The sequence below is a fragment of the Sinohyriopsis cumingii genome, chromosome 15 (genome assembly GCF_028554795.1).
Source record: "Sinohyriopsis cumingii isolate HCF-2022 chromosome 15, ASM2855479v2, whole genome shotgun sequence".
Classification (NCBI taxonomy): Eukaryota; Metazoa; Mollusca; class Bivalvia; order Unionida; family Unionidae; genus Sinohyriopsis; species Sinohyriopsis cumingii.
Window position 1 is genome coordinate 52,020,155 of NC_142975.1, and position 144,179 is coordinate 52,164,333.

General features: G+C 37.3%; 2 protein-coding genes across 4 annotated transcripts; one reads left to right on the forward strand and one right to left on the reverse strand.

The window, feature by feature from the left end:
- Positions 1 to 5,821: 5,821 nt before the first annotated feature.
- LOC149781796 (cytidine deaminase-like) lies at positions 5,822 to 26,942 on the forward strand. The gene is made up of 5 exons (XM_089935955.1): positions 5,822 to 5,976; positions 12,518 to 12,637; positions 17,662 to 17,773; positions 21,667 to 21,724; positions 26,632 to 26,942. Exons 1-5 carry the CDS (start codon positions 5,958 to 5,960, stop codon positions 26,749 to 26,751), a joined length of 429 nt encoding a protein of 142 aa, XP_089792081.1. The 5' UTR covers positions 5,822 to 5,957; the 3' UTR covers positions 26,752 to 26,942.
- Positions 26,943 to 58,542: 31,600 nt separating this feature from the next.
- Positions 58,543 to 96,481, reverse strand: LOC149781797 (uncharacterized). 3 transcript variants are annotated; one of them, XR_016414786.1, is made up of 13 exons: positions 96,323 to 96,481; positions 91,337 to 91,605; positions 84,515 to 84,588; positions 76,125 to 76,263; positions 74,742 to 74,863; positions 71,410 to 71,499; positions 68,677 to 68,763; positions 66,455 to 66,543; positions 65,069 to 65,288; positions 64,365 to 64,487; positions 60,681 to 60,834; positions 59,304 to 60,434; positions 58,543 to 59,237 (listed from the first exon to the last, which is right to left on the reverse strand). XR_016414786.1 is itself a non-coding variant. In XM_089935957.1 (12 exons), exons 1-12 carry the CDS (start codon positions 96,431 to 96,433, stop codon positions 60,245 to 60,247), a joined length of 1,665 nt encoding a protein of 554 aa, XP_089792083.1. In that variant the 5' UTR covers positions 96,434 to 96,481; the 3' UTR covers positions 58,543 to 60,244. The 3 variants fall into 3 exon arrangements, 2 of the variants coding, with proteins under 2 accessions (XP_089792083.1, XP_089792082.1); XM_089935957.1 differs by having other exon boundaries at positions 58,543 to 60,434; positions 84,515 to 84,585; XM_089935956.1 differs by having other exon boundaries at positions 58,543 to 60,434.
- Positions 96,482 to 144,179: the final 47,698 nt, after the last annotated feature.

Below are 144,179 nucleotides of genomic sequence, written 5' to 3' on the forward strand. Positions count from 1 at the left end.
GATCGGTGGAAACGTAGGAAAGCGTAATGTCACGACTCTGTGGTCTTCAAATAGTGACAGAAAGAAGCGAAACCAACATGTTTAGTCGAATTCTACAAACAGCTTATACCCTTGGAATACAAAGTGAAAATTGAAATGACAAATATATCATTGTGAATTAAATCCCATATAATCCTAAATGTTCTATCCCAAATCCAAACTTGTAGAAAGCCCCGAATGAATTCCAATAATCTTGAGAAGAGTCCAAAAATAGAATCTATAACAGACATTGCTATTCCAAATGCTTTTGTTTCAAAGAGTCCATGTCACTGTCTTGTATTGAAAGCAATACATTTGTTGAGTCGAATAAAGCCCATTCTGATTTTATTTTGGAGAAATATAAACCAGTCATGTCGAAAGGTTTTATATCACCTACTGGTGACTCTGCGAGTCTATCCCTATTAAACTACTAAGGGACACTCATACTTCACAGAGATTTTTGTTACCAGGTACTATGCCTTTGTCTGACAATTGTACTTATTAAGAGAATATAGTCGTAATATATGGGGCACCTTATGGACTTGCCATTATAAACATGGTCCCGGCACTCTACTGACAAGGGGAATTTAACATGTGTAGGCTAGTCTACAGACAAGAGGAATTTAACATGGCTGGAAACAATGTTACAAGTTACTGACCCTATTCGGGCGGAGCTGTTAGTAACAGTGTTGCAAGCGGTTGACCTAAAATTGCACACGTGTATAACCGGTACCTGCTGCATAATACCTATACCATTGTATCCGAGATTTATATATAAAGCATTACCTAGACCTGAAACTATATTGGCGGTGTTCACAAATTTGCATAAGGAAAATACCAATGCCAAAATGAATGTGACTAAAAGTAACGCTAAAATTACGAAATTGTTTCAGAATTTAAAAGAGACTAAACATATCCCGGAACATTTGATTCGATAGATTCAGACTAAAAGTAGTACTAAAATTACGACATTGTCCCGGACTATAGTGGAGACTGAGAAAATCTGGAACATTAATATTCAAATCGCTGTGACTAAAAGTAAGGGTAAAATTATGCAATTGTCCCAGAATTTAACAGAGACTAAACAGATCCCTGAACATTATGTTACATTGGTTTAGTCTAAAAGTACTACTAAAATTACCAAAATGGCCCAAACTCTAGCGCAGACTGAGAAAAACTCAGGAAGATAATATTCAGATTGCCATGACTTAAAATATTGCGCTAAATATTCGAACATTTAGCGGACTTGAATGGAAACTGATAGATGCTTTGGTTGTCAGAAATGGCAAAGATAAAGCGTAGCACTAAATTCTGAAATTGCCCTGGACTTTAGCACAGACTGAAAATAATCCAGAAATATATTTGTACAAAATTTCCAAGACTTAAAGTGCACTGAAATTATTTAAACTCTTACCGACTTTCGGAGAAACGGAAACATTGTACGTAAATAATTTAAATAAGGTGGACAAAAAAAAGTAAAATCATATTTCTAATTCAGCTCAACACATATACAGTCCAGCACAAATTTTTAACTACAATCAAACACGACATATATACTATCCAGCACACCATCTATACCATCCAACATCCCAATACCATTCAATATCCCTTACACACACTATCACAGGCGTCCTGTGTTCGCTTCGAGTCTAAGCGAAAGAGCTGAAAGAAAACAAAACCTACTATCCCGCACATTTAAAAACATACTATCCCTTGCATCCCATAAAATACTTATAGGTCACTGCAGTTGTATGGGAAAATATGAACGAGTTTTAGGATGGAATACTGCACGATCTTGGGAGTGCAGTATATCCTTTCGACAAAACGAGTTCATATTTTCCCATACAAAAGCAGTAACCTTTTTTATTATATGCTCATTTTTTATTCTGCCTAAGGTTTAATTATATAAACAAAATAGATTACAAGAAACGATGTAAATGAATGAATGTCGTATTCCAAACTAAATACACAAGCGCAGATTTCTCATTACACAATGACATCATTATTAATGCGCACATAACTCCGCCCAGATAAATTTGGACTTAGTCGCGCGCTCGACATAACTTTCTAAATATACTGGCGTATCTAGTTAAAATTGAAATTTGCAGTCATATTGTCAATGAATGCGCTTTGCAACAACTTTTCCATTCGATCTGGAATAAATATATTTTTGGTATTTTGTTTCGATTCGACGAAAGTTTGTGATTTTGGACTGAATTCATCTATGCAAATTATACATGAAATACATCGGATTGAAGTGGTGCGGGAGAAGCGTGTTTACATCTGCAAATGTGTTTCTGTCACTGAATGTTTGAAAGCATAATGTGGGGAAAATACGAAGTCTTTCAATTGCAATTATCAAAAAGACCTATAGAATTTAATGATTATTTCATTTTGAGTGCAGTAAGGAGGATGCAATTGCACTTATCATCGAAATTACAGCACAATTTCGAAATGTGTAATCCAGATTGAAAACCTATGACATGGCTAATGTAATTCGGATTTGCAGAATTAAGAAAATACATTTTGAGGAAATTCAGGAGGTAAAAGTGTAAGTATGTTTTATTTTGCCATTCTTATCACCAGCTAAAGAAGACAGCATATGACTTGTCACTCGTATGTTATTTGTAAGGACCTTATCTTCCGTCTGTTATAAAATGTAGCTAGCCTAAATCCGTAACATCGTATCAGCGCGGAATGTGCCAAAACAGCTGGTTTTTTTTGCAATCCACGAAACATTTTTTAGTTCATTCAGAAACAAATTTAAACAACCACAACGTAAAGAGCCTCTTATGCGAGTGTACATGATTTGTGTACAAATCAAAAGTGTTGGCGTCTGCGTCCATTGTTTGTTTACAATAGAAAGTAGTTCCTTTATGCACGTGAATGCTATATGTGTATTATCGCGCGAGTTCAGTATCGGGTAATATTGAACGATTCTGACAATGTAAACTTAACGGGGGAAAAATGGGCATATAATAATATCCATTACACCAGCTATACCATCATTATCATCATACACGCTATCCTAAAAACATCATGTGCTCTCTTAGAGAAGGAGCTGAAAGCAAAAAAACATACTGTCACACACCTTCCCTACCATGCAACAGCCATTACATTATATATACCAGCCATCATCCTACACACTATTCAAAAATGTCTCACCTGCTCTTAGAGCGTAAAAGGAGATGAAAGCAAACAAAACATACTCTCTCACATCTTACCTATCATCCGAAACCCCAAAACATACTATCTATTACATCGTCTATATTATACATCACCTCTACATACTATTAAAAAAATGCTCTGTGTTCCATATGATGTAAAAGAAGGAAGTGAAAGCAAGAAAAACATATTCTCACTTTTTTCCTACCATCCAACACACCATAACATTCTATCCATTACACGATCTATCCCAAACACTATCAAAAAACAAAATGTGTATGCTTAGAGTGTGAGAGAAAGAGCTTAAAGCAAAACAAAAAAAAATTCTCTCACACATCTTATATATCATCCAAAACCCCATAAAATACTATTAATTACATCATCTATACCACCCATGACTTCCACACCCTATCCAAAAAAAGTTCTGTGTTCGCTTAGAGTGTAAGAGGAGGAGAAGAAACAAAACAAAATATACTCTCACACACTTTATATTTCATCCACCTCCCCATAAAAATAATATCCATTGCACCGTCTATACCATCCATCACATCTCACTATCCCAAAACGTCCTGTGTTAGCTTATATTATTAAACATCACAATAACACACCTATATAATCCAACATCTCAGTATCATCCATCACCCGTTACACACACACACACACACACACACACACACACACACACACACTATCACAATCGTCCTGTGTTAGCTTAGAGTGTAAGATGGTGAAATCTCAAAAACCAACCACTCCATAAAAATATTATCCATCACACCAACTATACTATTAAATACCCCGTAAATAAACTATCCAATGCGCCTTAGTGTTAGCATATAATTGAAATCTCATAATAGGCAAGTCAGAAATGGAAAAAAAACTCTTGTATATATTTATAGTCTCAAATTGTAGGAATGTACAATTAAAAAGCTCTAGTATCTATTTATATTCACAACTTGTAGGATATTCCTTTGGTAAAACCTAGTATTTATTTTTAACCATAATTTGTGTTAAAATCGTATGGAAAAAACTATATATTTTTTAAAAATTTACTATTTGTGTAAATTCCTATGGAAAAATTCCATACATAAGACCAAATCAATCAACCAAGACTTGTTGACTAAAATGTGTGCGTCCACAAGATTTCCAGAGCCCATTCCTTTGAGAAATATTAAAACCTTAAACCATACAAAACGCTTTGATCAAGATATATTGACAATGATATGCCTTCACAAATCTGTCCAGTCTGTTCAAGGATCAAATTTTATGTCTGGAATTCTCAACAACCAACCGTTTATATATTATACCTATCATCCTTCACCAAATTATTATTCATTTATCTAAGTTACAAAGTGAAATTTTTTAAAAGATACTTTACAGTGTTTGAGTCCAAAAAGTCAACTACCACATTGTGATTCCAATGAATACCTTAAATGAATAATTCTATTATCCAGATATAATCCCTCTTATCCAGGGAACCTTTTTGCTCGGTATCCCGTTTTGATAAAACTGTAAGTTACACAAACTTGATCCTTCAATCCACCGCTTCAAAATTCAAACCTGTTATGACCTAACAGTGACCAAACTTTTTAAATGTCGCTCAGACATATTAGTTATTAAAAATTTTTAGGGCATCTACAACGTACACTATGTACTAGAATTGTTCCGATTGTTAGGAGGTATGAAAATTGTACAACTTGTCTTGATTTGACCCAATTGCACAGGTGGCTAACACATTATTGACATTTTTATTATCCAATTGTACAACTAGACTAAATGTGTCCCGATGTGACGTCATCGTTGCGACCACTCGCAACGGGCGTTACATACTGCTTGGGTCGACACCTAGTACTGTCAATAAGGTATAACGGTACCAATTGCGCAAGTCCAGGTGGGAGGTGGGTTGGAGCTTAAGGTGTAGGAACATTGTATTTCGAAATAAACAAGAAAACTAGCTGTGATTGGTGCATTATGTAAGAATTGTACTTTATGTTAGGCTTAAAAAAAGTTGTGGCTCCTGGCAACATGTGGGATTATATTAATTCCTATCTAGATGATATTTTATATTTTTTATGAATTTTTTTTTCTCAAGTGGTACTCATGTCTGAAACTGTGTACGTTGTGACTAGACAACTCTTACCCCGTCTGGTTCCAGCAGAGTTATCTCTCTTAAATGCAATGAAGTATCTGGTTTGGCCTTGTCAAATTGACAATCTAACACTGCTCTCTAGAAAAGTGTGTGACATGCACGCTAAAGTAGGATAGAAAATAGATTTATTTTTCCAAACATTAGCATTAAGGTCTGTGGAAAAACAATTGGTACCGCGATACCATAACGGAATGAAATCAACTCTTTGTTGACTTGAGTGTGTGTTGGGCCCATCCCACTCAAGAAAGCCCTTAATTCAGGTCGTTACGGACATACAGTCCTACGACCTGACGGCTAAATTAGCAGTGCTCCTTTAGCACATAAACGCGAATGGGATGTGGCGCTAATTCCTTCCCCCAGGAATACATACTGATATAAACTCGTCGCATATGCCCTTTTGGGCGCAGGCGACGTAAGTCCAAGTAATCAATCGATCAGTCAATTATTCATTTAATCCACTTACAGATTGGTTCACGTTTCACAGTATATATTATCAGTGTTCTGAATGCAACGATGACCAAAACAACTTAACGTTAAGAAACAAGTCAGACAACTCTGTTGCAGTGTATTCAAGACAAAGGAGCAGACTGTCAGCTATATAACGGATTGCCATCTAACGATTATCAGCATGCATTACAAGGACCTTGGTTTGTCATTTTTGCTATATGTAAAGGCGTGCCTAACTCTCACTGTGTTTACTTTGTTTTATTTCTGCGATATTATTGTACACGCGTCCGATACAAACGTTAAAGGAGGCGCTCACTAGTTATGTCCTTTTGTGAGAGTGAAGTATATAAGGTGAACTTGTTTACATTGAAAACATGCACAGTGGAGAGAATGTTGGCATACCTCTATACTACTTTAATGTAATGTGGCTGAAATTTCTTTTGATATTGTACTTTTGGAAACTGTACATGATCTAAACACCTGCTAACGAAAATGACTGATCCCTTGTCCTAACAAAAATCAGCCTGAATTAATCTCAAGTACTGTACACTATCCGTAGCAGCTGTTTAAATAGGGGAAATGCATTTTGCCAGACTAGACAATACCAGCTTCTGAAAGTGCAATGAATGAATTACCAAATATATAACATGTATAATAAAAAAGTTATCGGGTCTTTTTTTAAAATACCTTTTAAGTTTAGGAAGTGAAAATGATAAAGTGGAGCTAGTGCATATCTTGATTAAGGCCAGGCTGTATAATCTATAACCCATATTACACCCATCAATCATACACCAAAATAAATGGAATTAAAGGTTCTTTGAACTATACATAAGACATACAAGGTCATTTTTAAATAGTCAGTATAACCAGCGAGGAAAGAAGGGGAAATTCTTCGTCTTTAAAATTATCCCTATGCAAAATACGAAACTGTAGAGCGCCACCAAAGAATTGCAGCTTTATGCGTTACCCACATTTCCGGGTAATAAATAGTATGGTTCCCTGCTTAGTATACTCCCTGCGTTGCACTCCTTTATACTTCGTCTTCGACTAATTGTAGAAATATTTGTAAAAATACTGATTTGCTGGTTAAGCTTGAGCACAAGATAACGACTGCTATAGTTCAAATCGAATGCATTAATAAAGTTCGCATTATGTCACTAACAAACAGAATATAAAAGCAATAAATTTGTCACGGTTAGATTAACGAGATCTCTCCATATGAGGCCATTTGTTTTGATCACGTGATAATATGGCGTCCGCGTTCACCCGTAATTAGGTCACAGTTAGTACTTCCAGTTCAGTACCCGTAGTTCTAGTCTATTTGTAGAACTTTTTTTTATCTCTCTCATTTTGGTGGTGATAGAAGAATTATATGTATGCATTGTTTTAGGGATTTAAAGGTAACTGTTTATTCTTGATAATATGAGATCAGGGTGTTGTTGTCTATATGTATTTCGGCGACAGTGCACAGTGAGTAATAAGGCCTTGGTGATGATCCGGATGTGAAATCTGTTCTGTTTACATGCTGCTCTGTTGACAGTCCAGCCTCTCAAAAATAAAATGCAGGTCAACCTTTGACAACAACTTTATCGTGAAGTCAACTTTTAAGGTATTTTAGATTAACATATGAATTGTATTGTCACCCAGTGGAAAGGTCTGTAATGAGAAACAAAATGTATAGAGCATATAGTAAAATAATTGTTCATTGTCCGCCTTACTTAGTATAGCGGAGTCCAACGCAAGGAACATACTAGGCAGGGAACCAGACTAGGTAATAAAGTAAATACGATTGCCAATTTATTTGTTGCGCGCCTTTTCTAAACGACACGGTTTCGTATCGATGCTTACAATTTACCAGTCATACATGTACTAGATAATAACTAGTAATTATAGAGTACATTTATGAAAAGTAAATTGTAAGCAACGATATGAGACCCTGCTTCCGTTAGGTTGAATGCAAGAGGACCGAGTTAAATTTTAAATAAAATGTACAGTACCGAAACAAAGAGGAGCAGCGAAAGTTTAGTGGGAAACTTTGAAAGATTGAAAGTACGATGAAGTCTATGACAGCACGAAATTATATAAATTATAGTACCGTTATTGTGATTTCGTATTGTCAGAGATTTCATTGTGTTTTATTGATAAAACGTCATTATGTAAACCAATAGCCTAAACAGGCAACAACTTTTATTCTCTCTGAATCCACCAGAACTGTTGCCGAGAGATTTATCAACCCCCCACCCCACCCCCCAGTTCTACATGTAAGACCTAGACGGTGATATTTGTTTTGGGCGTCTGGCACTAAAACAAATAACATGTAATACGTCTTTCATTGTAGGACTATCCGAAATCACAACAAAATCTATACTTCTTGTAACACGGGCTCACTATCAAGTAAATTAAGAGTATCCTTTAATGAATAGATATCAGGGGTGGGGAAGGTCCAATCTGTGACAGTATTTAGATTGGACCACATTCCACCCCAGCCCCTGTGGTTTGTCTAGACCAGCATGTTGTTCTGTTTTGTTTTGTTTTTCTTTCTGATAATCAGTCATGTTAAAAAAAAAAAAAAGGTGGAGAACAAATATAAACTCACTGGATGCATTGAGACAACAAAATGCAACAATTACGTTTTTTATGCACCACAACTCTCTTGAGTTAGGTGGGTGAAAGATGTCAACACTGTCGGACACTTATCTGAATTCAGGATTTTTACTACTCTATGTTTATTTACCAAAATGAAAACAAAAAATTGTAAAAGGAAATAAGACACTCAAGGTTTATAGATTATTTTGTGTGTGGTCATGTCCATAGTCCTACAACGTAAGACATATCACATATTTGTTTTGGTGCTACCAAAACAAAAATATGCAATACATCTTGCATTGTAGGACAGTCAATCAAATTAATGATTGATGAATTGTATTTTCAGTTGACTTAGAGATGTTAATAAAATTGATGGTTTTTTCATATTAAATTTTCATGATGTAGAGGCTGCAGTTAATTCAACTTGTTTAGCCTCAACTTTAGTCCTTGTTTTTCACTTTTCCTCTCTCTTTTACATCTCTTCCCAAACATGGTTAATTTAAAATCAGTGTTTCCCTTTACCTTTATTTACACTTCTGAGACCCCCATATTTTTAATTTGACCCCCAGTTTTGATACCAAAGTTTGTTTTTTACTCAGTCTGACCCCATGTTTTGACACTAACAAGATTGTTGGCTCTCAGTTTTGCACCCCTAGAGGATACACTGTAAAATGATGAAATTCACTTTTAGCTGTAACTTGGTATCCATAACACAAATTCCAATGATTACACAAAATTTAATATATATATCTCCCTCTCTCTCCATGTTATGACTTTAACCTGAAGTTTATTTTCTTGTACATGTAATATATATTGATGTATATGTAGCTAGGAACATCTTTGTTAACAGTGGGAGTTGAATATCAATGCATCTGCTTCAGACATACATGCTTATAAAGAGAACCATGTTTTGCTCTGAGAATTCATCATCATCAAACCCTTAACCCAGGAGGTGGTTGGGGCACCACAGTTGACTTTACAACCAATTTTCTCCATCTTTCCATGTTCTCTACTGCCCTTTGGCAATCTCCGAATCCAATGCCTGTCCACTCCTTAATCTTGTCTTCCCACCTCTTTTTCTGTCTACTTCTTCTGCACCCTTGCACTTTGCCTTGCAAGATTGTTTTTACCAGTCCAGATGATCTTGAGACATGACCGTGCCACGTCATTTTACCCTTTTTTACAGTGGTCAAGAGGTCTTCATAGGAAAACATGGCTCATTGGATCCTGTTATGGACTTCTTCGTTGGTTACATGGTCAATGTACGAGATGCCCAAGATCTTGCGGTAGCATCTCATTTTGAAGGTTTGAATCCTTTTAGATCTGATGTGAGTGTCCATGTTTCACAAGCATACATAAAGGTGGATATGACAATCGAGCGCATTAGCCTGATTTTGGAACCTATAGCAATGTTGGTATATTTCGATATTGATCTGAACCTTTTTATTGCTGCTGTTGTCTGGGCAATCCTGCAAATTAGTTCTGGTTTGGAGCCATCATCTGTGATAATGGATCACAAGTACATGTACTTGAAGCTTGTGACTCTTTCCAGCTTCTGTCCACTGACCTTTATTTCTGCACTGATGCCATTGGTGTTGTTTGTTATCATTTGGTTTTTTTCTACACTAATCTCCATATGATATGCTGTGTAGGCTGTCAGCCAAGTCAGCCAGTTCTTTTTCCTCTCCTGCTAAACCATCAATATCATCTGCGAAGTGAAGGTTGGTGTTTGTTCTACCTCTGATGCTGACAGTGCCCTTGTGGTTATGTAAGGCATCCTCCATGATCCTTTCCAGGAAAATGGAAGAATGTAAGTGACAATATACATCCCTGTCTGACTCCAGCTGTTGTTCAAAACCAATCTACTCTGCCACCATTGATGGGAACAGCAATGGTGACTTTGTCATAGAGGTGCTCAACAACCTGCCCCAGGTCTGAGCTGATGTTTACTTCCTCATAGTTACCCATAAGGCTGCATGCCGTACCCTATCAAAGAACTTTTTAAAATCTATAAAGACGTATAGATTCTGCTGAAGCTGAAGGTATTTCTCGCAATGGAGTCTGAGATTGAGGATTTGTTCTGTGGTGCTCCTCCCTGCTTGGAAGCCTGCCTGCTCTTCAGCACTAATTTTCTCTGCTTGAAGCTTTAGTCTGTTGAGAATTATCTTCAGCGTGAGTTTGCTTGGGTGACTGATCAGACTGATGGTTCTGTAGTTTTGGCATAGCTGTAGGTTGGCTTTCTTGGGGAGCATGATGACATGGATAAAGTCCATGTTGTAAGCCATTCTCCTGTCTGACATATCTTGTTTCAGATTGTTGTCAGACTGTGAGGCATGGCAGCTACCTAAGGTTATATAGCCATGGGAAGTATTCTGACATGTACATTTAAACTCAAATACATTTGTCTCGGATGCAGGAGGTTGTGGGTCCAATCCGCAGCTGAGTCATACCAAAGACTTACAAAAATGGTACTAACAGCTTGCCTAGCTTGGTGCTCAGCATTAAGAAGTTAGTGTTAGGACTGGTCGGCCTGGTGTCAGGATAATGTGACTGGATGGGACTACTTGCTACATGTCTGTGACATGGTGCCCCAATCCTAGTCATCACTTTAAACTGCCACACTGCAGACATGATAGCAATATTACTGAAAAATTGTTAAAGCTACGTTAAAAATTCAAATCGCACACACACACTAAACTCAAATTATAAAGTTGACATTTTTTGGTATTATATGATTCATCATACAGAATAATAAAGAGTAAGTGATATGAGGATCTCGCTCATCTGAGATCTACCTTTAAATGGGATCTCAATCATCTGAGATCTACCTTTAAATGGGATCTCAATCATCTGAGATCTACCTTTAAATGGGATCTCACTCATCTGAGATCTACCTTTAAATGGGATCTCACTCATCTTAGGTCTACCTTTAAATGTATTTGATGCCAATACCAGATGACAGTGTGAAAACTATGGTTATATTTTACATTACATTTAAGTTCATCAGATTATGCTTATAACCTCTTTTGGTAATGGCCCAGTTCAAAAGATGGTTCAAAGCCAGAACAGTTCAGAGCTGTATCATTATGAGGTTTCCATGTGTTCTGGGTGTCCAAGTGATATAAGGTGCTAGCCTTTACAGATAACCAATGTCTCACCTCAGACTGCATGGATGAAGTCAAACTTGGCAAACATGGGTTTAGGAGAAAGCTTGCCAGTTTCTTCCTGTGGGTCGGTGGATCTTCCTGCGATTTTACCAGGATCTTCCTCCACCAGATATACTGTCATGTATAGCCTTTCAATACTAGATCTACTGGCCTGCACTATCTACAGACAATCATGTTAAACTCAAAATGACAGCAACAACAACCAGAAGACATCATATGATCTCTTGTTGGTCCTAAATTTAAATAAATTCTGAAATCGAATACAAACACCACAGCAGCTAATGTTTGTGATCTTGTTATTGCTGAAGAATCAGATATGGTTTCAACACTAAGCAGTTAAGAGGAGGAAATGGTCTTTTCTTGAATTTCTGGAAGACAATAAAGTTCTTATTAGCAGTAGAGTGTTAGTTCCATGTAGGGACTCTTGTTTTCAATATTATGCTTGCATCAGCCATCTGTGATATATCATGTGAAATAAAGGTTTGATAGATGAAATAAACTGGGTACAGTTGTGTAATAGAAGAATAGAGCATGCACAAACATCAGTTAAAGATGATGAATCATTAGATGCTGTGACGAGATCACAGAGTATAAAACTTGATCAGCACAAAGCATCATGAACTGAATATTGTTCTATGCAGACTTGATTTTGCATGCATGAAATTTGGGCTTTTTCTAGGTGCTGATAAAGCGGATTTAAATAAAGCCCAGGTCAAAAATGTCTGCATACATTCCAGGCTTGATACATTGATTTTTAGAATCACTTAGTGTCAAGCCAGATTTATCATATCTTGTTGTACATACTGCATATATTATACATAACAGCTAGAAGGCCTCAAGGTAGGTAGTTATGTAACCGAGTTATCTTCTCTAAAAAAAAGTCTTTATTATTATTATTATTATTATTATTATTATTATTCTACAGAGTAAGTACTTTTATGTAGAATTGGTCAATTTGGTTATTCCCAAATTCTGTCTTAACTTTCAGATTCAACCATTCAGAAACTGATTGACCTTGCATTGGATGCCAAGGAAAAAGCCTACTGTCCATATAGCAACTTCAGGGTGGGATGTGCAGTACTGTGTCCAGATGGATCAATGTTTTCAGGTGATCTCTCTCTCTTTGGTTCTTCAAATTCACAACAATTAAGTAAAATGGGATTAAACAGTGGATCAAATGACCTGTAACTCTGGTAGTTATGAGATGCAGTAGTGTCCCTTTGCTGTAGTGTCATGCTATTTATTTAAACAGTATTTTTCTTCAGCTTGAACTATTGATGCAGAGATTTACAGAGTAATATGAGATTAAAGTTCAGTTTTGGTAAGAATAATATTCCTAAAAAATACTCGTGGAAGTCCCTAAAAAAAACTTTCTGGAATTATACAATCTGATGAAAATGATGGATAGTATTTTATGTGTTCATCTGATATCTCTAGTGGTCGGATGATTTGTTTTGGCAGTGGCTATGCCAAATAAATGAAACCAGCCATGTTATCAGACAGAACATGTACATGTTATCAGACAGAACATGTAAGACACATTGCCAAAACAATGAAACCAGCCAAGTTATCAGACAGAACATGTACAAGTTATCAGACAGAACATGTACAACACATTGCCAAAAGAATGAAACCAGCCAAGTTATCAGACAGAACATGTACAAGAAATTGTATATACTCCAATTTATAATTAATATTGGTTACCAGATGTTTTAACATTACCAAGTGAAAGACATGACAATACTGAGAAAAAATATGTTGCTTTTAATTTAATTCCTGGTGTGAGTTGAATTATGTTGTGATGTAAAACCTTCTGTGACATTAGCATGACATACATTGCTTGACAACAAATGTGGGCTGGTGGTTTTTACAAGGGTTTTCATGCATTCTTTCTTCACCAGTTATCCAGTTATATAAAACCCATATTGTGTTGTTTTTTTTAAATGGCATGAAACCCACAACATCAACAATAGCTAAGCCTTGGGTACTTTTGTACTGATGGTGCTATTTTTCCAGTATTCATTATGATTGATTTTATTCAGTTTTTTTCCAAATCCTTGAAACTTTAGTCATGAAGCTCCGCTGACCTGTTTATCATGTGGAGTAGTGGTAGTAGTGCTTACTAGAAGTAGGTCACACTGGTCTAGACCAATAAACCAGCCCCACAGCTGTACAATTTCTGAATATGAATGCTTTCCCCTAAATTTTGCTGAGGTATTCTAATGTTTGTTCTAGACTTTCAGTCTTACCAAGTCTTATGCAGGCATGCCAACAGAAAGGCTCTACTTTTAAGGGAAAAACTGAGCGTCTTATGACAATATTCATTACAGTCACTATAATTGTTTATAGATATAACTATGGTACAGCTTGAAATCTGAAGTGCTCTTGGTCCAGAATTTTGTGTTTTTAGTTATTAAATATGGTACATCATAAACACTTGGAAGTGCCATTGGCCCAGGATTTTGAGATTTTAGCTATTTCCAACCTTTGAGATTGCAGACATTAGAGCTTTACTGAAAGTTGTTATCCCCTTCAGTTATTTCGGAAGTTGTTATCCCCTTCAGATATTTCGGAGGTGGTGTGCATTTTTGTATCTGTGGGTAGTTAAAGAAAATGAGCACTTACCAAGACGATGAAAAGTTTCTCAGTTAAGTCAATATTCGTAATCAAACCTGTAAACAGTTGAAACATTATTTACACAGACATGATCAATTGGTGACAGGGAGCAAATGCAAGTTGATATGTAGAGTGAAAGGAATCTTAAAACTGAAGCTTACAGATGGTGGAAAAATGCTGTTTGAAGCTAAGCATTCAATTTGTAGACATCAAGAGAACAGTTAAGCTGTTAACTCTGTGATTGTCTCCTGAATCCAGACACCTTGACTTCATGTGGAATGGACTTAAATGCAATACCCGATTTTAGTGAATCGGACATTTACAATTATTTAATTCTGAAAATAAACTGTAAAAGTTGGCTGTGGTCCATGGTATCTTTAGAAGGCAGGCTTGTATAATCTGTTACATACCATCCAATTAAGGCAGGCTTGTATAATCTGTTACATACCATCTGATTAAGGCAGGCTTGTATAATCTGTTACATACCATCCAATTAAGGCAGGCTTGTATAATCTGTTACATACCATCTGATTAAGGCAGGCTTGTATAATCTGTTACATACCATCCAATTAAGGCAGGCTTGTATAATCTGTTACATACCATCCGATTAAGGCAGGCTTGTATAATCTGTTACATACCATCCAATCAAGACAGGCTTGTATAATCTGTTACATACCATCCAATTAAGGCAGGCTTGTATAATCTGTTACATACCATCCAATTAAGGCAGGCTTGTATAATCTGTTACATACCATCCAATTAAGGCAGGCTTGTATAATCTGTTACATACCATCCAATTAAGGCAGGCTTGTATAATCTGTTACATACCATCTGATTAAGGCAGGCTTGTATAATCTGTTACATACCATCCAATCAAGACAGGCTTGTATAGTCTGTTACATACCATCCAATTAAGGCAGGTTTGTATAATCTGTTACATACCATCCAATCAAGACAGGCTTGTATAAATCTGTTACATACCATCTGATTAAGGCAGGCTTGTATAATCTGTTACATACCATCCAATTAAGGCAGGCTTGTATAATCTGTTACATACCATCCAATCAAGACAGGCTTGTATAAATCTGTTACATACCATCTGATTAAGGCAGGCTTGTATAATCTGTTACATACCATCCGATTAAGGCAGGCTTGTATAATCTGTTACATACCATCTGATTAAGGCAGGCTTGTATAATCTGTTACATACCATCCAATTAAGGCAGGCTTGTATAATCTGTTACATACCATCCAATCAAGACAGGCTTGTATAAATCTGTTACATACCATCTGATTAAGGCAGGCTTGTATAATCTGTTACATACCACCCAATTAAGGCATGCTTGTGTAATCTGTTACATACCATCCGATTAAGGCAGGCTTGTATAATCTGTTACATACCATCCAATTAAGGCAGGCTTGTATAATCTGTTACATACCATCCGATTAAAGCAGGCTTGTATAATCTGTTACATACCATCCAGTTAAGGCAGGCTTGTATAATCTGTTACATACCATCCAATCAAGACAGGCTTGTATAAATCTGTTACATACCATCCAATTAAGGCAGGCTTGTATAATCTGTTACATACCATCCAATTAAGGCAGGCTTGTATAATCTGTTACATACCATCCAATTAAGGCAGGCTTGTATAATCTGTTACATCCCATCCAATTAAGGCAGGCTTGTATAATCTGTTACATACCATCCAATTAAGGCAGGCTTGTATAATCTGTTACATACCATCCAATCAAGACAGGCTTGTATAAATCTGTTACATACCATCCAATTAAGGCAGGCTTGTACAATCTGTTACATACCATCCAATCAAGACAGGCTTGTATAAATCTGTTACATACCATCTGATTAAGGCAGGCTTGTATAATCTGTTACATACCATCCAATTAAGGCAGGCTTGTATAATCTGTTACATACCATCCAATCAAGACAGGCTTGTATAAATCTGTTACATACCATCTGATTAAGGCAGGCTTGTATAATCTGTTACATACCATCTGATTAAGGCAGGCTTGTATAATCTGTTACATACCATCCAATTAAGGCAGGCTTGTGTAATCTGTTACATACCATCCGATTAAGGCAGGCTTGTATAATCTGTTACATACCATCCAATTAAGGCAGGCTTGTATAATCTGTTACATACCATCCAATCAAGACAGGCTTGTATAAATCTGTTACATACCATCTGATTAAGGCAGGCTTGTATAATATGTTACATACCATCCAATTAAGGCAGGCTTGTATAATCTGTTACATACCATCCAATCAAGACAGGCTTGTATAAATCTGTTACATACCATCTGATTAAGGCAGGCTTGTATAATCTGTTACATACCATCCAATTAAGGCAGGCTTGTATAATCTGTTACATACCATCCAATTAAGGATGATTATGAATATTGTTTTCTGTTTTGTGATGTACGAGGTGGTACTAGCAGTAGGAGATTGCAACATTGGATAAGATTATTGTTTGCTTTTTTTCTTATCTAGTTTTATGATACAAGAAAATTTAAGGATTTAAATGTGAATAGGAGTGGTACGTAAGGGTAGTTTTGGCACTGCAAAATCCTTATTTACTAATTGCTTTGAAATTGGTGAATTTCATACAAGTGTATGAAAACACAAACAAAATATTTGAGCCTATGTGTTTATTTTAAATGCATATATTTTGATTTCAGTGAGCATTCTTTGCTATCCATGCAAATGGTTTTATCTTATCATTGAATCCATACTTTTTGTATGCAATTCTCACGCAGAAAATGATGCATGGAAACCTTTTTTTCCGTTATTTTTCCATCATAAATTTTACAAATGCAATAGTATATTTCATATGAAGGCATATATCATTACAATTACTTAATTTGTCATAATGACAATATCACTTATGTTATTGTTTACAATCCCTCTTTCTACTTACTACACAGAAGCATTGCCTAATTATGTCTGCATGCTAAGGAGTTCCAATTCAAGGGCAGATAACAATACTTTCATTAAAGGCATATAGAAGGATTTATGCCAGGATAAAAAAAAGTCCTCGAGAGAACAACATTATTTTAGTAGAAGTTTTAAGTTCTGAAAGTTTTACTGGACTCGGTACGTTTTATACATCCAGTAAATTTCCATACAGATCCTTCTCTTGATAATCTTAATTTTCTTCCTTTTTCAATTGAATTTATAAATTTTGCTGCTACATTAAGTTTTAAAATTAGGTCTGGTTGGAACTGGGGATAGATATTCTGCAGAATTTTTATTTAACTTTGCTTTTAAGTTTCTAGATTGCAGTTGTTATTCTCTGTAGACTGCAGGGGACCATGGTAGCCATGTTGGTAGAGCATCAAACTCATGGTCCAATGATCTTGGGTTTGATACCTGCCCAGGCCAGCCTGGGTCAGCTGTCTCTGTGTGTCCTTGGGACAGGCACTTAGTTTTCTTTTGCATAGATAAATGGTAATGTTTTAAAGGTCATTAACACCAGACAAATAAAATCTCTCTAGGCTGTAATGTGGAGAACGCTTCATATGGACTTAGTGTGTGTGCAGAACGTGTGGCTGTCATGAAGGCAGTGTCAGAAGGCCATCAGAAGTTCAAAGCCACAGCCATTGTCTGGTAAATAAAAATTTAATATATTTTATTTCATTTTTTTTAAATTAAAATTTACAATGTACTAAACATAATATATCCATGCACACAAAAAAACTTGTAAAAGTTGCTTGTATATCTGACATGACATCACATAAGAATAAAAGAATACCACTTAAGTACTTGTCTAATTTTCAGCAAATATTTTAATTCATATATCCAGCTCTACATTCTTTGTTATTCAATACTATTAACATCCCTATTCAAGAATTGCATTGTAAAGATATTAGGGCAGTAAAACACAACCCAAAGCAAAATAACAACAAATAAATATGGAAAGTTCTTTTTTTTGTATAGATTGTCAATATGTGTCAAGCAATACAGGTATTACTGTATCTTACAAAGTTGGGCAATATACATTTATCTCCCTTTAATTTAACTCTAAGAAAACCTTAAAAGTGTTGAAGTTGTAATTTATGCATTGTGAACCAGATTTAGGTAATAATTCAAATATCTGTCATAATGTGGCTATTGCATGTTAAAATTCTTTGATTGGTAGATGTAGCCTTTTTCCCAGATGGAATGCCATGGTAGTTCATTTGGTAATGCAGTAGACTTGTAACTTAAGGGTTGCAGGTTCAACACCAGCCCAGGTCAGCTGCAGGTGTGTCCTTGGGAAAGGCACATGGCTCCAGTTTCTTTGGCATGATGTGGTCAATGAGGAGTTAAAAGTACGTTAAAACCAAGAAACATTGAAGTTTCTGTCAGATCAGTTTAATCACACAAAATTACATCTCATAAAGGAAGGCAGATTATGGAAGCATTGGTTCTTGTTTGATGAATAAAGATGTTTTTGCTTGTTTATATTCTACCAATCCAGAAACACCTAAGTTCAGAATGAAAAAATCTGCTGGACGGGTGAAGTTGTCTCCTATTGGCTTTCTTCTGGAGAAAGTTATGAAGAAAACAAATGAAAGAAAATTTGGAAATTTCATTTTTGAGTCTGCCACATTAACCACTATAAAAGTAAAGCAGCAGTAAAGGCATGGTATTTACGAGTCAGAAAAAACAACATTAAATGCTTATAATATTATTCTTTTATGATTTTTTTAAGCTTTTTTTAAAGATATATCTTGTTGTCAGTTGTAGAGCAGATTTTAAGCATATGAACTCTTCTTGAGATCTTCTGCTATGTAGCTATTTATAGAACTGGGGATTATCCAAACATTTTAAGGCTACATCAACATCAAACAAAATAATTCCACCAATGGTAGCTGATATAAAGTTTAAAACATTCCACAGCAGGGTCTTAATATTTTATCTAAATTGTCACATGTTCTGAGTAGAAGTTCGGTATCAAAAAAAAAGAATGTGTTGGATATACACGACTCTTGGATTTGATGCTTTTATGAGTTCATTGTGACTTGGCCAATTCAGTATAGTCCAGATTCGTGAGTAACAAATTTTTTGTTTATTTAAATCTATTTTCATGTTCATTAACAAGTTAGGCTACCTACAGGAGCTTTACTTAGAAATGAAATTAAGATTATCAGTAAATGGTTATAGCGAGGAGGGTCCAGTAGTCAAACAATGCAAGACATCAACCCAGACAGTTACGATGGGGGAGGCACAGGATCTACCTCACACCCACACCTGCATTGTAGCTATCAGGTTTAGCTCTTACATTGTAGGACTGTGGGTCGAATTGTTATAATGTTAGTCTTTCAACACCCCCCTGCCTGTCTTTATATTCATTTACTATCATTGTAAATTCATTAGTAGTGAAATTGCAGTAGCCCCAATTTTCTTCTTGGTATATTTCGAGTTTCCCAGCTCTTTTTTAAATCTAGTCAAAGAGTTATTTATTTTTCAGAAAAAATATAATGAATTTTGTTATTTGATTCTGTCAAAATCAATTTGTTTAATTTTCTCAATAAAATATAAACCCAGCATTTTTATTTCATCTTAATGGAATGCAGTGTGTATACCCTCTGTTTCATTGTTAATTTGTAGTTACTTTGCATATGCCTCTGTTTATACAAGTTGTTATTATGTAGTTCTCTGTACAGTTTATATGGAAATAAGCGCAGCTCATCCTGATCACATGGTTACATTCTGGCCAATGGAAAACTTTGATACATTTACCAACTAAAGCAATTGCAAATATTTATTACTGAAACACCTGTTTAAGGTAACAAAACATGTCAACTTTAACATGCCCCTAATAATAATTTAGAATTTTTCATTATGGGCAATCCTGTGTGAAAAGTTTCTGATAAAACAAGACAAAGAAGGATGCTGTTGCCTTCAGTAAACAAGTCAGCATGTGTTTACTCCATTACTGAGACATCATCCCGCTAATACACCTCTCACTCGATAACTCATGCACAACATGGTCCACAAACATAGACCGCACTATAAGCGAGGTTCGAGTTACCAAGGGATCTCCAAAAATTGGGGAAAAAAATTGTTTTGACATCAAGAAAACTGTGGGGGGGGAGCAGCATTAGGGAATGGGGCTGTTTATTGACTGAATCCTCATTTTACAATCATGTCGATAATAATTTTTAATAAAGCGCTTTTTCTAATGAAGTTGTTCGTTATTCTGTTTAAATAACATTTATTTTCAAAATGTCCAACATATGAAAGATCGTTCCAACTGGTTTCAACAAACATCATGTGTACACGAAAAAATATGTGTGTTATGTCACTGCTTTTTGTCTTCTTGATGAGTTTTGTTCTCATAGTGGTGTGTAATATTATCCTGCCAAATTGGCACAGTGCGGGAACTAGACCAACTGTTGCTACACCACCTAACAAGATTCCTTTTTTTCAAAAACATGGGACATTTATTTTGTGAGACAATCATCTACGTCGTAACTCAGTTTTTGTATTGTTCAGTTAGTACAGTAATGATGTCGTGATTTCATTGGAAGTAATAATGAAACTTCTTATCATCTTTGAGGATATCTCAAAGTGCCAGTTCAAGAATTCTCTGAAACTCGCTTTCCCACAATGGTCCGTATCTGTCCAATCAAGCTCTTTATTTTACGAAGTATTCATTTCGCTTGGCTGCCTTGTTATCTTTGATCAGTTATGAAAGAATCGGTTAATTTAAGGTAGTTTATGTTATATACACAATAACATTTAAAAGTGCTCAATTGATCAAATGAAGTGAGTTCACCTGACATACAAACTAGGCTGCTAGATTTTAAGTTTGTAGGATTTTTGTGCCATTTAACTTTTCTTTTATTCCACCTCCTTTATTTGATTCAAGAGACAATTATTTAACGTAATAATACAAAGGAGGCCAGCTTTTAATTCATTGCAACAATACAACAAATACTTCCAGAAGTCAGTTATCAAAACATGGTCGGCACTTAATTAGGTTCTCAGAGAAATGCTCGTGGACATAGCTGTTACGGTAGATTGATGCATTTTACGTTTAATTACAAGAGGACACGTTGCATTTATGATGATTACACTTAAAAGGAACTAAAAGATAGAACTTGAACACAATTTCAATAGATAAAAAACTATTTAATTTGTATTTATTTATTGCTTGGCGTAAGTGACATTTTCATTGATCAAAATTTTCTTACATATCGTTAGCTGCGGTGTACTAGAAATGTCATTTGGAAAGGCAGTCATATCTTCTGTTTTCGATGATAAAACGAGTGATACAACAAAGTTTCTGTTACCAATTTGGATCGCGATTTTCTTCAAGTTCAACAAATAGGGAAAAATTTGGAGGATATTTTCTGGTAAAAAACTGTGATCCACACCTGACCCTGTGTTATAAGTGGTTTGCGAGTTATCAGGGTACTTGTTATCAAGGGAGTGTTGTATATTCAGAAATAGGTAGGATTTAGTAGTCAGTCCATATCTAAAATTGTATCATGTCACTGTCTCTTCCACAGTGATATTAAAGGCAGCTTCAAGGCATCTTGTGGAGCCTGTAGACAGGTTTACTTGGAGGTAAAACACCCATGTATGGTCTTTGAAAGTAGCAAAACAATAATGTCTTGTTCTGTTTTTGTATATCTTCTGTTTATTAGAACGTGGGAGTCTGTTCTTACTTTGTATGCCTTCTGTTTATTGGTACATGGGAATCTATCCTTATATTTGCATGCCCCGTTTATTAGAACATGGGAGTCTATCCTTTCTATTTTTGCATGCCTTCTGTTTATTGGAACATGGGAATCTATCCTTATATTTGCATTCCCCCAGTTTATTAGAACATGGGAGTCTATCCTTATTTTGCATGCCTTTTGATTGTTAGAACATGGGAGTCAGTGCTTCCTATTTTTGAATGCCTTATGTTTATTAGAAAATGGTAATCTATCATTATATTTGTAATGCTTCTATTTATTAGAACGTGGGAGTCTATCATTATATTTGTATGGCCTCTGTTTATTAGAACATGGAAGTCTATTCTTTTTCATGTAAATCTGCTTGTAAGTTACTAATATAAGCTGGTACAGTATCAGACCCATAATTCAAGAGTTGTGGGTTCAATACCAGTGCCTCATCTTTGCTAGCCAAGGTTCCGGTATGATAACCCTATCTACAACTTGGCATATTGAGCAGATATTTCTGTGCTTTGGGTCTGTGAATTTCATTGGATGTGGCAGCAAGCCACCACATCCAATCAAAATTAAGTTTTACAAATTTGAACACTTTTGCTACATGATTGAAACAAAGGGAGCACACAGCTTGAATGGACTGATAAATAAGCAATTTTCCACTGCTGGTCCATGTTTGTTCAAATACTTTTCACTCAAATATGCTGGCAATGGATTCCCTCTGGTAGATAGTCATAATTTTGATGTTAATCTTACAAAGTATCTTTTTTAGGTTAGTTGCCTCCACCATTTTCGACTGAGGTATAATACACTGCTGTTACACACTGTTGGTTAATTGGCATTACATACTACGGGAGGCAACTCATGACATCCAACAGATGTCGCTAGGACAAAGCACTAAAATATCTGTTCAGTCTGCCAATGTGTAGATAGGGTTATTGTATCGGGACCACGGCCAGCAAGGACATACCTGCCCAGTCCTGCCTGGGTTGATTTATGTTAGCATTTAAACCACCCCAAAAGTACTGATATAAATTTGAATGGGTGCAAGCGGTTTATTGAGTGTCTCGTTTAATTGGAAAGAAACCAAGTGATTTTAAATTTTAAGATTTAAGCTTCAAATAATACAGTAAATATTTTAGTGTAGATGAGTTGTTCCTCACAACCCTGATTCGGAACGCTACCCGGGGGGCGGGGGTGGACCACTGGTGTAGATGCTACAGGTGCTGTGCTTAAAATTAATCAACCTTCTGCTTAGACCCGTCCATCAGTTGTCTATCCATCATGATACCTATGTACCTAGGTTGATACTTTACTAACTGAAGCGAGAAGATAATTAATTGGTCCTTGACGAGAAGATAATTAATTGTCCCTTGATGAGAAGATAATTAATTGTCCCCTGACGAGAAGATACTCAATTGTCCCTTGACAAGAAGATAATTAATTGTCCCTTGATGAGAAGTTAATTAATTGTCCCTTGAGTGGACTCATGCTCTGCTGCATTAAAAGAAGTTCCAAACAAATCTAAGAGAAGTCCATTTCTTCTTTCCTGTTATAATTTTTAACAATCAAGTATTGAAACCATCTCTGATATTCTTTTGGAATCTCCTGCATACCAATATTTGGTAACAGAAATATATACATGCTTGAGATGTGTAAATGCCACATGTATTTTTGCTAGGGCCTTTGACCATCAATCGGATATCACTTGTAGAAGGTCAGTGAACTTTATGTCTCTTACAGTGTCATACTCAGTGATGGACACCTTTTCATTTGGATATCCTAAGTCTTTTTGTGGAAACCCCATGTCAATCATGGCCATCCGTTCAGGAGGTGTAGTGATGAGATTTTCAAGCTAGCTACTATGACTGACATATTGCATGTTTGATTGGTACATTTGCATTTGGACCAGCTAAACACTGTCATAAGTTTTCATGAAAACCATATGTCAATAAGACCATCCATTAACAAGAGTAGTAATAACAAGATTTACAAGATGGCTGCCATTGTGACAGCCATAATGGCTATTTGCAGGTCACTGTTTTCAATCAGGATCAGTTACACCTCAGGATAAAACAGTACCAATGCAGGCTAAGACAAAAGTACATGCCTTGGTTAGCACATTCATGTGTATGTGCCTAGCATGTAGGGATGTAAAAAGTAAAATATAATTTGTTTTTTATAAAGCTTATGAAATCTGCAAACACCGCTCCCATATTTTAGCATTCCAGGGCAACCTGCTTATAACTACAAGGCATATCTTTGTTGAATGGGAATTTTAAGTAACTGGCCTTTTGCACACAAATAATTCTTCCATGTAATAGGATTTAGGAGTTGATTCAAGTGCTTGATAAGTAGGAATATATACCTGATGGGTAGGGTATGGAATAGTGTGTTTCAAAGTCTAATTTGTGGTATGCTAGACATCATCCAGTGGGTAATCTGAGGATCTATTTCCTTTAGGTAGGATTTACTTATTTTAGGCTACTGCTTTTTTCAATATACATGTGTCAGACACCTATATTATTTTGAAGTGTGAAAAAGAGTAAATTGCCTGTCAAGTGATGCCAGTGAATGCATTAAGGAAAAACTTAAGTGCTTACGGAAGAAGACTGGATTACCGAACTTTTGAAATGTGTATGTGGGTTACAGCAACACACACCATGTAATTTAATTTAAATAATTAGAACTCTACCTTTACCCTTATCTACCCATTAGACAGTCATGCTTTAATACTGAAAGGGAGACAACTGCTTACAATTGGATACACAGTCATGCTTTAATACAGAGAGGGAGGCAACTGCTTATAATTAGAAACAGTCATGCTTTAATACCAAGAGGGAGACAACTGCTTACCATTGGATACATATTCTTGTTTTAATACTGAGAGGGAGACAACTGCTTACAATTGGATACATAGTCATGCTTTAGTATTGAGAGGGAGGCAACTACTTACCATTGGATACACAGTCATGATTTAATACAGAGAGGGAGGTAACTGCTTAGAATTGGATACAAAGTCATGCTTTAATATTGAGATAGAGGCAACTGCTTACCATTGGATACATAGTCGTACTTTAATATTGAGAGGGAGGCAACTGCTTACAATTGGATACACAGTCATGCTTTAATACTCAAAGGAAAAAACTGCTTACAAATTGGATACACAGTCATGATTTAATACAGAGAGGATACAAAGTCATGCTTTAATATTGAGATGGGGCAACTGCTTACCATTGGATACATAGTCATGCTTTAATATTGAGAGGAAGGCAACTGCTTACAATTGGATATAGTCATGCTTTAATACTGAGAGAGAGGTAAATGCTTGCAATTGGATATGGAAGCAACTGCTTACAATTGGATACACAGTCATGATTTAATACAGAGAGGGAGGCAACTGCTTACAATTGGATACACAGTCATGCTTAATAACAGAGAGGGAGGCTACTGCTTACAATTGGATACACAGTCATACTTTAATACCCAGAGGGAGGCAACTGCTTACAATTGGATACAGTCATACTTTAATACTGAGAGAGAGGTAAATGCTTACAATTGGATACAGAAGCAACTGCTTACAATTGGATAAACAGTCATGCTTTAATACAGAGAGGGAGGCAACTGCTTACAATTGGATACACATTCATGCTTTAATACCGAGAAGGAGGCAACTGCTTTCAATTGGATGCAAAGTCATGCTTTTATACTGAGAGGGAGACAACTGCTTACAGTTGGATACACAGGGGGTACCCACCAGTTAATATGTACTTTTAAGAGAGTGACGTATGTAAGGTGAAGTAGTTCGCATTTAAAACATGCACAATGGAGAGAATGTTGGCATACCTCTATGCTACATTAATGTAATATGGATGATATTTCTTTGTATATTGTACTTTTGGAAATTTTACATGATTAAAGCACAAAATGACTGTTCCCTTGTGTTAAAAAATCAGCCTGAATTAGTCTAAAGTACACTATAGATAACGGCTATTAAAATAGGGAAAATGAATTTTGCCAGACTAGACAATACCACCTTCTGAAAGTGCAATGAATGAATTACCAAATATATAAAATGTAAAAAAAAGTTTTTGGCTCTTTTTTATACAATTTACCTCTGAAGTTCAGGAAGTGAAAATTGCCAAGTAGAGCTAGCACTTTTTTGAAAGGTGCACATCTGAAGGCCAAGCTGTATACTCTATAACCCATAGTACACCCATCAATCATACATCAAAATTAAGGAAATTAAAGGTTCTTTGAATTATACTTAAGATATACAAGGTCTTTTTTAAATAGCCAGTATAACCAGTGAGGAAAGCCGGGGAAATTCTTTTTCTTTAAAATCCTATGCAAAATACGAAACTGTAGAGTGCCACCAGTCATGCTTTTATACTGAGAGGGAGGCAACTTAGGGTCAGCTGATCCATGAATTTGTGACCACTGCATGTCAGCTTGATTTATATTACACATCTGTCATCAAGCTAATAACTTCATTTTACTTATTTAAGATCTGATATTAAAATGCAACATATATATATATATGTGTGTGTGTGTGTAAGGCAAATGAGATTGTACTTGAGAAATTTGAAAAGAATCAATGAAAGTAGGTAAGTGCCCCCATCTTCAGAATTGTTGGAGTCTCCTTTACTTGTGCAGTGTTTAATGTTGATGGACCCTGTTGCTCATTAGTTATAAAAATGAAATCTTTAAAATAAATTTTCTAATCTTTGACATCACCATCAATATGTAGTTGGATGGTTTGTGCTACACATTCTAATTTTTGGTTTCTATACTATGCAGTTTGGCTTGGACCTAGAGATGTATTTGGTGAAGCCTGATATGACAGTCAGAAAGGTGATACTCGGTGACATTTTCTCGATGGCCTTCACTCCTGATGCATTAATGGAAGAACGGATCTAGCTTGTCCAAACTTACACACCGTACCTGCCAAGCTTCCATACAGTATTAGGAGGATGGTGTTTGATACTCAAAAGTTTGGTGGTCTGACAAGGAGACAGAATACATGGCCATAAAATGTAATATTACACAGTAGAGAATATCTATACAATATTACCGAAAATTCAGAATTGAATAAAAGACAATAAAAATGATTTCCTTGAAGGATTTAATATTTTCAAACGAAATATAGCTGCTACATTTAGCACTGTCTTGTATATCTCACACACACACACACACACACACACACACACACACACACACACACATGCGTACATATAATCACACAGAAATCACATTAAAAATACACCAGATTTCTGTCATTAAAATCCACTGGGCAATGCAATATAGTTTTATCTAAAAAGTAGAATTTGCTGTACTCAGTCCTTCAGTGGAAGATTTATAGATGATTCAAGTGTTATTGGAACCAACCTGTTAATCTTGGAAGGAGGGCAGAGTTTGGGATTTTTTTTCAAATCACCATATCTTTTCTTTCTTTTGATTCAGATAATTTTTGTTTTTGTTGTCCTGTAATATGATGGTTAGAACTAGTTTTTCTTCTTCCTTTTCTTTTGTTGCTTTTTTTTCAAGCTGTATGACAAAATTTCACCTCTATTAAATTGTTAGTCCCTTCATGTTTAATTTTGCACATATTTGAGCCCAACCATTCATTGGGGGCAGGGGTTTTCTTTAGAACCAAGTTAATATTTTAATTCTTTTACGTTTAATTTCTTTTTTATTTAGTCTTATGTAATAAATATAAGTTGGGGGTGGGGGTGGAAATTATACCCTCCTCCTTTAAATGGTTGACACATTTGTACATGTATTCAACTTTGAACTCATTATGGTCCAGACCTTACATTGAAGGGGGAGGTTGGTTGGCACTTTCTTTATTGCCAAGATAATTTTATTTAATATAATACAATTTAATTAATTATGTTGTTTTCTACAAATGGAGCAAGAATAATTGTAGCCCTTTCTCCAAAATTTAAATGATTTGGTCCCACTAAGACATCCCAACAGATTTTCATCAGCATTCTGTAACTTTGCAATTTAATGTTTTAGCAATAACAATCATCAGAACAATAATTTCCATGTTCAAGTGCGTATCTTACTTACATTTATTATACTTCTTTAATATTTTGATGATCCTCCAAGCTATTTACAAAGTTCTATATGAATTGGACAAGAAATAATGTCTTGAGAATGTCCATAAGTCAGTTAAATGTAACATTACCTTGCTAGTATGGTCAGATCTCACTAGCTGTAGAACCTGTCATAATCCTTTTACCAAGTTTGAGCAAAATCCAACTTAAATTCAGTCTCCAGAATGGTAACAAGTACAGCAAACCAGAAATAATACTTTGTAAATGTGTAACATTTTGTTTATAAATCTGACTCAGTCTACAGTTTCATGATATAAGATATTTTTTCTATCGTTTATCCATATCTATCAATAAAACAGTTGCTAGCGTGTTCACAAGAGATCATGATATAAGCCCAAACTCAAATTCTGATTACAATCAGACCAGAAATGTGGTCCATAGAGTGGCAACAAGCTCATCCAATCAAATGCAACTCACCTTATTAATATGCACAGATCTTGATCATTACCGAACTTGTCTGAGATCATGATAATATAAACCTATATTCCAAGTTTGATCAACATTGGATAAGAGATGTAACAAACAATTGTAGACAGTGCATAACAAACAATACTATAAACTCACTTGGCCATACAGCTATATCATAACAAACAATACTATAAACTCACTTGGCCATACAGCTATATCATAACAAACAATACTATAAACTCACTTGGCCATACAGCTATATCATAACAAACAATACTATAAACTCACTTGGCCATACAGCTATATCGGAGTGAAGTATCCGATCCTGGATCATCATGCAAAAGTGCTTTCAACAGCGGCAATTCAGCTGCAGCCTGTTTTTCGAATCCAGTTATGAAATGCATTCACATTTCATTTTCATTTATCATTTATTGCTCTTCATTCTGTGTTTGCACTGTACATTATTTTCTTGACCAGAGTGTAACTAAAGTAATGCCTTACCTATACAAAACTTTTAGTCATCCCCGGTTACCTGAGAAATGAACAATCTAACCCAAGTCAGTGAAGTGTAAAACATAGGCCATAATGACCTACTATTGAAATAAAGTAGTGCTCATAAACGCCATCTCCTCACCAATTGTACTGATTCTAGTTATAATTTACACAGCACACAAAAGAAAAACTGCAGTCATCTGCAAGAAATATAAATTGGCCAGTAAAATTTAAAATATAGGTCACAATTACCATGAAGAGGGTTTACTACTCGTCAAGATACATCCCTTCAAAATGTTTCATGACTCCATGTATAACAATATTTGTGTCAAGATACATCCCTTCACAACGTTTCATGACTCAGGTATAACAATATTTGTGTCAAGAGACATCCCTTCACAACATTTCATGACTCCAGGTATAACAATATTTGTGTCAAGATACATCCCTTCACAACATTTCATGACTCCGGATATAACAATATTTGTGTCAAGATACATCCCTTCACAATGTTTCATGACTCCAGGTATAACAATATTTGTGTCAAGATACATCCCTTCACAACGTTTTGTGACTCCGGATATAACAATATTTGTGTCAAGATACATCCCTTCACAAGGTTTTGTGACTCCAGATATAACAATATTTGTGTCAAGATACATCCCTTCACAATGTTTCATGACTCCAGGTATAACAATATTTGTGTCAAGATACATCCCTTCACAACGTTTCATGACTCCAGGTATAACAATATTTGTGTCAAGATACATCCCTTCATAACATTTCATGACTCCGGATATAACAATATTTGTGACAAGATACATCCTGTCACAACGTTTTGTGACTCTGGATATAACAATATTTGTGCAGTATGCAGCAAAACCCAAGTTAAATGCACAAGGTAACCAATAATGTTTAGCTTATATACAAAGTTAGTCACCTCAGCTACCCACCTCCAGAGGGTAGCTGATACCTACTTAGCTAGGAAGATAGAATGGTTGAGATTCAGTGATATTATACATGTATATATGATATATGAATAAAGCATGGCAGGGTGGTTGGGAGGGTTTGCAGATAACGTGATTGGTCAAGTATTCTTGGAAAAACAATTTACTTAAAAATTTGGTTTTTACTTCAAATGTTACCCAGTCACATTAATATTAGGAGAATAGATAATTGGAGGAGGTACTGCTGAGCATCTGACCTATACCTTGGGAATCCTTTTTGGGAATGATGGCTGGATTCCCCATGTTAACTATAACATGTTCTCCTAATTACATAAGCAACACCGCCATGGGTCAGTTGATCTGTGATACCTACATATGTTTAAGATAATTATTGAAATCTTCTTACCTACAAAATTTCACTGGCGAATCCAGCAGTGTTGATAGGCTGTGTTGATTGTTTTAATTGGGTCTGGTGTTCATCTGGACAGCCATCACCGGGCCAACCGGATTCAAGATTTACTTCTGTGAAGTTAAATCTTGGAGATAAAATACTCAGAAAGGTTGACTGCATGTCAGCCAACATCTTCTACTATATATTGGATCAAAATGTTATATTCAAATGTGAGGCTTGTAGAGATTGTTCTAATCTCATGAGCAGTAATCTTCATGAAGCGACTCTGATCTTGTGAGACCTCAAAGTACACTAACTGATTTCAGCCATGAAGCAAGGGCTTGAGGGATGATATCCTGTTTCCCAGCTTTACCTGAAGAAAGAGGTACCTGCATGTGCCACGACTTTTCTCTGTGCATTTCTAGTAGTGCTTGATTATGCAAACAGGATCACTCATGGCACTGCTCTCAACATCTATGGAAGAGAGCAAGCGAATGATGACTCTTTGCCAACAGTCAGTAAGCTTTTCTTGACAACATAGCCTGGTTGTGTCAAGAAGACCAGCGAACCATCCAATCTGAACTGAAGTTAGTTCAGGTTGACGGAAAGGGCATGTAGCTTGCTCACCCTGCATGTTAAAGCTAAAGCTATCCTAAAAACGTGTTTTGTATGATAGTAACATTAGCGAAGGGTATGTTAAGGCTCAGATTTATTTGAATTGAGCCAAATTAAACACCAGGCAAAGTTTGGTTGATTAAGATCAAAATTAGCTAAAAGATCCAACATATCTTTATCATCCCCTATTTCGTGTCGACCATGATGACAGAATGCATCTGATATGGAATGATAGGCTTTGACAGAAATTATTGGTTAGTTGAGGGACTGAGGTACTCAGAGGGATGATGTTATTGATGTGGCATCAGTCCCTAAAGAGATACCACTTTTTCTTCTAAGTCTTCAGAGTGGAGGGTCTTATTACGTGAACACAAAGAAGTTGTACCAGATTCAGGTTGGTGAAAAATTCCATACCTGGATGAATAAAAAGCTGGGATGGACGGAGGTCAGACTTCTAGTTCATTAGAAAACCTAGATGATCTAAAAGTGAGAGATAATTTCTGACTTGAAGTAGAATATAACTTACAATATGTTTCTGGACGATGTCATCCAGATATGCTGCATCATCACAGATGACCATCTATACCTTGATGAAAACTCAAGGACTGATGTTGAGACCAAAGAGTATAACTTTTAAATGATAAAATGTGTCACAGTAAGCAAAATGGAACACTTTCCATAATGCAGGGTGGATAGGAAAGTGAAAATATGCATTGGTCAGATCGAGACTGACTGCATACTTGTCCCAGCAGATGGAGAGACAGATTAATCTCATCATCTCCATCTGGGATTTCAGTGACAAAAGGAACTGGTTTGAGTTGACTCAGGTCGATGATCAACCTCAACTTGCCATTCACTTTCCAAGTAAGAAAGAACCTTAAAAATAACTCCAGTGATTGTGGTCTTTGCACAATCTCCACTGCCTGTTTTATGATGAGTGACCATATCTTCTGTTTTAGAAAGGCATCCTTCTCCCAATCTGATGGTACATCCATGAAGTGAGGAAAGGGGATGGCAAGGAAAAATGAAATCCAAAAATGACCTGGATCACCCAATGATTCTGTGGAAATCCACTGAGCTAGAAATTGCAGGAGCTGGCCACCCACAGCTAGAATGTTTGCAGGCAGTGGGGATGGTAGATCATTGTTTAGAGTTAGGAGGCTTTGAAAACCGCCTAGCTTTGTAAAACTGCTGTCTCCTGGCATTGGGCTGGGACCTGTATTGCACATCAGACTGATATATATATATATATATATATATATATATATATATATATATATATATATATATATATATATATCTATAAGTATATATGCAGGGCTTGAATTTAACACAAATTTCTTTGTAGCCAGAAAGACTAGTTTATTGGGAAATTTACTAGTCCTGTTCACAAAGCAATGTCAAACAGCTTTCATGTACATTTACCGATTCAGTTTTAAAGTTCAAACAACCTGCAACAAAACTGGATGAACTGGATATTTTCTGTGTGTTTCTTTTTGCGAATTGCGTACACCAGTTACACCACATAACATTCCTTTCCTTGTCATAATTCAGCCATTCCCTGTCTTTTGTCCATTTCTTCTGAAATTTTCCATTACACTTTTCCCATCATAAGAATTATTCCTCATCATTCTCATTCAAATTTTGCTTTTTTTCTGGTGGCTGAACACCTTCTATCAAATGCCACATTTTGCCTGTCTTATAAGGAGTGAATTGTTCCTTGTTTTGAAATACGAAATGTTATAGTATAGCTGACGCGAATTATTTAAAGCAAGAAAAGGAATGGCACAGTGTCCTTTAGAGCAAGAAACTTGTTTTAAAACACGTGTCTTGGCCCCCTCCCACAATTGAATGGCCTCTCCCTAACAAAGACTTAACTTCAGCAGATGTTTTGCATGATCAAAGCAGTGGTTATTATTGTAAACACTTATAAAATATTAGCATCAGAAGATAGTGTTAGTTTCAGCTTGGAAAAGGTGTGTTCCCATCAAACGAAGCCATCTGACACTCGGCGCATTGTATTTATCAGCTCCATTTATGGTATCATAAGTCATAAGTTTGGTAATTGTTCCTAATTAATTGAACCTCAATGTATTGTTGACATTAATAATAAGGCCGAAAATTTTCAAATCTTAGATGCCCATGCTCAGAGATTTTTATTCCCAACAAATGTACAGCATTCTGCTTGGATATCTCAATGTGCATTCAATTATTTGTTATTCTTGTAAGGGAAAAATATAAAAACTATTCTTATCATCATAGAAAAAGTAGTTGTATGGAAAGGATGTGTCAATAACATAACCGTAATAAATTGATCTAATTCTTATAGTTATTTCAAAGGAAATGTAAAATATATAGTTTCCTGTTTGTGACATGTTGGAGCGTTTGGGTAGTGAGCAAAAACAAAGAACCATAAACAAAAAAATGTGCAAACTAATTTCTTTGAATAGTTTTTGCCATGTTCTTTTGTGTGGTATACCACTTTGAAGTTTGTTACCATGGTCGAGTGAATAAAGCGTGATACCTTGTCATTTTTTCATTTAATTCATTATCAGATTAATTAGGATCAATTACCAAACTTCCGTTGTTAATGACGGGACCATAATTTGCGCTGTTAAGTGAAATGCACAAAATTGGATGGATTCTTGTTATAGAAACGCACCTTTCCAAGGCAGAAATTGACTTCATCTTCTCATGCTAATATTTTATGACTGTTTACAATGGTCACTGCTTTGATTCTACAGAACATCTGCTAAGTCAAGTCTTTACTAGGGAATGGGGTAAACAAACACTGACGATTGATAACTGAAAGTTACTAGTCCAACAGGAAATCTGCTAGCCTCGGACTACCACTAATTTCGAGCCCTGTGTGTGTGTGTATATATATATATATATATATATATATATATATATATATATATATATATATATATATATATATATATATTGTTGTTGTTGTTGTTGGGTTTAACGACATTTTTCAGCACACGATAGGCTATACATGGCGGCCAGTATTAATGGTGGAGGAAGAACCCGGGAAATCCCCGGAAAGAACCACCAACCCTCGAGAGTATATATATATATATATATATATATATATATATATATATATATATATATATATATATATATATGTGTGTGTGTGTGTGTATGTGTATGTGTGTGTGTATGATCTGGATTTTTACGTAGCTTTAACAATTTTTCAGTCATATCGCTATGATGTCTGCAGTGTGGCAGCTTATAGTGATGTCTAGCACTGGGGCATCATGCCACAGACATGTAGCATGATGTCCCACCCAGTCACATTATCCTGACACCAGGCCGACCAGACCTAACACTAACTTGTTAATGCTGAGCGCCAAGCAAGGCAGTTGTAAGTACCATTTTTGTAAGTCTTTGGTATGACTCAGCCGGGGATCGAACCCACGACCTCCCGCATCCGAGGCAGACGCTCTAACCACTAGGCCACCGGAGCGGTCGTATATATATGTATATATGTGTGTGTATATATATGTGTGTGTATATATGTGTATATATGTGTGTGTGTATAGATATATGTGTATATGTATATGTGAAAAATCCTTTGTCCTTAGTCCTCTTATTGTCCCTCCACATTGGCATTTACTTCTGAATCTTCTGTTTTCCTTCCTCATAGAGCAAAGTTGACCCAAAAGGGGTGATCTGTAAAGCCATGATGAGGCTTCAGCAACGTGCACCACAGACATGTGTCACGTCATGGTGAGCTGCCTGGTTATTGACGCTAGAAATCCTGGCCATCACTTCCAAAGCATGGTCATTTCTGGGTTTCTGCCAGAGTTGGAAAATTGCCAGAGACCAAAGCAAACATTGAAGACATAATGACTACATTCTGGACTAGTTTTGATGTGGCATGGAACACAGTTTTTTTGTCCACTTTATAAAACAGTGGAGAGCCCATGTGAACAGCTGCTAGATTTTTGTCATGGGCCAGGAGAATGTGCCTGAGTCACTTGTGTACCATTGAGATGAAAATATCACTGGAAATTGGTTTTCTGAAAAGAAAGTCTTAACATTTTCTGTGGCACCAATTCTACCTGAAAGCCTGAAAGTGATCTCCTTAATTTTAGCTGATTGGGGAAGGAGCCAAAAGGATGACTTCTCCTCCTCCTCCTTGTCAAAATCTACCAATGCTTTAACTTCAGAGTCTTGAGTAGCAGTAGAAGTGGAGGGCATTTTGAAGCTGCCAACACCTTATAATTTTCCTCAACTGTGGTCCTAAAGCTAGATTCAGTCCATATATGGCTGCATCTGAGTGCAGCTGGTTTCATTGACCTTTGTCGCACTCACGTTATGTTGAGTCGTGAACTGGTTCTGCTTGCAGCTCTTGATGAGTCATACCAGGTGGCACTGATGACAATTCCATCCTCTTGACGAGTCCTACCATGTGGCACTGATGACAATTCCATCCTCTTTGAAAATGCCACTAACTCTGCCATGTGGCCAAGCAGTGACATATGGAAGTCTGGCACTGCTTGAACAACCAGCTGGTTTGCCTAGCATATGGTGGGCCTTAAGATTGTCTGGTACTGGCTGCTTTAAATGCTTGGCTGGATGAACAGATTTCTCACTGAAATCTCCATTATAGTAAGTTTTTATCACCAACGATATGAATGATATGGCTAAATGGATGGATCTACCACTAAGGTCCTCATAAATCCTAGATGGCTGGACAATTTGGGATGACTGGATATCCAGTGATGGCATGGCCATGTTTTGAAATGGATCCATTCAATCCAGTACAAATCCCATGCGTCCAGACTTGTCTTCCTTCCCTGCTGCTGATGGTTGTGAGTGATGAACTTGGGTGGGAGGGGGACCCAATGTCAACAATTTTATAATCACCAAGATTAAACAGAAGGCAAGAAGCCCAAACTGTTTTAAAACAAATTTACCATAGCACAACTGAGGAAGTTCAAGTCTGCCACAGCATCATATCATGACAAATAGCGTGAAGTTTGTGTATATCAGTAAATTTGGCTGCAGATAAATTTGTACATGTAATCAGTGTTAAATAATGTTTTAGTTTTATTTGGGGATTTTCATATAATGCTGTATTGACTATCAAAGTGGATGTAGCTAGTGTCATGGTATAATTTTTCACTAATTGTGTTTAAAATTGTCTAATTTTAATCCCTCTTTTCACTAATGCGAGTCTGGGAGGTTGTCTCTGATTATGCGTGAATCATGGTTTTCTCTGTTTGCCTTGAACGTTTTGCATTTCATGCATTTAGTTAACATTTGTACTGAAAAGACACAAAAAGAAAAAAACTGCATAAATTAGCAATTCAGCATGTTATTAACATGCTAATGCCACCCCCATTACAAACGAGTTAAGTGAAAATAGTATTGCATTTTAGACGCCTTCAAGACCATGCTCTGAACATATGCATTTCATGCATTTTGTTGACATTTCTTCTAAAACAGCACAAAAAAAGAAAAGCAAAGCATAAATTAGCAATTCAGCACATTAGTAACTCGCCAATACTATCTCCATTATTAACAAAGTAAGTGAAAACTGTGTCTTTGCACTAACTTGTAAATGACAACATGAGATGAACAATAGCCTGGCATGAAACGGTCTTAAATAGAATACACGTAAGTCCAAAAAGTGACACTGTCAATCGAATTTGGAAATTTTATAAAAATAATGCATACAACCTGTCAGAAGAAGAATGCTTGTCAAACGCAATAAATCCAAATGTAATGTTGGATGGTCCAATTTTAACACTAAGATGGTCTGGACTGTACCAGGTATAATGTACAGGTTAACAGTACAGCAGCAAAGCTATAAAAAAAACTAGCAACACCTGGCAGTGGCAAGAGGAGGTAATGTGCAAAAGTTACTGCCCTTTATCTATATGAGATAGGTACAAGATTATTTTCATCTTTTAGTAGGGCTGGATTCATGAGGTAGCAGGCTAATATCCCCAACATTAATGTAATTGGAGAATATATAAGAATGAGAAATATTAACACATATGTAGGTTACTTGTTAGATCTTTGGATAATAGATAGCTACATAATTTTTTTAAACTTGGGTACATGAATATATTCATACTTTTTCAGAAGTTTTCACTTCAAAGTTAAAAACCTGCAGAGTTATATATTACCAATTATCATATGAATATTGGCATAATGTATTGGAATTGGTAATTACTGGCCTGGCAAGTTATAATGTGTACATGAGATTATTATGTTCATGAAGTTTACTGTTTATAACCACACAGAGCAATACATCAGCTACAGACAATGAAACAAATAATTTTGCCAATCTTAATTTCATTTGTATTTCATTCAATTGCATTTTATTTGCATTTCATCTACATATGAAACACATTCAGGCTATAGTTTTGTTTGCAATACATTCACATCTATCATCTAACTGTTTTTCTTTGCACTTGTAGAAATACATTCTGATTTTGCAAATTACCAAATTTTCCTTTTACATTTTTGAAAGTTTTAAAGGATGAGAAATAATGCTTTCATATCTTGGCTTATTAAAGTGCTTTAATAAATACAAATTCATAAATGCAAAAGACTGCTTTGAATTTACAGTAAAATAAAATATACCTGCATCAAAGGTGAAAATAAAGGTCTAGTCAGCAAAGATAATTATTTCATTTCATTAAAATAAAAATGTTGTAGATATGATCCATTCGGTAGCAGTTTTATGTCTGCCTTGGTAACAGTAATATCACAGCTTGTAAGGGGTTAAAAACTGTCATAGATTTTCAGATCCATTCATAAAATACATTTGTGGTTTAGTTTATCATTCAACATTCTGTATTTTACAATGTCGTTTCATTTGCATCCATTCTGCATTGGTTAAATTAACTTTTAATTTCACTGATAAAGTAACCCATTTTAGGGCCTTCATTGCTACCATATGATACACAGTTCCACAGTAATCACAGCAATTTGAATTCTAAAATTTGATTATATCTGGTATTAAAAGATGCCCATAACTATCTCTCTAATAAACAGCGAAAGTTATTAGCACTTTCAAGTTGTGTCGGTATTAGGTTTGTGTTTTAACAACTTACTCAATATTTATAGGATCATTGAGTGTCACAAGGATGTCAGTTGTTACATCAGGAAGATGGAATAAATCCATGTGAATATGAACTGAGTTTTTTGCTGTCTCATTAAATTTTAAGAGTTATGGGATGGTCTGTTGTGTGTTGTCTGTTGCCTGAAGAGTTATGGGATGGTCTGTTGTGTTGTCTGTTGCCTGAAGAGTTATGGGATGGTCTGTTGTGTGTTGTCTGTTGCCTGAAGAGTTATGGGATGGTCTGTTGTGTGTTGTCTGTTGCCTGAAGAGTTATGTGATGGTCTGTTATGTGTTGTCTGTTGCCTGAGGAGTTATGGGATGGTCTGTTGTGTGTTGTATGTTGCCTGAACAGTTATGGGATGGTCTGTTATGTGTTGTCTGTTGCCTGAAGAGTTATGGGATGGTCTATTATGTGTTGTCTGTTGTCTGAAGCTTGTCCATCTGAGACCAGATATTTCTTACTAAACAACATGGAAGACAGCAATGAAACTTTACACACACACACACATTCATCCTAAGTTGGGCCTAAATCTAAAAATGGTGCCTATCTAATGTCCACCATGGCAGCATCTTGAACATCTCGTTATCGCTACTCCTGAATGAAAGTCATACTGACATGGGGTTTTAACCAGAAGCTTTATTGTGATGTCTAGTTTGTCCAAAATGAAAATGGTGCCAATCTACCATTGCAGCCATTTTAAACATCTTGTTATTGTTACTCCTGAATGGAAAGTCATATACTGGTACACATTGGAGAAAACTTCTTAAAATTTGTTGATGAAATTGTAGAAATTTGTCAGTATGGCCACAATGGCATCCATAACAATTCTGTTTTTACTACTCAAGACTAATTATGATATCTAGTTGGTCATGAAAAAAAAATGCTGATCCAACCTCAGATATGGGTGCAGCAATGAACACTTTGAAAATCTTGCAACTAATTCTCCTGAAAGGAAGGCTTATTTAATATGGTTTTTTTTCAACAAGTCTTTTAATGGTGTCTAGTTTGGCCTGGTGGCAGTCATATTGTCAATATGGCTGCCACAGTGGCTAGTTTGAAAGTGTTATCAAGATTATCAGCAATAGTTCCAACACCCAGCAGTTAAAAAGAAGACACAGAGAACTTCCCCCAGACATTTTAGCACTAGAATGGGTCTTGTGCAATCAACAGTGTTAAATAACAATCTGTGCATTTAATAATTTCAAGTATGACTCATTACTGACACAAAGTCTATCAAGTCCCAATCGACAATAAAGCTGGTAAAAATCATTTATATAATAGAAAAGTCTAATTAAGTCATTTACATATGTAATAAGCCATTTACATAAACACAGAAATGTGCATTCTAATCTAATTAAGTCATTTACATAAACACAAAAATGTGTATTCCAAATGCTCTTTTACTTGGGTTCAGTAGTTTAACAAAGTCTCTAATCCAAATCTCAAACTATATATAAAACAATAATCCCCAAATCATTCAAAATGACATGAACTTCTAATCTTGTCGACTAGACTTGGACAGAAACATTCAAACAAAGTTTGTTTGCTTAGGTCAAGAGCTTTGTTACACTACTGTGATAATACAGTTGGCACTGGAAAAGGCTCAGTCCAACAACAACAAATAAAAAAGAAAACAACCATATTAAAAATCTAAAATAGTATCATTGAAGGGCAATACATGTGTAATAACACAGACAACTAGGAGTCAATTGTAAATGAAAACATTGAACACAACAACAATACATGTATCAACAAATTGATTGACATTCTACTTAGGTAATGGGTTATCCTTTCACAAAACGTTATGACTATGGAGCAATAAAAACTGAATGCCTGACTTTTGAGTCGGTTTTGTACAATCTACATGACTGGACTGTTTACAATGGTATCTACATAGTCAGTTTCAACTATTTTGGGGTGAGGGGATAAGGGAGATAATCATGATGCAATTGGCAGAAATGATGGGGTGAGGGGATAAGGGAGATAATCATGATGTCATTGGTAGAAATGATGGGGTGAGGGGATAAGGGAGATAATCATGATGTCATTGGTAGAAATGAAGCCTATCAAGGAGTGGGCATAAATTTTTTAAAAATACCATGATATTACTAAAGTATTCTTTGACCCATTCATGACTTGTGACTTTCTGTGTCCTAATGTACAGCTATTTAAATATACACATTGTACACCATGGTTAATAGTGATCTATGTAAATACAGATTGTTGTGCAGAAACTGTTTTTCTTCTTTCAATCATAGTGACCTTGACCTAGTACCTTTCTATCTTAAAATTTACAGACTTCTTAATTACCCCTAGTGTAAGTCATCCACAATGTTGTCAGATATCAACCTGGAATTACTTTCTTTTTCCATTTAAGGAGTATATCTGCCATTATTTATGTTATTCAGACCATTTTCTTTTTGTATTACTGTTCCTTCTCTGTCACCTTTACTTGCTCTTTCTTCCCCCATCAGGATGAATAGACCTTGAAATGTGTCAAGACTGCTGACCCTCTAGTATACATGTACACACACACACACATACAGTGAAACCACTCTAAACCGCAAACCCCTGGGACCCTTCTTTGGAGGTTTTGAGAAGCTTCAGCTTATTGAGGCTTTTGTAGATATGAAAAGTGTCTTTCAGCACTTATATGATGAGAGAGAGAATGCAGTCATGAAAGCACAAGCATCTGTGTGTGTAAAAGTGCACAAATTAAAAAAAGATGTTATTTTTTTTAATACATGCATTTAAAGAAGAATTAGGAATAAGATTAATGTTCCTACCAAAATCACATCCTGTCACATAAGGAATGAGATACAGTACTTATATAACTTTACTATAGGTCCATTAGAATTAAGAATGAAATAAGAATGAAACTCCAAAATGTTTCAATACTCCACAATGTACAACACTGTATAATTCAAAATGTTTCAATACTCCACAATGTACCACACTGTATAATTCAAAATGTTTCAATACTCCACAATGTACCATACTGTGTAATTCAAAATGTTTCAACACTCCACAATGTACAACACCGTATAATTCAAAATGTTTCAATACTCCACAATGTACCACACTGTATAATTCAAAATGTTTCAACACTCCACAGTGTACAACACTGTATAATTCAAAATGTTTCAACACTCCACAATGTACAACACTGTATAATTCAAAATGTTTCAACACTCCACAATGTACCACACTGTATAATTCAAAATGTTTCAATCCTCCACAATGTATCACACTGTTTAATTCAAAATGTTTCAATACTCCACAATGTACCACACTGTATAATTCAAAATGTTTCAATATTCCACAATGTACCACACTGTATAATTCAAAATGTTTCAATACTCCACAATGTACCACACTGTATAATTCAAAATGTTTCAATACTCCACAACGTACCACACTGTATAATTCAAAATGTTTCAATACTCCACAATGTACCACACTGTATAATTCAAAATGTTTCAACACTCCACAATGTACAACACTGTGTAATTCAAAATGTTTCAACACTCCACAATGTACAACACTGTGTAATTCAAAATGTTTCAACACTCCACAATGTACCACACTGTATAATTCAAAATGTTTCAATCCTCCACAATGTATCACACTGTATAATTCAAAATGTTTCAATACTCCACAATGTACAACACTGTATAATTCAAAATGTTTCAATACTCCACAATGTACCACACTGTATAATTCAAAATGTTTCAACACTCCACAATGTACAACACTGTATAATTCAAAATGTTTCAACACTCCACAATGTACCACACTGTATAATTCAAAATGTTTCAATACTCCACAATGTACCACACTGTATAATTCAAAATGTTTCAACACTCCACAATGTACAACACTGTGTAATTCAAAATGTTTCAACACTCCACAATGTACAACACTGTGTAATTCAAAATGTTTCAACACTCCACAATGTACAACACTGTGTAATTCAAAATGTTTCAACACTCCACAATGTACCACACTGTATAATTCAAAATGTTTCAATCCTCCACAATGTATCACACTGTATAATTCAAAATGTTTCAATACTCCACAATGTACCACACTGTATAATTCAAAATGTTTCAATACTCCACAATGTACCACACTGTATAATTCAAAATGTTTCAATATTCTACAATGTACCACACTGTATAATTCAAAATGTTTCAATACTCCACAATGTACCACACTGTATAATTCAAAATGTTTCAACACTCCACAATGTACAACACTGTATAATTCAAAATGTTTCAACACTCCACAATGTACCACACTGTATAATTCAAAATGTTTCAACACTCCACAATGTACCACACTGTATAATTCAAAATGTTTCAATACTCCACAATGTATCACACTGTATAATTCAAAATGTTTCAATACTCCACAATGTACAACACTGTATAATTCAAAATGTTTCAACACTCCACAATGTACCACACTGTATAATTCAAAATGTTTCAACACTCCACAATGTACAACACTGTATAATTCAAAATGTTTCAACACTCCACAATGTACAACACTGTATAATTCAAAACGTTTCAACACTCCACAATGTACAACACTGTATAATTCAAAATGTTTCAACACTCCACAATGTATCACACTGTATAATTCAAAATGTTTCAATACTCCACAATGTACCACACTGTATAATTCAAAATGTTTCAATACTCCACAATGTACCACACTGTATAATTCAAAATGTTTCAATACTCCACAATGTACCACACTGTATAATTCAAAATGTTTCAATATTCCACAATGTACCACACTGAATAATTCAAAATGTTTATATCTCCATGTAATTCAGTATGTTCACAGTTCAAGAGCCTGGATTGAAAAAGGCATGGGGCTTTGTCTGTTATTTTTTATATTGTTCTTTAACTAAATATTGCTTGTGTTAATGACTCAGATCATTTGTGTGAATCTTACATTTAAAAAACTGATTGTCAGTTCCCGTCGGCAAATCTTGAAAAGCAAAGCCATAACATCTGATTAATAAAGCTCTTTTATTTAATTGAAACAACACGTTCTATTGACTTAGCATCCAAATGAATAGTATCAACCACAATTAGATAATCAGCAGATAAACATAGTCTTTTCTTATGTGTAAAAATTCAATTTGGGATCAAAATGTGATTCAGTATTCAGATCTGATGGGTTTTGGTTTAATGGGAAAAATGGATTCAGGGATCATAACTCTTCCAAATGATGATGCTGTATGCAAAAAATCCAACTAATTTAAGGTCCCATCAATATAAAGGTGCAAGAAAACTGGCTGAAATTCAAAGTAAAAGTGTTAAAAAAATAAAGAACTTATGGTATTGTTAATAAAATCCCAAATAATCCTAGAATTACAGACACAAGTCCTAATTATAAAAGTTCTAAATAAACTTTGGTAGAAATTCAAATGAAAACCAACACTGAAAGTGCTGATGTGTGTGGTGGCCTGTATCATGCTGTTGTACCAACCGTCTTTTGTTGAAACACAGTAATATAATTCCAGGTTTGAATTCACTACAAAACCTACTGAATGTTTCTGTCCAAGGATATTATTCTTTATCAGCACTCTTTATTTCTAGAAAAAAATAAATTAAATTACATAATTTGAAGAAATAAATTCCAAGCCAAATGAAGAAACTGATTTTGCTAGATCTTAAAGCACAAACAAATAATTTTTTGAGTATTCTACTTGAATCTCAGGTCACGATTAGCATGTTCTAATAAAAACTATTACCTAATGGAAAACTTTGATATGGAACGTTCTAAATGTTTCCAAGATAAAATATTAGTTATAATTAGGTCTGTTACTAAATATTATAATATAGAGCCTTAGATATGTCAGATATAAAAGGGGAATCCCAATAACCTAGACCCTGACCAAAATAAACTTGTTCACTTCTATTAATAATGATCCTAATATTAAACTCAAACACTATGTATTAGTTGTTAACGGAATTTTTAAAAAAAATCAATTTGGGTAAAGTTGAAAATAAACTTGATTTGGACAAGGTTAAGTCCAACACACAATCTTATCACAATAGCAAATTAAAAACTAACAAACAAAAAATGCAACTGAAATATAATTAACACTGAAATGCAACAAACTTTTTAAACTTGTGCTCCAGAAATCAGAACAGGAGAAAAAAAACTAAAGGATCATAAACTCCATTAAATGTCATAGTGTGCTCAAAATCAAAAACACTCAATCTGTCATTAATCTAAACCCACAGGCAAAACAAGGTTGAAATTTAACAGATATCAATGAAAATATTGCTATTATGTGGAAGAGAAGCAACAATGAATGGGATGTAATGTGTTTACAAAAGGTTCATTTAAATGCAAAATTGGAAACTTGGATTAAAATGCAGTTTCATTACGAGGTATAATTTACATCTTTTATATAATGTATATATTTGTATGATTCTAAACGATACATAGTAAATAGGATATTCTGGGTTAAAAGGTCATGGAGTGGGTCTTCATACTGAGATATAGAAATCACATTTTCATATGCATTTAGGATAAAAATGTGGGATATTTTTGTAAACTTTATGAATATCACTTTTTTAATTAAAGGATGATCATTCTTTCTTGATACAAATTGGATTGTCAGTAAGAACCAACATATGATCCAACGTTTACAGGATGTTGTATCGTTGCACAGAATTGTCCGACATGGTGGTATATCTATTTAATGGTGAGAAGTTCTTAGCAGCCAAGTTTTCTCCATTTCATATATGCTTTCTGAGAGCTGACGGGCCACAAGTTGCCAGCGGGCTGTGGTTTGGGAACCTCTAATGTATACAAACCAAATGAAGTGAATACTTGCCACTTAAAGGTATGTAGAATCAAATTCTACAAAATGTTATTCAGAACTGAAATAGTGTGTTGAATGCCTATATGACCCATGTGACTTGTACTATAATAGTGTTTGATTCTGAGAAATTTCACTATTTAGTTCATCCATAGTTAACCAAGACTCTATTTTTCAGGGTTTTTCATTATTTTTCAGATGTGTTTGGTTGTGCCCTTCCACTGTCAAAACTCTTGCAAAGAGACAAATTGTAGCTTCAGTTTTTGATAAAAGTTTAAAGTAGAGAATAAAATTAGCAGAGCAGCACAATTATCAGCAAAAGTCCCTTCAAGGAATTCATGCTCTACTGTCTGAAAGAATCTCCAGAAAATCAGGGTAAGACCATTTCTAGTTTTTAACTGCTGAGTGGCAAAACCATCAGTAATATTCTTGAGTGATACAATTTTCAGATATAGCTACTCTTGTAGCTATATTCTGAAAGATCAGCACCATTTTCATTGAGAACAAGCTAGACATCATTAGAAGACTAAGCTAGACATCATTAGAAGACTTTGCTGAAAACCCCATGCCAATATTACCATCTTTTCAGGAGGAGTAGCAATAAAAAAAATTTAAGATGGACACTATGGCAGTCATATTTCATACAAGACTTGCACCATTTACATTTAGAACCGACCCAATATCATACAAAAACTTTTGGTGAAAACACAATGTCTTTATAACCATCAATTGTGGCAGAGTATCAATTTTCAAGCTGGCCATCATAGTTGCAATACTGGATGTCAGACCAATACCATTTTCATTTAGGACTAACTAGACCCCATAAGAAATATTCCAATGAAAATATAATTTTTCATTAGCATATGCTATGGTAGCCTACTTTTAGAAAAGATCAGCACCATTTTCATTCAGAACTAGCAAGATATTATAAATAGTCTTCTGGTGAGACCCACATGTTGATATGACTTTCCATCCAGGAGTACCTGGTGAGATCCTCATGTCGATATGACTGACTTTCCATCCAGGAATACCTGGTGAGAACCTCATGTCTATATGAATTTCCATCCAGGAGTACATGGTAATAAGCTCATGTCGATAGGACTTTCCATCCAGGAGTACCTGGTGACTTCGTGTCGATATGACAATATGACTTTCCATCCAGGAGTACCTGGTGAGAACCTCATGTCGATATGACTTTCCATCCAGGAGTACCTGGTGATAACCTCATGTCAATATGACTTTCTGTCCAGGAGTACCTGGTGAGAACCTCATGTCGGTATGACTTTCCGTCCAGGAGTACCTGGTGAGAACCTCATGTCGATATGAATTTTCGTCCAGGAGTACATGGTGAGAACCTCATGTCGATATGACTTTCTGTCCAGGAATACCTGGTGAGAACCACATGTCGATATGACTTTCCATCCAGGAGTATCAATCACAAGATTTCATGAAAACCACAATGGTGTCCATATTTAGTGTCAGATCAGCACAATTTCTATTTAAGACCAACCTGACACCATGTCTTCCAAAGAAAATCCCATGCAGGAGCAGCTATAACAAGATTTTCCTGACTGCTGGCATGTGGATTATCAGATCAGATTCATTTTCATTTAGGGTCATGGAGTTATCAAATCTTTTTGAAAAACCTTAGGATTAGCAATAAAGGTACCATGTTTATATAGGACCAACTAGGCTTTCTATGAAAACTCCACATTGACATGATCCTCAAATCAGAAGAAATAGTAATCACATCATGTTCAAGATGGTCATTGTGACAGCAATGTTTGGGCAAAATCATTTTCATTTAAGATCAGCTAGACAACATAAGAAGTCTTTTGGTGAGAAACTAATGCCAATAGTGATAAGATTTTAAATTGGCTTCTGTGGTGGCCATATTACATGTCACATCATTTTCATTTAGCAGACATCATAAGGAGTATTTTACGGAAAATCTCATTCTGATATGACCATCCAATTAGGAGTCGTGATGATTGTGTCTTTAAAGTTTCACATCAATACAGTAACTCCAATTAGTATAGCATAGCAATATCAAACTGATACTATGGATGAAGGGGCCCCGAGTGGCCAAGTGGTCTAAAGCGCTCTTCGTCACGGATCACTGCCATCTCACCTCTGTCTGCGTGGGTTTGAGTCTCGGATTCGGCTAATGTGGGTATGTGAGAAAACTTGCCAGTAGCTTCTCGTGGGTCGGTGGTTCTTTCTGGGGTTTTCCCAGGTTCTTCCTACACCATTAATACTGGCCGCCATGTATAGCATATCGTGTGCTGAAAAATGGCGTTAAACTTCACAACAACAATAACTTACGGATGGATGAGACAACATATCATGACATAAACTGGTACCTATAGACAGATGTCACCTAAGGAAATGCCAAATATTTTGCCAACTACTGTACCCCTGTTGAGGCCGAACCCTATTTACCTGCTACTTACAATCTTGCAGAATACCCTGAAATTATAAATTACAGTAGAAATGGACTCACTAACAGTCAACATGGTCATGATCATGCCTGCTTAATATGCAAGCACAACAAGCTGAACAGAATACTGCTCTCTCAATGATCAACTGAAAATGATGTACTGCACCAACTGATAACCTGATTCTCAGCTGACATTTCAGTGCATTGTACTTGTATATTAAGCTGCTGCAATCATGACCATATCATGTAGGGGCATAATTTATGTGTAAACACCCAGGCTCTTATACCGTATCTTGTATCAAAACTTGCAAATGGATAGCAAAAATAAATACCAATGGTAAAACTATGGTTTAAACTTCAAAGTCTGCTCATGTTCTTCAAGCTACTTCACATCTGATTAAATAGTTTCCAGTGTCTATAGCTTTTATTTTTTGGTTCTCGTGTGAAAGCTATGATTTTTGAACAAATGAAATTATGAAGGATGATTATTTCTTAATGTAAGTGCAGAAATGTACAAGATAATTGTAATGTCCTCTGATGGCTTCTGCACATCATATATAACTGGGTTTATCCCTGCTTTCAGTTTTTCAAATATTTTCTCTTCCTTCAAGGTAAGATGATTAAAAATTCTATTATGACCCTACAGCATTCATGCAAAAGAAAATCCCTGTACAGGTCACAGTCGAGGTCAGATCAAAATGGCGGACTGAAGCCAATATACCTCAAGGACACACAGTACTAATGATTTGGAAAAATGGGAACCAGCCTGGAAATGGGTGAACATAAAATAATATGGGTTTGGCTGAACAGGACTGGTTAATAATGTAAGTTATGTTTTAGGAAAAAGAATCTTTTGAGAGTTTATCCTAGTTGTAAGTGAAAAAAAATAGAGATTGTTTTATTGAGGGAATTTCAGTCCTTTAGAGTTTGGAACACTCATTATCAAAATTAGCACCTGACTCTTTGGTGCAGCATAAAAAGCATGTTTCAAACACGCAGGTCCAGAAAATGCCACGGCTCATATCCTTTCCTCTACACAGAAGCTGACATGCATGTTTCATCTATGCTGATAAATATATGTTTGTTCATGAGCACAAAGAAATTTTTTAAGTTATTGAATTTTTAATATCGTGGTGTTTACATAGGTTTTCTTTGGAAACTCGATTAGTACCTTGAGTCCTATAGACAGCCACAGCAATACACAGTGTCTCCACATATGGAAATCATCTAAAAATGGCCAAAACATTGAAATACAATACTGGGACTTCAAACAGTTTGATAAGGAAATGTTCTTAAATGATTTAGTTTGCAAACCCTTCCAATCAGTCTGCACTATAGCTATGTCAACACTGCCTTGGACAAATGGTATCAGATGTTCAATGCAGCCTTAGACAAGCATGCCCCAATTAAAACAAAAAGGGTTAAACACCAAATTACACCCAAGTGGATTACCCCTGAGATCAATAAGGCTAGGCACCTAAGAGATAATTTCCACAAGAAAAAAAGACATGAAAAGCTATAGAAAGTGGAGAAATAAAACTAAGCACCTGATAGATAAGGCAAAAGAGAACTACTATAAACAGGCTATTGATGAAAGTAAGAGTACCAGGACATTGTGGAAGCATATAAAAGAGCTGAACCCACCCAGGAACAGTTGTCTTCCCCCTAGACTTAAACAAAATGATGATAAAGCAACATCTGTACAAGACATTGTGGAAATGTTCAACAATTTCTTCATAAGCATCTCCAGTAACAGTATTCAGAACCAGACTAATATCCCAATTGAACTTGATGTTCTTCTATTATTTGTAAGAGCTAAAATTCCTGATGATAATTGTTTTTCAATAGCTAATGTTAGTGAAGCTGATGTTTTTGATATGCTAATTAAGGTTAATATTAATAAATCCTCTGGATTGGATGGTATTGGTCCATGAATTCTTAAAATTGCTGCACCAGTAATAACAAAGTCACTAACGCATATCATAAATTTAAGTATAATGAGTGGTAATTTTCCAGAAACATTGAAATGTGCAAAGGTTACACCTATCTTTAAGAAAGGAGAAAAGGAGGATCCAGGAAATTACAGACCAATATCAATTCTACCTGTATTGTCAAAACTATTTGAAAAGCATGTAGCCATTCAGGTCTATAAATTTTTCAAAACATACTCTCTATTTCATAAAGCTCAATCAGGATTTAGAAAGTACCATTCGTGCCAAACAGAACTTACCAAATTAATTGATCTTTGGCTGAAGGAAATGGATAATGGACATATGACGGATTGTTTTCCTTGACTTCAAGAAAGCCTTTGATTTTGTTGATCATGAAATTCTGCTGCAAAAGTTGAACTGTTACAGGTTTGACAATCCTTCTTTAAACTGATTTATATCATACCTAAACCAAAGGTCTCAACAAGTAAGCATTGGCAATATTAGCTCTCAAACTCGCACTATTCATTCAGGAGTCCCTCAAGGCTCAGTTTTGGGCCCTCTCCTCTTCCTTATCTATATCAATGATCTACCATTAAATAATGAATCCACAAACACAGATTTGTTTGCAGATGATGCAACCTTGTATACATCTAGTTCTGATACTGAAGTTATCCAAATGAGATTAAACTCTGACCTTATTAGAGTCCAAAACTGGGCACAACAAAATAGGATGGTAATTAATGAAGGTAAAACAAAATGTATGATTTTGGGGACATCACAAAAGCTACACAAGTCAGGGAACCAAAAACTATCTCTTGCAATAAAAAATCATCCATTAGAAAATGTCAAACATGAAAGGCTTGTAGGTGTGTCTGTAGATAATAATTTATTATGGAATGATCATATTGATAAGCTTTGTAAAACTCTGTCATCTAAAATTGCCCTTCCCAGCAGAATCAAGAAATATTTACCTATAGAAACTTGCAATCTATTCTACAAGTCATATATTCTTCCAACAATGGATTATTGTTCTAATGTATGGGGAAACAATGCTAAATCTGAGCTTTACAGGATTTATAAACTTCAGAAACGAGCGGCACGTGTAATTTTAGATGCATCTGTTGTTCATCCCTCAAAAGCATTATTTACAGAACTCAAATGGTTGACAATATATGACAGGATAGATTTTCACAAGGCAGTTCTTTTATATAATGTTTACATGGAACTGCACCAGAGTATCTTCAAGACTTATTCAGGCCTTTTTCAACACAATACCAGTTGAGATCAATATCACATGGAAACCTTCTAATACCAAAACCAAGAACAGAGCAATTTAAAAAGAGTTTTCAATACTCTGGTACATTTCTGTGGAATAAGCTTCCACTACATGTAAAATCTGCTGAAAATATTAGAGTATTTAAGAAAAGATATCATGAGCATGTATGTGTTTCTAATAGATAATGGAATTTAGTATTTTAATACTAAACATGTTAAAATAAACAGTAATTATTGCTATCTTCATATAATGTGCATTGTTATACTCTCTTTAAGAGGGCCTCTAGGCAGAATAGTCCTTGACTAATGAGTCACCCTCTATAAATAAAGCATTATTATTATTATTATTATTATTATTATATGCAAGTGCAATTAACTTTACTATAAATGCAACCATATGGTTCTATTTGTGGATAGCAAGCAAAATTAATACCTTTTGTAAACCACAGAGTGACTTTCAGTTGGATATTAAACACATATTCAAATATATCAACTGTTGCAAAGAAGGGGTGAGGGGGAACAGTGTGTATATTTGACTATGTTAGGTGGAGTGTTTTGCACTTTGGTTTTTACAATTTACCATTTATAGAGTAATTACAGTAAGCAATATGATATTTCCTAGTTGTGTTTTGAAACATAATGCTTCAGATATGATCACTTAGGTCTCTTCCACCATGCTTAATGGTGATGACCTCTCATGACTTTGCATCCCACTAATTTCTTTCAGTGAATGTTTTGAAAGTTTGTATTTTGCATTTTACTGTACTTATATCTACCTTACTTTAGTATTAAATTATGTTAGGTAATTTTTGTTTTTTAAATCTCTTTTTCTCTGTAATAATACATGTATATATATAGATGGTCGCCTTGAACTTTTACTCATCAATTACATAATATAACAAGGCTGGTAAAATATTTCTGTATTGAAGAGCTATAAATGGTGATACATATTAAAAAAGATGACTCTTATTAGACATCTTTATTTTAATATTTTTATCTTCTGATTTTCTTAAATAAAGCTCAAATATTTAAATATTGCCTGAAATGCACCATTGTTCTTTAGGTGAACATGAACTTGCACTATAATTTATAATGTAATCTTTGACAAGCAGAATTATGCACATCACTTACATATGTATTGAACTACTATTTCTAGGGCTGTCATGAAAATCAAGGGTGAATATAGGACACACAGTACTAATTATATGGACAAATGGGAACCAGCCTGGATATGGGTGAAGATAAAATAGAGTATATATGGGTTTGGCTGAACAGAATTGGTTAATAATGTAAGTTACGTTTTAGGAAAAAGATTCTTTTGAGAGCTTATCCTAGTTGTAAGTGCAACAAAATAGAGACATGGTTTTATTGATGGAATTTCAGTCCTGTAGAGTCTTGAGTCTGGAACACTCATTACTAAAATTAGCACCTGACTCTTTGGTGCAGAACTGAAAGCACATGCAGGTCCTGAAAATGCCACTGCTCATATCCTTTCCTCTACACAGAAGCTGACATCCAGGTTTCATCTATACTGATAAAAATAGGTTTGACCATGAGCACACAGAAATTTTAAGTTATTTAATTTTTATTATCATGGTCTGTGCATAGGTTTACTATGGGAACTGAATTAGTACTGTGAGTCCTAATTAATATAATTAATTTACACTGTTGATCCCCTTGACACCACTATACTACCCAATCATTTACAAGTAAATTATTTTTTGTCAGCTTTAAGCTGTCTCTATACTAAGGCCACTCCTTAACTAGGTTAAAAACCATCCTGTATGATATCACGTAGAATTTTATTGAATGTAAACTACTTAAGTTTACGGGGCCCCGAGTGGTCTAAAGCGCTCTCTGTTACGGATCACATGCCATCTGACCTCTGTCTGTGTGGGTTCGAGTCTCGGATTTGGCCAATGTGGGTATGTGAGAAAGCTTGCCAGTAGCTTCTCGTGGGTTGGTGATTCTTTCCGAGGGTTTTCTGGGTTCTTCCTCTGCCATTAATACTGGCCACCATGTATTGCCTATCGTATGCTGAAAAATGGCATTAAACCCTACAACATCAACAACAACTTAAGTTTCCATTGATTTTCATAACTTAACACTAATAGTCATGTTGGCTCAAATACTAGTATGGGATGGTCTTTGAGGACACCAGAGAAAACCACTGACTTATGACTGGCAACCTTGTACCCTTGCACAAGCTTAAACTGGGGACTGAATCCTGGACAACATAGGTGCAAAGATAGTATGTTACCACTGTGTGCTTTGATCCCTAACTATGAATGATGCCAATGATTTAAGTTTATATTTGACAAGATATTATCAAAGGATTTGAAACATTTTGGTTAAACAACCACATTTGAGAATGTAATGGGAACATTTTGGTTTGCAGATTATCTTTCTTCAATATTGAGCATACATCAGATATCCTGAATGTAAGATTGGCACCAATTTTTTAAAGGATGAACTAGATATTATAAGAAGTCTTTTAGTGAAAACTCCATGTTGACTTGACCACCCAATCAGAAGGAGCCATGGTAACAAGAATTTCATGATGGATGCCATGATGGTAATGTTGGACATCAGAAGAGCTAGCAATATGATTTTCAGGAAGGCTAACATGATGGCCATACTGGATTTCAGATTGGCACCATATTCATTTAGAATCAATTAGACGTCATAAATCGTCTGGTGAAAACTGGATGTCAGTATGATTTTCTCTCTTGAAGAAGTTGAGATAAACATGATTTTAAAGATGGCCACCATGGCAAATAGGAGTTGATGGATGAAATGCCACCAATACAGGGTTCATACAGATCAGGAGAACTGAAATTCCATGACTTTTCAATTTTCAATGACTACTCATGGTATCAACTGTTCTACTCCAGTTACCAATTTAAGTACAAGAAACAAATGCAAAAACAATACAGAAATAAATGTAATGAAATATGAAAAGGAAATGATATTCTTTAAAAAGTCATTGTAACTGGACCCAGATGTTAACCATTGCTCTTTACCTTCCACATTTTCTTCTCCAGCAGCAGCTCCAGTGCTTTCACTTCAGAGCTGCTGCCTGGATTTTATCTAATGGGGGAGGGGCCTCCCACTTGTTAATGAAAATAAGGGGGACAACAAAATGGAGGGAGGAGAAAATGGCCATAGTTTACTATTTACTTATCACTTCAATATCCATCTTTCTTTCTCCCAGCTACACTCTGTAGGAGTCCTATCAAAATTAAATTTTTTTAAAAGTGTTGCCGCTGTCAATTTTTCTGAGTTAAATCTGGGGCATACACACACACACACACACACACCTGGCTTAGCAAGGTAGAACAAGTTTAGAAAGTGTTCCTTGTGGTCATTATGTAAAAATTTTCACAGCTTGCAGTTAATGTCTTTAGATTCTTTGGCTCCAAACTAAGATTTTTCACTACCAATTTCTGCTTAAGTTTCACTTTCTTGAATCAGTGATTTACTGACTACTATGCCAGATTTCCTATCTGTTCCATGATTCTGTATTAGGATTTCTTAAGTCCATTAATGATATATACTGCTTGTTCAAAGGTATTTTGATCAAATAAATATATTTAATTCCTAATTATTTTTACAGATTATGTTTTAAATTTATCTGAACCAGTATATGGTTATATATAGCTATGCTCTTGAATAATGCATTAAAAGCTTTGCGGACTCTGGAGACCAGCAGTTTTCTAGTCAACGAATAGGGAATCTGCAAATATGTAAACACTTTTTATAGTACCCTAAACTAAATAAATAATGTGATATCCCTAAATTTCTTCAACTTAATTAAAAAGACAGTGAAAACCTGTATCCCCATTTGTTCCTATCGATAGTATAAGTCACACAGGTCACGTAGGCATTCAATACTGACTATTTCACAAATGAATGTCATTTTATAGAATTTGTTTCTACATACCATTAAGTGTCAAGTATACTCTTCAATTAGATTTATATACATCCATATTCCTATACATCCATATTCCTTTGGAACGTTATTATTTAAATGCCGCAAGAGGTGCATATGGCGTGGTGGTGGTGGTGGTTAACACCAGTTTTCAGCACACGATAGGCTACACATGGCGGCCAGTATTAATAGTGGAGGAAGAACCCGGGACAACCCTGGAAAGAACCACCGACCCACGAGAAGCTACTGGCAAGCATTCTCACATTGGCTGAATCGGAGACTCGAACCGGCGCAGACAGAGGTGAGATGGCAGTGATCCATAACAGAGAGTGCTTTAGACCACTTGGGGCCCCGTGCATATGGCAAAATCAATTTTAAAGTATGTAGACAATTTTGGACGTAATGAACTTAAAGGTGTGATCCAGTACAGTCCAAAATGAATGTTGCACACTGTGATGTCACAATGAAAGCTACACATATCGATTAAAAAATTGTACTACCCTCAACTGCAATGATTCCACTCAATGTGCTCTCATTTTGACCCAAGTTTAGTACATGGCCACCACTGTAAGAGTCCACAGCGATAGATAATTTTCGTTGAGAAGTTTCTTGGTGACAGTTAAGCTGTAGAGCATTCAATAATAAGGACTGAATTGATTGGTTAAAGAAAATTAGTGTTAAATTTTAAAAGAACAATTGTGATTTGTACTAAGGGATAATTCAGCTGTAAATCGTCCCTGATTGTACATTAAAATTAACCTTGTATTGATTTACTCTGAAAAGAAAACAAAATCCAGGTGAATCAAAGAATATAAATCTGTATTATCATTCATTGTTTCAACTGTACTCTTTCATATACCTGAAAATTTAGTCGTAAATAAAATTTCAAGACAATACTTTAAAACACTCCTCCAGAACACGAGTTAATCCATATTTATAAGTAAACAGATTGGCCTTAACAATCCCTTACTCCCTCCAGGAGTCGTTCAGGAGCCATTAACCAGTCAACATCGCATAAGCATTACTCCCGTGCATCCACGTGCGGCTTGAGATTAAAAACTAAGGTCGGTGATGAGCCACCAGCCAGACAAGGACAAGTGTTTAAAGTATTGCCGTGGATAGCAAGGAATATTGTAGAAAGTTTACACTGGGGACGGAACAGAGACATTGGCAGAATACAGTGGAGTTGGACTCTAAGAGGCAAAATTAATAATAATAATAATAAAGGGTGGAATTTAGCTACTCAACATGGCGGCGGAATTACCAACCCACCTCGATGTAGTGAAGCAAAAGATCTTCATTATGAGACCAACACTTATTGGCACTTCTTACGGACTGTAAAACCATCAGCATAGAGCCTGGGGGGAGCCACACTGCAAGGACAATAGGAAGCCAGACCAGGACAGCGGTGGATAGAACGGACTGAAAAAGAGGTGGGCAAAATTAGTCACAAAATGGGGGCTGCGAGAACTCCTATTGGAATGTACAGGAAGGCATCACTCTATGAATGTACCGGAGTCAAGCCACCGCGGTTACCTTGGGTTGGAGCAGTACTCAGAATTGTGGCTCAGAAGTGGAGCTGACGACCCAAGAAGATTTTAGCAAAGGACTTGGGTGTGAAAAGGCCCAGAATACAAACGGAATTGCCTGAATGACAAGTAGGTTTACTTTGGCTTTCATTTTGACCCCCGAAAGCCTTATTAGGCAAAAACTCTGGCCCTGAAAAGAGTCAGATTGGTAAGCTGCGAAATAACTTGAGAAATACTGACACTACTTAAGATCACAAAATTGTATGGCAACTAAAAGCCAGACCGATTGGTTATATGTTTTGAAAAATATAAGTACGCATAGTACACAAAATTATATAACTTCATAATAGGTAAATTCACAACCCAGGAATATTTGACTTGGATGTGACTTTCACATGTTTGGCATTATGGTAGGGACTGCCCGATAGATAGATAACTTGGCATTGATTTGATATAATTAATAGTACAACGTTGCAGCCTTGGTTCAGAAGGAACCATTTTTTGGCCCCTCGCTGTCAGTTGCTTGGCTGGGGTGCTTTGTTTTGTGTTGTGATGTGCTGTGCTAATAGCGGTTAATTGCAAAAATTAAGTAGTACGCAAACACGTACAATTAAATTGGTCGCACATACCTTATAGGTGCACGCGACCTAAATCCAAGTATATATATATATATATATATATATATATATATAACAATCCCTTAATGAACAGTCCAGAAGATTATACATCTTAAGCTAGTAATCAGAACTTTTAAAATTACGCATCCAATGCTTATAAGTCAACAGATTGGCCTCAGCAAGCCTTTAATGAACAGTCCAGACAATTATACATCTTAAGCTGGTAATCAGACCTATTAAAATTACACATCCATGTTTGAGAAGTTATGAATTTGTCATATGGTATGATGATACTGGTAAAAAAAGTTGATATACATTTGCAGCGTAACCTATTTTCAAGCTTTCAAACTGACTTCAGCTCTGGTTCTGATTGCATGTGTGACCTAGTCATTTCAAAGCTAAATTTCAGTCAAGGCAAATCTGCTAAAATTTTCACTTTTAAAACTTTTCCAGCTCCAATAATACCACATAACTCTAAAAAAATAAATTGCCATCACTATCATTTGCCAAACAAAATCATCAAAGATGAACTTCCTGGGATTTATCCTTTTTGGATTTTCTAGGTACCCTGTATTTTAAACATTCATTGTAAAACTTCCTTAATGAATGTCCAGGACTAAATATGTCAATTAAGCTTTATGAAATGAGTGTTAATGACATCATGTGAAATGGGGGGCACTATGCAGGATATCTGAATACTTCATATGGATTATGACAATATTGGAATTGTTAGCATATAACAGAAAATCAAACTGTATTTTAAATCATCGCACAACTCAAAAATAAAATTTTCAATCATATTCATTTTTTAACCAAATCTCTAAAATATTAATGACATTCAAGGCCTTGAATTAAGATCTTCATTTCTCAATGACTTTCAATGACCTTTAATCCTTTCATCACTATGGGCCAGTTTTCCAGTCCAGGGGAAGTAAATCCGTAAACAGAATGGACCGCTTTACTGGTCTGGGCCAGTATTCTTCTCTAACATTATAGTACCCAACTATATAAATTTTGGGATACCTCTAATAACTTCCTACTTGTAATGTAGATATTATATTTGGATTATCTCGTGAGTTTAGCTTGTATACAAATAGAAATATCAAACAAAGTAGGCACTTTTAACAAGTTTAACATATGGTGAAATTTGTATACAAAATGGTGGAGTTTGAAGAAAGTGAGCGAAGTGTTAGATTTTGAATTATCAGAGGATTTTACCAATTTCGACCTAGTAAAGTTGGATGAAAATGAGAGAAGGCGTCTGGAGAGGCAATGGAATGCGCTTGTGGATGACAGTGATGACGATGAAGAGGACTTTAAAGGTTCTGAACTGGAGGAAGTGTACGCTCTACGTAATTTTGTTTGGATGAAGTCGGAAAACCAAAGAGATTTGTTTCAGTTGTCTGAAAGAGTTGGACCCACCCGAGTGTTAGATGGCTCCAGGAGAGCTTTGGAATATTTTCAAATATTCTATTCAGATGAAGTTTTGGAAATATTGTCCATCTAACGAATTTGAATGTGACGATCAAACGTGCCAGAGGCAATACAGGTGTGTGGACCGATCTCACCTTGGATGAAATCAAGGCATTTTATGGAATTTTAATTTCTATCTGCCATATACCTGAAAGAAAGACTTGTGTTTCTACTGGAATTATTGATGAGTATATCTAGGGTCAATTGAACAAGTTTTGGGAACTTTATAAATTTTCTAAGAAGTAAATAGATAATTACTTGTATTTTACCTGTTGTGTTACCTGTTTGCACCTGTATTTTAACAGTTGTAATAGATATGCACATGTTAGTCAATTAGTCATAAAATTTGATTTTTAACCTTGATTTTGACACCTAATCCAGCCAGATATCTTTAAAATTGGCAAATTATGTTATTTCAAAATCCACAAATCATTTTGCTTTACAACTCCAAAAGTACTTAGTGTTGAGGACTCAATGCTCCCAGTTACATAGTGATGAAACAGTTAATGACTATGCAAACCCTGCATGTAAGCTCAACTTGACTGTGACCAGTACAGCTAGTAATAAATAACTCTAATGAATGATAAGAAAAAAGTTCATAGATAACATCAGTTTTATTCAACATTTTTATCAAATATTTTAATAATTAAATTTCATTACACAAAATAAGTTTCCATTCGATCAAAACACCTATAAATCCTATAAAAAATACAAAGAGTTGAAACATCTATAAGCTAAGACACCTTTAACATAACCCTCCCATAAGCTAAGACACCTTTTAAAATAACCCTCCCGTAAGGTAAGACACCTTTAACATAACCCTCCAATAAGTTAAGACACCTTTAACACAATCCTCCCATAAGCTAAGACACCTTTAACATAACCCTCCTATAAGCTAAGACACCTTTAACATAACCCTCCCATAAGCTAAGACACCTTTAAATGTATCCTCCTATAAGCTAAGACACCTTTAATGTATCCTCCTATAAGCTAAGACACCTTTAATGTATCCTCCTATAAGCTAAGACACCTTTAACACAACCCTCCCATAAGCTAAGACACCTTTAATGTATCCTCCTATAAGCTAAGACACCCTTAACACTGTTGTTTGATGAAGAAGAAAAAACAACAAGCCTTATCTATAGTAATGACAAGATTCCCATGATCTGGCTAACTCTAACTACTTCGATTACACAGGATCCAACAAGACTCAGCTTGCGGGACCAACCTTCCAGTATGACAAGAAAAGCTTAACAAAAGCACTATGAATGGCACAGTATACTTGTAGACCAACCTTCCAGTATGACAAGAAAAGCTTAACAAAAGCACTATAAATGGCACAGTATACTTGTAGACCAACCTTCCAGTATGACAAGAAAAGCACTGTAACTGAGTATCTTTTGCAGAAACTACCATTCTTATTTCAGGGACAGTGACCTTGCCCCTAAAATCAATAGTTTCTTCCTTACTCCAAGTGCATGCCATCCAAAAGGTTAGGTAAAGATGTGATCTGGAACTGCTTAGTATTCTGTCACAGTGACCTTGACATTTGACATTTTATACAGAAATTGCTACGGTTCATTGTCACCCTTTGTGCAATCCATTTACAAAGTATGGTAACCATAGATGATGACAAAAACTGGACATTTGTAGGAACATTTTTCTCATTTTCAGTCACAGTGACTCTGAAGTCTGCTCTTTTTACACCAAAATTGATGGGGCCCCCAAGTGCAAGCCATCGACAAAGTTTGGTAAATGAAGATGCTGGAAACCTCAAGATATTGGTTGGAAAATATTTTTCTTCTTTCAGCCACAGTGACACTGACAAGTGACCTTTTGATTCCAAAATCAATAGGTTTCTCCCCTCCCACTCCAGTGCAAGCCATTAATAAAATGTGGTAATTAATGGTGGTGGAAAAAGTTTTTTATCTGGAAACTAGTTTTCATTTTCTGTCTCAGTGACATTGACCTTTGATCTAACATTTATAGGGTTCTTCTTTACTGAAAGTGCAAGCCATCAACAAAGTTAGTTTGGTAAATGTATATGGTGAACAACTTGAGTAAACAAAATTGGCAAAAGACATACATACAGATGGATGGATGGATGGATGGATGAACATCATATCAAATGCTATTCCCTATGGTGGGCATGTATCCATTCATTTATCAACCCATTTATCTATCCAGCCATCCATCTTTTAACATACACACTTAATTACACACCGACATACATAAATGCATATATTCACATGTTCATAATTTTATGCATCAGTGTAGCTTTGCGCTGAATATGCACAAATGTTACAATACTGAGCACCATGACAACCATCCAACATTCTGTTGACTTGAATCACTGTCCCCATCTTCTCCTCTATTGAAATCAGCCTCGCTCTCTGATTCTGAAAACTCGACATCGGATTCCATATCTGAATCCACAGCTTGCTTTATCAGCCTTGGAATAACAACTGGAATGATATCCTCTTCTGAAACACTAAAATATATTATGAAAATATAAATGTTTAAGAATTTTCAAACAAATATAAAAAATTGACGAAAATTACAGTATAGTAGATATACTCATGGTCTAATTTATCTTTTGAAACTTGTGTGACTGAATTATACATAAATATTTTCATCCTACTAATGAATCCAAGAGCATCATGTAATTTGTACATTGTATCAGATTTTTTAAATTATGACATATACTTGTGGAAATTTACAGCTGTACTAAATGTACCTTTGACCTGAAGTTAGTTTTTTCCAGACTTTAAGCTCCATTCCTCCAGTAATGATGCAATCTGCTCCTTGGCAATATTTAACATCCATAATATGGCCTGTATCTTCATCTGTCAATGTTATTAGATACTGCAAGTCAGGGTCAACCTGAAAAACTGGCAAGAATACAACAGTATAAATCAGTAAGTACTTTTGTTGGAAAGAGTTCCTGTACCAGGGCTTACATTACGTAAAAGGACCAGAGGTCTCAAACATGTGGCCCACCAAGCTTTATCCTGAGGCCTGCAAAGTGATTGGCATCGCAAATAGTAAGAGACAATTATGGCTGAATGAGAAGGCATTAAAAACAATCACAAAATATAGCATCGAACTCTTGCATCAGTAGCTATAAATACACATTTTGATGATGCAACTTTATATAGTAACAGTTACTTGATGCTGACCTTGAAGGTACATAATCCTAAGTTATTTTTCTTTCCCAGATGTCACTTTTAACAAAGATTTTTAGTGAGAGGATGTAATGATCAGGATTTATTATTATGCCCTTCAAAAATTGCTTCAACGTCTAAGACAAGAAAGATCCTGGAAGAAAAACGAATTTTACAGGATAAGTGTCCATGAAATGAAGTCTTTTGGAAAAATGAGTTTTAGCAGTGGATTGCTGCAACTGGATCAAATGAATCCACATCGGCAGAATGCAGCTAGCAGTTAAGAGCATTATCGTGGTCAAAACATGCATCCTATTTCTGTATTTTGTCTTCATCTGCTTCACTTCTGAGAAGACTCTTTGAACATATCTTTTTCCTCAAGTCTGTTTTAGGATTTTATGTCACTGGTGTCATCAAAATAAATCCACATGCTGATGACTGGTATTCAAAATACCTCCACAAGTTGATGTCTAGTAATCAAAAGTAGCATGTGTCATCAACATATCAAACTTCCTCCCTCCACATGATGATGTCTGGTAATCAAAAGTAGCATGTGTCATCAACATATCAAACTATCTCCCTCCACATGTTTGGTAATCAAAATACCTCCACATGCTGATGTCTGGTAATCAAAATACCTCCACATACTGGATGCCTGGTAATCAAAAGTAGCATGTGTCATCAACATATCAAACTACCTCCCTCTACATGTTTGGTAATCAAAATACCTCCACATGCTGGATGATGGGAATCAAAATACCTCCACATACTGGATGCCTGGTAATCAAAAGTAGCATGTGTCATCAACATATCAAACTACTTCCCTCCACATGTTGATGTCTGGTAATCAAACGCAGTATGCGTCATCACATATTGCATAGAAGCAGCAGTGATTTTAACTTGAGTTTGCAGGCAAATGATCTGTGCAGACTATTCACAGAAGTTATTTCCCTTCTAATCTCATCCAATGAACTGGATTGCTATGCTAAAGATTTGTGAATGATTGTCAGAAATAATTTGTGCTATCTATTTTTAAATTGTTTATAATATTCATTTTAATATGATAAAATGTACAATTTATTGATTCAAGTTTCAATATAATATCTGGATAGATGGACTGGATACTCATTTTTTGCACCAGTCCACCATACAATTAACTGACATTCCACTGGTGGGCTGACAAAAATTGTGCATGCTGCTTATTAGTAAAGTATTATGATCTATAAACCTAAATATGGACAGATAAACAACACAGAATCTACATAAATCAATAAGTATGTGTTGTAACAGCTGAGCTAAGACAAATATAATTGCTGAATCAATGATTCTTTCTTTACATAAGTGTCTGACCTGGGCCTGATTGTGAACCGTATATATGTACTGATTATCTCATATTCTTTTAATGTAAGGAACATTCCAAATGAAATCATGTGACTACCAAATGTCTACTGAATTGAAATCAACCAAATATGTCTATAACATAAAAACATCATGGTATTTTCAAATGTCTATTTAGTTCAAATCATGGAACCATCAAATAACTATCCAATTCAGATCATGGGACTACCAAATGTCTACCCAATTTAAATCATGGAACTACCAAAATGTCTACCCAATTTAAATGATGAGACTAATAAATGTCCATTCAATTCAACTCATGGGACTACGAAATGTCTAATCAATTTAAGTTATGGGACTAACAAAGTGTCCACCCAATTAAATGATGGGACTAATAAATGTCCATTCAACTCATGGGACTACCAAATGTCTACCCAATTTAAACTATGGGACTACCAAATGTCTAATTCAGATCATGGGACTACCAAATGTCTACCCAGTTTAAATCATGAAACTACCAAAATGTCTAACCAATGTAAATGATGGGACTACTATATGTCTATCCTATTCAGATCATGGGACTACTAAATGTCTACCCAATTTAAATCATGGAACTACCAAACTGTCTACCCAATTTATATGATGGGATTACTAAAATGTCCATTCAAGTCAACTCACGGAACTACAAAAATGTCTACCCAATTTAAATGATGGGACTATTAAATGTCCTTTCAATTCAACTCATGGGACTATGAAATGCATACCCAATTTAAATCATGGAACTACCAAAATGTCTACCCAATTTAAATGATGGGACTACTAAATGTCCATTCAATTCAACTCATGGGACTACGAAATGTCTACCCAATTTAAATTATGGGACTACCAACTGTCTATCCAGTTCAACTAATGGGACTACCAAATGTCTATCCAATTCAGATCACGAAACTACCAAATATCTACCAAATTTAAATCAAATATGTCTAAGAAAATTTACAAAATCATGGTATTATCAAATGTTTTTTTTAATTCAACTCATGGGACTATGAAATATCTATCCAATTCAGATCATGGGACTACCAAATGTCTACCCAATTTAAATTATGGGACAACCAAAATCTCCATCCAATTCAAATGATGGAACTACCAAATGTCTATCCAATTCAACTCCAGGGACTTCCAAATCTCCATCCAATTCAAATCATGGAACTACCAAATGTCTATCCAACTCAACTCTGGGGACTTCCGAATCTCCATCCAATTCAAATCATGGAACTACCAAAATAACTATCCAATTCTTATAATGGGACTACTAAATGCCCATCCAATTCAAATCATAGAACTACCAAATAATCTTTCCAAGGAAAATTACGACTCTTTTCATTTTTGAGAGTTACTGACAACCCTGAGTAAATGTACACAAGTATTTTACATAAATTGTTTATTGTGTGCAACTTGGAAAAGGAATTTTGGCCAACCTTATACCCAGATGTTACTGTGATATCAGATTAATTAGCTTATGTCATCCTGTAAAAAGGACCATTAAGTCCTTGCAGTTTTCAAAATATATCCAGCCTGTCCGCTAAGTAGGTGGAGTTATTACATTTGCTTTTCTATCCCTTAGATCTTGATGCCCTAGTCATGAGAGTAAAAACAAACTCCTATTTTCAAATATTTATCTTTATTCCCCTTTTTATTAAGACACAATTATACATTTCAACATATAAAATGTGTGAATATTGGATGTTGACTATGCTTCTTTAACTGTGTTGCCAACATTTAAAAAGTTGGATCCATATATCTCGTATCATTTTAAGACGGTTCATGAATTAATGAGGTCGACATATTGTAGGACAAAATGAGGTAGATATGTAGTACTCCAAAACCTTTGCTACATAAATGAAACAAAATAAACTTACCATTCAAACTTCCAAAACCAGTATCAAGGTCAAATGCTGAAGCAAAGAGCAATTTGTCATGGCAACAAAGAGCATCTGTGATCCCAAAGTCTCCTGCATGGTTACATATCTTCCTGACTAAACCTTTGAAAAGAAGACTGTTTTGTGTCAAATTTATCTCCATCAATGATTTAAAATAACATGAATCGTTTCCAGTCAATTTAAAGTTCAAAGTTTGAATGACGTTGCTAATTCCTGGACAACTGTGAATGTCCATTCAAAAATGAAATGCAGCCTACCATGCAACACTATTATAAGCTATTACGTTATTAAAAGGTTCTTTACATCTGAAAATATAGATAAATTAATATATGATCCTGCAATTATTCAACATCAATATTTTTCATATGTTCTACCATCAAAAAAATTCAAAAGTTCAAGGTATATTTTTTTATTGTCATTTGCAACACTACTAAAAATGGGAAATATTTTTTAAGGAAGGAGTGAATCCACTTGTTAAAATATTATTGAAACCTTAAAATAAAATTTATTAACCAGTCAAACAAGATTTCTCTCGTATAAGCTTTTTATATAGAAAAAGCAAATTTTGAAAGTAACAAATGCTGTCTCGCATTTTTAGACAAAACAATGGTCTGATGGAAAAAGTAAACAAAAGAAAACACAGTTAAAGTGAGGTTTATATTTACACACTTCTAGCACCTGACCTTTCTTCCAATTTAAGACCTTGATGTTGATTCCATCATCGCCATAGAAGATATAGTCCTTTGTGGCCGCAAGTGATCGAACGTACCGTGGAGTTAAATGCCTACCACTGGTACTCTGGAGATTTTCTGATGCAAACAGGCAAATGAGACTTCGATCACGAATCTCATGAACTTTGATCTCACCAGATGATGTTGAAGTGGCCACTGTATTACCTATCAGCTGTAATATGCAAATTATATCATATATTGTTATAAACTGTTGCCAACATTTCAATTTAGATAGTATAAACCTTATTTCAAAAAGTTACTTAGAGTAGACACAAAAGTACCGTTATTATTTACGTTTCTTCAGTCTCCTTTGATTTCAATACTTATAATAAATGATGCTGTCATCAATGCCAGCATGGCAACATTACCATGGATGAAACAAAGGGTAGGTGTAAATTAGTGTTTTCATTTCACCTCAGTTAATCAGGGTTGGGTCCTCATCAGAAAGATTCAGCCAGTTGGAGGACACCATCTGTAGGAAAAATGACTCAGCTGGTTGGGGGACAGACAGTTGGGGGCCTGCAGGAACAACTGTTAGTTACTTAAGAATGCCCGATTCTTATGTCATCTTAGACCCCAACCCCATAAGGTCCGCTCCAAATGGTGGTTTTAAGGTGCACCTGCCATACATGGACTCTGACGGTTTTACATGGACTCTGACAGCTTGCAGCTCGACTGCTCTTATCCTAACAACCTATATTTTTTACTGAACATTTCATTCAACTACTGATTTTTTAAAATCACAAAAGGCAATGGATCTACCAATGTCGATAGATAATTGTGACAATTATGATAAAAAAAGGTGTATTGGTCAGATTGGCAACAGCTGACAGTTGAACCAAGACTGAATAAAGTGCTATTCATTTATAAAAATTAACAAATGAATCTGAAATAAAACTTGTACATGTCTTGGGTAAAAACAGAGTATCATGTGACTGTATGAATAAAATGTTAATGAATGCACCAACTAATGTAAATAAAACCCAGTCCTGAGCCTCACTCAGTGTGGGGGGAAATAGGCTCAACTGACCTTAAAACTAGATGTCTTCAACAGTCATTGCAACAGCACGCCCAACTGGCTGGCACCCAATCGGCTGACAGTCTACATCATTTCCACAAATAATAGGGCACATCTATCAACCAATATGCAACAGCACTGTGGCAACCATTCAACAGCATCTAGTGAAACTAAATGGACTGCACCCGATAAATCTGTAGGTGTTATTGGACTGTTTTGACCCTAAGTGTTTAAATATGTATGTTATATAAAATGTTAAATACTCAAATGTTTCAGGAACAATAGTTTTTAAAGTAGCTGAAAGTTGCTGGATTACTTACACATAATGCTGTAACGGCATCATCATGTGCTCGTAAAGACTGGATGTTTATTGAGGTCACCACATCCCAGAGTTCTAGCTTTCCTCCATCTGAAATGCAAATATTTGCTTAATCTTTTAATCCTATGGGTTCATTTGCATGAATCATCTTAAAATGATGTTGATATGTCATACTGGTCAGGTTTGATCATATTCAACAACCCTGTTATATCTGTCATACCAGACCAATCTGATCATAGTCCACAATCATATTATATTTGTCATACTAACCTAAGCAGACTACAATAAACAATTGTGTTAATCTGTCATATTGACCTAAATTGATCAGCGTCCACAATCATGTTATGTCACACTGATCTAATCCGATAATAGTCTACATACTGACCCAAACATCACCATTCATGTACTATCTGTAATTCTGATCCAATTTAATCATAGTCAACAATCGTGCTGTGTCATAGGGACCTAATTTGATCATAGTCAACCATCATGTTGTATGTCATACTGACCTAATTTGATCAGTCAACACTCATGTTATATGTCATTCTGATCTAATTTGATCATGGTCAACAATCATGCTTTGTCATACTGATCTAATTTGATCATAGTCAACAATCATGTTGCATGTCATACTGACTTAATTTGATCAGTCAACAATCATGTCATTATGACATTCTGATCTAATTTGATCAGTCAACAACAATGTTATATGTCATAGTGATTATTTGATCATAATGATGTTATATTTGTCACTGACCTAATCTGATTGTCAACAGTCATGTCATATCTGTCATACTGATCTAATTTGATCAATGTCCAAAATCATGTTACATGCCAAACTGGTCAACTGATCTGACCTGATCATAGTCTACAATCATGTTACGTGCCAAACTGATCTGACCTGATCATAGTCTACAATCATGTCACGTGCCAAACTGATCTGACCTGATCATAGTCTACAATCATGTTACGTGCCAGTCTACAATCATATTACACGTCAAACTGATCTGACCTGATCATAGTCTACAATCATGTTACACGTCAAACTGATCTGACCTGATCATAGTCTACAATCATGTTACATGTCAAACTGATTTTAATTTAATCATAAACAACTATCATATTATATTTGTGACAATGACCAATTTGATTGTAGTTCACAATCATGATGTTTTCCCGGGTTCTTCCTCCACCATTAATACTGGCCGCCATGTATAGCCTATCGTGTGCTGAAAAATGGCGTTAAACCCTACAACAACAACAATCATGATGCATGTCATACTGATCTAATTTTATCACAGTGTACATGTTATATCTGTTTTAACAACCTAATCAAGTGTCAAAAAGAGTTGCCATTTTACCAAAAAAATCAAGATAAGTACTGGCAAAATGCCATATGTCAGCGTTCAACTGGAGTAACATAAAAAATGATTACAATATTAGACTGCAAAATGGATGACCTAAATAACTACAGTAAAAGTTCAGTAGCTCCAATACATCAATACTCAGTAGTACCTAAAGGACATGAAGTACTCATACCTGACATTGTGATAACCAATAGTTGAAAAGGTTAAAGATGGGGTAAGAAGAGATGGTGGGGCACCATACGCCATCTGCTTTCTCTACACAGCCCCCAACAAAAGAAGTGAACCAAATAAAGTCAAAAAGCAATTGCCAATGATGCCAAATCCAGCACTGAACACCTGGTGACAAACATTGCAGTACATTGGAGTAGAGATTTTAATTTCCCTCATTGCTGTAGGTATCAGAGCTTATTTGCTAACATTAATGTGGTTAACACATATAAGCCAACAATGACGGTCTTTTAATTTCTGCAATACTTTTTGAGAAAAATACAGACAAACTTAAACGCTCATTTAGTTTTTGTATTCATAAATGACTTGTGTGTACAGTGAGAACTTGGTAAAAATGAAATAATTCAACATATTTGATACATTTGATAGTAAGTAAAGTCAAATTTAAGATTTAATTTATCGCTCGACTCGTAGCAATTCTGTTCCAAAACTGCCAACAAATAAGTATTGCATTTACTTTGAAGTTCAGTTCAAGTATGATGTAACATTACTTATCAGTGTGCAATATCAAAGATATCATGAGTATTTAAAAAGTCTGATTAACCAAATCATCTGATGCATGAATGCTGATGTCTATTGGTTATCAATACAATAACCTCTGTACTGACCATGATCTAGTATGTATTACCTGATACAGTGATAACTATATCCTGACCAGAGTGGTAGGCTAGCTTGGTCACTGGATTGTATGTATACACAGATTTAATCTGCTGGCCTGAAATTAAATGTTAGTGAAAGTTCAATACACATTTATTTCATAAAGCAACATAAAGCACACAGGAGACATAAAACCATTGTCACTGTGAGCCACCATTAGAAATTGTGACATTAAAAAAGTGATTCTTGCTTACAATGGCTACATATATTTACACATGATTAGACTATTAAACATAATACACTATTTGCTTACAACTCAGATATTGCTGATGCAAAAGCTAAAAAGGACGATGCTGATTTCAAATTTTGGGACTAGATACAGCAGGACATACAACATATACTCGCTTAAAAGTGGAATCAAACTGAAAACAATCAAGATCCTGATCTGCCAAGGCATAATGCACCTGCAGATCAGGGTCTGTGTTGTGTATTCTACTGATTACTAACAAATTGCACAGCCCCAGATCTGCCAGCGATTTATTCGATAGCAGATCTGGGTCTGTGCAGTTTGCAGATGGACTCATAAGCAAGTATATATGGAATCCATTTTCAAGTTCAAACAATCACTGCATCATCCCCTTATTACTTTCCCTCAGGTTGGAAATTGTCACAAACTTTATTTCTCATTGGCAAGAAAAAGGGGTAGATGAATTAAAACCAATCAGAATCTGAGGTGTAGAGTGGCTAAATTTTGTATTTAATGAAATTATTTTACGCAGACAACATTCTTAGATGTAGTGTATCAACACAACTGACCTTGTGACACGTGTGTTGTGACTTAGTTTTTTAATATAGATTTTTTTTAAAAATCAGTCAAATTGCAACAATGTCTGCAAGTGTGGCAGTTTATAGTGTTGTTTAGGGAGCACTCACCAGTTATTATGTACTTTTGAGAGAGTGACATATGTAAGGTGAAGTTGTGTGCATTTAAAACATGCACAGTGGAGAGAATGGTGGCATACCTATATGCTACATTAATGTAATGAGGATGATATTGGATATTGTACTTTGGAAATTGTACATGATCTAAACACACTGCCTACTAAAATGACTGCTCCCTTGTTCTAAAAAATCAGCCTGAATTAGTCTAAAGTACACTATACATAGCAGCTATTAAAATAGGGAAAATGAATTTTGCCAGACTAGACAATACCAGCTTCTGAAAGTGCAATGAATGAATTACCAAATATATAAAATGTAAAAAAAGTTATCGGCTCTTTTTTATACAATTTACCTCTGAAGTTAAGGAAGTGAAAATGACCAAGTGGAGCTAGCACTTTTTTGAAAGGTGCACATCTGGAGTAAGGCCAAGCTGAGTACTCTATAACCCATAGTACACCCATCAATCATATACCAAAATAAAGGGAATTAAAGGTTCTTTGAATTATACCAAAGATATACAAGGTTTTTTTAAATAGCCAGTATAACCAGTGAGGAAAGCCAGGGAAATTCTTTTTCTTTAAAATCCTAACCCTATGCAAAATACGAAACTGTAGAGCGCCACCTTAGCACTGCGGCATCATGCCACAGACATGTAGCATGATGTCCCACCCAGTTACATTATCCTGACACCAGGCTGACCAGTCCTAACACTAACCTCTTAATGCTGAGTACCAAGCGAGGCAGCTGTTAGTACCAATTTTGCAAGTATTTGATATGACTCTGCCAGGAATCGAATCCATGACCTCCCGCATCCGAGGCAGAGGCTCTAACCACTAGGTCACCAGAGCGATTGACCATGTGACATAATGAAACATTTGAAGAACTTCTAATGTTTTCATATCATTTATAAATATTCCCTCTGTAATATAGCAGTGTTCAAAATATGATAGGTAACTAAATTTTCAAAAGTGTGAACTAAAATTTAGATATGAATGTGCTAATCCCAACTTAATTTATTTACAATATAAGAAGTTAATATCTATTAAAAGGTAAAAAATGAAATTTTTCATTGAATTTTCATTTCAAATTTATGTCAAACAAAATATTCAAAATTAAGTGTAAAATTGTTAATCCATTTTTCAAGCACATGACAATGTGTTTCATTTTTAAATTTTTGGCCAGCTCATAATTAACAAACTGCAAAAATATACCTTTAGGAAGAACCTGAAATACAACATTTAGTTGATGTAATATATAAAAAAATTATTTCTGACATTTAAGTGAAAATCATGACAATTATTAAAAAGTTAGACTTTCCTTGTATGATATTTGAAATAATTATCAACCCTAAAAACTATATTAACAAAATTTCAAATCGCAATACACAACTCACTTTAATAAAAGTAAACTCCAAAGGAAAATGCAGCAATCCAGCTCTGGTGTTGCATAATACACTGACATATCTGGGTCTATGCAGTTTGTAAGGAGTAATTGGTTGAACAAACAAGACAGACCCTAATATGTTGGCACATTATGCAATGGTACAGCTGGGTCTATGCAGTTTGTTAGGAGTAATTGGTTGAACAAACAAGACAGACCCTAATATGTTGGCACATTATGCAATAGTAGATCCGGATCTATGTTGTTTGCAGTTAAGGCAACTTAAAAGCAAGGAAATATAGTAGCTCACTTTTCTGTACCTTCAGAATTTTTTATAATCCTATTGCTTAAACAAGACCTTACTTCCAAGACTATAGTGTTACTGTTGTGATCATCATCAAAATGTTATCATCATCATCATCAAACCCATCTCCCCTTTCACCTGTTTTGGCTGACCACACTTTGAATGAACAGTCCATGGATCCACTAAACACAATGTGGTTAAATGCATCTGTCCACTGAAGTTTGCTAGCTGAAAAATATTAAAATCGTCATCTTAATTCAATGCATTATTTTTTATTAATTACATTTCACTTTGATCAATATCAAAGCCTAATGAAATGGTACTTATATGAAAAGCATACTGAAGTGAAATAGGACCAAAAATTTCTAATGATTAGAAAGAAGAAAAAAAAACCATAAATATTCAAACATTTATTGCCATGATCAATGTATCTCTACAATATGATAACTTTTAGGTTGTCAGTGATCTCTACAATATGATAACTTTGAGGTTGTCAGTGATCTCTACAATATGATAACTTTAAGGTTGTCAGTGATCTCTACAATATGATAACTTTAAAGTTGTCAGTACTTCTGGGATAAACTAGATTCTGGCACATCATCATGAGCACTATAAATGTCTTCAATATTACTTTAAAAATTGAACTCCATGAGCCCTAACTGACAATGAAATTTTCAAAATTATACATGTGTAACTAAATAATACAGTAGTTCCCACTTACAGAATCAATCTGTCTATAAAGAAAAAGTGTCCTTATAACAGCCTCACCTCTCAAGGGGAAAGGGAAATGAATTGCAATAATATATTACTCTGGTATCAGGTTGTTGTTGTGGGGTTTAACACCATTGTTCAGCACATGATAGGCTATACATGGCGGCCAGTATAAATGGTGGAGGAAGAACCTGGGAAAACCCTGGAAAGAAACACTGTCCCACAAGAAGCTAACTAGCAAGCTTTCTCACATACCCACATTGGCTGAACCCGAGACTCGAAACCATGCAGACAGAGGTGAGATGGCAGTGATCCGTAACTGTGAGCACTTTTTAGGCCACTTGGGGACCTCATTGCTATCAGGTAAGGTTGCCTCTGATAAGATTGTGGCCTCTCTTAAACGAGACCTCTCTTAAATAGTACCAGTGTACTTTAGTCTTGATCAAAATCAAAAAAGCTTAATAGGTGTCTATACTAATTACTGCTTAAATACAAGAATGATTATAGAAATGCATTATCATGAAGAACAAATCAGCACAAATTTCATTTGATGAACATATTAATGATGTATTTGTTTCAAGTTGGAAGCTTGTTATATTGCCCTATAAGCATGTCACACTGTTCTATAAGCATGTCACATTGTCCTATAAGCTTGTCATACTGTCCTATAAGCTTGTCAAACTGTCTTATAAGCATGTCACACTGTCCTATAAGCTTGTCATATTGTCCTATAAGCATGTCACATTGTCCTATAAGCTTGTCATACTGTCCTATAAGCTTGTCATACTGTCTTATAAGCATGTCACACTGTCCTATAAGCATGTCACACTGTCCTATAAGCTTGTCATACTGTCTATAAGCTTGTCAAACTATCTTATAAGCATGTCACACTGTCCTATAAGCTTGTCATATTGTCCTATAAGCATGTCATATTGTTCTATAAGCATGTCACACTGTCCTACAAGCATGTCACATTGTCCAATAAGCTTGTCATACTGTCCTATAAGCGTGTCATACTGTCTTATAAGCATGTCACAGTGTCCTATAAGCTTGTGATATTGTCCTATAAGCTTGTCATACTGTCTTATAAGCATGTCACACTGTCCTATAAGCATGTCACTGTCCTATAAGCTTGTCACATTGTCCTATACCCAAGGAAATCTAGTCTGTATCCTTCATGCTATAATTGAAGTTAATGTGCCATCCTAATCATTCATTTATTTTTGCACTTTGCTTCCCATAATCAGTTTAATTAATTCTACCTTATAGGACTACATGGATTACATTTACTGTAATTAAAAAAATGAAAAATATTTAGTCTGTTCCCATTTATATCCATAACCTGGTTAACTGCATTATTTTACTGTAACTACCTAATTCCTAGGGATGTATTGTAAGTAATTAATTCAAGGTTAAATAACATTGGGAACTAATTTTGGAGGAAACATTGAATATATAACTTATTCCTGGGGCATATCATATATAACTAATTCCTGGAGACATATATGCCTAGTTCAAGGGACAAATCGTATGTAACTAGTTCAAAGGGACACACACACACACACACACACACACACACACACACATATATATATATATATATATATATATATATATATATATATATATATATATATATATATATATATATATAAACTCATTCCAGAGGATATATATCATATATAGCAAGTTCTGGAGTATATATAGTATACAGCTGGTTCCTGGAGACATATTGTGTGTAACTAGTTCCAGGGGACATATGGTATATCACTAATTCCAGGGCACATATCGTACATAACTAGTTCCAGGGGATATATCATGTTAAACTAGTTCCAGGGAACATATATATAACTAGTTTCAGGGGATATATGGTATATCACTAATTCCAGGGCACATATTGTATATAACTAATACCAGGGTCATGTTGTATATAACTAATTCCAGGAGGCATATCGCATATAACTAGTTCCAGGGACATATTATATATAACTAGTTCCAGCAGACATATCTTATATAACTAGTTCCAGGGAACATATCATATAGTACTAGTTATAGGGTACATATAGTATACGCATCACTTCCATTTCACCTATGTCCATGTGGCTTAAAGACTCAGTCTCGGCAAATGAAGATATAAGAAAATACTGTCAGTAGCTTCCCGTAGGCTGATTGTTCTTAATGGGATTTTCCCAGATTCTTCTGCCACAACTTGTACCGGCCACCATAAATATGACCCCTGTGCTAAGTCTCTGGAAATATGTATTTATCCCGAGACCAAAACCAGATGCAACATTTGAGGTTTTCTTACCACAGCAAAAAAGTATAAACGTGTGTGTGTGTGTGTGTGCATGCGCATGGACAGAGACTGACAGAGCGAGAGGGGGTTCACATTGGTTTCTTAGTTGTGACCCTGAGGCCCAAACTTTATGCCCACAGGAAATGGCACAGGGGTCTCATTCTATGGCCCAATATATAAATGGGTTGACTTGTCGGTCAGTGTTCACACACACATCCCAATTCTCAAGCATGGTGAGCTCTTAATTAAAAGTTATTTCAAATTTATGCAAATCCATCCATGCCCCTTCTAGCCACACCACCAGGAGCATCATCAAATTTCTATACCACTGTGCAGAGTTCCATAATACCCCCAACTATATACCAAGGTTTGAAGTCTCTATAATGAATTATTCAGAAGGAAGTGTGTGACATTACAAATGCACAAACTTCACACACTGGCAAGATCACAATGGGAGTCTTACCTAAGGTTGCAGACTGCTCTTTGTCAAGTATCACAACATCAGTTACTGAATCTGTGTGTCCCCCAAGGTTCTGTATTTCTGTCAACGTACTCAAGTCCCAAACCTTCACTGTTGTATCTCGGCTGTTTGTGTTATGGAAAAAAATTTGAAAGCAAAAGTATGCCTTAGGAACTACAGTATCACCAAACAAATTGCTGTCAGAATGTAAGGAAATTTGTCTTCAAATACAATGAATGCATGATGAGTGTTGTTGTTGTTGTTGTATGGTTTAATGCCATTTTTCAGCACACGATAGGCTATGCATGGCGGCCAGTATTAATGGTGGAGAAAGAACCCAGGAAAACCCCAGGAAGAACCACCGACCCACGAGAAGCTACTGGCAAGCTTTCTTACATACCCACATTAGCCGAATCCTAGACTCAAACCCACGCAGACAGAGGTGAGATGGCAGTGATCCGAAACGGAGAGCGCTTTAGACCACTCAGCCACTCGCAGCCCCGCATGATGAATGCAAAACAACATAAAGATATACATTTAGATAACAGTTATTGTTTATCCAATCAGAAGGTGTACCTCTAAGGCATTACAGCATAATAGTCACTAATTTTATGAAATAAATACATAGTATTATATTTCAGTGCAAGTTTTTAATTTCAATTTTTCAGTAATCACGTGAAACAGAAATGTGCAACTTCCTCCAGGCATGTGCTGGGTAAGCAATTTCTAAATCCACACCCTATGATATAAATAAGTGGATCAAACCTGGATCCCTAAACTGCTCGACTTGGACAGCCACAAAGTCATGTTATGCCATTATCTCAGTTTTGACAATGAATGTAGCTTTATTTATCCTGACCATTTCAATTCAAATGGACAACGAGACTAAGGTAATTCTGTATTCCTATTTTCTGACTTCTAATTTAGAATTCCTCTTTTATCACATATACTTTTTGTCTCATGTCATGTCAAGTTGTTTAATGTTTCCAACATTTCCCCAGAAGAATTACCCACAGTCTCCAAAACTAAACAGGTACAATTCATCTTAAACAGGAAATTTCACCACTTGAAAGAATTTCATTACTTTTTAATTTCTTTCAAATAAAATTAAAGTTACTGTATTCAAATTTATACAATATATTTCATTGCAAAAGATTTTGTTCTATTATTAATGCTTTAAGCCTTTCTGACAGGTAAAAGTGGCAATTTATAAATCTAAATTCTGACTGGAAGAACTTAGTTCTTGTCATAAATACTAAACAACAGCTATACTAGATCATATTTATGTTAGGATGAGAAAAAAAAACAACTACTGTACCTACTAGACTTTGATTATCAGCAAAACTTGTACAAAGAAAATTATTTCAATTAAGATAAGAAGAGTACCTTGCTGTGACCAGTATGGAGTCAGCTGCCTCGACAGCTGTAATGACATCATTATGTCCTTCAAGGGTAAGTACTTGATACCCACTCTCTTTCAGTGTCTGCTGGAGTGAGTTCCCTTTTCTGACCTTATCACTCTTTTCTAGAAAGCAAATAAAAAAGTATCAGGAAACCAAGCCAAAAAAGCATGTCATGAGCAAAACTGTCTTGCTTAAAGTTTTAAGCCAAATCAATCATTACATAGAAAAGTATACAAAGATTATTTTAGATTTAAGAACTTAATATTTTTGGAATATTTCTACATTTAAAGCACAATAATGCTTCATTTGTACAAGTTTTGTGTGTGTGTGTATGTGTGTGTGTGATTTGGATTTTTAGTGTAGCTTTAACAATTTCTGAGTCATATCACTACAATGTCTGCAGTGTGACAGTTTATAGTGAGGTCAAGCAATGGGGCATCATGCCGCAGACATGTAGCATGATGTACCACCCAGTCACATTATCCTGACACCAGGCTGACCAGTCCTACCACTAACCTCTTAATGATGAGTGCCAAGCAAGGCAGCTGTTAGTATCATTTTTGTCAGTCTTTGGTATGACTTGGCCAGGGATCAAGCTCTAGCCACTAGGCCACTACGTTGATTGATTGACTGATTGATTGATTTTTAATGGCGCATCAGCACTGTTAGGCTATTTAGCGCCAAACAAAGTGTTATTTGTATAATCTTTCAAAACTTATAAAAGGTCCTATATCGACCAGCGATATAAAAGAACAAATGGTTGAAATTAAAAACAGTAAGATGGCAACAGTGCAAAATAAAGCTTCCCGATCAACGGGAGATGTAAATGTTGTATGTTAATGAAAAAAGATGAAAAGGTATTAAAATGGGATGGTATATATATTGCATAAAACTACACAAGGTGATAGCATAAAAGTCAGAGTTTAGAGTAAATATTTACGGCTTTCAAGAACTCTATAATGCGAGTGATATTTATATTATCAAAAAGTTCTTTCATGTCATGCACAATGTAATAACGATCGCGCGTAGGTTGTAGGTCAAAGCACTCTATCATAAAGTGCTTGACAGTGAATGGTTCATTGCAAGAAACGCACTCTGGTGGGTCTTCACCTTTTAGTATGTGGGTGTGGGTGATATAAGTATGACCAATTTGGATTCTTGCAATGACTACCTCCTCCCTATGAATGGTTCTGTAGGAAGGAATCCATTCTCCTAGAGTTGGCTTGATTGCATGAAGTTTGTTATTCACGGCATCATTCCATGATGCCTGCCACTTCTGACGAAAGAACTTTCTGATACAAAGTTTAAAATCAGTATATGGTATTTTAAAATCAGATGGTTCTTGAGTAAGGGCCATTTTAGCAGCGCGATCTGCTTTTCCGTTACCTTTAATACCAATGTGGCTAGGTAACCAACAGTATATTATATTGTGGGAGACACTCAGCTCTGTATTTTTGATCAGTATGTTTTTCAATAATGGGTTCTCCAGTTTTCTATTGTGTAGTGACTGGAGTACTGATAGCGAGTCGGAGAAGATGATACTGTTTAAAATATGTTTCTTTTCTATATGTTGCAGAGCAAGGTCTATTGCTCTGATTTCGGCTGTAAAAATTGATGCTCCATTTGGTAAGCAAACTTGCGTTGTGTGATTTCCACAAACAAAGGCTGCAGCAGCCTTTTCCTCATCCTTTGATCCATCAGTGTAAATTCTGGTGTAGTTTTTAAATTCGGTGAGGAGTTCATGGTAAGAGTTGTCTAGGCCACTACAATTTTTTTTTTTTTTTAGGTCACTTCAATTTCTTTTTTAAAATCATGTGTACAATTATCAATACATAAAAAACAGTTATCAAAAGCATTGCTTTGTTGGTCAATTAATAAAATTTCTAACATATTTTGAGCAGGAAAAATTTTTCTAAAAAAAAATTTCTTTTATAGAAAATATCATTACAATATTTGATATTATTTGCTTATGTCTGATGCTGATGCTTGGGAATTTCTGTTGTTGTTGTGGGCTTTAACGCCATTTTTCAGCACACAATAGGCTATGTATGGCGGCCAGAATTAATGGTGGAGGAAGAACCCGAGAAAACCCCGGGAAGAACCACTGGCCCACGAGAAGCTACTGGCAAGCTTTCTCACATATCCACATGGTCAAATCCTAGACTCGAACCCACGCAGACAGAGGTGAGATGGCAGTGATCCGTAACGGAGAGATCTTTCGACCACTCGGCCACTCGGGGCCCTTGGGGATTTCTGTAACAGATGTGTTAGAATAAAAGCAGGGGGAGGGGGATAGCATGCAGATGTTTTATTAAATATGGGTAGCAAATTCTCTGAATCAAGAAGAAACTCCATGGAGTTGTTATGTCTTGCCTGATCCCTGCTTGTTACAGATGATTTCACTTTTAAATGACTATGAAGTTGCATAAGGATCGAGGGGAAGTCAGGGTGCATGAATAGGAATGGCCAAAACATTCTGATTTTACTTTCTATGTATCACAACAATCCCTTCCATGGTCTGGGACCTACGACCTTACATTCATATTGTAATACCTACCCAGCCATAATACCTAAGACATACAACCACTACCTTGCAAATCCAGCTCTTGCAAGATAAATTATATATTTAGAAAAGCTAATATTTGTCTACCCCAATAGGTGGGAATCAAATGAGTGACTCTCCTCAGACAGGATGACTGGTGCCAAATCATGTCTATATTTCAGTTATTGCTTCAGCAGAATGCATGCTCTTGATGTAACTGCAGAGAGGGTGTATCTGTTAATTATGATCATGTTAGTATTACTGACCAACATATTTTACTCTAAAAATTGGTTTCTTTGACAAATATGTTGTCTGATCAAAATACCTTATGAGAATATGTAAGAAGTGGCAGGAGTTAAATCCCTTTAACACCAACAAGGCCAATTTCAAGTACCATAAGCTTCAACTCTAGATATAATTAGGCTGTAGTAGTGACTTTAAATGCCTTGATGTGGCTGCTTTAGGATTTAGGAAAAATCCTGAATCCCAAGCCCAGCCCCTCTGACAAAACCAGGAGACATTACAAAGCTGTGGCACTGATTCCAAATGACCTGAAAATTTAGCCTGTTGAGATGCTGGGTCCCACCAGGTCAAAATGTGTAGGATCTCAAGAAGTAAGCTAAAGGGTTGTCTATGCTGTCCATCACACTGCTTGTATAATGTTCAACTAGGAACAATTAAGCTAGAATGCTATGCTCATGGTGACTGTCCTAACTTCATCAGCCAAAATATGTAAGAATTTGATCTGACCTTTGGTGAGCTATCTATATGCAAAGAAAATAACCCATTTTATGCAGGACTATACAGTCTGAAGTGAGATACCTACCTTTTCCTTTCAAAGGTAAAGATAAATTATATCTTCCTACTCAAACTATTCTTCACGACATAGCTTCAAAGCCCCTGCTAGAAACTGCAGATGGCACAGAGGCAAATGGTCCAGTGTTGAAAGCAGTTTCTGAGCAAAAGACATTGCCCATGAGTAAGAAGCTGTTCTTACAAACCATAGAACATTAGGTACTTCAGATCAACCATCTATTCTTGTATCTCACTGATTCTGCATACTGTCTTTAGCTTGAGTGACAAGAAAGCAGGCTTTATATGAAAGGTATATCCAAAATGCTCCAGACAGCTGTTTAAATGGCACATTGCTCAACGAAGTCAAAATGTATGGTTAATTCAATCTGGAGCACAGAGCCAAAGCTTTTGGTCATGGGAGGTCAGGAATCACCCAACGGTTATAGAGGTCTTTGTTCTTTGTAGTTTTTCATTTCCATGTACTAAGAGATTGTGGAACTGTAACCTTATCAAGGTAGATGCTAGCTACTCATCTCAAAAAGCTACTGGAAAAAGTAACTGACGTGATAGTGGTGTTTAAAGTAGAGTTGGATGTGCTACTGCTTACAACACTTTAAGAAAACTCTACACTTTCCCTCATACACTTTCTTAGTGCTCAGCCATCCCACCTAAGTGATTCTGTCCATCACTTGTCTCAATAACTGTTTACATCTGAGGGTCTGTTTGATATGATCCAACTGTACTTTAAAATCTTTGGGATATGACCTGTTGGAGAGTAAACAATTGTGTTCAGAGCATCTCAATATCTGGAAAGAGCATGGACTGTGGATCTAATTGAATACTGAAGGCTGACTTGACCATTTGGTTTCTATTATTTGATTCCATCAGGACACAGAATCTGCCAATAAATTATCTTGCCCTGGCTGTGATGGATCTAAACATGGACACCACCTGAAATCCCAATAAAGGAGGGAAAATTCTGGTTTGGTTGCTCCCTTGTCTTCTGAGATAATTCACCATGGGTAGTTGTTTTGCAAAGAGCAAAAATGCCCTCTTCATACTGCATCTCTGCCACCCATGAAATATACTCACAATGGTCTTCTCTCTAGAAGATTAATGTGTAATAGGCTATCTTGAGGACGCAGTAATCTGCCGACTTCAAGGAACACTGATTGGGGTATGTACCCCAGCCCACCATGCTTACATCTATACCAGTCATGAATCCCATCTGCTCGACCTGCAATAAAACACCTGATAATAGTCAATTAAGGTTCTCCCTGAACAAAAAATACAATTTCATTGAAAGGGCTGAAGACTTCATCAAGATGACTTCATGGCATGTTCTTGCAGGAAAGAGACCCTGGTCACATGCTATAGCTAAGGAGGTAAATTCTTGAGATGGTACCAAAATTTATTTGTCCTTGTTGACAAGGAATACAAATTGATCAGACATTAAATAAGAGCTGTACACTTTCAGCTAGAATACAGTACACTGGTTGCTTTTGTTGAATGTTGACCATGTCGATGGAAATCATTAATGTGATGACCAGGTAGATGGAAACTGTTAATGTGGTGATGATCAGGTTGATGGAATCGTTACTGTGGAAATGGTCAGGTAGATGTAAATGATTAATGCAGAGATGACCAGGTAGATGGAAATTTTTAATGTGGAGATGGCCAGGTAGATGGAAATCATTAGTGTGGAGATAACCAGGTACATAAAATCATTAATGTTGAGATGACCAGGTACATGGAAATCATTAATGTGGAAATGGTCAGGTAGATGTAAATGATTAATGCAGAGATGACCAGGTAGATGGAAATTTTTAATGTGGAGATGGCCAGGTAGATGGAAATCATTAGTGTGGAGATAACCAGGTACATAAAATCATTAATGTTGAGATGACCAGGTACATGGAAATCATTAATGTGGAGATGACCATGGATGATAGAAATAGAAATAATTAATGTGAAGATGACCAGGTAGATGGAAATCATTAATGTGGAGATGATCAGGTAGATGGAAATCATTAATGTGGAGATGATCAGGTAGATGGAAATCATTAATGTGGAGATGATCAGGTAGATGGAAATCATTAATGTGGAGATGACCAGGTAGATGGAAATCATTAATGTGGAGATGATCAGGTAGATGGAAATCATTAATGTGGAGATGACCAGGTAGATGGAAATTATTACAGTGGAGATGACGAGGCAGATGGTAATCATCAATGTGGAGATGATCAGTAGATGGAAATCATTAATGTGGAGATGATCAGGTAGATGGAAATCATTAATGTGGAGATGACCAGGTAGATGGAAATTATTACAGTGGAGATGACCAGGTAGATGGTAATCATCAATGTGGAGATGACCAGGTAGATGGAAATCGTTAATGTAGAGATGACCACGTAGATGGTAATCAATAATACAGAGATGATCACTTAGATGGAAATCACTAGTGTGGAGATGACCAGGTAGATGGAAATCATTAATGTGGAGATGACCACATAGATGGTAATCAATAATACAGAGATGATCACTTAGATGGAAATCACTAGTGTGGAGATGACTACATAGATGGAAATCAATAATGTGGAGATGACCAGGTCAATGGAAATATTAATGTGGAGATGACCATATAGATGGAAAGCTTTAATGTGGGGATGGCTCTGAAGAGGGATACATAATGCACACTGACTGGAACTGATGTCCAAACCAACAACAAGTACCCTCAGTTCATAACCCAAGACCAAAAATGCAAAATCCTCATTGTGAACGGTGTTAAAAAGCAGTCTGGGTGATTTTACCATTCTGAACCATGGCACCTTGATAAACAGATTGAGAACTGGATCTATAACAGGCCAAGCTGTGTCATTCACATTTGGCACAAGAACTGTCATGATCAACATCCTTGAGTTGAACTGCTACATGTGGTCTGAAGGGAAATGCAAAATGATATATATCACCCATCTGTTATTCATATCCATAATTTTTTATAATTTTCTTCATGACTGTAAGTTGTAGTGATTATCTATATCTAACTTTTGTGTATGTGAATAGGTTCTATTTTAAGATATTAAGAGTGACCCCCCATTACATAGGATCTATAAATAGCTATGATGAAACTGCTAATAATAATGTTAGTAGTAAATGTGATGACAAGTTTGGGGTAATTTTTTCATTGGCTGTTAGGGTCAGGTGGGATTATAGAAGAATTATTTCCTATTGAATGGGTTAAGTCAGACTGGTTCTTCTACGATGTGGGATATATAGGAGTAGTAGCAAAATACATTTCCATCTCTTATACTTATATATAAATAAGTGGAGCCTGCCATATTTCTTATGTTCTTGTTGAAACATCAGTCTTCAGATGTATTTAATGTTGTGTTTAGATATTATCTAAGAGGAAACATTTGTATCGATTACTCACTGGAACAAAAAGTGCTAAATGGACTAAAATATTATTCTGAGACTATTGTAAATTATTCCAAGGAGTTCTGGACTATGCCATTTTGATACATGAGGACTGTTGGCAGACCAGCACATTCAAGGATCTGAAATTTGTTTGGAATATTCAGTTTTTCTGGACATAAATATAGCTTTTTGAGGATTATTTTAACCTTTTTAGGATTATTTTGGATTATATTCCTAATACTGTAAGTTCTACTTAAATTTTCATTTTATAATGTTCAAAATTACATTATTTGTTAAATTAACAAACCTTGTTGGTTTTCCTTCTTTTTGTTACTTAGTTTATGACCATGGAGTCATAACACACTAAACTGTGGTGCAGTGTCTCCCATTATGTTGGTAACATTTTATTCATAGATGCATAATGTCAGAAGAAAAAAAAAGAATAATTATGGCATTATGGGTAACAAGATAAAAAGAACAAGAAGGAATGCCCTCTTATTGTGCAGGGGGTCATTCCTGTTCATTTTATATCCCCCCCAAAAAATTTCTGGATCTACAGGCTTGTAAAGATTTCCTCTAGTACCAGACAGGGATGTAGAGAAAACTGCATCTCTTCTAGCAAATAGGACAGGTATAACAAAATGGTGGCAACATGTATATTGAACATATATGAGAAACTCCTCCAACTCAATCAGTCATGTGGGAAACATCAACTAATATAGGATGTTTGTGAGGTCCCTAAAAGAGCATGTTTCCTTGCATGAGTGGAATTAGCAACTTAAGTACTGATGGGTTTCAATGCATATCCCTCTATTCAAGAGGAAATCCCCCATGTCTAACTCCCATCTCTTGTCTGACTCCCACCTATGTGAGCAGACAACTTTTAGCTTTTGTTTGTAGCTGAAATATAACTTATAAGGTCTGGATTTGTGAGGCAGTGGTCATATTTATTGGGTAACATGTTTGAAGAAGAAACCTTAAACCATAAAAAAACTACAAAAAACAAAGACCTGTATAACCGTTGGGTGATTCCTGACCTCCCATGTCTAAATAATCTTGACCGTACATGAGTTTCAGAAAGATGGCTGGAATGCATGGATATCAATGGACAGCCCTTGCTAATTCAAAGAAACTGAACCAAAATTATAACCATGATTCTGAAATGACCACGACTTTACAAAGGAGTCAGAACGAGGGTAAGTATATAAGGATACAATCTGTTCATACAGACTGAATACTTTAAACAAGATCTAAACTGACCACGACTTTACCTTAAGGTCAGGGGTGGACAGATATGAAAGGACCGAGCTATACGAGTCTATAGTCCAAGTATGACAGGTATTATTGTCTGGGATAAGGACTTACCTAAAAAGAAAACCTGTAAGTAAACAATAACCAATGCTGATACCCAGATCTCGCCTATGCTAAAACAGATGAGACTGAAGAGCATCTTCTTACCTGTCTCCCTTAATGAATACCTCTAAATTTACTGTCCTAAACAAAATGCTTCAGTTTTATGTGTAGCTAGTTTATTTTAAACATATTTAATTTCTGTAAATAATATGTTTCCAAAAGGATTAATGTGTCTGTCAGTGTCATTACTTTTAAGAAGTCCTTACCAGTGGATTTTGATGGTTCCTTCTTTGCTTTCTTAGATTCCTGAGGCTGCGGTGTGTCCTTTTCTGCTTTACTGCTATGACATAGAAAAAGAGGAAAATCAATACCAAGCTTAAGACGGTACCTATCAAAAATCATTCATTCAATTAGACCTTCAGTTGTAATATTATAACAAAAGATGTTTGACTGCTCTGGAGCCTAAGTAGTGTATGCCTCAGATGTGGGAGGTTGTGGGTTCGAATCACTACCAAGTCATACCATAAACTTGTAAAAATGTAACTAGCAGCTTCCCTTGCTTGGCACTCTGCATTAAGAGGTTAGTGTCAGATCTTGTTGGCTTGGTGTCAGGATAATGTGACCAGGTGGTACATGATGCTAAATACCTGTGGCTGCAGCCATCACAGTAATATGACAGATTTTTATTTAAAGATATGTTACAAATCCAAGTCACACCACACATATAAATTACACAAACTATGTTTAGATCATTGTCATCAAAACTAAAGTGAAGTTCAAAATATTACATGCAACAGGGAAATTAACATAATTAATTTTAACTAAGTTACTCAGCATACTATTGCATACACTTAGCACTAAGGTATGATTTGAAAATAAAAATCCAGGAGAACCTTTTTGTGAAAATTGTACAGTGGAAAGAAAACTGTACAAATGAATTTGAAAAAAAATGAGTCCCTGACCAGAAGCCTTAGATTCTGAAAGCAATAACAAATATTTAAAGTAAAATGTTTATGTGACAGCACTTAGAAGCATATATGTTTGAGTACATCCACTACCTCAACTCCAGTGCTAAAATGATGTTGGCTACATTTTTGGGCTGCAACAAAAATGACAAAAGGTCATTTGCTTACCAAGACAAAAGTCAGACTAGAGTGCTCTCCCTTGCAGGGATCGTCCTGGGCTTCGCCAATGTCGCAAATTGCAATTTTTTTTCCTTATTAGCGATAAAAATATCCCACCTGGCGATTTTTTTGGCGACATACTTTTTGGTTATTTAATTTGTACATACAATCATGGATTTGGACTGAATAAATTTAAAGCCAGAACGAAAGGAAGCCACAAACTTGACTAAGCAATGCATTGGAATCAATCTGTTACACAAACGATCCTTTGTTCTTATTGACAACCCTATCTTTACAGTGCATTGTTACATCATAATCTGCTTATGCTGACATCTGGGCTGAGTACTGTATGCTGCGATACAGTCAATCATGCTACCGCACTATACCTACAACTGACCGACTTCTGAAGACACGAATAGAACAGATACAATTAATTGTATGGCTAATCCTTCTGTTTTTTTTTTATACATATACCAATACAATAGTTTTGCTGAACCTTCATAGAAAACTGATAACCTTTGAAGTACCGACTACTGTGTATAAATACAAAGCAAATGGAAAAAATCTCAAATCACAATTACATCTGTCGCCAGTGCAGCATTTTACTCATTGATCTTTTCCTTTTGCCATCAGTCCCGTGTTACGGCTGCAGAGACTTAAACTCCGCAACAAGAAATAGCAAAAAAAAAAAAAAAAACAGTTTTGCATAATTAATAATAATTATTTATTTCTCAAAATACAGGAGTGAAAGAATCCCTAAATTGGGTGTGAATTTACGCTTATATATATGGTCCAATATTGCCAGGTGTTGACTCGTGTAAGTTTCATTCGTGGGAATGGAGATCCTATTTTTCTTGTCGAGAAAATTTATACAGCATTCAGTGATCATTCTTGGGATTTAGGAAGCAATTCCCTACAAGCTTTGTGAAGCTAGCCATAAAAGGGGGTGGGGGGAGACTACTGGTGTCACCTGCCAGCACTGAGGACTGTGAACGTGGATTCAGTAAGATGAACCTCATAAAAACTGACATCAGAAATAAGCTCTGCATCTCATCTCTCGAGAATTTAATGAGAATCAGCATGTACAGATGTGAAAAATTAGACTTTGAAACTGCATTCAACAAGTGGGCAGCCCTAAAATCGCGACGGATCTTCATGTAACACTTTGTAACATTTTGTTAATGCTTGTTGTAATTAAAGTATTAACTAATCCATCTTTTGTAATTTTCATTGCCTGTTACATTAATAGACTAAATTAACACTTGGAAAAATGTACACTACTTTTTTTGGCGACACTTTTTGAAAATTGGCGACAAAATATTGAGGTTGGAGATTTTTTTGGCGACAGCTTTTTAAAAGCCAGGACCATCCCTGCATTGGATAGATAATTGATGGCCAAATCCCATCAATCAGTAACTACTTGAGCAGATGTGTACCCTAAGGCGGATAGGGAGGTGTGCCTGTATCATGACTGGATAAGTATTATTAAAGATACATACTTTATTCTAAACATAGTGTTATGTTTTAGACTCTATAAACCTGTAACAAGAAAAAGAGTGAAAACAAGCTTTGTATAATGCAACAAATAATTTATCTCCCTAGAATAATAAGGTAAAAATGAGAAAAAAATTTACCATTCAAAGAATCAAATCCAAAATTAATCCAAGAATTAAAAAATTGAAGTCCTAGAAATAAAAAGTCCTAAATGAATCTGAGTTGGAGTCCTGATAAAAAATCCAAGATGAGGACAATGACATATGCAGTAGTCAGTGTTGTCCTGATGTGACAACAGTTCCTTGCTGAACCAGAGAAAATAATATTCCAATTTTGAATTCCGAATAAAATTTTAAATAAATGTCGTCCAAGAATTTTGTATGAGCACTTAAATATTTCCAGGAAAAAGAATAAATAATTCCAAAAAATAGAATTTCAACTCAAACTGGTCACAACAAAACACCTTTAAGTGCCAATGGTTTATAGTCCAACTGACTCAATTCTCCATAGAAAAAGGTTATACACTAATTTAAGATGCAAAACATATTCCTGTATGAGTGACACGATCATGTTTCTAGAACCACATAGAAGCTTTTTACACGCCTAACATCACGTACTCCCAGCATGGCCTCGACTAAAACCAATGATTATTACACTGGGAAAGAATTTTTTTATTTTACAAAGTTGTTTACTTCAACTCACTAATTTCTGAATCAAGGTTAGGAACTAGGTCAGCATTAAATACAGTTTCTATTATTAGTGTTTACAAAAAAAAGTCAGGTCAAACTAATTTCTGGAAAATGTCAAATCCAGTAAATAAAGCTACATTACAAAAGCATGTAATGAAAATAATAAAAATAATTAAAACTAACAAGCAAACAATTAAATTAAAACATATCTAAATTAAATCAAATATACATAACAGTAGGTTTATTCTTTAAACATCTTACCCAATCATATATTAGGGGAATAGATAAGAGAAGGAAGGAGTTACATCCCCTTACCCTGAGTTGGAATTGCTTGCAGTCACCCATTGGATATGAAGTAGCTGCAATATATGGGATAGTGATAAGGATAGCACTTGGTACATGCACAGACTAGATTTGGACATATTTTTTCATTCCTGCAAATCCAGGAGAAGCAGCATAACTCACATCATTACAAAGCTAGAGAACGATCTGGAAGATAACCTGTTGTGCTGCTGATCAATGTCTCTCCAAGTCAAACACGTAAATGGGATGAAATGTCACAGTGGAAAATGTTGGCGAATTATATCTCTGACCTCCAGCCCATGGCTTGAATGATGTCACTAAGTGAGTTGTTGTTGTGCATAAGAATATCATCAGGTCTTGCATTACTTCTTTGTAGGCCGAGCTAATAAACCATTTTTCAGGACAAACGAACAAGTGAAAATATCATTTCTTCTTTCTTTGACTACTTAGAACAAGTGAGACCTACTTCTAACTGCCTCAGTTCACTTTAAATATCAATTCTGAGTCCTGCAAAAGATGCTCATGGGATGAAGTATCCAAAGAAGAGAGTAATTTCTTGACAAAGGACTGATTACACATGCCCAGGAGCCTGTTCTTGGCATTGAAAACTGAAGACATCTCCAAAGAAACTGACCAATCACGGCAGAAATGCAGAAAGTTCAAATGACATGGCAAGTATCTATCTCAATGATTCTGCCAGCTGTTGCTAGAGTGATCAGGAAACAAGCTTTCAATAAGTGAGGAGTCATGAAGGCTTTAGATGATGGTTTGAGGGTTTTCTTAACAAACAACATCAGAGGGCATGGAAGATTCCATTTCAAATAATAGGTCAAACCCTTCAGTTTGCTGAAAAGTACCTGCTGATTGTGATGAAGCCTAACCACTCCGATGTGCTGAATAGTACCTGTTGATTGTGATGAAACCTAACCCTTCAGTTTGCTGAATAGTACCTGTTGATTGTGATGTAACCAAACCCTTCAGTTTGCTGAATAGTACCTGTTGATTGTGATGAAAGCAAACCCTTCAGTTTGCTGAATGGTACCTGTTGATTGTGATGAAAGCAAACCCTTCAGTTTGCTGAATAGTATATGTTGATTGTGATGAAAGCAAACCCTTCAGCTTGCTGAATAGTACCTGTTGATTGTGATGAAAGCAAACCCTTCAGTTTGCTGAATAGTACCTGTTGATTGTGATGAAAGCAAACCCTTCAGTTTGCTGAATAGTATATGTTGATTGTGATGAAAGCAAACCCTTCAGCTTGCTGAATAGTACCTGCTGACTGTGATGAAACAAACCCTTCAGTTTGCTGAATAGAACCTGTTGATTGTGATGAAACCTAACCCTTCAGTTTGCTGAATGGTACCAGTTGATTGTGATGAAAGCAAACCCTTCAGCTTGCTGAATAGTACCTGTTGATTGTGATGAAAGCAAACCCTTCAGTTTGCTGAATAGTACCTGCTGATTGTGATGTAAGCAAACCCTTCAGTTTGCTGAATAGTACCTGTTGATTGTGATGTAACCTAACCCTTCAGTTTGCTGAATAGTACCTGTTGATTGTGATGAAAGCAAACCCTTCAGTTTGCTGAATAGTACCTGCTGACTGTGATGAAACAAACCCTTCAGTTTGCTGAATAGAACCTGCTGATTGTGATGAAACTTAACCCTTCAGTTTGCTGAACAGTACCTGTTGATTGTGATGAAAGCAAACCCTTCAGTTTGCTGAATGGTACCTGTTGATTGTGATGAAAGCAAACCCTTCAGTTTGCTGAATAGTATATGTTGATTGTGATGAAAGCAAACCCTTCAGCTTGCTGAATAGTACCTGTTGATTGTGATGAAAGCAAACCCTTCAGTTTGCTGAATAGTACCTGTTGATTGTGATGAAAGCAAACCCTTCAGTTTGCTGAATAGTATATGTTGATTGTGATGAAAGCAAACCCTTCAGCTTGCTGAATAGTACCTGCTGACTGTGATGAAACAAACCCTTCAGTTTGCTGAATAGAACCTGTTGATTGTGATGAAACCTAACCCTTCAGTTTGCTGAATGGTACCTGTTGATTGTGATGAAAGCAAACCCTTCAGCTTGCTGAATAGTACCTGTTGATTGTGATGAAAGCAAACCCTTCAGTTTGCTGAATAGTACCTGCTGATTGTGATGTAAGCAAACCCTTCAGTTTGCTGAATAGTACCTGTTGACTGTGATGAAACCTAACCCTTCCGTTTGCTGCATAGTACCTGTTGATTGTGATGAAACCAAACCACTCCGATGTGCTGAATAGTATCTGTTGAATAGTATCCGATATGCCAAAAGTGCAAGTTAATTATCCACATACTTTATCACTGACTTTTGCTGTATGTATTTCTCATGGCATATAAATAATGACCTTCCAAAAGAAATATGAATGCATCATGATTAAAAAAAAGATCAAAACTGCTATTTAAAGACATGTGTAATCAAATTCTAAAAGAATGACATCCATTAATGAAATAGTTGTTGCTGTTGTTGTAGGGTTTAACGCCATTTTTCAGCACAGGATAGGCTATACACGTAGGCCAGTATCAATGGTGGAGGAAGAACCTGTGAGAACCCTGGAAAGAACCACTGACTCATGAGAAGCAATTAGCAAACTTTCTCACATAGCCACATTGGCCAAACCTGAGACTATAACCTATATAGACAGAGGTGAGACGGCAGTGATTCGTAAGGTTGAGTGCTTTAGACCACTCAGCCACTCTGGGTCCCTACTGAAATAGTTGGTACTAAATGCCCAAATGACCTGTATACCATGTGCTATAGAGTACTTTTATTAAATAATTGTTTTAAACACTGTGACGCAAGTGACATAAGAAATACTGAATCTTGTGTACAGCTCTCCCTTGTTATAACATGATAGTCAGTGTCCATACCTGCCAACTGCACTATGTACCAAACAGCAATACATTTTGATCTTTGATATATACAGAACTGCGATATACTTAATCAGCTATTATACCAAACCATGATATAGTGGGTACTATTAAAATTTCTAAAATAATGTTTTTTTGAAAAGGAAATGAAGATTTTAGACTATGTTTCTTGTTTTCTTTCAAACCACACTTCTATACATTGGTATGATTTTGGTTGTGGGGTCCATAGTAGTATTGTTTCTCGTGGGTCGGTGGTTCTTTCTGGCGTTTTCCCCCAAGTTCTTCCCCCACCATTAATACTGGCCACCATGTATAGCCTATCATGTGCTGAAAAATGGTGTTAAACCTCACAACAATCAACAAACATAGTAGTATTGTGTTAATCTAGAATTACATTATAACAAGGTGCATTATAAAGGGGAAGAGCTGTAAGTGTAAATATGGAAATTTGGGGAAAATCATACAGCTTCCCAGTCCAAATGCTCAATTAGCAAACAAACTTTCTGAAAAATACTGAATGGACTAAATTATGATACAGCAAAACAAACTCTACAATTTATGTCAGTCTTACTATGAAATCTTCAATTCTTCTTCATCTTCTGTCTTAATCTCTTCTGTCACTGAAGTCGAGTCATCTTTTGCTTCAACTGGGTTTTTCCCCCGTTTTGGAATATTGTGTGACTCTTCCAGAAGGTCTTCTGATACAGATGTAGACTGGTCTGTTGCCAGGGAGCTATCTGTTACAATATCATCTTGGACAAAGGCAGGGTTATTTGCATTCTCATTCAAGTCATCCAGTAAATCCAACAGCTCTTCTCTGATCCTGTTTTTTCTTTCAACCTGAAATAAATTATTCAAGGTTATTATTTATTACAAATCAACAAATCTGAAGTTCATATCACAACACACCATCTAGCAAAGTCATTCTCCAACATGTACTATACTGGTTTCTGCCAACTTTTTTTAAGAATTTTCTGTCTACTTAGGCCACACCCCAAAAAATATGTGAAGTTTCAGTAACCTGGTCTACCCTATTTTAATTGTCCCAAACACAGTAACTTTTTATCAGGCACAGTATGTAAAACTGAATAAATTGGTAACAACTATGACTTGTTTTCACTTCTGAACTGAAAATCTGTCACACCACTAAGAGAGCAAACATACTTTGGTTACCTTATCACTGAACATGGCATCACTTTTATCAATGTAAAAGTCTGCATACATGTGGTGAGTTTTGCAGTTGCATAGAAAGATCAAGAACATAAGAACTAAACTGCAGCTTCCTACCCACATTACAAATATCTGTATTTAAAGTCAACATTTTCTAACTGAGCACTTCACAGCCACATTAGAAATATCTATATTTATATCAACATAATAATAATTGTAAAATACTAGGTATATTTCAACATTTGGGAAATCTTGGGTGGTATTCAGATAAAGATCATCTAGACTCTCTTATCATTCAAATGACATACATCCTGGCTACAAACTAGCTTTCATCAGATTCTCGTGATATATCACTTTCTTACTGTGAAAAAAATAATTAAAATAAAAAATGTTGTAAGCCATTTAGCCTGAATTTTGTCTATTATAGATCCAAACAAATCCTCAAAACATAAATTTGTACAAGCGTGATTTTGATTTTTAATGCCTGCAGTATGGAGTTTATAGCGATGTCTAACATGAGTCATCATGCAGCAGACATGTAGCATCATGTCCCACCAAGTCACATTATCCTGCCACCAGTCAAGCCAGTCTTAACACTAACCTCTTAATGCTGTGCATCAAGCGAGGCAGCTGATAGTATTATTTTTATAAGTCTCTGATATGACTCAGCTGGGGTTTGAACCCATGACATCCCGTATCTGAAGCAGATGTGTAACCACTTCGGGCACCAGAGCTGTTGCAATTTGTAAAGGATTCCTATGCAGAATCAGATAACTCGGTCATTAGAGTGTCTGACTCGGTGCTGATGGGTTGTAAGTTCAAATCTGAACACCAATGGGCTGCTCAGACTGCCATCTTTTTTTATGCCATTACCCAGTGTGCTTGAGAACCGCATGTATTTTAAAAAAATCCATTTTCTGATAAATCTCTTCATATGAATATGCAGCACTTGCTTCCACTAGGTAAATGCTGACTAGGCAGCTTGCAACAAGATAAAATGTATCTTTCATCCTAAACAAATTGCTACTCCAAAGTTACAAAATTGTCGACATGTATGTACATACTACATGACTCAAGTACATTCTATGTATCCTGGGAGATAAATGGCATCAGTAACTGCATTACTTCAGGTCATTACTAGCATCCAGTGCTCTCAAAAGTAAATCAGGAACAAAAGGATCACAAAGTTAAAACAATGAAGAATTGCTCATAGATAAGATGGCAAAGACGACTACAAAAATTATTGTAATTTACCTGGTATCCATATGAATTTTCAAAACAATACAAAACCACAACCTGTGAGACACTGTGCTCATCACAGATTCTTTGGACCCTCATTCCCTTTACTAAATAGAGATGAAATTTCTCTTATCTTAAAAATGTGATGTGCACTTGATCTAGGACATCATTATTTTTGAAGCGTTATTGATACACTGTCACACCCAAGGCACGGTGCTGGCAGATATAAGTAGGTAATTGCTTTCCAAATGCTGCCAACTTACATTCAGAAGAAGAATTCTAAGTGTCTCAGCCAATTCTCTCCATCTTTAACACTATGCATGCCACCGTAATCTATTAATAAAGCACATACAAGTAATACAGATGCACCTGCTCATTTGTTGAAATGTAATTGGGATCATTCAATTTTGATATTTACTATTTATTAACTTCTCCTGTATCAAACTCATAAAGATGTGGAATAACTCATTAAAATCTGCCACAGTAATAGCACATCACAGGCATTAGATTCTATCAGTAAAACTGGGAAAGTTCATAAAAGTCTCCTCTTCTGGTTCCAATTAACACAAGGTAACTCACAGCTTGAAATCAGACCGCTTGATGACTCCATGCTAATAGTCTTATACTGTCTGTGCATTTAGACCGATAGAATTTAATGCCCGTGTAGCAAATTACAATTCTGGTACAAATCTTTATACCACTGGCACGAGTAAGGTATTAAACAGTGAAACATGTTTCTCTTCTCTCGCCTTCTTCACTGTCGTCATTAACGATGGTACATCTCTAGTAAACAATATTGTATTCACAAGTGTTTCTTCTTTCTCATTGTCATACATGATAAATGTATCATTCAGGGTCCTTTTTTATCCTTCATCACCACCACCATGTTTTTCACCTCATCAGCATCAATGGTATAATTATCAGGTAAAGTATCATTTGCACCTCAGTATTACCATAAATGCTAAATATAAGCTCTCTTCTCTATCATCACTGGTAAATCATACAAGAATCATTTTGTTCTCTCTCGCATTGTCATTAATTGTAATGTATCATATTACGTATTGATTTTATCCATCACAACTATTTTCTCTATCACAAAAACACACACATACTCATCACCATCATCATCAATGGTTAATCAGTGGTATAAAGTATCAGCTATTCTCCTTTCCTACTGTTTTTTATTCTCAATCATTATCATCATAATAAAAAGTACATCTCTCTTACAAGTATCATATTTTCTTCTCCACTACTATTTTCTGTTATGAAAAAATATCAGTACAACCGATGATCTTACCAGGTGTCAACCTCTAGAAAATCGATCAAACATCCATCTTTAATATTTGAAGTCTGATGACATCATCAACCATTATTTCTACTATCCGAACTTTAACTACATATTTCTGTTCTGGAAATTTGTATAAAATTATAAAATAAGCTACTTCTGTCTGGTAGATTCTAATAGAAAGGGTTTGTGATTGTAATGGTGAAAATAAACGTTAATTTGCTGGACTGGATTCATACGATGGTCATCTGATGGACAGATTTAGCTTCCACATGAGTTGTTTTATGGTATGTGCTTATTAAAGCGAAGCACGTGAAATGCTTTTTACCTTGAACTGAATTTTCCAATGTAAATATTTGTTTTATACCATATCTTATTATTTACTATGATTTTTTAAATTCCAGAAACTCATTAATTGTATATGTGTGGTCAATTTCAGTGGCTATGTATCAATGAATTTATATATGTCACTTTGCAAGTTTAACAGGGTCCCACACATCAGTATATCAATATTCCAGCATGGTCTAATGTTAATTGATTAAACTGTAATCTCTCCAGATTAGCTAGACTTGTTGCAATTACACTCACCCCCAACAGACCCACACAACAAGATTGCTGCTATTAGCACCTCCAGAATGATAATGAAAGGTTAGGAACTGCTTGATTTATGTCAGTCTAAAAGTACTTCAAAGGCACAATATTTACTTAAATGTGAGATTTCTTTAAGTTTGCTAGAAGAGTTTATAGAAACTTTTCGCTTCTGTCACTGACAACTTAGCTTTTTTGTCATTCCCTCTTCAAATTTATAACTTCCAAATCTCTTCTTGACATTCATGAAACACTGTAAAGGAATTTTTATTCTGTCCTGATGCTATGGTGGTAAACAAAGACCAAAAGCATTGTAGGTTGCAAACAATTTGAAATCTTTCAAGAAACGCAGTCAGTCATAACTCGCAATGTAAATAATGCAGTGCTTTTTGCCGCAAAGTAGTCACTTTTCTAAAAGCATAATACCATTTTTAGTTTTGCACAAAAAAAGGTTTTAATTTTACCATTTTAATAGATGTCTAAATATGTGATATGTACACAACTTTTAACATAAACAATTTTCAGACAAATTCTTAAGGTGGCAGGGTCCAGTTTCGTAAATTGGCCCCTGACAAATATCTTAACTTAAGGCTATGGTGTGACTTTTCCAGCTATTATTGTTTACTTTTTAAAGATATGGATATATTTGTGAACTAGGTGTATCGGGCTTGTGTTGTTCTTGAAACTGATGTCAGGCATATACAGCTTCCATAGTTACTCTGCAGTATGTTGACAGTGATATACCAATAGTCAACTAGGAAGAAGAGCTAGCCTCCCATAGGAATAAACACATGGGTTTGGGGCAAGTAGAAAGTCTCAAAAACGGCTTGGATGACAACTATTTTCAATTGCATCAGACTGTTTTGCAGAATTGTCATCTAGGAAAAAGGCGTGTGTTTGCACTGTGAGCATCACATGGTGTCAAAAATGACTTTCAGACATGAACATTTCCAGCTAGAAATTTGGGGTTGGGGTGCATAAACTTCTGCTATGAACTGCCATTGACTTCTCTGGTCAAGTGGATAATATTTTTATGCTTTGTTTTAATATAGGTATCCAAGAATATGGACCTTTTTGCCCTCACTTGTGTATTTGATTTTTTATTATTTTTTTATACTAGGTCGCTGATTGTAGCATTAAATGTGTACATAAAATTTGTCCCCTGTCCCCTAAGCAAATGGCGGCGCTGATGAATCTGTTTATCGGTGAATACATTTGACATTGTCTCCCCGAAAAAGTATATTTTTTAAAAATAAGCTTCATGTCGAGTTCAACCTTCACTGCCTCTTCGTCCGTGAGGGGTCTATCTAATCTCTCTAGGTGTTCAATCTGTCTCAGCTTTTTTCTCTGTTTTCGAATCTGAAGTTCCAACGTGTCCCTCTCCATAGTCAAAATTATGGGAATCCCCACCACATGGCGCGTCTAATCAAATTTATTACTTCCGGGAGTAACAGTTGCCACAGTTAACTATCGAATTGCTATTTCCGTCAGGTCGTGAAATCACTCTGTTGGCTAAGGTGGCAGGGGTCAGTTTAAAATATCTTAACTTAAGACTGTGGTGTGATTTTTTAGTTATTATTGCGTAATAATTAAAAATATGGATATATTTGTGAATTTGGTCTTTTCGGCTTGTGTTGTTCTTGAAACTGATGTGAGGCATGTACTCTTCGGGAATAATAATAATAATAATGAGGACTTTGAACAGCGCCTAATCTTTAGAAGCTCTAAGCGCTTTACAACATTAGACAACATCTAGAACATAAAAACATATATAATGATACTATTACAAAAAACAAACACCATGAAATTACAAATACAATAACACACAACATGCTGAAAATATGTAAGGTAGGAAACGTTATTCGGTCTTTAAGTTTGTTCTTGCAGTCGAAATAAGTGAGTTTTAAGAGCACTGTGTCTTTGTGTATAAGTTCAGTGGGCAATTCATTCCACGTTGCTGGGCCCTGGTATGCAAAAGAACGTTGTCCATATAACTTCGTTTTCGTGGTGGGAATAATGAGTATGCGATTGTCAGAAGAGGAGAGTAAGTATGTTGCTGGTGTGTACACATGGGTGAGGTCGAATAGGTATGTTGGACTGGAGTCCGTCAGTGAAACGTAGCACAGAAAACAAATTTTGTGTTTGATTCTGGATCGAATGGATAGCCAGTGTAGGGTACAGAGAAGCGGGGTGGTGTGCTCTGATCGTGGTACTCTAAGTATGATACGAACAGCTGTGTTTTGAACTTTCTGAAGTGTCTGAAGTAGATATTGAGATGAACCAGACAGAATTGAGTCACAATATGGACTATTGTCTGGACGACTTGAAAGTAATAATGAACACATAAGTGTTTTAGTGACATCAACTGAAAGATATTTGCCAATGGAGCTGATGCGTCTCAGCTCAAGATATGCCGCTTTGCATATGTTTATGACATGTTGGTGCAACGTGAGAGTACTGTCCAGAGTAACACCTAGGTTTCGTACTGGCTGTGTGAATTTAATGTTGGCGTTGCTGATATTTATTGTTTGAGGTAAAGGATGTGAATAGAAAGTCTTTGTGTTGTTATCAGAATGGCCTCAGTTTTATCCTCATTCATCTGCAGCTTGTTACAAGTCATCCATGATTTCACATCAGAAATGCACCTCTCTACACCTTGGATGGTAGCATCAACTTCAGTTGGGTAACTAGATTTGTATATTTGGGTGTCATCAGCGTACAATTGGTGAGACACTGGATGATGATCTATGACACTTGAGAGCGACTGAGTGTATAGAATGAAGAGAACAGGTCCAAAAACAGACCCCTGTGAAACGCCAAACATAGATTGACTTGGCTGGAGTGTATCTCATTTGCAGACACAATTTGTGTCCTGTTTACCAAGTAGGACTTGAACCACAGTAAGGCTGACCCAATTAGAGAAATTCTCCGTTTTGGTTAAATGCTTCGGTTTGACGTTATTTACCTTTTTATTTTGATGATCAGAGATGTTGCTATGTACTTTAAGAGCCAGAGTACAAGTCACACGGGTCATGAAAGCGCATTTACTAATATAAATTTAAAAAGTAATTTTATTTTTAAAATTTAATCGAAATATAGTTATAACAAAGTTTATTCAGTCGTGATCTTTTAGTGATGTAGACGCAGAGGAAGTGAACAGATCCTTTGTTGAAACGTCATTTTTTGAAAAATAAAACTTCATACAAAAAAAATAAAAATAAAAGGTCAATAACGTCAAACCGAAGCCTCTAACTAAAACCGAAAGTTTCTCTAATTGGGTTAGTTTTCTGTTACTCTGTCTTTGTCGTCTGTGTTTTTTCAAATTTGTATGTGTGCTTTGTTTACCCACCGTGACACTTATTTGAGGTCGCACCTCCTTTGCTGCTGTAATTAAAATCATTATTATATCAGTCTCTCAACCAAATATTTTATCAAGACGTATACGATATCGCGATCGAGGATCATGTAAATTTATTGTTATAAATCCGTGTGGTGTAGATTGTGCTTTTGAACAGAAGTTTTTGAACCTAATCATGTCAGTAGTTAAGTGGGGCACTAGAGCCTCAATGGGAATTAGCATTACAGAGACCCCTGGGTCACTATAGCCTCAATGGAAATTTAACATGGAGAAAAATCGTGGGTCAATATATAGCCTCAAGGGGAATTTAACATGGGAAATAGTCTTGGGCCACTATAGCCTCAAGGGGAATTGAATATGGGGAAAAGTCTTGGGCCACTATACCCTCAAGGGAATTGAACATGGGATTTTTTTTTTTTTAAATTTTTTAAATTTAAATTTAAATTTAAAAAAAGGGTAGGCAATGGAAAGGCTATCTCTTTTCGAGAAATATGGCTGGCCCTGAAAAGGGCCTTTGGGTTTATGTTAATATTAATATTAACATAGATGGCATCTGTCACATCTTCTTCTTCTTCTTCTTCTTAAACTCCTTCTAACTGCCGGTCCATACACAAGTACCCTCTTGAGACATCCTTGTCTTTCTATGTAAACTCTCCTCATCCATTGACTAGTATCTGTCCTATCAACAACAGTCCACTTGGACCTGACATACATGAGCATGTCCGTCCTAAACATCATGGAAGACACAAGGGTGGATGACTCAACTGTGGTCCACATCTTGAAGCGACGAGAATAGGTGAATCAATGCAGTGAACTGCGCTTATTTATAGGTACAGGAAGGATTGAAACGGATTGAATTCATTCACCAATCCGAACACGCGTTACAAAATTCAGTCAGCTCGCATCCAATCCGAAGAGAGCAGTCTGTGACGTCACGTGGTCTATATAGATTCGTTAGCGCTTGTGTGCAGTCAATCTATGCGACAGTGATTCAACATGACGGAAACTCAGAAAACGATCCATTGGGGTGCACCAGCAGGGGAGACTGCCCAAGGGAACCCGGACTTACTTTCAGAAGAGGTACATTGGGATTTTGTGGATTTTCTTACCTCGCAAGAATTTGTTCCGGAACCTTCGTTACCTTCTTCATTACCGCACGTGGAGAATTTTAGACAGAGACAGAAAGAAGAATTGGAGAAATTTATGCAACGACAAAAGGAAGCGGAACAAGCTTTTCTCCTACAGCAACAGCAACAAGAAGAGGTAAGAAAAAAACAACAGCAACAACAGCAAGAAGAAGTAGCAGCAAAGAAACAAGAGGGTGAAAATCAAACGGCTACGGTACTGTTGGACATTTTAGCGGAGTTAAGAAGTCTGAAACAAATGTATCAGACTTCTTTATCACGACCGAAGAGAATACGACCTTCCCGAGCTAAACACGCCAACCCTGTGACTAAGCCTATCGTACCACCCTTAGTGATTTCAACCCAATCATCAGAAGTAGGCCTCGGCCGTGGCAAAGGCTTAAGGCAGTTAAAGTTGATTGGTTAAACTCACCCCTACACCAAAATAAAAAGGCCCTTTTCAGGGCCACCCACTTCTCTCGAAAAGAGATAGCCTTTCAATTTGCCAATAACTCAAAAATCAACAAAAAAACAAACCATTTTACCCTTATAGTACATGTCTGTGTATGAGTGCGTGAGTGTAGCTTCTTATTTTAAAATCAAAACTCAAAGACACTTACCTTATATCATTCATGTATTCTTTTCTCCATTTTTTACAATCCAATTCACAATTCACCACAGAACACTTTAATTAAAAGTTCATTGACTTCTTCTTTCTGCTTGTTTAGTCTCTCTGTTTTTTGAATTTCTTCACCGTTTTTTCCTCATTTTCTTCCCTTCTTCTTTTCTTCTCCTGTTTCTTTGCTTCTTTTAAATAGAATTGTCTTCTTTCTTCCTCTTCTTCCTCTGAAGAATCCCTCTCTTCTTCCGAAGAATCCCTCTCTTCTTCTGAAGAATCCTTCTTTTCTTCTGACTCCTCTTGTTTCTTTCTTGGGCAATCTGGAGACCAATGTCCTTTTTCTTTACAATAATAACAGGTATCTTGACTTTTGTCTTTTTTAGCCCCTGTTTTTTTTTTCTTTTTTGACGGTCTGGACACTCTGAAGACCAATGCCCTTTCTTCTGACAGATATAGCAAGTATCTTGACTTTTATCTCGAAAGGAAGGAGAGTAGTCCGTCGGCTGGTCTGAAGAGAATTTTCTAATGACCCCTCGCAAAGCTCTGACGAAACGTTCCATCTGGGTAGTCTCTTCCATCGTTGTGCTCGGCTTGAGAGTGAAATGAATAGTGAAAGAACAAGACACACACCCTTTTATATACGCTGGTCTGCCATGACTATAAATTAGTCTATGGTGTTTACACTTGAGTCATTTGACGTTTTGCACTCAAGATGAAACGATCCCATTCATTCGAGAAGAAAGAAGAAGAAGAAAGTAAGAGGCAGAAACGTGATCTATCGCCTCGTACCAGAGCTGAAATCTTGGCACAAATTCATGCCAGTGATTTTGAAGAGGACATGAGTGAACCAGGATTTGAAACCTCTAAACCAAGTTCGTCACCCTTAGTCAACCCTGAAAAATACTATTCCATTCGAGAGACGGAAAAGCGCTCCTCTAGAAAATTTAGAACCACGGCTTACACCTACACGGTGAAGTTTAAAGATTTCAAGGCCGACGTACCCTTGGAGAAAGCAGAAGGGTTTATCACCGAGATGTGGGATTCTTTGCTCACCGCACTCAAGCGACAATGTCAACCCAAAGAAGACGATCGCTTGACACTATCCATAGATCACGACGGTTTGAAATCCCCTGTTTGGATCGAGTTTAGCAGACCCGCAGAACTAACCCCTTCCAAAATCATGGACAAGATTCAACACGTACAACAATCTAATGACCAGTTTGACATCACCGATGGTAAAGCCACACTGAAAATGGCTCACGTCCCTCTTCCTCAAGGGACTGGACGCAAAAAGATGTTATTGGTGAACGAGCTTCGCAGCATTAAGCGTAGCCTTGTCCAAATTCACAATCCTCAAGACCAGATGTGTTTAGCTCGAGCCATCGTGGTGGGACGAACCTATGCCAACAAGAACGACACGGCAGAATGGAAAAGAGCCTGGAAAACTATTCGACAATCGGACCGAGCCAAACAACGAAACGAAGCAGAACTCCTGTTGCAACAAGCCGGACTGTCCAAAGACACACCCTGTGGCATTCCTGAGATGCAAAAATTGCAAGATGCCCTAGCTCCACGATACACCTTGAAAGTGCACCCTCAAGAAGTGCGCGGGCCTCTGTTGTTTCGAGGCCAAGATTTTAAGGACGAAAAATACATTCATGTCTATCATCACGATGACCATTTCGATACCATTACCAGTATCACCGGATTCCTGGGATATGTTTATTATTGTGAGAAATGTGACTATGGTTATAATAATCGAGAGCAACACAAGCATTGTGGATGGAAATGCCCAGGATGTTTGGCCTCTCCACCCTGTCTGAGCGAAGGACCAGTGCCTTGTTCGACTTGTCTGCGCACGTTTGTCAGCCCTACCTGTTACCAACAACATTTGAAAACACAAGGTTCACAGAAGAAATGTGCTTGTCAACTGCTGCGATTGTGCCCTACCTGTGGACAAGGCATACTTACCAATAATGCCAAGCCACACGTATGTCGAGGAAAGAAAAAATGTCACATTTGTCACCACATCGTGGACTTGGAACACCAATGCTACGTGCAAAAATACCAACCCCCACCAGAGAAAGAGGACGGTCACAAGAAGAAAGGCAATTTCATCTTTTTCGATTTCGAATGCATGCAAGAGACTGGCATTCACATTCCTAATTTCTGCGTGGCTCATCGAGCGTGCGAGAAGTGCATTCAAGAACCTATCTTCAGTCATTGCCCTCACTGCAGCAAGATTCCCGGAGGGCGTGAAAAAATCTTTCGGGGACCAAACACGTTAGCCGATTTTGCCCAATGGGTCTTAGACTCCATCGACAAGACGTGGAGCCAAGAGGACATCGAACGTTACGGAGATTGTCATCGTCATGCCACGGTGATGGCTCACAATTTCTCCGGATACGATGGACAGTTTCTTTTGAGGTACTATACGGAACATGGCACCGAACGTCCTAAAGTGATTTTGAACGGAGCCAAAATCATTTTCATGCAAGTGGGACAAGTGCAGTTTAAAGATTCGATGAGTTACTTGGCCATGCCTTTGAGTCGAATGCCTAAAACGTTTGGAATGACAGAAATGGCTAAAGGGTACTTTCCACACTTTTTCAATACGGAAGCCAATCAACACGCCGTTCTACCCCATTTGCCTGAGGCTCACTATTACGACCCCGACAATATGCGTACCGAACAACGAGAAGCTTTCTACGCTTGGTACCAGCTCATGCCTCCGACCCCTTCGACTTTCAGGAAGAAATGTTACAGTATTGTCGTTCCGACGTGGACATTTTACGACGTTGCTGTGGAAAATTTCGAGAACTGTTCATGGAACACGGAGGGGTCGATCCTTTGAAAGAAGCTTGCACCATTGCCAAAGCGTGTTCCTTAGTGTACCGCCAACGATTTATGCCTGAAAACACCGTAGCTGTCATCAGCCCTGAAACGACCCACTATGTCAAGCGTCAATACTCGGTCAAAGCCCTACGCTGGTTACATTACTTGTGCGACAAGGAAGACAAATGGATTCAGCATGCCCGCAACGGAGGGGGTGAAAAGACCATCGGAACGTATTCGGTCGATGGCTGGGACTTAGAAAACCCCAAGATCGTGTACGAGTTTAACGGCTGCTTATTTCACGGATGTCCCGTCTGCTACCCTGATCGTGACACTAAAAATCAGTTTTTACAACGAACCATGGAAGACCTGTACCAGGACACTTGTCAGCGGCGCCTAAAGTTAGAACAGCAAGGATACCAAGTGGTGGAAATGTGGGAACACGAGTACGATCACCGTATGAAAACCGATCCCGAGTTTAAACGCCTCGTGGAAAGTTACCAGTTCATGGACCCGTTGAACCCGAGGGATAGTTTGTACGGAGGAAGGACCAATGCCACCTGTTTGCTGTACCAAGCCGACGAAGAGAAAGGAGAAGAAATCAAATACTTGGACGTGTGTTCGCTGTATCCCTACGTGTGCAAATATTGTCGCTTTCCTGTAGGGCACCCGCAATTGCTGACGGAAGACATCGACCTGAAAAACATTCGACAATACGAAGGCTTGATCAAGTGTAAAGTTTTGCCTCCCACGAACCTATACCATCCCGTCTTACCTCACCATTGTCAAGGCAAACTGATGTTTCCCTTGTGCCGTACTTGTGCCGAAACGTGCAACCAGGACCAACCTTGCCATCACAGCCAGGAAGAACGTGCCTTGACGGGAACCTGGGTCAGCGTGGAATTGTTCAAAGCTCTGGACATGGGATACCAACTGTTAGAAGTGTACGAAATTTGCCACTTTCCCAAGACACAACAGTACCACAAGGGTGACCCTACTCAGAAAGGCATTTTCGCCGACTACGTGGATGCCTTTTTGAAACTGAAACACGAAGCCAGCGGCTATCCTTCCTGGTGTCACACTCCCGAAGACCAAATACAATTCAAAGAGAAATACTACGAACAAGAAGGCATCTCTTTAGACCACATCGAAAAAAACGACGGCAGGCGATCGTTTGCCAAAGTGATGTTAAATTGTTTGTGGGGTAAAATGGCACAACGACCGTGTTTACCCAAGACGGAATATTTGACAGAACCTTCCCGCTACTTCCAGATGATTCACGACAAAACCAAATACATGAAACACGTGGACGTCGTTCGAGAGGATTTGATCTTGGTCAATTACGAAGAAGATCTGGACTTTGTACAAGACGACCCTTTTGGAAATGTCATCATTGCGGCTTACGTGACAGCTCATGCTCGCTTAAAATTGTACGAAGCTTTAGAACTGTTAGAAGAACGCGTCCTGTACTTTGACACGGACAGTTGCATTTACATCCATCACCCGATTCAACATCACCCTGACATCGAAGGAGACCGTTTAGGAGCCTGGACAGACGAGCATCCCGACGACAAGATTCTAAGTTTCGTCAGTGGCGGCCCCAAAAATTACGGCTACGAATACCGTGACAAACAAGGAGAAGTGCACACGACGTGCAAAGTGAAAGGACTGACTCTGAATCATCGTACCAGTCGAGTGGTCAACTTTGGGGTATTGAAAGAAGCCTTGCAATCGGGAGAGGATGGAAACTTTAAAGTGACCACCTATCAACCGAACAAGATTGTACGTTTACCCACTCACCACATCGTCAGTCGACCCTTGGAAAAAGTCTATCAAATTGTATACCAGAAGCGAGTGCGACTTCCCAATCACTTTACGTTGCCGTACGGTCACGTCGGTATTGGTCTGTATATAAAAAGGAACCCTAGGCAAGATCGATAGTTCATTGTTCATTGAAGTAACTTACCATGTCGTTGACGAAGAAGAAACCAGATTGGTTTGGCTTGGACCAAAGAGGTGGCCCAGTATGCACGAGAGTTATTCAAGGAAAAAAGTTACTTTTCAACCCGTGTTAGTGACGGTGCCAGAAGAACCCGTCACCCAGGACGGAACTGTCGTGGACAGGCCTGAAAGACCCTTTCGGGAGGACACTTGTGTGACCTTACCCCCTACTATAGAACTGGTTAGAACTTTACCCAAAAACATGTTGTACAGACACTTGTGTTTATTCCACGTTCATGGTTATCATGTGCCTTTTATTCTTGTACTTAAGCCTTTGGCTTTTATGTATTTTTGTCTTTCGTATTCATGTTTGAAAAAAAAACATTCAATAAACGTGTTCTGAAAAAAAGTATATAAACTCTTGTCTTGTCTGTTTCCGTGTCACAAGTGACATTTCTCACACTGTGGCTACCTCTGCTGTCTCTGCTCCCTCTTCCTCTACTGTCAAAGTCATCGACGAACACTTAGATCGTGCCAGTTGGGAGGCTTTGTATCTTCGCCATCCCTTTAACATGCTCATTGCTGGACCTAGCGGTTCAGGCAAAACCGAATTCGTCAAACGCTTGATCGAACATAAACATCATTTGATCGATCGACCACCTCAGCGCATCGTGTGGTGTTACAAAGAGTGGCAATCGGCGTACAGCCTCTTGCGAGAAAGTCAAGGCGATTCCATCGTGTTTGTGGAAGGCATTCCTAAAGAAGACGACGGTATCGTCCCTGACTCCCGTCAAACCCATTTGGTCATTTTCGACGACATGTTAGGAGAAGACGAAGAAGAAATTAAACTGTGGTTCATGCGCAAAGGGCATCACCGTACTGCCAGTGTCGTTTACATCACCCAAAATTTGTTTCAACAAAGTAAAGCCCATCGCACCATCAGTCTCAATGCGCATTACGTGGTCTTGTTTAAAAGCCCTCGAGATAAATCGCAAGTGCAAGTCTTAGCCAAACAGTTAGGAACGCCTTGGCTGACTCAGGCGTACGACGATGCCACTCAAACGCCACACGCCTATTTACTCGTCGATTTGAAACCTACGACTCCCGAGGATTTGCAATTTCGTACCCACTTGTTTCACCACTGGTGCCAAGACGGAGGGCCTGTCCTGTACACGTCTCCGTCCTCGACTTCATTTCACTCCCCATGAAAAAAATCTATAAAAACCTCAGACCCTTTTTCGTCTGTCTCATTCTCAGTGCGAACATGACGTCCCTTCAGTCGCATCTTCCCGTCAAATTGATTCGTGCCTTGTATGGCATCAGTCGAGAAAAAGATCCACAAACACGAGCTCGTGTCTTAGAAGCTAGTCTCAAAGAAGTCTTACGATGGTTCACGGTGACGGCACGTCAATTACTCCAAGGAATCATTCAGATTCCTCATCAAACCAAACGCTTTTTTGATGGAAACAAAGTCGCTTTGGTCCAACTGGCCGATCCCCGCATCGACACTCAAACCAAAAAACAAATCATTTTGAAACCTGGAGGGAGCGGTACTCTAGGACGGGTCATCATTCGCTCACTCTTAAGATGGGATTCTCATGCCCCCAAAGTTATACCCAAGACAAAATTCCAACGAAGCCCCAAGAAGAAAAAGACCAGGTCCCCAAGGAGAACTTCTCCAGTGGCAGGACCCTCCTCTGACCAGACACCACCCCGGAAAAAGAAAAGAAGCCCCCAGAAAAAGAAACAGAGAAAAAGTCCCCAGAAAAAGAAAAGTCCACAGAAAACTAGTCGCAAGAGAGGCACTTCGGCCAGGACGCAACCTTACACTCGCAAACCACGACCTGCCACGGCGGTGACTGCGTCTCCGGCAGCCTCACGTTTGTCTACTTCTCCGTTGATGACACCCAGAACTGAAGAGTACTTGGAGGCGTTGATCACACCAACAACTTCTCCGTTGATGACCCCCAAAAGAACTTCCCCAGTGGCAGGACCTTCCAATTTAGTGGCAGTGGCTGCTGCTCACAAAGTACCTTCTCCCAAAATCAAAGTTCAAGAAAGATCGGGCATGTTACAAAGTTTACTGGATTTGTCCAAGCAAGAACTGGCTCGATTTAGTCCGTTACGTACCCCTGCACGACGTGTCATGCCTGTCCTCAAACTAATACGACGTAAAGACAATCAGTGGCGACGCGTTCCAGTATAAAAAAGGCCTGTGACCAAGTCGGGTATCAGTGTTTTTTGGTGCTCCTGAAGACTCAAAGATGTCACCCTCCAGAAAACCCCAAGGAAAGAAAAGGAAAGGACTGCCACCACGTTTAGCCAAACATGGGGACATGTTATCTGTCCTGTCCAAAGCTTCTCCACCCCTACGAAAAAAACTCATTCAAACAGCCTCTAAAGAGGTCATCGATACCGTGTGCGAATGTTGTTTGAACGTTTTGAAAGGCACGATCCCTTTGTCCAAACACCAGAAACAATGCTTAGGCAAACATCGTCACGTTCTTCGCCAAATGGTTCAAAAGAAAATTCCCATTCGTCAAAAAAAAGAAGATGTTAATGCAACGTGGAGGTATTTTACCTCTCTTGTTAGGCCCCATACTGAAAGGAGTCTTGGGAACCATGTTGGGAGGACTGGTGGGAGCAAGATAAAAATGCCTCGGAAGTTCCAAGATCTCAGAATCGACCCCTGACAACCCCATGGAAGGACGAAAACTAGCTTTAGTGCCTTACAAACGATGGATGGAATACCATCGGTGGCAAGAACAACACACCCCGCATTTACCTCCCAATCCCCATTTGAGCGAGATGTCCCAGTTACAACACGAATTGCAGTCCTTGATGGATCGCCAAGATTTGTCCGAAACAGAAAAATCGCAAAAGTACGGTCAACTCTTGCAACGACTGCAACACTTTCACCAGAAAGCTTTACACGAAACAGCTCTACCCACTCTGAAAGATTTTAAGACCTTGATGAAAAGTCCAGCACCATCACCAGTACCAGTACCAGTACCAGTACCAGTACCACCAGTACCAGTGACCAAGACAGAAAAAGGAAAAGAAGAAGAAGAAGGATTTCAAACTCCACCAGAAAAAGTACGCAAGTTAACAACACCACCTACCTCCAGAATTGGATGGATTAAAAAGATGATGGCCACCCCTTCTTCATCACAAGAGAAAAAGAAATGAAGACAGAAGTGAAACAAGAACCGATATCCCCCGCTCAAACATCCTCCTCCTCTTCAACACCTATTGCCGGTCGCACACGCAAAGCATTGCAATCCAAGAAAATACCCCAAGAGAAAAAGAGTAGCATCCTCCAAGAGTGGGTGCCTTATTAACACACCACCCAACACAAAAAAATGGAAAAAGTCTTAGCCAGCATTTACTACGATCCCTCCCATCCTGCAGGTTACGCAGGAGTTCAAAACTTGTATCGTGCTGCCAAAACGCGACTGAAAAGTCTCCGTTCACCTCAAGTACAACGATGGTTACAAGAACAAGCTACCTACACTTTACACAAACCCATTCGACGCAAGTTTGCCAGAAGTCCCACCCGAGTCGAAGGCATCGATCATCAATGGCAAGCCGATTTAGCCGATGTCTCTCATTTGGCCAGCTACAATCGTGGCTACAAATATTTGTTCTGTGTCATCGACGTCTTTTCCAAATTTGCTTGGGTCGTACCCTTGACTTCCAAATCGAGCAGCGAGTTAGTGCGAGCACTGCAACGGGTGTTGAAACAAAGCGGTCGTCACCCTCTTCGATGGCAAACGGACAAAGGTACCGAATTTCTGAACCAAGCTTTCCAAAAAGAATTAAAGAAACGTGACATTCATTTTTTTACCACCGAGAATCCCGAAACCAAAGCCAGCATCGTGGAACGTTTTCAACGCACTTTGAAAGAACGCATGTGGAAATATTTTACGCATCACCACACTCTGAAGTACATCGACATCTTACCGCACCTGGTGCAAGCGTACAACCAATCTTACCATCGAAGCATCGGACGTGCCCCGCAAGACGTGACTCCCGACAACGAAGTGTTGGTGTTTGAGCGCCTGTTTGGTACATCCCCGACGAGGGCTGTCCCCAAGAAAAGTGGAGAGTTGACCGTAGGAGATTGGGTGCGCATTGGCTAAACCAAACGCACTTTCGACAAAGGTTACTTACCTAACTGGACGACCGAATTGTTTCGCGTCACTGGACGAGTGCATGGCCGTCATCCTTCCGTCTATAAATTGGAAGACATGAACGGAGAAGTGCTCAAAGGAACGTTTTATTTGCCCGAGTTACAACGTGTCACCAAAAAAGAAGACGACGTGTACGACATCGAAAGCATTCTCGAACGCAGAACCCGTAAAGTGGGCAAACGACGTGTCAAAGAAGTCAAAGTACGTTGGAAAGGATATCCACCCAGTTTTGATTCTTGGATCGACGCTTCGCAAGTCATCGACTATAAAAAGAAGTGACCATCATGCCCTTTCACACAGCAGACGCAGCTACGTCGACCACTCCTCCTTCACCTAGTTCTTCTGTGCAAGATTTACAAAAACAACCCTTGTGGGTGTGGTGTGGAGAACGTGTGCCTAAAACGCAAATCGTCTTTTTCTGCCAAATCTTCGTGGTGTATTGTGTCATCGGGGCAGCCATCGCCAATTTGAGTTTGCAACAAGGAGACAAACAATTGTGGCCCATTTTATTGAGCAGTTGCATCGGTTACCTGCTTCCTAATCCCTCCCTGAAATTCACCTCGAACGGGAACCCCGGGAACCTTGTGTCCAGTGCCAGTACCAGTCACCACTTCAATCACAACCAGAACCCCATTTTAGATGGAGACACGCCTCTGACGTCCAGTAACCCCTCGGACAGCCACAGTACTCTGGAATTATGAGTCACCAAAACCAATTTTACTTAACTTTACCCAGTGACAGTTCCATGGAGGTGTTTCCCAAGAACACGTTGTGCTGTTACACGGCCAAATTACCTCAGGCCATCCAGTTAGATCACGAAGCCCATTGGGAAGTGGCTTTAGTAGAAATGATTCACCCGACCCAAGTCCTCAATGTCCTTCCCAATCAAAATTTTTTTGATGTGGAAGTTCATGACGAGCAAATGCAACAGTGGATGGATAGCAATGTCAAATATGACAAGAAAACCCGTACACAAAAGTACACCACCTATCACTTGTTCATTCCCCCAGGCTATTATTTTAGTGGTCAACATTTGGTCAGCACCATAACCTCCAGGTTTAATGTCGTGTTTCTGAAAGCTTTGGAGCATGTCAACAAAAATGTCACCATGGAGTACCACAAAGCAGCTCGTCGCTTCTTGATGAAATTTGAACGAAGTAAAATCATGTCCATTTTATTTTGTCCTGAATTGTTTGACATGTTGGGCGGAGACATGAACCTGAGAATGAGCATGATGAAGAAAAGCGAATTACCCATCGTTTACGACAACGAGTCCTTTCGCAAGTTATTTCGTGCCCCGGTAGAACTGAACCAAGGACTGAATTTGATGTTTGTGTATTCCGATGTGGTGGAGTACAACGTGGTGGGACACACCTCCGTACCGTTACTGCGTGTCATTCCTTTCAAAGTAGATTCTGCCACGAACGCTGACGAGGAAGGTGGAAACACTTACCACGTCCACCGCGAATTTGTCCATCCTCACTATTTGCCGGTCAGCAAGTCGTATTTGGACACGGTCAACATTGCTATAAAAGGAGATTTGGGACAAAATATTCCATTCACCAAAGGAAAAGTCACGGTGAAACTCCATTTTCGAAAACCGTTCTCTCACGACTCGTAAGTCATGTATCCAGTGTACCGAGGGGTTGCTCGACAGCGAGGACACGGCTTAGGAGATATGTTAAAATCGGCCTTTCGTTCGGTGGCCCCGGTGTTGAAACCGATGGTGACACGCGGATTGCACACCTTGAAAGATGCGGCACTGACGCAAGGCAAAGAATTTCTCCAAAATGTCATCATCGACAAACAAAACCCTAAAGAAGCCTTCATGAGGGCAGGCAAAAATGTCTTGCTGCAAACGGGCAAAGACATTTTAGGCCAACGAGAAACACCTATAAATGCCCTGCACGCTACCGAGTCAGGCATTCAGCAAGGACAAGGCAGAAAGAGACGACGAAGAAAACACCCTTTCACCAGACTTCAAGCGAGAAAGGCCAAGAAAAGAAGAACCGTTCGAGACTTAGACGTTTTCGATTATTGAGAAAAGAGACAAAAAAATGATGCACCGAGAATCTTGCGCTTGTTCCAAGACGGAACTGGATCTGTTTGCCATGCCCCCCACGATGATGACGATGCAAGAATCCCAGTGGGTGGAATTTCACCCCGTCTCCTCACTGACCGATTCCGCTCCCATCGAGTTTGAAATCAAAGGACAGCCCGAAGATTACATCGATCTGAATAGCAGTTACTTGTACCTGAAAGTCAAAATTCTGGATAAGACTGGAGGTGCTATAGACGATGAAGCAGTAGCTCCCGTCAACAATTTCATGCATTCCTTGTTCAGTGGAGTGGACTTGTACTTGAATAACAAACTGGTCAGTAGCAGCATGGATACTTACCCTTATCGTGCCTACCTGGAAAATCTCTTGACGTACGGAATAGATGCCAAGAACACTCATCTCAATGCCTGTGTCGTATGGGAAGCTGACGAACCTACCAAGTTTGAAATATTGGAAATTGATGAAAAAAAAGACAACAATGATGGATTTGTAGAACGAAGAAAGAGAATCACGGGAACTGACACAAGTTTAGAACTGATGGATCGTTTGCATTTGGACATGTGGTTGCAAGAAAAGTATTTGCTGAACGGGGTGGATGTCCGCCTGAGACTGAATCGTAGCAGTGCCGCTTTCCATTTGATGGCTGATAGTGACGGTTACAAAACCAAAATCCTAGAAGCCAGACTCTACGTACGCCGTGTGGAAGTGTTACCTAAAGTGGGAAACGACATCAGTCAGACGTTGAGCAGAACGACTGCCAAGTATCCCATACGACGCGTGGAAGTGAAAACCTTCACCATTCCCAAGGGACAGCGATCCATGATCGAAGATCATCTGTTCCAAGGACAGTTACCCAAACGTTTGATCGTTGGTATCGTCGAGAATACAGCCTTCAACGGAGCTGCCGAAAAAAATCCTTTCTACTTTCAACACTTTGGCGTGTCCAAAATCGAAGTCAGTCGCGATGGCAAGACCTTGTGTACCCGACCTTTCGAACCTGACTTTACCAAGAAGAATTACTTGAGATCGTACTTGTCCCTGTACGAAGCCACCGGACAGTTAGGAACCAATACCAGTCACGGTATTACGTACGAGGATTATGCAGGAGGCTACGCTTTGTGGGCTTTCAATTTCACTCCAGACCAAGGCAGCGACGAGGGACATTTCCACCCTATAGAATCCGGCCAGATTCGTGTGGAAATTCAGTTTAAAGACCGAGACCCTGATGAAACGGTGAACGTCATCCTGTATGCAGAATTCGATAATACCATAGAAATCAACAGTTTGAGAGAAGTCATCCTAGATTACTAGAAACCATGGAAGACTGTTATCCCTCTTTACCTAGTGGAGAAACTTTTAGTGTTGGATTATTGTTAAAAAATGTTAGAGTTCTTGTTGTTTAGTGTTAAGTGATTTTTGAATAAAAAATGTTGTGTTTTGAAAAAATTGTTTGATGTTATATTGTTGGATTATTGTTAAAAATGTTAGAGTTGTTGTTTAGTGTTAAGTGATTTTTGAATAAAAAATTTTGTGTTTTGAAAAAAATGCCTTTGTCTTTTGTTTAGCTATAAGAATGTTGGATTGATGCTCTTTCATTTCTTACTATCCCTCTCATGACACTCACTAAACGTTGCGACTCAAAAACCGTGTGGGGGATGTTTTCCTTCACGTCCGCGCTTTGACTTTAAGAACCGGGGTTGTTTCCAGTCTAACCATCCATTGTCGACTCATCCTCCTACGAAGATGTGCTCCAAACTAGCTAAGCTCAACGAAGCCTACGTGAATTTGCATAGGGTCAGACACAGTCTGATACCGAAGCCAGAAGAAATATAGAATGTGAGAATGTTAAAAATCACTGAAGACCTGATAGAAGAGCTCTTCAGAGAAGAAATGAACAGGGAAAAAGAAGAATGGACAGAGAAGTACAGACTTCAGAGACAGCAATAACAGCAGCAACAACAACAACAGCAGCAGCAACCTGAAGCTGACAGAGGCTTTGTCGATTGTCGTATCGACACCAAAGAGTTCTTCTTCTCTTTTCGAAGAAGCAGACCTATCGCCAGAAAGTCTATCCTCAGAGGACATCGCATTCTTAGAAACTAAAAAAGAATGCCATAGCAAACAAAAACAACAGCCCTTTTCAGGGCTACCCAATACTCTAGAAAAGAAATAACAATCGATTTGCCAATGTGTGTAGGTAGAGTAGTGTGAAAATAAACACTAACTCTTTTTTAAAAAAATGTGAGGGTATGTGTTTGTGTGTTTGTGTTTGTAAGTGGTTTAGTAAGTTGGTATGGATAGTAGATTAAAATGATGTCTTTTTTTTTGGTGTTTGAGGTGTAAATTTGGGGTTAGATTGGATTGCTTTGCGTATGTGGATAGTCTATTGAAGTGATTTATAAAAAATTTTAAAATAGTGATGGGTAGCATAAAAAAGTGAGTGAGTGTTTCGTTTAGGTCCGCGCGTTGTTTCTTTTGGTCATGATCTAGGTAAGATCAATTTTATGTTTCTTAGGGGGATGTTTTCGTTCACGTCCGCGCTTTCACTATAAATTGAAACTCGCTGGGCAGTCTAGCTACCCTTGTTGATTGATCAACACCAAAAATGAACACGAGACTGTCTAAACTGTTGGAACTTCATGTGCATCTGGAATATGCCAGGCGCCTGTTGAATGAACTGGCCGCGGAAGCCATTGTGGAAGACGGAAGGATGAGAGAGGAGGAGGAAAGAAGAAATAAAGAAGAGGAGAGAAGATATAAAGAAGAAGAGGAAAGAAGATACAAAGAGGAGGAGAGAAGATACAAAGAAGAGGAGGAGGAAAAGGAGAGAAGAAGAAAAAATTTCAGAATCCCAGAAACCGAAAATTGGGATTCTGAAGCCACATATCCTGCCTCTGCTCTCTCCCCCAAAAAGGTAAAAAGTAACTGGGGGACAAGATGTGTATGTGGCGCCAGGCCTGGAAGGTGCCACCATTAACCAGGTGTCCATGAAGTTCAAAAAAAACCCAGCCCTTTTCAGGGCTACCCAATACTCTAGAAAAGAAATAACCATCGATTTGCCAATGTGTGTATGTAGAGTAGTGTGATTATAAACACTAACTCTTTTTGAAAAAAATGTGAGGGTATGTGTTTGTGTGATGGTGTTTGTAAGAGCTAAGGTATGGTTGTGTGAATAGTAGATTATGGGTTTCTTTATTGTTTATTTTGTGTGTTTGTGTTTGTGTTTGTAACTACTCACGTAAGTTTGTGTAAATAGTAGATTATGGGTTTGTTTATTGTTTCTTAGCGTATGTGAGAGTACAGTTTTGGTTTTATTATATGAAATGAGAAAGTAGGGGGATGTTTTCCTTCACGTCCGCGCGTTGTTTGGTCATGATCTAGGTAAGATCAATTTTATGTTTTTCAGGGGATGTTTTCCATCACGTCCGCGCTTTCACTATAAGAACCCACAAAGTTTGATGTTGGAACCATTCTAAGGAATAACTGAGACAAAAATGACTCAAGTATCAGTTCTATTTAATTTATTGAGAGACATCTATTTCTGGATAATGGATGTAGAATATGTTTTAGGAAGAATAGAAGAGGAATGGAGGCATGGAGATATGAAAGACTTTGTAACGAGTCAAGTTCAAGGCCTAAAGACAGCAAGAGATATCATAGCAGGGATGATTGAAGAAGAAGTCAGTAAGTCAAGAGGCTTCATTAACCCACCTTACTTCAGAGTGGGAAGTTTGAAGGAAGCACTGGATCATGTCATCCAAGTCCGGTGCTTCCTAGAAAAAATATTGTACTGGACAGAGTGGAGAAATGTAAAATGGGGATTGGAAAAGGTGAAGAAAGGGGAAGATCTGATGAGAAAAGTAATGGAGGAAGAAGTAGAGAAGATTAAAGTGAAATGGAGGGAAGAAAGAAAAGATGTGGAAAGCAAAAAGAAACAGACAGAGTTTGAGAGGATGAATGAGAATTGGATCAAAGTCCAGGAAAAGTTTAGAGCCTTGGGCCATCCAGACTGGATGCCAGAGGAGAAAAAGAAGAAGAAAGGAATAATGGAAAAAATGAGGACTTGGTGGAAGAAGTTAAGGAGTTAGAAGAAGAAGAAGAAGAAGAAACCCAAAGGCCCTTTTCAGGGCCAGCCATATTTCTCGAAAAGAGATAGCCTTTCCATTGCCTACCCCTTTTTTAAATTTAAATTTAAATTTAAAAAAATTTTTAAAAAAAAAATCCCATGTTCAATTCCCTTGAGGCTATAGTGGCCCAAGACTTTTTCCCATATTCAATTCCCCTTGAGGCTAGAGTAGCCCAAGACTATTTCCCATGTTAAATTTCCTTTGAGGCTATATTGACCCACGATTTTTCTCCATGTTAAATTTCCATTGAGGCTATAGTGACCCAGGGGTCTCTGTAATGCTAATTCCCATTGAGGCTCTAGTGCCCCACTTAACTACTCATGTCCATATCCCCACTACACCAAGTCGGATGAATATTTCGCAGAGTACGTGTATCGACTCCATTAAACACAACTAAAATAATGCAGTTATCTTTGATCACTTTAGGTATTTGTGTATATCGCTGAGGAACATAAATCACGTCTGTGTTTTTGTGTCTGCCTCGAGAAAATCATGATTGATTTTTTGTCCAGCATTACGTTGTCATATACTACTAAATTATTAATAAATCCATCTAGATCATCTACAGATGGGGCTTCATCAATATCGGTGATAAAATTGATAGTATAATTGCCGTCCTCGTCCAACAATTATGCATTTTCATTAAAATCTTTAAGTATATAGTAACATCTGTGATCATGAACTGACGGAGCTACTAAATACAACTTATCCCACTTCAGCCATCTCATTATCAAATTAAACAGTAATTGTGTTTTCCCCGATGCGGATGGACCTATTATTATCATTCTGATGGAATTCGGTAATGCAGAAATGTTTTACTGCCTCTTGTTTTCGTGTCGCTGAGAAATCAATGACATCCATGTTATACAAATATAATAAATAAATAATATGGATTTATATTGTGTTCGATGTACAGCATCCACCCCCACAATTGGATTAACAATAATAATAACAACAAATAAAAAGAGAGCACGTCAAGGTAAATGTGTAAAATGTGGTACAAGAATATAATTTTATTTCTAATAATAAAATCGGTGGTGATATCGCTACGTCATAAGGAAAATTACCAGGAACTCCTTGGGCAAATACCCAGGAAAAAACATCTTCCTGGATATAATTAGTGTGGTCCTGCAACTCGACTTGATATCCGACTTGACGAGCGAGATCAACCAAGACCTGGAGAATATCCAATAAATGCTAATGATCAAAGATGTCAACTTAATGATGTAGCTTATAAAATTCCAGATTTACAATAAAGAGAAATGGCAGATGTTAAGTTGATTCACTCGTTCAATTCCATTTTTAAAAAATCTTTTAGAGAATCATTAGCTAATTGGTTGATAAGACCTACGATGAAAGGTAAACTAGTACTAGGGGCTGGTAATTAATCATCCGATTATTAAAATAATGGAATCGATTTATCATAGCCCAAAAGGATACTGGAGGGGTAGAGCAGCTATTAGTAAACTCGCTGATGTAGCAAATGTTACACGTTCTGTTGCTGAAAATCGGTCAGCACGACAGGCAATATGAACACTTATATACCACCACCTAAAAATATAATTCAGCATGCACATTTTGATGTACGCACTCCTACTGAAATTCATCTTGCAGACATTTTATTTTTTATAACACGATACTATTAAAATTGGTAGACGTCAATTACGTACATACAGATAAGCGTCAGCTGTCGTTGATGTTGCAAGTAGATATAAGGAAGCAGAGCTGTTATCAACTTAAACAGCAGCTGAAGTATATTCTTCTTTTGAACGAATTTATCAACGCGGACACTTGCGATTGCCACTGTTAATACAGGTTGATTATGGCAAAAAATTTCTTAGTAAAGTATCATCGCTGATGAAAAAACATAACGTCAAAATCAGACGAGGACATACTGCAATTCATCGTGATCAGGTAATTGTTGAACGATTGAATCGAACACTTCTGAGCGGTTATTTGGATATCAATATGCAAACAAAATAATTCAGAAAGATATGAGATTTCGCGAATGGGTCGTAAGATTATCAAGTGTGATAACTGCATTAAATAAATTTTATCTACGAGAAATTGTGTTGGTTTATGTTTTGAATATTGCCACAATATTGCTGTGTTACAGCTCTCACAATGATTATTTTGCTGTTGTTTCAGTGTCATAATAAATTCAGCATCGAGATCAAAGTCGCGTTTATTTTGTTGTCACTGTTTATAACTAATTTTCTTCTTACTATATCATCGTTAGTTTCCTAAATTTGATCATTATTTTCTGTGAAGTCTATGACCATTCTCCGTCCCTGAGATATTCTTCATACTCGAGACACTGCGAGATAAAGTAAGTTTGAACATTCGATACGATCATCGACGATCCAAACATTTGTATCAGAGATTGTTAATTCTTGTGATGAATGAATCGTCATTGCGTATCCTAGCGTCCATGGTGTTTTGTCCATAGTTAATGCGCTCTAAACAACACTGACAAGAACTAAAACAATATCATGGACTACAAGATTTTGTTTCTCTGACGATCCTGGTATATCAACGTCGATATTTTGTCGTCGTGTATATGATGGTCGATAACACAATGGTACGGGTAGATTAAAAAAATCTTAATGTAGCATAAATAATTGTTGTTGAAGTGTATCACAAATTATCTTTCTTCTTGCCACTATCAAATCATTTCACGCATAATTTCTTAATTCTGGATCAAGCGCTCTATGGTCATTAGTTATTTCTTCATATTAATCTATAAAATTCCTCAGTCATTTATGTGGAGACAATCCAAAAAAAAGGCGGTGGTTGACAATGATCGCTGCACATAATTATATCAGCATTTTTTATCAATAACCAATCAAGAAATAGTTTTAACGTTTCTAATGAAACAGTGCCTATTTCATCCCAAACAATAATCCTTGGAATCATTTCTCTCCCATTCGTTCAGGAGTCCATTTATATCCCTTCCATCGAAAGCATTTGTGATAAGTGCATGGTTTCATATTTCTTTCTTTCCTTTCTCTTGCGAGTCTGTGTGTAGGTGTAAATACAACTATTTCTGAACAACTGTTCAAGAATAATTTAATCACACGACTTGTTTTACCAGAACCAACAGAACCATTTAGATAAATGTCTAGTATCATGATCATATACAGATTGTGCAGATGACAATTTTGATATTTGAATTTTCTGATAATGAATATTTTTTATTTCAACGTCGGCGGATTCAGAATAATACAGTTTTTTTTTTTCGATAGTGAATTGAAAAGAATTTGTAAAACATCCAATTATAATGGATTACGAGGCATCTCGTGATGGTATAATCAGGAAATGTTGACTAAACAAACCCATTTGATAATGTCACTAATACTGGTTATCTCATGATCAATACTAAGGGGAATAAACACTATTCCAGTCATAGGTTTGTCTACCAATGTTTTCGGGGGGGGGGTACTCGAAGACGGTCTTGTGATCGATCATATTAATTTGGAAAAGCTCGATATCACCTTAGCTAATTTGCGAGCCATTACACAAAGCCAGAACAACAGATTTATTGGTACTGGCAAACGTTCAAACATTGGAAAATTTGTTATGTCTGTAAATACAGAAACTGGTGAAGAAATAATATTTCAATCAATAAACGCATCTGGAAAATATTTTGATATTTCAGATCGTTCGGTAAAATATGTTGCAGATAATATTACCAGATCTGCTTTTTCTAAGAAATAAAAACAAAATATAATTTTTCATTATTGTTGAAGGTATATAACTATGTCAAGATAAAACTCTCTCCGGCAGAATAATTAAGTAGTTACCTCACTTATTACTGCGTAATATTTATACAACTAATTAAGATTTTATTTTTTGTAGTTTCGTAAACTAATTTTATAATATACAATAATTTTACTATCTGCCTGATAATTGACACAACACAGTTCAAGAAAATAATTCACTTACTTCTGTTCACTCCAGAATGCACTTCCAGAGTGACTGGGAGAGAGCGATTATGTGCCTTTTATAGTCATGAATACGCCTATGCAGCAAATTCTATAATAAAGAGATTTCCAGACGAGATTTCCAGAATAACTTAACCAAGTGATTTTCTAGAACATTCTAGAATGACGGGGATTTCCAGACGGGATTTATTTCCAGAATAACCCAAGCACGTGATTTTCTAGAATATTTTGCGTAGAATATAAAAGGCACAGAATCGCTATCTCTCAGGAAGTATGCTAACGTCGCTGTATGTAATTTTTTTTTATATAATCATGTAATTTTGTATTTGTAAAAGTGCATATTTTTTGTGCGATGATATTAAGAATACCGGCAATTGTTGTTGCAGCTGAAACACAAATTGTTACAACTGCTGGTATGTCATTGTTATTGTTGATAATAATACGCCGGTTCCAGCAATAACAGAAGACGCCGAATATACAATTGTGTCAACAGCAACTGCACGTCAACGATATTTGTTTTACTCTTACTGTAAATTCGTCAACGATATTTTTTGGTTTTATTTGCCATTCACGTGCTTCAATGTATCTGTAATGTTGCGCTGCAATATCACGTTGAACGTTGATTGGGGAGCTCATTATATTTTAAGTAATTTAGCAACTAATTCAAGACACCAATAATACAACACGGGGGTACCTTTTTCTTTAGGTTCCACCACAAATATTCCCTCGTCGTTTTGATCTGACGTCACTAACATACATCCAGAGGATCCAGTTAGTGAAAACGCCATGAGAATGTAGTCGGTAATGTATATGTTGTGGTGCCGAGTATTGAAAATCAATATATACAGGTACCCTCAGCGCGATGTTTAATGGATTTATTGAGTGGTAACCATAATGCAGATCCAGATGTTACCGTATATACCACAACATCGGTAATTGTTTTTATTTCAGAGAGCTTAATGTCAATGTATGTTGGATTTTTTTAATAAAAAAAATTCGTTAATGGCTCTATTTATATTTCTACGAAAATTTAAAAACATTTGTACATGATTAGAGTATTCAGATCTAAATTTGGTCATTCGATCGTTGACTGTCATTGACAAGTTCATCATCGGAATGCTGCTATCATCGACATATTTCTTTGTTGCAGCGTCATCGCTTGATTCTGGTTCTCCAAAACCAGTAGTTTTATTATTAGTCATATTGAGAGAACCAGTCATTGTATCACCTGTGGTTAAGAAACGGTCATTGATCTCAGTTCTGATCATGTTGTTGTTGCTGTCTACATATCTTTTTGCTACCACATCATCATCTGATTTCGATTCTCTCACATTAATAATTGTATTGTTACTTATTTTGAGATCGCCGTCCATGATATCCCTAATTCGTCTGACACGTCCAGCAATTTCTCCCATGATTGATAGAACTGATTCATCTGATTTTTTAATTTTACCGTTTTTAGTAAACACTACTAAGTTATCTTCTGTTGCATCTGGAACCCGCAGAATAATATCCGTCAAAGGGATATTACTCGTCTTTAATCGTCCTTGTTTATCCTGAAAAACAACAATTTCATTTTCGTCCACATTTGCAAGACTCAAAAGATTAGCGAGTTCATCCTTGACCTCATCAAGGGGTGCATATTTAGATAAGTCGCCTTGCTGAGTCTTACTCGGGCGAGAATATTTTCCGTAAATATGTACCATTATACTTTAAGATCTGTTTAAAACGATTAAAGGCTACATGTATACTCGTGCACGACTTTATGAGGCGGTAATGTTGATGAAGATATATCGTCGATTATAGCAATTACTTCACGCCCGCATCTTGGCGGATCGGTTATTGTTTGTGTTGGTAATGTTGAATACCAGACTGAAGTTTTTATTGTGTTTATGTAATTTAAAAATTCTTTTCGTGGAGCTAACCCATACAAATCAAAATTAATAATTCCACGTGGATCAGTCGCATATGCCAGTCAATGAGTGCCAGGACCAGAACTATTATCGAGATAATTATTGCCTGTTTCAATATTGTTTGGTTGTTTTGGTAATTGATCACGCATAAAAACACCTCTAAAATTTGTAATATTTCTTTTTTTTTAACAGCATCAAGTAAATCAAAATTTGACATTGGAGAGTTTAACGAAGTGTTCCTGGAAGTCTCAGACCTTTTTCCATATAGATAAGGAGTTCTTGGTAATCTTAGACTCCTTCCCCTTTTTTAAATCCTTGTCTTGTTGCTTTATTTAATGCCATCCCAATAGCAATTCCAACAGAACCAAGTGCAGCTGCTTTTGAAACGGCTGGGGCTGCAGTGGCTATTAACGCTGGTATGGCTGCAAGAAGTGGAAATATGCCACCTGTTTAATTTAATTGAGTCTGTAACCGCACCCGCAGAAAGATTGAGTTTAACGCCTGTTTTTGATTGTTTGGTGCTCTTAAAATGCCTGAGTTGACGTTCTCACAATGATAGCTTATTTTGACCACCTGTTATCGGATCTTTTTTTAGTGATATTTTGATTCCGCTGTTCTTTACTAAATGTTATTGAAGCTTTTTAATCTGACAAGGAGTCAGAGTAACGCTAACCTGATGATATGACATAAATATCGTGAGCGATTTAATTACATGTTTTCAACTGGAGTATCAATAATTCTAATTCGTCCACCAACATCTTCAAATAACATTGCTTTGTCTGAGAGAATAACAGCTCTATAACCACCAGCAGGCCGTCGAGCTACAAGGGCTCGAAAATGTATATCAACGACAGATTGCCTGAATAGATCTAAATGTTCCAACGAAAAGTAATAGATTTGATATAATGTTGTACAATCCCGCTGAGATATCTGCACACCAGTGTCAACATTTTGATCACGCCCCATAAAACTCATCAACCGATGATAAGCACGTGCAACATGATTTTGATTAAAATTTAACAAAACTTCTTCAGAAGGTTCTTAATATGCGTTGATCCTCAAAGCAACTTCAGAAACTCCAAGTGTGTCAAATCCCACTGGATTTCCTTCCTGTGCAAATGTTCTAGCATTTTTCTGAAAAGTAATATATATATGTCGTGGTGCAGAAACTCCTTGCTGCGATGCCAGCTTATATGTGAATAACCCAGCCGCATTACTTGGAACGCTATCTGTAGTCATTGTCAACCATGATGACAATGATTTACCACCTAATTCATAAAAGCAAGTAGTATTTCTTCTTCAGCAAGCTATGGAGTCATTTCCGGTATCCACAGTGACAGTTTTGTAAGTATTACTTTACCGGCATCAACTGCATTGGGTCGCCAGATTGCATCATTGTCAGTTGCTTTTATTACAAGCACCATAGTGTGTTTAGCTCCAAATATAACTTTTCTAACATTTATACAAAATTCATAAATATGTGATAATGGAATCACACATGAAATTTTTTTTTCTCCATTTAACATTGATCTACGTGCGGCAAATCCTGAATTGAAATTTTCGTTCATCATTGCAACTGCGTCCCCAGCTGCCTTTAGCCTCACATTGCCACTCTCGGGTTGATCAGTGGTATCCTTTGTAAACATCACTGACGGACCAGCTGACCTCGAGTAATCATCGCTGTATCTTGCCAGACACAATATCTTCGTAGCAATATCAACATTTTCGAGACACTATTCAATATTTTTTTCCGTCAGTCATGTATATAGCTATGTTAAATAATGCCATAACACCATTATTACCAAAACCAGGTCGATCTAAAAGTCCGTACGCTGTATCATCTGCAGCAGCAGAGAGACTGGGCCCACCAACTATTTCGTCCAACAGGACCATCTATCGAAAACTTTTCTGATAGATGTTCTTATTTCACAAAAGTAACCCTTCTATCCAAAAACTATGATGACTAAATCCTCTTTTCTGGCTAGAAGAGTTATTTCGACAAAGATAACTCACTATGAAAAATGTTTCTTCACGTGGTGACGTCGACGACGACGTTGGCGACCCAGTCTCTCTGCTGCTAGCGATGTGAAATATTTTAGGATTTTTAGTTAAAAAATGTATCTAACCCAACTCGGTATCGTGTCCTAGGATCATGCAACGCTATCGTTACAAACCCGTGTGGTTTTCGCTGTGCATGACTGAAGAAATTTCTGAATCTATTTATGTCCATGTCACCGCTGCACCAAGTCTGATGGATATTTCTCAGCGTGTGTGCGTCAACGCCGTTGAACACTGCAAGGATGTTACAATTGTCTCTGATCACTTTCGGAATTTGTGTATAACGTTGTGTCACATAAATGACATCAGTGTTTTTATGCCGTCCACGGGAAAATATTCTCGTTTGTTTATCCAACATCACATCATCGTACACAACTAGATTGTTAATTGATCCATCGATGTCATCAATGTCAGGTACATCATTGACATCAGTTATGAATTCAACTACGTTTTCATCATTTTCACTGATTGCTTTTGCACTCTCGTTAAAATCTTTCATTACATCATAGCATCGCTGATCGTCCGCAGATGGAGCTATCAAATATAGCTTATCCCATTTCATCCACTTCATTATTAAATTAAGTAACAACTGTGTCTTACCCGACCCAGATGGACCTATGATAATCATTCGGATAGAATTTGGTAGCACTGAGTTATGCTTGATTGGCTCTCGTCGCTTTGTCGCAGAAAAGTCAGTGATTTCCATTAGATATATCATAAAATAAATATGAATTTATATTGTGTGAAGTGCCGAGCACGTACCCCAACTACGGATACAACAACAATTACAACAAAAAATAATCGACAAGCGCTCACGGGTAAGTGTGAACGATGTGGCACAAAAAAAATTTAGATTTATTAAAAAAAAGCGGAGGTGATATCACAGCCAAGTTAATAGCGCTGCCAGGAGCTCCGTGGGCTAAATATCCAGGAGAAAAACATCTTCCAGGATATAATTACTGTGGTCCAGGAACCCGACTTGATATCAGACTTGATGCTCAGGATCAACCAAAACCAGGTGAGTATCCGATAAACGCTATTGATAGCGCGTGTCATGCTCATGATGTAGCTTACCGAAGCAAGGATTTACAACAGCGCCATCTCGCGGACGTGAAATTAATTCACGCGTTAAATGCCATCCCTGATAAATCTTTCAAAGAAAAGTTAACATCCCGGTTGATAAAATCCGCAATGAAAGGTAAATTAGGGTTAGGTACTGGTATATAATGGAGTCGATTTATTATTCCCCAAGCGGATACTGGAGAGGTAACGCAGCAATTGATAAACTTGCCAGTGCGGAATCAGTAACACGCGCGGTTGCCAAAAATTGGTTATCCCGACAGGCAATATGGCAAAATTATCTACCGCGCCCTAAACAAATTAACTTCGTGCATTTCGATGTTAGTGTACCAAATGAGGTTCATCAGGCTGATATATTATTTCTGCCACATGATACTATCCGAAGACGCACATACAAGTACGCGTTAACCATAGTTGATGTTGCCAGTAGATACAAAGATGCGGAACCGTTAACAACTAAAACAGCATCTGAGGTTGCTTCTGCGTTTGAAAGAATTTATCGGCGAGGACCTCTGCGATGGCCACATCTGCTACAAGTTGATCCTGGCAAAGAATTTCAAGGTGCAGTATCATCGTTGATGAAACAACATAACGTCACCATACGATGAGGACACACTGAAATTCACCGTGATCAGGCAATTGTTGAGCGATTCAATAGAACACTTGCTGAGCGGTTATTTGGATATCAATACGCGAGGGAATTCATTCAGGATACGAGATCGCGCGAATGGGTTGCAAGATTACCAAGCATGATAACTGCGCTAAACAGCGAGATCACCCGAACCACCAACATGAAACCTTCCATCGCGATCACAAAAACACAAGGTGTTTTTCAAAACAATATACCCGTACGACGTGATTCTTCAGCACAGCCGATACTGGGTAATGTTACTGTAAGATATTTATATGAACCAGGTGAACTTGAAGGTGGTAAACGAAGAGCGACTGATCCCATTTGGAGTGTTACCACACATAGCATATCCACAGTGACAAGATCCACTGGCAGACCAGCAATCTATAGATTAGATTCAACTGCTCCTCAACGCGGATTCACCCGTGAGCAACTTCAGGTAATTCCCGAGGACACACAATTGCCGCCAAAATCACTGAAGTGACTTAACTAGCGCTGGCACCCCGACGTCGATTACACTCAAGACAGGTCAACATGACATTATCACGTGTATGACCGCGATTGTTATCTTTTCTGTCTACGGTAAATTGTCTTGAATTTTTATTCGAATACTGCCATAGCATTATACAATTACAGCTCACGCAGTGATTATTCTGTTGTTGTTTCAGCGCAACAACGAAGTCATCGTCAAGATCAAAATCGCGATTATTTTTTTTGTCACTCTGTTTGTAACCGGCGAGTTTTTTCTTATTATGTTGCTGTTGTTTTCATTGTCCGCGTTTGAATGAAAATCCGAAGGATTTTTCAAGACAATTCTTCGCAGTTGAGACATTCGTCTGACTCTGGACACCGCTAAGTAAACTAAGTTTGACCATTCGATTCGATCATCAATGATCCAGACAGTTGTATCTGAAATAGTCAGTCCTTGAGAACAATGAATGGTCATTGCGTATCCTAGCGTCCACGGGGATTTATTCATCGCTAGTGCATCCTCGACAGCATCGATGTCAACTAACACAATATCATTCAATACTAAATTCTGTTTCTCTGTCTTTCCTGGAATATCAACATCTATATTTTGTAACCGCGTATCAGTTGGTCTATAACATAACGGCGTTGGCAGCATTGGAAACTTTTCTTGTTGCAACCGAAATAGCTGTTGTTGAAGTGTGTCTCTGACTATCTTTCTACTTGCCACTATCAAATCGTCTGGTTTCCACACTCGTAAAAAGTCGCTCATCGAAGTTTCAGGAATCATCTCGCGCATAATTTCACATTGAATTTTATTCGGTTGTAGCCTGATTAATGTTTTAAATTCTTTCAGCGTTGCATCAAGTGCTCGGTAATCATCAGACACTTCTTCGTGATAATCAACAAAATTCCTCAGCCAATCATGCGGAGATGCGCCGACAAACGGAGGTGGTTGACCGTGATCGCCGCACATAATCACCGCAGTATTTTTCGTTAGCAGCCATTCAAGAAATGTTTTTAACGTTTCCAGCGGTACCGTACATATCTCATCCCAAATTATTATATCATTGATATATTTTGTTCCCATTCGATCTGGCGTCCACACACCGCCGCTGTATTTGAAAAAGCTGTGATAAGTACAAGAACTGACTCTTCGTTGTTTCATCTCTCTGGCAAGCCTGTGTGTAGGTGTTAGCACAATCATATCTGATTTTCGAAATAATTCAATCGCTCGAGTTGTTTTACCAGACCCCCCCGGCCCGTTCAAATAAACAGTTTTATGTCTGGTGATTGGATCATCCACAGACGGTGCGGAAGATATTTCTGGCATCTCGGATTTATAATAATTATCCTCTATTGCAACATCAGCGGATTCACAATACTTGTGCAACATCTCCGCTTTTATTCTCCACGAACCCCATTCATCTCCGCCGCAGAATTTCATTATATCGGTCAGTGATTCTGAATATTTCTTGTCGATGTAAAATGAATCCGTGGCAACTCTGACTGCCATACCAGGAAATCGATTTACCATCGATAACAAATTTATAGAAACATAAGCCAGCATTGAAGATCTCAAATGTGTGTATTGAGGCGATTCTCCGTCGATATAACTTACAATTGTGCCCAACTTTTTCCCGTCGGACAAGAACACATCCTCCCTGTTACAAAATATGTCTCTGGCAACCGCGTCGGCGATTATAAAATCCAATTCAGCTTCATCGATAATCAACCGCGAGTGATGCATTTTATGATCAAATGCTGCACCCTGAGTAAATTTACCGATTATTCTTCGTCCAAGATCTTTCGCTGTGCTTTCACTGTTTTTGAGTTTGATCTTGAGAATTTTAGGAGCCTCACTGACGATGACATCCATCGGGGTATTTGGACACTCTCGTGCATACTCGCCGATAACTTCTTCGAGGGTAACACGCTCCGGTGTTGGTAACCAAACTGAGGTCTGCGGGGTCGATAACATATGATTGCTTCACTGACAGTCAACGATACCAGTATGCCGCTGTCAAGCATGTATCGCAATAACACTATTGGTACCCAGCGCTTTTCAGCGAAGTGTCTGCCAAACCAAACATAACAGCACGGATGAAGTCCCGTGGCGAATACAAACGAAGTCACACGAGCAAATCCTGTCAGGTCAGCGTCGGGTAAACTGCCGTTTACGGCGACTCGTGTCATCGAGTTCGTGGGGTGTCCAAACCGCGCAAAGTATTCGCGGCACTCGCCGTTTCCGAGAAAGCTTCCTGGGTAGCAGGCAATCATATCCACGGAAATCATATCCCGGTAGTCATATCGGGTACTCCACAACCCACCACGACCATACTCGACACAACTTAACTGTATATCCGAAAGAAACTGACTTCGGGTTGGTCTCCACGAATTTCTTTCTCTGGCGGCGTGAGCGGCAACACTTGGAACTGTAAAACAATTAACCAATAACTGCTCATCGCTAGCATTTCTCATATACGTTTTTGCGAGTTTTTTCATTTGTTGGTGCAACGATTCTGTTCTGTATAATTCTCCGTTGGGTCTCACAAATTGATCATACTCGGAATCTTCGGAGCTCCTAAATAACCACACCGACACAGGGTCGGTTTTACTCAGCGCGTAAATAACCTCGTATATGTTTCCGCGATAAAACCTGACAACACGGTCTCGTGGAAATATTGTAACCGCATCAGTCCACGCGTGCGAATTATGATCAATAATTTCAGTCGGTGATCCTGACTTTTTATAATGCTTCGAACTGTATAATATTTCCTCGGTTAGTGTTTTTACTGTTATTGAGCATTTTAATTTACTTGATAGCGCAGCAACATCATTTATTGTTGCCCCGGTATTCTTAACCGATTCACCCCATGATGTTATTTTTTCACGTCGCAGATCGGTTAAACCGTTTCCTCGTTTTGCGTTTTTAAAGTGTTCCATTACTCGCTCAGCTACACAATTCAGCGTTGAAAATCGCATCGGGGTGAGTTTATCAATTTTTGGTTTTTTTACCGGATATATTCCATAAATGACTGCGGTTACAGGATACGATCGAGCGTAATATGGTATATCAATCCCGGTCAGCATTCCTGGTTTACGATTGCTACTTAACAGAGCGGTCTTTCCGTTAGCAAGAACAGGATCGAGTTTGTCACGGATAATCCACGTATCGTCTTCAGCGTTGACGATAAATTTTATTCTGAAAAAATATTTCTTTTCACGTTGATGAAAATCAATATAATCAATAATTGTTTTTCCTCGGGCATCAGTCATTGTAGCATCGATGATGTCCTCATCACTGACATCGTCAACGTCGCGGATAATTTTAAATGTCGACCATACATGAGATGCGCCGTCGTCGTGAAATTCTTTTTTACCCTCGTTGATAATATTAAACAGATCAGTTAGGTGCCGTCGTCGTGGATCCGGGTTTAGCCTGTCAAGATCGAATCTCCCGGCGCCAACTGCGGATAATTTCGAAAACACTGTCATGTTATATTTAAGACAAATATTTAAATAAGAAAATATTGTATATACAATGAACAACTGCAGATGGTTAAAAGTTGGATCCGTAACAGTCTGTGGTAAGCCCTGTAGGAAGGAATTCTGCGGTGAACATATACAGAGCATCAAACGAGGAAGCACAGGACCTATTCGTTGCCTGCGATGTGGCATTGGTGTCAGGGGTAAAACACAATTATGTGCGGGGTGCGGGGGGAAACGATACCGTGAACTCAAGCAATATTACAATAAAAAAAATAACGGAGACGCGCTAAAATCCGAAAGTGATTATATCACTAGGTTTTCAGACAAATTATAAATTAGACAAATATATTATGGTATAAATGAGCCAAGAATTTGTCTCACATCCCACAATCAAGAATTACGAAGCATCTCGCGAGGGAGCAGTGAGACACTGTAGATTGAAAAAACCAGTTGGTGTTGTTACTAATTCTGGTTATCTCCATTTTAAGGTTTCTGGCGGTAAGAGCTACTATAATCACAGGTTTGTGTTCGAGTGTTTTCGCGGAGAGATAAAAAACTGCTTTGTAATTGATCATATTGATGGAGATAAACTTAATAATAATTTATTTAATTTAAGAGTTGTGACGCAGAGCGAAAATTGCAAAGCTGGTAATACTGGCTGTAACAATAAAAGAGCCAAGAAGGTTGTTTCAATAAATTTAGGTACGAATGAACAAATAATATTTCAATCGATATATGCAGCTGGCAAGCATTTTGGTATTTGTGCACCCTCAGTACGAAAAGTCGCAGAAAAAATATATAAATCAGCTCTGGCAAAAAAGTATAATAATCAGAAAATTATATTTCGTTATCACGAGAATTTTCCAACGGAGATAACTCTGCAGCGCCTGTGTGAAAGTCAATGATACAATTATTTTCCCGTTGACGCTGTCAAGGTGACTTTGTCAACAGCGCGCTATAACACTTTACAGGTGCGAGCAGACGATTTTCTGCACATGGAAGTAAATAACTACCTGATTTCACAAGTAGATCAGTATATGATATTTTTTAAACCCTGTATTATCAGATTGGAAAGTGGTACAATGGTAACGCGTTTGACTTTCGTCCCGGCGCTATCAAATATCATGTTCGAATCCTCGTTACGGACATATTGTTCAACGGGCCCGATTTATAGGGTTTTTTATAATAGTTGGGGGCTCCAGCAGGGGCCTTGTGTGCATTATCCTCCTCCACGTCGAATCGTGGAGGTACGTTTTACCCCTGGGATTCGATTGGGGGGGATATATGCACATGGAGCTCCCAAAAATAAACAGCAGTCATTGGATGTATAAGCGCTACGGTCAAAAACAAAATGGCTAAAAGAACCGATCACGAGGATGCCGAGAAGCTATGGAAAAGCTCTGTAAGACTGAGATAAAAAAAATCTGAAAAATAAAAAAAACATCACCTTGACAGCGTCAAGGAAGTGAAAAATCTAGTCTGAAAGGACCTCGTGGAGACCCATAAGCCAGTATAAGACTAACCGCTCATCAATGACTGCCGTTTATTTTTTTTATTTTAAAGATATAAAAATATATATAAATATGAATCAAGAAAATATCAATAATGTGATTGATGCTATTAAAAAATTAGAAAAACAAGGATTTAATATATTACTAAATGTTGAAACTATTCTGTCTGATTTTGAATCATTATACGAAGCTAAGCGCGCAGGGCGTTATATTCTTCCTGCTCAATATCGATTCATAAAGATGATTCAAAATAATTTGTATAAATCGCTGGCCAGCGTAGCGGAGACACAAATAAATGAATTTGTTCCACTGTCTCGTGCAATCGAAAAAATCAGGCTGGCACTGGCAGCCGAGTATGAAACAAAGAAGATAATTAATAATAGTCAGAAAATTGAAGCATTGTATGTCCGCTGATTTCATCAAGGACGAAGTCAAGGGTGAAAGCAATGATAGCTTCGTCACGGATGACGAAGTAAATACCTTACCTTGACTTCCTTGACTTCGTCAAATACTTGGAAGTGAAATCGGGTACCTAGAAGTGAAATCGAAAGTAAAAAAAAAGTAATATTTTTTTACTGTGTAAATTATGCAACTGTCCGATTTCACTGATTGCTACTAGCAAATACCCTGTCAGGATCAGTGAAATGGTCAGTGTTAAAAAAAATATATATAATAAAATTATGCAACTGTCCGCGGTTGTTGATTTTCATAGCAAAATACCCCCATGAATCCACGACGCTGGTCAGTGGTAAAAAAATATATATAAAGTAAAATATTTTTAAAGGATGGAAATATCTTCGATATTTTTAAAAATCCTAAAGGATGGAAATGTCTTCGACATTTCTACTGCAGTATCTTATCGAGATGATCCCGTGAAATGCACGAGTGAACAACATTGAGGATTTGGTCTGTGTCACAAGTAATCATCGTGATATTGTTTTCGCGGAGTTGCTTCAGCTGAAAATCTGTCAGTAAAAAATCATCATTGCCGTACTTATCGATGATTATTTTAACAACGCCCTGGAAATGGTTTCCGGTAAATATTTTTCGGATGAATTCTTCAAGCGCGCTTTTGTTGTGTATTAAACATTTCACGTGCTGATACATACTATTATTTTCGCGTTCATTTAATATAATTTATTACGACAGTGCTGTCGCTGATGGTGATGTCGTTGGAAACGCTAGCGTTTCCCACAGTGCTATCATCGGAATCACAATCACTTTGTGTTTCACTGTCAGAGACATCTTCATCACTGACAACAAAATCACTGTCAAAATCACTTAGTGATTCACAAACACCTTGTGTTGTCACGCTAGCGTCGGAAACACTTTGTGTTTCACTGTCAGTGGAAATGTCGGAGATATTTTCATCTTCATCGGAATCATCATACTGTTGGTAATTCGAAGATTTTTTGGACATTATTATGATAGCGATATCGCTAATTGAAAGTCCTTGAAAAAAATCGAAGATTTTTTACGACTTTACCAGCAAGTTTATACTGATAGTCTCCCCACGCAGGTCCAAAAGGTTACCCTGTTGGTCAGTGACTTTAAAATTTATCCTTGTCAGGATAGGGTTATGACACCGCAGAAATACAGGATTGATTGGTTCTTGCACAATCAAAAATCCAGGCAGTTCTCTAGGAGAAAATGAATACAATATATATCCTTGCTGGGCTTGATTCGATGCTGTCATGGTTACGCTGTAACTGCCATCGATGACATCACATACAAGATTGACCGCGACGACATCAGTGATATTTACTATCCCGGGAGAAATATGTCTGCCATCACCGCTGGTAGAATTGTCGTGTTTCAAGATAACGGGTTCTGGTAATATTCGCTTGTACGCGTCAAGAATATCCGGGAAGTATTCATCGACGATATCAGTAACTGATTTTTTTAACTCAGCCGTGGAAACGTATCCCGGAAATTTATAACTTGCAAGTTCATCTTCGTTGATGTTAAGTTTAACTAATGCTTCTCGGAAAGCACGTAGATTTTTTTCTTCTTTTATTTTTTCTGTAAGAATTTGTAACTCATAATGTTCGGTTTCATCCGGACCATAGAACTTCCTCAGTCTTTCTACCCTTTCTTCATCTCTTCTTATTTCGGCTTTTTCGTACTCGAGCGCTTCGCCTAAGGTTTTAACTGTTCTGTTGTTCAGCGTGTCCATGTAATTTGCGATTTTATTTAATTTTTTGATTTCGCTGATGATATCATCACGGGGTGTTGTTGTTATATCGCTGATATGTGATTGAAAGCGCGAACGTAGAATTGCTAGTCGTTGATTGTGCAATTCACGATAATAATTAAATAGATTAGTAATCCCTTCCTTCGTATAAAAAACTATGGGCATAGTGACGCTCTTGTAGAACAAATCCCAGCCGATTCTCCCCCACCGATATATAAAACCAAAATATGGATTATAATCATCTGGATCAATCATTGCCGGGAGAGTACGCATTCTTTCTCCTTGAAGATCCTCCCTCTCAAAAGATTCTTCCTTCTCCGGTTCGTCAGTGATATAATCTGATTTTACAGGTTCTGGTGGTATCGGTGGTGTCGGTGGTGGGTTTTCAGGCCATCCTAGCACGGTTCTGATTGAACTGTTATAGATATCAACGGCGTAACCGGGTGTTGAGATTTCGATGATCGTGGACAGCGTTGGCTCGTGTGCGGTGATTGATATTTTTGCTTCTTTTCCCGTGATACGCTTCATTTGACGCTGTATTTCTTTGTTGATTTCTTCGATCTGATAACTCCCAGTTGGTAACGTGATAATATCCCAATCTGGTGTGCCATCAGCGCTATTATGATACGAAAACACAAATGAATTATCTGGCAACTGTCCGTGAAATGATGTCGACCTGATGTTGGGCCAGCTGTGATATACTCGTAATTGTGCCAGCGCGATTTCTTTTACTGGAATTGCAGTTGGAAAATTAACATTAAATTCTGGTTGCGTCGAGGATATTGATATCATTGTGGTCCTTACCGGAGTTGTATTTGCGGCTATCTCTTGAAGTATCTCCGTCATTATTTATCTTCATCGTTTTCAAATTAAAATTCTTTGCACGCTCGTAATCGTTGTATATGCTGGACATCAGCGTGAATTCGGAATCTGATATTGTTGTATCGTCAAGGCTGGATGATATCAACGAGAACAATTTCGAGTAGGCGCTGTTGGCCGCGCTGTTTAGCCGCTCATATTCGTGTAATTTTGTTATCGCGCACGAGGATATTTTTTTCGCGATAATATTAGCAACTCCTGCAATCGTCGTTGATGCTGAAATTGTGATTGTGATCGCGATTGCGGTCGTTACCGGAGTTAACGCAGACAATAGCACACCCGTGGATGCAACTACCGCGGATACCGAATACACTATTGTGTCTAGCGCGGTCACACGCCGTTTGTATTTTTTTATTTTTGTTACGCATTTGTCAATGGTGTTTTTCAACGTTGACTGCCATTCGCGTACCTGATCATGCCGGTATTGCTGAGCGTCTAATGTTGTCGTTGATGCTGATTTCATTTTTGCTATTCAAAATCACTGGTGATTTTCAATTACGCGGTAACCAATTGAGGTGTTTCTGCGACGAATTCCAAACACCACCAGTAAGATGTTGCGGTTAATTTCTTGTCTGCGGCTTCAAGTATAAATATTTCTTCGGTTCCGCTGTTTAGTATTACAGTGCAAACCCCGGAAAACCTGTCGGTGGAATGACGCCATGGAAACGTTGTGAAGATTTCAAATTTAGCGGCGGAAAACACAGACAACCTGTACACGCCAGTGGCTGTTGCTGTATATTTGATAGTATTATTTTGTCGGGACCATGTTGCGAATCCCGATGATACCGTGAATACGATGTTGGTGATATGCCCGGGGGTAACTCCAGTGGGGACTTTAATCAGATTGGTTTTGTTAACGATCTCAGGAATACCCGATACGATATCTTGCTGTGTTTGTTTGATCGTGTCAATGTTGGTCTTGATTTCAGAAAGTTTCATGTCGATGACCGGAGGAACCCCAAAGAACTTATCAATGGTCTCATCAGCCTTTGCGAAGTTTCTTCGAAGTCTTGTATACGCGTTCACGTGAACATCATACTCTGCACACAACGTGTTTAGTTTACCGTCAACGGTGTCTACATATTTTTTGTTGGTGGCATCTTCGGGACTTTCCGGATCTCTTAAAACGGTTATTTTGTTACCGTTCATGCTGAGTTCACCTGTCATTGTATCACCGGTCTTTGCTACACGTTCCCGGGCGGCTTTCTGTGCATCATCTCGAAGCGCCACGATTGATATCAACGAATCTCTGATTCTGCCGCTGTCAGTGAATAAAACGATGTTGTCCGCGGTAGCTCCAAGGACCCTGCGAATTATGTCATTGTACTTAATGTTACTGGTTTTTAGTTTGCCGTGCCTGTCCTGAAAAATAACAACTTCATCCGGGTCTACCCCGGTTAACGTTAAAAGATTATCAATTTCATCTTTGGTCGCATACGCTGATAAATCAATATCTTTTTCTGTTCGTGGTGCTCTGCTTGATCTTCCGTAAATATCAGCCATTATCAATTACAGAGTTGTTTAAATTTGGAAATCACAGATGTGATTTCAGCGTGTATTCATGCACGACTTTATGCGGAGGACTCGATGATTTCGAGATCGCATCAAGAACATTTAGTACTTGTCGACCGCATATCGGAGGATCAGTTAGTGTTTGCGTTGGAAGCGTTGACTGCCAAACTGGAATGTTGGAAAATCTTTTTATGTACCTGAAAAACTCAGCTGGCGGTGCTAGCCCGTACGAATCGAAATAGATGATTCCACGTGGATCGATCGCGTAAGCAACCCAGTGAGTTCCAGGGCCTTCTTTGTTGTCGAGATTAATAATTCCTGTTTCTGTGCTGTTCGGTCGTGCTGGTAATTCATCTCGCATAAATACACCTCTGAAATTCTTTATAAGTAACTGCGCGACAGCATCAAGCAAATCAAAATTGCTTGCTGGAAACGTTTTCAAAACCGTTTTGGGTACCATGACGCGGAAGTTCCTGGGAGTCTTAGACCGCGGCCTGTTTTTTTATAACCTGATCCTGTTTGTAGTTGTCTTCTTGCTCTTGCTATAGCTGATGTTGCTGCTGCTTTTACTGCTGCCAGAGATGGTCCAAAATTTCTAGATGTTGGGATACTAGATTGTTGAAATGCTCTAGCAGCAAGCAATGGTCCCACTAGGAGTGGTGCTATTTGTGATTTATTTCCTCCTCGTTTGCTATATCCTTTTCCAACTGCTTTCTTAAGGGCCAGTCCTGCTGCGGTTCCGACTGCTCCTAACGCTGCTGCCTTTGCTGCTGCGGCTGATGCTGGTGCTAGTGTTGCGGCAAGTATTGGAATAAGTGAAAATATTCCACCGGACTTAACCATGTCACGGACAGCTGTGGCAGTAAAATCAAGTCTGATTCCGCTTCCTGATGCTCTTGCCTTGTTGATTTGATTAAGCTGTGTTTGAGTAACCGATAACTTATTTTGACCACCACTAAGTTGTCCGTGTTTAAGTGTTATTGACGTTCCAGACGCTGATGCTTGCTTGGATTTCAATTTGTTGATCTGACCAGGGGTCAGAGCGACGTTAGCGTGATGATATGACATTTTATTTATCAGAGATTGATCTAATTGACATGTTTTCGAAAACCTATAAGCTTTCCACGGGAGCATCGATGACTCTCATTCGGCCGCCAGTACCTTCAAGCAACATTGCTTTATCGGATAATATAACCGCGACGGCTCTATACTCAGCTATAGCTCCTGCTGCTGTTAGGTCTCTATATACAGTAGCCCTGAGGTGAATATCAACGACAGACTGTTTGGTTAGATCAAGATGCTCCAGCGAGAAGTAATAGATTGGATAATGAGATATAAAATCCAATTGCGATATTTGCAAACCAGTATCGATATTTAGATCACGCGCTAGATACTTTGTCAATCGTTGATATGCACGTGCAACATGGTTGTTATCAAAATTTAATTGTATATTTTCAGCTGGTTCTTGATGCCCGTTTATTTTCAGAGAAATGTCAGTGACACCAAGTTTATCAAATATCATATGCGAACGTGTTTGATTATCTATTCGTGTAACATCCTGAAAAGCGATGAAAATATGTCTCGGCGCTGAAACCCCCTGCTGTGATGCTATCTGCCATGTGAATGTACCATTGACGGTACTTCGATAACTATCTGTGGTTGTTGTAAGCCACGATAGCAGCGTTTTGCCACCTTGATCCATAAAAGAAAGCAGTCGCTGTTCTTCGGCAAGTGCAGGGGACAATACCGGCATCCACAGTGATAGTTTTGTTATTTCTACATTACCAGCATCACCAGCTTCTCGCCATAGCGCATCACGGTCGTCGCTTTTTCTAACAAGCATGACTGTATGTTTTGCTCCGAAAATTACCTTTCTGACATTCCGGCAAAATCCAAAGATATGAGACAGCGGAATCGCACATGAAAAATTTCTGCTATTACCTTTTAGCATTTGTTTGCGTGTAGCGAAACCTAGGTTATATTCAGGATTGTGGCTGTGTGGCATCAAAAATGCAGCACCTGGTCTTGCTATAGCTCCAGCTGGCTGTGGATCAACTGCAGTATCACGCGGCACTTGTACATAACGAAATTGATCTGGATTAGGATGATCAGTATTATCCTTGGCAAACATCATTGATGGACCAGTTGATCTTGTATAATCATCAGAATATCTCGCTAAACCAATTATTGTTGTGGCAACATCGACATCATTCTGAATCGCTTCGATATTTTTTCCATCAATCATATAAATAGCGCTACTAAACAGCGCCATAATTCCATTGTTGACAAAACCGACTTTAAAGTTGGGTCCGTATTCTGTGCCGTCGGTTTTTATAATTTTCCCTTCTACCTCAATAAATGCTTCAGAAGGCAGGAAATATCTACTTGTATCCTGAACCTGAAGTTCAATTCGTCTTCGTCCGTTTGGTTCTCGTGCGTCATAAGAATAATACTGATAATCACGCACTGATTTATTTTTAGAGACTGGCTCGTCTATGTCGAATGCTGGATCGGATTCTAGTTTGAACATTTTATTGTAAAAGTTATCGTCTAAAACGAAGACCACTCCCCGCGACCAAACTTGTATTTATTTGTTCAGGAATTTCGTTGACTAGCGCGGCTAGCCTTTGATTTGCGGCTTGATTTATTACTTTACTGACATTCGCTGGCATGTCTGCGGTTGATGGTAGCGCTACCGGTGGAGGTTTTTTTCTGCGTATTAGTCGTGCTAGTCTGTCTTTGACTGCCGTGAATGCTTTACCGGCAGCGCTACCAACAGCGCCAATAGCTTTATCTTTAACAACATCAAAGGCTTTCATACCTAATTGTTTCACGAACGGAATTGCTTTAGGTGCCACTCGCGTAAATAAACCCGTAACAACATCGCCGAATCCGTTTCCATAAGTCATCCTGTATACGGGTAGTCGTGAATTTATCACTCTGACCATGACTGGTCTGCGTTGAGAATTGTGTACTATCATGCTATTTAATTGTTATCTCTCTAATCGTCGATGAGCTCATCAATAAGTTCTCGATAGATGTGAGAATCCATGATGCCGCCGCGAAATAGTCGCTGACAGATATCAGCCGCTTCATTAATTATTTCCGGAGAGTTATTTCCAGCTCGTTTTCCTCCGATGAGAACTTCCAACCGAGATACATCATTGAGAATATTATCAGGGCAGGGAATAAAACCCGATCCAGTTTTAGGTTCCAGCAACTCCAATTCTTCAAGAACATCTCCTTCTTCCGGAACCTCTTCTACTTTCAGAGCAGAGTAAGATGGCGCTGGTTTCTCTTTTTTAGGTCTTCCTTTTCGTTTAGGTTGTTGTTGTTCAGGTGGCGGTGGTTGATGTTTCTGTGTTGTAACTTTCTTTCGCTCTTCCTTCGCTTGTATTTTCGAGATTTTTTCCTCTTCTTTTCTTTTTTCTATCTGTTTTCGTAGTTCTTTATTAACCCCAATTACTCCTGTTTTTATAAAATTATAGGTATCATCAGCTGGAGATACTCGGGAGATACCTCGATTTATTTTATACACATAATCCCTCCACTCGGATTGAGACATACCCTTAGCAGCATCTGGGTTTAAAAATTCATGTCTGCGATGATAATTTTTGATGATCCAAACAGAAAACTGTTTAAGCTCCTCTACGTTACTCAGTGGAATATTTCTTATTTCGTTGATGCCATCTTCGGTAAATTTTTTAATAAATGTTTCCTTGACAGTTGCAAGTGGACCTACTGCACCTGGATCAGCTGCGGCTGCTACTTGTTGTTCACTAAGTTGTTCTATTGCTTGAAGCAAACCTTGCTCTGGTTTTCCACCCTCAATTGCAGCCTCTTCAGGAGTTCTTCCTTTGATCGCAATTAAAACCTTTCCAGTGACTGCAGTGATAGGTTTAAATAATTCCCCTGTGGTCTCTGCGAAACCTTCCTGAATTTGCTGTCTCTGCTGTAATTTTTGTCTTACAGAATCTCGCACAGGAAGAAATTTTTTATTGCTTCTAGTCGCTCTCGAGCTAGTCTAGCGGAATGTGGTTCTCCGATATTTGCCATTATTGTTTAACCCAAATTTTTAATTCACAACAGAAATCCTAAAATATTTTACATCGCTAGCAGCAGAGAGACTGGGCCACCAACGTCGTCGTCGACGTCACCACGTGAAGAAACATTTTTCATAGTGAGTTATCTTTGTCGAAATAACCCTTCTAGCCAGAAAAGAGGATTTAGTCATCATAGTTTCTGGATAGAAGGGTTATTTTTGTGAAATAAGAACTTCTATCAGAAAAGTTTTCGATAGATGGTCCTGTTGGACGAAATAGTTGGTGGGCCCAGTCTCTCTGCTGCTTCTGCTTTCAAAAGTCTACCTTCTTCTTCAATAAACTCTTCAGTAGGTAAAACAATATCTGCTTGTATCTTGAACTTGTAATTCGATTCGACACCGTTGATTTGGTACACGTGCTTCATAAGAATAATCCTGATAATCGTGTATAGATTCCTCATTAAGAACTGATGCGTCCATATCAAACGTTGGATCGGATATACGCTTACACATTTTATTACAATTATTATCGTCTAACACGAAGACCACTTCCTGCCACTAAATTTTGCTGATATGTTTTTCTTTTTCTTTTCCTATAGCTACAGACATAATTTTATTAGTAAATTCTGCAGGAACAACTTCATTAACAGCCAACTCTGCTAGTTTTTTATTTGCAGCTTGATTTTTTATTTTACTGATATTTGCAGGCATAACTTCAGTACTGGGAAGAGTAATTGACTGTGTTTTTTATATATAATACTAATCGAGCTTATCTTTCTTTGATAAACGAAACTGCTTTACCAGCAAGATTACCAACATAACCTAATGCTTTTTTTCCAATAAAATCAGTAGCTTTCATACCTAATAGTTTTGCAATTGGCACGTTTTTTGAGCCATTTTTTCTGAATAAACCAGTAACGATATCACCAAATTCATCTCCGTAAATCGCTTTGTACGTTGGCAATCGTGAGTTTACTACCCTAACTACTACAAGCCAATGTTGAGCATTGTGCATAGTCATTTTTTAAAAAAACATGTTGAATAATTAATTGTTTTCAGTTGCTCTAATAATCATTAACATTTTCATTAATGATAGAATGATAAATGTTGCGATCCACCTGTAAATAATCTTCGGCAAATATAATAAATTTCATTGATAATTTCTGGAGAGTTATTTCCTCCGATCAGAACTTCTAAGCGGTCAACATCGGCGACAACACTATCGGGACAAATTCCTAAACCACTTCCTGTTTTTGGACCAAAATATTTATCATAAGCTTCATCAATTATTTCTTCTTCTGTAGGTTCTCGTTCTTCCTCACTTGTTATTTGGACTGGTTGCTTTGATTGTTGGCTTTGTTTTTGTTGTGGTTGTTATCGTTTTTGTGATCGTTGTAAGCTTTCAAGATGTTTTTTGTTATCCCATCAATAAATTCAATATATTCTGGATCATCAGTTTCATAGTATACCATATAAATCCACTTACATATTTATTAGCGTACTAAGGTTTCAGAAATACTTTTCTATTATCATAAATGTGCACGGCAAGTGCAGGTAATCTTACCTCTTCAGTATTTTTTATGTAGGAAATATTCATCTCAGAAAATTTTTCATTTGATTTAGTTCTGATTTCTGCTTGTTTTGGTTCTTCTTCACCTTCAAGTTCTTCTTCAAGCTGAGAAGCAGGTGGAGGTTGAGCGGTAGCTATTTGAACTGGAAGATCTCTTAAAATCTTTTTTGCTTGTTTCGTTCTTCTTGCTATTTTTTCCGTTTGCTCAGCAGTTTGTTTCAACGTTGAAAGAAGACCCTCCGTAGCTTCTGCAACTGTTTCAGTAACTTTGTAACAACTTTAAATATTTTTTCTGTACCTTCGGCATATTCAACTTGTGCTTCTTGTCGTTTCTGCAGTTTTTGTTTGAGAGCACCACGAACATGAAGATATCCTCTGATTGCTTCTAATCTTTCTCTAGCTAATCTACTAGTTTAATATTCCATTATTGATAAAATAATGATTTAATTACTCACACATTTATAGCAGCAGAGGAGGTGCGACCTCATTGAAACGTCAGGTGGGTAAACGAAAACACATACAAATTTTGAAAACACTAACGACAAAGATAATGTAACTAAGATAAACTAACCCAATTAGAGAAACTCTCGGTTTTAGTTGGAGGCTTTGGTTTTGTGTTATTGACCTTATATTTTTTATTTTTCGTAGGAAGTTTTATTTTTCAAAACTGACGTTTAAGCAAAAGGCCTGTTCATCTCCTCTGCTGCTGACCTACACATTGTCATAACAACATTTCCAGACGAAAATTATCGATCTCTTTGGACTTTGACAATGTCAGTTCTTCGTTACACAGTTTCAAGAAAGTCGATATTGGATTGAACTATTACTTGTATAGAGGGAATCAAGGTACGATAGCGTGAACGAGAAGTCGCGCGCAATCTTCATTTATCTCGTGTATGGATTGATCTAAAGCTATGAATGGGATAGGAGTGACATACAATACGTTTTATTCTTAACTTGTACAAGTGAAATTTCTGAAAATGATAACTGAGCATGATGTAAAATTTAACTAAAATAACTCTGAATTGAAAGTCATGTCTCTAGTCTTTTGCGTGTATGAAAGCACATATGCGTATGGGGAGAAAAAAAAGTATTATGTAGGAATTGAAATAAAAGACAAGACCCACCATACAGAAGATATATACAAAGTTACATAATTGACTCCTATTTTTTTTCTTTCTTCCTGCATGTGTTTTCCCGGGGTTTGTTTATAAATGACAACATTGTTGCGTCTCTGTTTAAGTGTGTAGTACAACTTTTTCACAATCGCAGGCGCGTTCCCTCTTACATCATAGCGCGCGACAAATCCGCTTTAAACGAGATCACCCCGCTTGCTTGATATTGTGCCTAAAAATGTCGAAGCACTTTATCACTGACGTTGCCGTTAAGCGTTTTTCCAAGGAATTTAGACAATAATCTTCATGGAACTTTGATGGAATAGACGCGAAATAAACGCTATTTAAAGGAATGTGTTGTAAAATTCTCCAAAATGACATCTGAAACTGCAAAAATTTACTTAGAGCGCGTACATGAGCTCTGTGACTTCTACTATAGTCACTGCACATAATGTAGCCAGTGATATACCAACAGTCGGCTAGGAAGTAGAGTTGGCCACTTATAGCGAGACCCGGCCCTAGGATGTACGGGGCCCAAGACCGCATGCGGAGGCCCCAAGGCAGCAAGCGATGAGCGGGGCCCCAAGCAAAAAAACTGCATTGCGGATTAGATTTTTAGAAAGCACGGGGCCCAAGGCGGTTGGGGGCCTCCATTTAGTACGTACGCATGGAGGGGGAGGAGGTTAACCCAAATGCATACGCTTGCGTATGGGGGAGGGGTGGTCAAACATCGACAACTGTCTAATACGTAACCTGTTCCAGTCCCCGTTTGAATTATAGCGGACACTAGACAAACTTTTGAAAGTTACGCAGCTTATTTCTTTAATGCAGCCAGACATTCAACGTCGGTGGACTATTTGTTGTATTAAACACTTTAATATTATTAATCCTTGATCGTTTCTGCGTGGATTAAATAAAAGCCCTTCAATATAATTGGGGGGGGGGGGCGTCAAGCGTACCTACGCAGGTGGGGGGTGGGGGGTGTAAAAAAGTACTCGTGTGTACAGGGAGAGGGGTCAAGCTTTGCCAGACTTTTGCGTAAGTACGAAATGGATGGCCCCTTGCTTCGTTCGCCTTGCCCTAGGGCCGGGCCTGCTTATAGCAGTAGACACGTTGGTTGAAGGCAAGTAGAGTGTGTGTGTGTATGTGTTGGATATTTCACGTAGCTTTAACAATTTTTTCAGTCATATCACTACGATGTCTGCAGTGTGACAGTTTATAGTGATGTCATGCACTGGGGCATCATGCCGCAGACATGTAGCATCATGTCCCACCCAGTCACATTATTTCTGACATTAGGCCGACCAGTCCTAACACTAACCTCTTGATTCTAAGCGCCAAGCGAGGCAACTATTAGTATCATTTTTACAATTATATGGTATGACACAGCCGGGGTTCGAACCCGCAACCTCCTGCATCCGAGGCGGACGTCGTTGAATATCTCCAAAATTGCCATGATGACAAATATTTTGAACTGCATCAAGCACACAATGCTTTTCAAATTTATCACCCAGGGAAAGGGCTTGTGGTTTGCATTTGTGAGCATCACGAGTTCTAAAAAATGGTCTTCTGACTAGTCTGGTTCCCTGCTTAGTATGCTCCCTGCGTTACACTCTGAAATATTTAGTATAGCGGAGTGTAAAGCAGGGAACCAGACTACTTTCTGACATGAAAAATGCATGTATAAATGGGGTGAGTGCATCAACTTTTTAGTCTTTGAATTTCCACTGACTTGTCAGGTCAAGTGAATTTTATTCTTATGTTTTGCTTTATTATACCTATTCCAAAATATGGATCATTTGACCTTTCTCATGCATATTTTAATGATATGTTATATTAGACAGGTGTTGTATGCAACATTAAATTTGTGCATACAATTTTACTTGCATCCTCAATAAGTGTTGTCAAGCACCGGAAGTTGGTCGCGAAATATTTCACTACCTGACGGAAATGGCCGAGTGATGTTCCGATCGGAATTGACAGGTGATATTCCGGAAACTAATTCCCTTCAACATGGGCTAGTTCACGGCCTCTTTTAGTTTTGAACTTATCATATTTATCTCAGAAATTATATATGTCTAGTATATACCTTCCAATACTACATATCACACTTATGGTGATGTTGTAGCTGTACGTCTAGACAATTATATTAGTAGAAACAGGCACGAGGAAAAGACAGTTAATGAAAAGTGTTGTTATCATAGATAATAAAAGAAATGCATTGTGTGGTCCAACATGTTTAGGCAGCTAGCTGCCTTTAGGTTTTCATGGTGAATCTTGATGTTTCATTGTAGGAATACCAAAGTGTGCTTGCGTGTGCGCACGTGTGTGTGTGTGTGTGTGTTGCAGGCAAGGTTGTCTGAGATGTGGACACATACATTTAGTAGAGGTTAACGGTCTGTAATTGAATACCAATGAAGGAAGTATTGTGTTCAGATAGGTTATGCAAGATCTGTAAAATTTGAC

What these genes read in the sequence shown, in the direction of transcription:
- LOC149781796 (XM_089935955.1), top strand. An exon ending in AGATGGATCAATGTTTTCAG is followed by an intron (nt 12,638 to 17,661) that starts GTGATCTCTCTC and finishes AAATCTCTCTAG; the next exon opens with GCTGTAATGTGGAGAACGCT. An exon ending in GTAGACAGGTTTACTTGGAG is followed by an intron (nt 21,725 to 26,631) that starts GTAAAACACCCA and finishes TATACTATGCAG; the next exon opens with TTTGGCTTGGACCTAGAGAT.
- LOC149781797 (XM_089935956.1), bottom strand. Translation starts at nt 96,433, where the DNA reads ATGGAGAGGGACACGTTGGAACTTCAGATTCGAAAACAGAGAAAAAAG. An exon ending in AGAGCAGTCTGCAACCTTAG is followed by an intron (nt 71,500 to 74,741) that starts GTAAGACTCCCA and finishes AATATTTTTCAG; the next exon opens with CTAGCAAACTTCAGTGGACA. An exon ending in TATAGTTATCACTGTATCAG is followed by an intron (nt 66,544 to 68,676) that starts GTAATACATACT and finishes TTTGCATTTCAG; the next exon opens with ATGGAGGAAAGCTAGAACTC.